We start from the raw sequence: 142,691 nt of genomic DNA, 5'->3' as shown, positions 1-142,691 counted from the left end.
AAACTTGCAATAATAGAAGATTCTCAAAACGAAAATTGATACCACTGGTCATGATCTATGATAGTAAAATATTCAAAAACTAAAAATTTTATTTTTGACATCTCTTACTTATGCATCGAATCAGCAAGAAATGAAAGATAGCAACATAGTTACTAAGCAAAAGTATAATATGTATCATATAATTTGCAATTACAATATATTCATGATCTCAATATTTTAAAGCACGTATATATTGCATCATAGTTAGTTTAGATGTTTCAAAACTATAAATCAAAGTAAAATATGATATCATGTTGAAATGGTTAATTTTATTTTTATTTGATGCATGGGTAAAAATCTGAAAATGCATGATTTTGATTTTTCATTTATTCAATTGTCATAAATTATAATTAACAATGCTCTTTTTTTTTCTTGAGAAATCCTTATTTATTTCTCATCGAGAAGCATTTAGAGCCAGAAGCTTTCAAAGCACCCTAATATCTGTGTCTCTCTATACATATATATATCTATATATATGTATTTCCATATATATGTATATGTATAATTAACAGAGTTTTTTTTTTTCTTTTTTTTTTTTTCAAGGTGAAACCCAAGGAGTACAATAAGAGGTCAAAATCTCAAAATTGGAAGGTCCAAAGCATATGGGACATTAGATATCTCTTCTCTTATGCCCACCTGTTGGGGTCACCACCTATTCATAATGTGTCCAAGCGTGGCTATGCTCTCTACTTCATTGCTTGTATCATAAGCTCTTCGACATTTAAGACCAACAAAATTTTATCATCCTTAGGCCTAGGAAACCCCACGGCCGTGGCCCCATTAATACAAATCTATAACTAATCACATTCCCACTCGTAACCCAACAAATCTAACGTCATCATTAGAGTAGGGAATGTTGCACATGGGGTTAACATAAATAATGCCCAGCGCCAAGCGTCACCATTTTGATATAATTGCGGATTAGAGTAGACAACCCTTGATCATGTGCTCCAATAATAAACCAGGGGGACCTTCCTCCCTCCATCCATTAAATTGGCCGTTTTTCTTCAACTTTTTGTCTCGTAGACATCTTCCATTACTTAAGAAGATTCCCATGGAGAAGGCCACTCGGGAGATAAAGTTAACCAAACGCTAATTGATAGGAGTTGGGCTCAGCATTTTTTTTTCAAAAAAAAGGAGGTGTTTTTCCCTGACAAGAAACCCTTCATTTCATTAATGGCAACTAAAGTTAAGCTCATTTGATCCCTCAATGCAACTCCTTTGGACATGACTAGTCCAATCATTTGATTCGTGGACTTTCTTTTCATGCACTAATCTGGAATGGCCCCAGGGAATTCATGTCTTGACTGTTCACTGAGAGAGCAGCAAATAATTCATAGTTAGTTGAAGATTAGTTCCAACATCACCATCTAATGGATTGACTTGGAAATCATTCTTTGCCAAAATTGTTCTACAAATTTCAACATGGGCAGATGATGAATGATCTAGAAAGACTTGTACTCCAAATGTTTGGGACCACCATCTATGTTATGGAGTGTGCGATGATATATCATGCACTATAATTGAGAGCACCAACTATCGAAAGTGCAGTTTAACAAGCATTGATGTCGAATATTTAGTTACTTCTTAATCAACCAATACAAATCATTGCTATGTTCTGGTTGCTGGAATCTCCTAGAACTGGGAAAAAGCATAGAATCTTTCTTTGTGGAGCAAGTATTGGTTGCAAAAGGTCTCCATGACTGGGTATTAAGAATTAATGTTTTTGCGCTTGGCATAAGGCATGACGATAACGTGATAGAACGGCTCCAAACAGTGACACCGGCGTGATGCACGGGCGGGCTTAAAGAATGGGTCCTTTGGTGAACGTTCCTCTTGATAAAGATTTGAGCGGATTGTTGGAAGCTTTTGCGTCAGGTTAAATGCAGTTAAAAAATAGATCATGATGTGATGACACCACTTAATTTATTGTGCTGTCGCATGCTTGGTGGCTAAAAGTGGCATGAAAAAACTTGAAGGGATATTTGATTGAGGAGAGTAAAAATCTGAAATCAGAATGAGAATGGATAACTTTCATTCAAATCATTTAGTTTGAGAGAGTCTCATTCTGATTTCGATTTTAAGATGGAATGGGAATGGCCCAATTCCTCCTCAATCCAATCCGGACTCTCTCCGTTGGATTGAGATTTCATTTCATTGGAATGGTACTTAGAAAAAAAATATCGAAAGACGTCTGACCAGGTGGTGGTGGCACTGAGGGATGCAGCGGACAAGGCCTAGATCAGAGATTTGAGTCAATTTTTTAGTCTAAAATAAAAGATATGTGCAAATAAAGTTTTATTCTGATTTCTATCTTTAAATGAACGAAACAACAATAATGAGAATCATCCATTCTGATTCGGATCATAAACTAAATATTTTGAAAGATTTGATCATTTCGATTCTCATTTTGATCATTTCTGATTTCAATTTTAATTTTAACTGCGAATCAAGCACCCCTAAATCTAATTCATTGGGTAAGTATATAATTGACTCTAGAATGGTTGTTTTTATTGGTATATGTGCATCGCATTCCATGTCGTTCAATGATCTACCCGTCTTATTACAGGTCCTGCTGCACCGAGATGCTCTTGGACCGCAATGGAGAGATGTGGATCAGATTCAATGACTCATCATGAGTTGAATCCATCTTTTGCGATTTACAGAGACATGCGAGATGACGTGGATACGATTGGCGAAAATGAGATGGACTCAATCTATTGAGGTTGTTGAATGTCTTTTCCTTTCTTTTGAGAATAATGGAGGAATTAAGATACTTCCCTCGAAATACACACACATGTACAGATATAGGATAAATTTACATCAGTTCAGCGGGCGTGTATAGTTACAATATAACAAACTCCTGATGTACATAGGATTCAGAATCTGTGTTCATAGATAAAAACTGACAGGGAATGAGATAGCAACATGGGAGCAGGGAACATGGGAACCCTCACTGAGTCTTATCTTGGAATCCTTGGGCGTGTTCATAAGCTACATAATGCATGCTCCAAGAAATGTTTCAGAAAAAATGGGAGGGGCAAACCTCAAATACTTGAATATGAACCATCAAAGGCTCTAACCCAGAATTTTTAGACGTTCAGCAAAAGTGTGACCATTGGGATAACCCTTAATTCATGGAGAGAGGAATTGTCAGCTATTGAGGTGGATCTGAGATAGTTTGTAGCTTGGCTGGAGTTGATAGAAGGATGGAATCAAGGCAGATATGTCAGATGGCTTAATCTTGAACAAACTGGTTTCAATTGGTTTCAGTGTGGGCTGAGTAGGATCACCCTGAACCAAATTTAAAAATTATTGCTATTAGAAAAGAGCCAACCAAATCCAATCCTTAGAATTACATTTAAATAATTCTGGGTTAGTTTCTAGTAGATATGAATTTTCTTGGGCATTGGCCCATTATGTAACTAGAGGGCTTAGTAACTTGAGCCCATTAAAAATTGAGTCCGGTTATGCAAACCTTGTCATGACTCATGAGGGAGGGGGTGCCGGGCAACGACGATGTTCAAAGGATTAGACCTTATGAGTTAGCCTCCTTCCATACTTCAAAATTCATTCTCTAATCGTGGGATGGTGAACATATTTATGAAGTAGATTTTTCATACGAAGGAAGTTATTGCCAACTTGGTCATGGTTCGAACGAAGGAACATAAAATATATATAGTTTATGATCAATAAGTTAGCTTCTCAATTAAATTTTTAATATATTTTAGCACATTAGCATAATAACAATTATTCATTTTGTGTTCGAGATTGAAAACTACTAAAATATATGATTTTTTTTGCTTCTAAACATTTTTTATCGGTATGAATAATAATTAACATAGTGAATCTTTGAGGTTTAGATGCCTTATTGTTGATTTTGAATTCGAGTGAAATAACTTTTTTCCTTTGAAAGGTGCATAGTCTATCTTAAAAATGTACTATTTGAAAAAGATGTTTTTTCTTCTTTTCCAAGCTTATAAGGCTTGTTACACTAGAATTTTCCCATGGGCTTACTCGAGGCAACTAATATTGGTTATCACGTCAACAAGCAATTGCAGGAGATGGAGAACACTTGCATTTTTTCCAAAGGTTACCCAGGTTATAGACTTGGAGAACACTCACGTACATTGAATGTGCTATTAGACTGAGCGACTTTTACACAAACAATTGCCATTCCCGGGTCTCTAAAAACCTTCTATAGCTACGAAGACATTGCCAATTCCGCACACTCTAGTAGTTATAATGGGCTGTTGTTGGGGCGTACAGGTCATGAGACGGCCTGTTAATAGCCCAGATATTATCCAAACTCGTGCAACGCACGTGTCTCCGACCTATATAGGGTAAGAGCGGAAACCTAAGAAGGCTAAAAAGAAAGTTGCAGGGTATCTCTTGTTCGGAGACCATCGGCACCGTGCATGGCTTCTATTGCTCCTGATCTCTCCGCCTAAGGTCGGATGCCGAGGTGGAGATGGCCAAGGTAAGATCGCTGCTAGAGCTCTACCCGAATACTTACAAAAAATTCTTATTGAGAGAGTCTCCGATGAAAACCCTCTGATGCTCAAGTCAGAAGATAGAGAACAATGAGAAAGAGAGAGTGAGGAGTGGAGAACTTACTTTGAGAATATCGAAGCTCCTTTATTTATAGGGGAGGAGTTGGAGTCATATCCGTTTCGGAGTCTGGATAGCCTTCCGGATTTGGCGTGTAAATTGATTCAAAGGAGTTATTTCTTTTTGCACGAGAATCAATCATGGAAAAAAATTTTTTATCTGGACTTTTCTAATTTGGGACAAAGAGAGGCAAATCTGGTGGCAAGGAGCTTAGCTCGGCTATGGACGAGCTATAATAGATCGTCCGTAGCCAGGATTCTAGAGATCATGGAGCGTGCATTGATCTCAAATGATCTGAGATTAGTCGGCCATGTACGAGATATAGTAAGTCGTCCTAGACTGAGGTGAACTAGGCACGAGCCGAGGAACGAAAATCGTTACTAACTCAATGGGTTACATCTGGCGATCTTTATATCTGTTGTATACTTGTGATCTAATAGGCGTCCATCTTTCATAACTCGATCGGAGCCGAAGATGTGATAGCCGAGGTCGAGGTACTGATCCACAACAGCTTCAATCCTTCGCATCACCCCCTTCCTCTCCCCTCACCTCGCTAGTCATGCTCTTTCCCTCCGCATACATACCTCCTTCAAGACTCCAGTCTCGTAGAGTTCTGATCTCTCTCTCTTCCGCCTTGCCGTCTTTGATCTCTCTTTCTCTTTTCGGTCTCTGTCAGTGTTTCAAGATGTATTTTAGGTGCTTGCCATATAGTACTTTTACAAAAAATTTAAAGATCTAAATAAATAATTTAGTGCATTCATCTCATTTTGGTGCATAATCGAATAAAATAGACTGCATGTGATGGCTGATATCGATAAATAGTGTAAAATCTATACTGTATTTGTTCGTCATATGTATGGTGTTAAATATCACCACACTACTAAAGTATTGGTAAGATAATCTTGACCTCCTATCAATCCAAAAAATATTTTACATATTATTGTGAATATCTAATTGGATGGTGTAAAAGAATACCAGATTCTCAACTTACAGAGTTCAGAAATGATTAACTATTGTTTGTAGATTAATGTTGAATAACTAATTTTAGAGGTTGGTCTTAAGGTTGCTAAGATCTTTTCTAGTAAAGCTTATATTTTGTGTACTTTCATATAGTTGTGAGAGAGTACCTATGATTTATTGAGTAAAAATATTTTGCTTATATATAGTCTATATAAATTTCTTGTCTTCTTTGGTGATCTTTCTGTATGATCAGAGGAAGCAAATTTTAAATGGACTATGAATGAGCTCATGATTATAAATATCAAGAAACATCGTGACCTCCTACTTGCCAATTTTATTCTTTATAATGTGTATTTTTGCTTTGCATCTAGTGCAAATGCTCTGTCCTTTCTTGTGCAATGTTGTAGGTGCTGCACGATCTTGCCCATCAATTGATATATTGATCTTAGGCTTTTAGATCCCTTCTTTATAATATGTGAATTTCTGCCTAGTGATTTTTTTTATTCTTAGAGGATTGATAAAATGATCCTTTTTGAATATCAAATCATTTGTGATAAGCATATTGGTTGTAGGCTCTCATTGCTTCTTTTTGAGTATCGAAGACTGCTTTCATATAATGCCAAATTATCAGTGTTCCCTAAGCTTTGAGTTTGGTTAGTACAATCTGCTTGCTTAAAAGTCCTCTCTATATGATCAGTATTAGTTGAGTTGGAAGTGTCATCGAATAAAATATAATCATTTGTATTGTTTCCTCCTACAAAACTATCTAGTGTATTAAAGACGGCTGTCATGTTATCATCGTATATACTTTCTTTATTCATCATATATATAATTCGATAAAATTATTGTCAATAAAATAGAGTTAATATAAGCAATATTCAAATACATATATTCTATTAAATAATGTACATTGTATTCAGCTATTTAAAGGAGGATGCAATTAAAATGCAATTCAATGATATAAGATTCAGTTGGAGAGCCTACTTAAAAACTCATTTTTACTTGTGCATATCAAATGTATGGCATGTGATGGATATCATGTCTATTGCAAATGATGCATATCAGATATTTTGTTATCTGCTAGGAGCTTATATTTATCTTCTAATTAAGTAATAGTGGTTAATATGTACCTTGCACTCAAGAAGTGGAGAAGAAAGGATTTCAGCGATCTGTTGTTGACAGTGTAACCCTTTCCTTGCTCTTGTCTTTGTTTAGCTTTAGATGAATGTAATTCTTCTTTGAGCTATCTTCTAATAAAAAAGAGGGAGGTAGGGGCTAGGATTCCAATGAGAGAGGAGTAGGGAGCTGTGTTTTACAAAAAATTTAAAGATCTAAATAAATAATTTAGTGCACTCATTTCATATTGGCACACAATTGAATAAAATAGACTGCATGTGGTGGCTGATATCGATAAATGGTGTAAAATTCATACTGTATTTGTTCGTCATATGTATGATGTTAAATATCACCACATCACTGAAGTATTGGTAAGATAATTTCGACCTCCTATCAATTCAAAAAATATTTTATATACTATTGTCAATATCTACTTGGATGGTATAAAAGAATGTTAGATTCCCAGCTTATAGAGTTCAAAAATGATTAACTATTGTTTGTAGATTAATGTTGAATAACTATTTTCAGAGGTTGGTCCTAAGGTTGTTAAGATTTTTTTCAGTAAAGCTTATATTTTGGGTACTTCCATGCAGTTGTTAGAGAGCACCCATGATTTATTGAGTAAAAATATTTTGCTCATATAAAGTCTCTATAAATTTCTTGTCTTATCTGGTGATCTTTTTGTATGATCAGAGGAAGTGAATTTTAAATGGACTATGAATAAGCTCATGATTATAAATATCATGAAATATCGTGACCTCCTACTTGCCAACTTTATTCTTTATAATACATATTTTTGCTTTGTATCCAGTGCAAATGTTCTGTCCTTTCTTACGTGATGTTGTAGGTGCTGCATGATCTTGCTCATCAATCGATATATTGATCTTAGGCTTTTAGATCCCTTCTTTATAATATGTGAATTCCTATTAGTAATTTTTTTACCCTTAGAGGATCGATAAGATGATCCCTTTCGAATATCAAATCCTTTATGATAAGCATATTGGTTGTAGGCTCCTATTACTTCTTTTTGAGTATTGAAGACTGCTTTCATACAATGCCAAATTATCAGTGTTCCCTAAGCTTTGAGTTTGGTTAGTGCAATCTACTTGCTTAGAAGTTCTCTCTATATAATCAATATTGGTTGAGTTAGAAGTGCCATTGAGTAAAATATGATCATCTGTATTGTTTCCTCCTACAAAACTACTTGGTGTACTAAAAACGACCGTCATATTATCATCATACGTACTTTCTATATTCATCATATATGTAATTCAATAAAATTATTGTCAATAAAATAGAGTTAATATAAGCAACATTCAAATACATATATTCTGTTAAATAATGTACATTGTATTCAGCTATTCAAAAGAGGATGTAATTAAAATACAATTCAATGATATAAGATTGAGTTGGAGATCCTACTTAAAAACTTATTTTTATTGGTGTATATCAAATGTATGGCATGTGATGGATATCATGTCTATTACAAGTTATGCGTATCAGGTATTTTTCTATCTGCTAGGAGCTTATGTTTATCTTCTAATTAAGTAACAAGTGGTTAATATGTACCTTGCACTCAAGAAGCAGAGAAGAAAGGATTTCAATGACCTGTTGTTGACAATGTAACCCTTTCCTTGCTCTCGTCTTTGTTTAGCTTTAGATGAATGTAATCCTTCTTTGAGCTATCTTCTAATGAGAAAGAGGGAGGTGGGGGATGAGATTCTAATAAGAGAGGAGTAGGGAGCTGTGGGGTTGGGAATTAGAGAAAGCAGTGACAAGGGAGTTAGAGTGACGATACTTCGACCGGCAAGATAGAAAGAGAGAGGAATAAGGTATGTGATGGTACGGTGCAAAGAGCTTCAGTGGATGGTTTTGACAAGAGATAGAGATAGGGAGGAGAGAGGAGAGAGAGAGAATGAGATGATGGGCTAAAGGAAGAAAGAGAGAGGTTGGGTGGATGGTTCCGACGAGTGACAAAGATAAGGATGATAAACACTAATTTAGTAGTGCAAAGAGAAAGGGGAGAAAATTAGAGGCCGGTCCAAAGAGAGAGAGAGCTTGGATAATTTGTGCCAACAAGAGAGAGAGAGAGAGAATAAAAGGAGGGGCAAGAAACCAAAGAGAGATGGAGTCAGATGCTCCCACTACAAAAAAAGATGAAATTACCGATTTTTTTTGCCGATGCTTTTGGTAAGCGTCGGCAGGTTGCGCTGACCTGCCGACGGTTTTAAAAAGCGTCGTTTGTTAACGACGCTTAAAAGCGTCGTAAACTTTGTGCGTGTCAATACCGACGCTTTTAGCAAAAGCGTCGTTAAATAAATAAAATACCGACGCTAAAAAGCGTCGGTAGGTTCGTTTAATACCCCCCTCCTCCTGTGCCCTAATCTATCTACCGCCACCCCTTTAATTTCCACCCGTTCCTCCGCCGACCCCGGCCCATCTCCGCCGCCGGCACCGCACCCGCCGTCCATGCGCACCCGCCGTCCACGCCTCACCTCCGTCCGCCGCTCCCCTCTGCTGCCGCATCCGTCGACGCCGCGCCCATACGGTCCAAGCCATACGCCGTTCGCCACCCGACCGGCCCTCCTCCTCCTCCTTCCCTTGTTCGGCTGCTCCAAGCTTCCCACCATCCCACTTCGCCATTCGGCCACCCCAAATCGAAGGGAAACAAAGCCTGCTCGGCCGCTCCACAGAAATTTTGAAAGGTAAAATGTTTTCCCCATTTCACTTGTTTTTCTTTTCATTCATTCTTCTTTTCAGAGATCTGATGGGAAGGAGAACACCTGAGAGAGGGAGAGGGGAGTTCTTAGGTTTCGGTTGGGGTTTGTGTGAGGGGTTTCTTTTCATCTGTCCTTTTCTGTTCTTTTTGGTTTTTCTTTTTCTCCTTTTTCAATTTTTATGTTTGTCAGCGTCAGTGATGTTTAACGTCGTTTTGTTATCCTTGCACTTTGATTGCCGGTGAAGAAATTTTGCGGGAAATCATTGACTGAGATGCTTCTTTTATTCTTAATTTTATCTCTCTTGTGCTGTATCTCTGGATTAATGATGCAACCATAATCTGCATTATGTTTCTGTAACTCCGTTGAAGGATTTGAACATGATGTGTATCTACTGAGATCTGGTAAAATAGCTTTGGTGTTTTCTGCAAAGATATTATTCTAAACATTCTGGGGCATGTTTATGGGTCACAAGAAAATTTTTGGTTTGTTTCTTATGACAAGTTTCGAGTCCTGAAAGTCCCTTTCTTTTTTAGTTTATTTTTTCAATTGGATCAATGATGCCCGTAGTCCGCATTATCTTTCCGTAACTTCGTTGAAGGAATTGAAGATGACACCGATCTACCGAGATCTAGTGAGACTATGTAAGGATGCTGATCCATTCTAGAGGTTCATGCATTTTTGTTATTCTTCCAGGTCCAATCCTTTGAGAATACTAACGCTTTTGGATCTTGCTTCCCCCCTTCTGTTTTTACCTATTTTTGGTAATCCTTTTGTTGACTTCACTTATCTAGTTTCTAGCTTGCCTCTTGATTCAATACTAGAGTTTCTTTTCTATTATACCACAACTTGATTTATTTTTATTTGTTTCAGATCAACTCAGCAGTTATCTGTGGTTCCTATTAAACACATCTGTGTAATTGTATGAAAATATGCTTATGCACCCACTGCCTGTTTATTTCACGGTAATATGTGGTAACAAAGAATCTAAGAATTCCTAATATGAATGGAGTGATGATCCATTCATATTGGGGTTTGTGTGAGGGGTTTCTTAGGTTTCGTTGAGGAGAAGGGCCTGAACTTTCCGTCTCCACAGATGTAACGTGATAAATTATTTAACTTTGGACCATCTGTTACTCTGTTCTCACAGCTTAAGCACATATGTACATGCATGAAACCAGGAAATGTATAAAAAGTTCTATCAGTTACATGTTTGCATACATATACATGTACATAGGTATATCAAACTGCCCCATTTCCCTATCAGATTATTATATACATAAACAGATTAACCATAAGTCTGGGATCTAGTTATGAAGATTAGCTCAAAATTTACATATGAAATTCTTGGCAGACCTGAGGCTCTTGTCAACTTCATTAAACAATTTGTTTGTGAATGACTTGAGTTTGGGTCTCAGTTGAATATGCTACTCAAGCTTGGCATGATTATAAAACAGGTGAAGCTTGAGCCAGACTTCACTTCCTCGAGCTTGGCTTGTTTACGTCTCTAGCGATCATTTCTTCTCCATGATACTGATGAAATATATACATCCATAATTAGTAGTATTTAGAACTAATTGATGGTGTATTTATTATTATTCTTCGAAAAAAATTGTGACAAGTTCTTTGCATAGTCAGATTATAAACATGTATCTGTCAGATTAGGAAAAGGAATATTCGTGAAGGATCATGAGTCAGGAATCATTAGGCACTGATTTACTACTCATAACAATGCATGTTAAAACTGAATTATATAAGTCCAATTTTGGGTGCTGATATTGAAAGCCCAACCGACATTGACAGTGACTACCAGCTATTTAATTCACTTGGTCCTCTCAATCCCACTCATTATCCATTAACTTGATTTTTTTACCACATCATCATTATTAGGAGAAGATAAGAATCAAATTGAAGTATGTAGTATTGAAATTACTGCATCAACTGTATCATTGACGTCTTATATAGGTGAAAAAAGTTATTGTACTTCAATATATAATGAAGTAAAATGTTCAATGTATATTAATATTTTTACATATATAATGCTTTGATATATGGGATAGGTTTAGGTAAAGTCAACCGATTTGGATTCGATTCGATCAAATCAAAATTGGACAATAAAGATCATACATTAATGATTTAAGCCATTAGATATGATATATTATCTTAAAACTACTTAAACATCGAAAATCATATGATTTGAAGATTCCTAACTTATACATCAAATGATTAAAAAATATATTTAATTTAATTTAGGTTATCCAATTTTTGACTACATAATGCATAGAATAGGACTTTCTAAATCATATAATTTTTTACGTACATACAAATTTGAGATAGTAGATCGCGTCCAACTATTTGAATCATCAATATAGAATCTTCATTATAAAGTTTTGATTTAACTGAACGTAAATCCAGTTACGATCGATCTCTTTCTACTTAAATTTTGTCTCTCTCTCTATATATATTATTTCATAGTTTCATGAATCCTGATTGATTGCTTATCTGACATGTGGCGCTCGTTATGTGACTGGACCCTGATATCGTGTGGCCTACGTTATCCTTATCTTCGTGACTGATGAAGACTAAGCATCTGGATTAAGCTGGACCAAGTTTCTTTGTCCACTACTCTCCAAGTTAATATCAGGTATTAAATCAAGTTAATTATGAATTAATTTTAAAAAAAATTACATTGCATAGAAACATAGATCCTCTTTTGATTAATGTACATATTCTATTGTATCCGTACATTTATTTATTTTTATACGGGTAAAAGAATTATGTACATTGATCAATTGATTGTCCAGTATGGACAGTTTGGAAAATGTGAGTAATTCTATAGGTCATTACCATAATCAAATGGTATGCTGATGGTTCGGAAAAAATTTCGGATGGTATTTTTCTTTTGTTCTTCCTATACGGAAGAACTAAGGAAAAATATTGCCGAAATTTTTTTTGGCTCTTGTTGCATATCATTTGATTTCTGTAATTGACCTATAGAATTAATGCATTTTCTGAATGGGATAGGACCTTCTTTACCTATTAGTTGATGATAGCAAGCATTTACTATGTAAACTTTATCTAGCTGTTATTTTTTTGAATTTTATGAAATGACTGATATTTTTTACTCATTGCATTAATATAGATTGTATAATTTTTTTTATTTTTAGATAAATTACAAGTTCGGTCATTTTTATCCTACAATGGATAAAAGTTGGATAAATAAACCAAGGAATAGTAAAGAATATTTAGATGGAGTTCATGACTTCATTAAATTTGGTATGGAAAAAGTAGTTTGAATGGAAAGATTTTATGTCCATGTCGAAAATGTGTAAATAGTTCTTCTTTAGATCCACAAAATGTTGAAGAACATTTGGTATGGAATGGTTTTTTAAGAGGTTATACCGACTGAATTTTTCATGGAGAATCTATGTTGCCATCATCATGTAACCAACCCCTGACTCATTTTGGATCCACTAGCCTAGAAGACAATTCTGCAAGAGATGATGATATAAGGGGTTTGATCACAGATGCTTTTGGATTTGATATTCAAAATTTAGGAGAATCCAGTAGTATACAAAAAACAGTTGGGATGTTTGATGGATGTACGCATACGGAACGTATGCATGTTGAGGAGCCCATACATACATCTAATGATGAGACAGCTCGTTATCACACCTTAATGAAAGATGCGACGAAGAATTATATCTGGGTTGTACAAAATTTTCTAAGATTTCTTTTCTTATACATTTATTTCATATAAAATATTTGAATGGATGGTCTGGAAAGAGTTTTACCATGCTGCTCAAGTTATTAAAGGATGCATTTCCAGAAAGCACTCGTTTACCACCATCGTATTATGAAGCCAAGAAAGTAGTAAAGGAATTGAATCTTGGATACGAAAAGATTCATAGTTGTCCGAAAGATTGTATGTTATATCGGGGTGAAAACGCTAATCAAGAGTCATGCAATGTATGTGGATCTTCAAGATGGATAACATAAAAAGAAGATCGAGATGATGTACTGAATGAATTGGATGCAACGCGGAGTAAAAAGAAATCGGCCAAGGTATTGCGTTACTTTCCTCTTATACCTAGATTGAAAAGGATTTATGCATCATCAAAAACAGCTTCATCAATGAGATGGCATCATGAAGGACGTACAAAGGATGGAATGTTGAGACATCCAGCAGATAGTCTTCAATGGAAAGCATTTGATGATAGGCATCCTGATTTTGCCTCTGATGTTCGCAGTGTTAGGTTTGGCTTAGCTTCTGATGGCTTCAATCCATTTCGGACCCTGAGTTCTACCTACAGTACTTGGCCAGTCGTTTTGATACCTTACAATTTGCCACCGTGGATGTGCATGAAACAATCATCACTTATCTTGTCAATGGTTATTCTAGAAGATAAGGGTCCAGGCAATGATATTGATATTTTTCTACAGCCTTTGATAGAGGAATTGAAACAGTTGTGGGAGGGTTTGATGCATTTGATGCTTCCAACGGCCAAACATTTAAACTACGGGCAGCTTTGTTATGGACTATTAATGATTTTCCAGCATATGCCAATTTATCTGGCTGGAGTACAAAGGGACGGGTCGCATGTCCTTGTTGTGGAGATTCAACACATTCAATTTGGTTAAAACATGGAGGTAAATTTTGTTACATGGGACATCGTCGATGGTTGGAAGCAAATCATCCGTTTCGATTTCAGAAAGATTTGTTTGATGGTACTATAAAATTGGGATGTGCCCCTATTCCACCTTCTGGAACTGATGTTCATAGACAAATGGATGGCATGAATTACAGCTATGGTAAGCACTCAAAGTCCTCTAAAAAAAGAGGAAGGGATGATGTTGAAAGCTCAGTGCACGAAGGGTTACCAGAGGAAGTCAGTATCAGTACTATAGATGCAGAGGTGTTTCAAGATCCAGACAATTATTTCGAGGATGAAAATGAGGAAGACACATAGATAGCATCTACACAACAGCCAAGTAAACATTTATGGAAAAAATGAAGTATCTTTTTTGACTTACCTTATTGGAAACATAATTTTATTCGGCACAATCTTGATGTCATGCATATAGAGAAGAATGTTTGCGATAATTTACTTGGAACATTTTTAAACCTTGATGGAAAGAGCAAAGATAACATGAAGGCACATCTTGATTTAAAAGAAATGGGTATCCGACAGGAACTTCATCCTAAAATGCTTGCTAATGATAGAATTTATGTGCCTCCTGCATGTTACATAATGTCTGCTCGAGAAAAGGATAATTTTTTGGGAGTTTTGAAAAGTATCAAAGTACCCGATGGATATGCATCAAATATTTCACGATGTGTGCATTTAAAGGATCAAAAACTTTTAAATCTTAAAAGTCATGATGGTCACATATTGATGCAAGATATTTTTTCAATAGCTTTAAGATCGTCATTGCCGAAACAAGTTGTTACAATTATACTTCGATTATCGTCATTCTTTAAGGCATTATGTTCCAAAGTTATTGATCCTCGGAAACTTGATCAGTTAGAATCCGATATTGCAATTACACTTTGCCAGATGAAAAAAATTTTTCTCCTGGATTTTTCACTATTATGGTACATCTGCTCATTCACCTAGCTTCAGAAGTTAAAGTTGGTGGACCGATACATTATAGATGGATGTATCCTATTGAGAGGTATTATTACAAACTTTAAATCTTTGATAATTTTATTAGAAACAACAGCATACTGATATTTTAATAAATATTTAATTCTTGAAGGTATCTTGTGCGTCTTAAAGATTATGTGCGAAATAGAGCCTATCCCGAAGGCTCGATTGCTGAAGCATATATTGCGGATGAATGTTTGACATTTTGTTCAAGATATCTTCAAGGTGTAGTGACTATTTTTAGTTGACCTCAACGACATAATGACTTTGTGGAGAATGCAGAACTGTATAAGTTCTTAACTACTAGAAAATTCTTGGGAAGAGCTGAAAGTATTGTACTTGATCAAAAATCCTTAGCACAAGTACATCGTTATGTGTTACTTCATAGTGACATAATATCTGACCATCGCAGGTTAGTATATTTAAGGAATGACATCAAAATTTAAATTTTATATTAGATATAATGTTCTAAATGATATATTTATATTTTATGCAGTGAATTTTTAATTTATCAGAGACGAGCCAATCATAACATTCGTCCTAATGCAAGGATTGAACAGCGATGGTTGGTCGAGTTATTCCCTATGTGGCTTTCGAATCAGGTGTGATTTATATTTAATTATGGGATATATTAATTTTTGATACATATTTAATATCAGATAACTCAACTGCACTTCGTCATATCATTTTTTGTTAGGTATCAAAGATGATGGAGACAAATAATTCAGATGAACTAATAGCTCTTGCTCGAGGACCTAACAAGATTGTGAATAGATATAACGGTTTCATAATTAATGGCTTTAAATTTCATACTAGAGAACGGGAGAAATTTAGAAAAACACAGAATAGCGGTGTTATGGTGGAAGCGGATGGAAAATCCTATTATGGTGCACTTAAAGATATCTATGAGTTGGATTATTATGAAAAATTTAAAGTAGTACTGTTTAGATGTGATTGGATAGACATAAACTCACCAAGGGGTTTGAAACAAGATGCAAATGGATTTACACTTGTAAATTTTTCAAGGTTGATACACACTGGTGTGTTATTGAAGGATGACCCATTTATTTTTTCATCTCAAGCTCGTCAAGTATTTTATGTACAAGACGCAAAAGATAAAGATTGGTTTACTGTCATCAAAACAAAACCTAAAGACTTATATGATATGGGAAACCAAGTGGAGGATGATGACGATGACACTTATACACAATGTATGCCCTACAATTTTGTGCCAGCTGATGATTTAAATGCTACGACGATGTTGGTTAGAACAGAATTTGAAGAAAACACTACTGCTTGATTGTTACTGGTAATAATTATTTATGATGTATATATTTTGCATTAATTATTGTGTTATTTTACTCCATATATTAACTGATTCTACCTTTTATTTATATAAATGCTAGGTGACATCATGCGTCGCAGGGGACGATATGCTGGTGTGCAGTTCCAGTTTTCACAGACAGAGACCGGTACGTCTTCTTCAGCACAGCAACCTGAGGCCAGTTCAGCTGCACAGCATTCTGAGCTCTGTCCTTCATCATCAGCACAGCACGATCCTCCTGTTCATCAGCCAGATGATGAGATACACGTGCAGGATATATATTGTCTTTCATGTAATTTTTTTTTTATTTCATTTTATGTATATTTATGATATAGTTACTTTTATGTATTTTTTGCAGACGGATCCGGGAGAGTACACCCCAGACGCGGACCCACAGTAGTACGAGATGTGTGACAGATGCGTGAGGGCGAGAGGATTGTTGTGGAGTGCAATCAGCTAGGTCAGCCAATTAAGAAAGCTGCCTGCTTATTGACTTCATTTTTGGGGACTGTTGCTCGGAGGCCTCAGCTATGTCGTTGGGCTATGCAAAATGGAATGACATGCTTCCAACATACAAAGTTGAGCTCCTCCGAGTTATAGAGGTAATGAATTGATGTTCATACTGTATATTAATTGTTAATCATTTATATAATTTATTTCATTTAATTTTTTTTTTTATAGAGCAAGTTTGTTCTCCCTCCATCTACTCATGATTTTGTAATGAAGTCTCTCAACCGCAAATGGAAAGAATATAGAGCACAATTGAAGAAGGACTATATGAGACAGGGTATGACAGAGGAGGAGGTTGCTAAGAATTGTCCTCCTGATGTACCCCCTCATCAGTGGATGGAGTTGGTTCATTATTGGTTCTCCGAGAGGGCACCGATATATTATCTGTTTATTATCTTTTTTTTCTAAATATTTTATAAAAATATTAATTTTTATTATATATTATATATATAACAAGTTCTTTACTTTATTTTACAGACTTATTCTGCTATTGGTAGAGCTGCACGAGCAGCTCAGCCTGTTCCTCATACATCGGGGTCGAAGAGTTATGCACGACTCCGACAGGAGTTTGTATGTTCCTTAAACTTTCATAATTAACTTTTAATTTTTATGTTGAAATATTTATATAACTAATATCATTATGTATCGTGGACCATGTCTGTATCATGATACTCATATATTTTTTTTAAATTATTATAACTGTTTGCTTAAAATTGAAATTATTTGTGTAGGAGGATGAGCATGGGAGGGAACCCGGACAAGTGGAGTTTTACCGGATGACTCATACTCATCAGGATGGTACTTTTGTTCGAGATGAGTCGAGAGATTTATATGTACGGTATTATTAATATTCTATTTTTTATAATAATTTAAATTTAATTTTGTTAGCTATTAATGTATAACTCTTGTTTTCAAAAAAAATACAGGAGAGGGCTACATCTCTCATTGCGGAGCGTGACGACGAGTCCGCAGCATCTACGCAGCAGAGCCGTATCGAGACCGAGGTGTTCACAGAGTTGATGGGACCAGAGCGCTACGGCCGAGTGAGGGGTTATGGAGTAGGAGTCACCCCTACTCAGTTATCTGAGGTTAGTAGATATACGCAGCATGCTGCAGCAGATGCTCAGGATTCACGCGTTCGCAGACTCGAGGCGGAGATACAGGAGATTAGACAGAGTCGTGCCGCTGAGATGGAGGAGATGCGACAGAGCCGTGCCGAGATGCAAGCCATGAGGGGACAGATTGATCGCCTTACATCTTTATTAGAGATGTATGGTTCATCTCAGGTAAACACATAATATTAAATATATATTTTTGTATTAATTTAATGATTTATATATTTTTATTTATAGATATGCAAATCATGCTTTTGATATGTTTCTTGTAGGCTCCTGGCACATCAGGCACCTGTCGAGATAGCGGCACGTCACGTGGAGACAACGACGACCATCCGCCTGCAGATTGATATTATTTTATTTTTATTGTATTCTTATATTTATTTATATTACTCTTGATTGTAATGGACGATTAGTACTTTATTTTTATTTATATAAAATATTATCTTTTGGTTTGGTTAAATTTTCTATTTAAGTTTGTTTTGGTGTGAATGGTGGTGATTGTACAGGTGTGAATGGTGGTGATTGTACAGGTTTATGTTCGAATAATTGATATAATTTCGTACAGGAATGTATGTATTCTTTTTTTTTTTGTAGATAATATTTGTATTTTTTTTCTCTTAAAATCTTTAACGACGCTTATAAGCGTCGTTAAAATAATTTTAACGACGCTTATAAGCGTCGTTAAAGACAAAAAAGCCGACGCTTCGAAAAGCGTCTTGGTAGAGTGGATGACGCGGAGTCATTAACGACGCTAAAAAGTGCCGTTAAAATTGCATTTTGCGATGCTTTAAAGCATTGTTAGAAATATATTTAACGACGCTTATAAGCGTCGTTAAGACAAGTTTAACGACGCTTATAAGCGCCGTTATAGTTAAATTTTACGACGCTTTAAAGTGTCGTTAAAAAATAACGACGTTTTTAAAAAGCGTCGGCGCTTTTCATCTCCACTCTTACATAGGCGACTTTTGCCGACGCTTTTCAAAGCGTCGTAAAGCTAAATAATGATGCTTATTAGCGTCGTAAAATAATATTAATAGCGTCGTTAATGATCATTTTTTCTTAGTGTCCATTGTTATTTATTTAAAACAAAAGAGAGAGGATGGGAACAAGACGGAGTCAGATGCTCCGTTGCTATTTATTTAAAACAAAAGAGAGAGGATGGATGTTCCCATCCTCATTAAGGCTTATCTATTTTTTTCTTTTTCCCTCGTCAAGTCATCCAAACAGAAAGGAAAGTCAGAGGATGAGTGTCCCTCCTTACTAATATTTGTATTTTTTTCTTTTCAATGCCAGATCATTCAAACAGCCATTGGATTCTCTCTATTAGCCAAAAATTATGGTATCTAGATCTGCACCGATTAGAGGGACAGGGATCTGATCAAATTTGGGCTCCAATTTGGTTGACCTAAGCCCAGACTCTCTCTCTCCCTCTCTCTTTATACATGTGCTAAATTATTTGTGAGAATATAAATTAGGAACTAGATCTAATTCAGAATGGCTAAGATGTTTTTAGACAAAATTCTTCCATATGCCTTAAATTTTGAGTGGAGAAGAAAAATCCAATTTATAAAATGGAAAAACATCTTTTTGCAGTAAAACACATAAACTTTCTATTGCATTTGAAACAAAAATGAAGCCGTAATGTATGATAATACATTATCAATCATAATATATAAAACAATAACATCAAGTAAGCAAGGAGGCTCTGGACAGAGAGAAAAAATTATTTATATAATCATATATTTTATTAAAAAATAAAAGATATAAATTAAAATTATATAATTTATCTATTATGTTTAATAATATATGATTAGCAAATTGTTGAGTTTAGATCAAGTATACCGGATCTTGTGGGATTTTCTCAAACAAGCTCTACGAGTGTTACAAGTATCTCACTTTTAGATGTGCATGTCTATATTATTACCTTATAGTAGATGTGTTTTTATCGATCAACACCATAAAATAGTCTTTCTAATTGAAGATGAACTGAAAAACATCATCTCTGTTGTGGTTACAACTTCAGCATCCATTTAGCATCACTTGTTAATAAACTACTTATCCTTTTATCTGGTTTTGTGGCTCTAGCAAGTTTTTTAGTTGCTTCTTAAATAAAATAAATTTCATTTTATTTTCTAAGAAAGTTTCATTTTAAAATTTATATCCTATCATTCAATTTCTTTTACTTTTTTTCCTTAAAATTGACACAACATCATCTGCAATACAAAGCTATCCCAGTTTCTATGCACCACTCCAACAGCGTTCACTTGCATTAATTTAAAATTTTAGATTGCACTGATAAAATTTGTATATATTCTTTGCCTAAATGCCATCTGTTTCTTATTTCTGGTTATTTAGTCATGAGCATATGTTTAATAGATTGACATAAATATAAGAAATGCAAAGATTCAGGGGCGAACAACATGCTCAAACTTACCATTTATAAACCCAATTAAATTAGCCAAAATTTTACAGGCCCCTCTAGCACCTTCTTCCTTGACCAGAGAAGCACGTGAGGCATGTCCACTCGAGGTCAATCATGTATCTATATGGTTCCAAACATCCACAATATTCATAGGTTTGGGTTGTAGCTTTCGCATCAAAGAATTATTGATTTTTTTTGAAGATGTCAACCATTTGATCGCTGCTTGCATGGACCTCAAAGCACTCCAACATCTTTTTTTTATCGGTCTGCACAAACCTCGAAGCAGATATTGTGTGATCCAAGGGAAGGTGAATCATTCTTTCATGTGAACTATGCAACCCAAACCTTTATCCAAGTCCAGAAGAAAAGAAAAGGAAAGATTAAAAAAAAAAAAAAAGAGAGTATTCGAGTATCTCATCTCTAAGGTACTATATACTAAACAAGAAAAAAAGAAAAAAAAAAAAACCAATAACCCAAAGGTCATGGCAGATTAAATTTAGTGGAAGCAATCCACCACCATAGAAGTCTTCTCAACAAACTCGAAACTAAGCCCTACTTTCCGGCACTCCACGTTGTCTAGCAGCTCCGTCGGCGGCCGGTTGAGGTCCAGCCACAGCACCCTCTTCCCATCAGGCTTCTTCTCCGCGAGTCCCGGCCTTAACCCCTCGGTTGCGGGCCGGTGGCGCCTCATGTGGCCCCCCAGGGCCTGCCCGATGGCGAACTCCAGCCCACATATGGAGCATTCGTGCAGCTTCGGCTTCGCGAGCGCGTTCTGGGCCTGGCCATGGCCATCGCCCATCAGCCTCGGCTTCTTGTGGCTCGCCCGGTGGCCGCCCAGCGCTTGGAACGACGGGAACTGGCGGTTGCACGTCTTGCACTCGAAAACGCGGCCCGGCGAGTCTTGGGTCAAGTGGCCCATCTCTTGACCACCGCGAGCCAGAAGCATGAGAACGTTAGCCATGTCGATGCTCTCTACCTGATCACCTTCTCTAAATCTCTTCATCTCTGAGATAACAAAAGTTTTAGAATTTGATTGAATGGAAAATGTGAGGCACGGATATGTCTATTTATAGGCTTCTTCAGCGTTCAACTTCTTATGCGACAAGGAACTTACGATGTGGACCTTAATTTGTGAGTATCCAAAAGCGCCTTTAGAGGTCCGGGGAGCTGCCCTGCTGAAACGTCACTTGGGTTTGTTTTTGGGTGACACGTAAGGGTGAGATAGTGGTGACGAGAGGATGCTCTTTTGAAAGTTTGTCGTCCTTTCCTTCTAGAGCCATTAGAGAGGCCCCCTCCATTCTCCTCTTTGATCTTACGGGAGTTTGAAAAGAGAGTAAGGACGAGTCAGCAAAGCTGCGTGATTACATCACCACCGGTAAAACAGAGGGAGGGAGGAGCAAAATGGGAATTGGATTTGCTTAGCTTCGGAGGAAACGTGTCGCGCCGTTGAATACCACGGCCAGACGCGGTTTGCACAAGGACTCGTGCTTTTCGTTCCACACACGAACGGCTGCTGCTTACTAGTACTAGCAGGTGCACCGTCACAAAGGAAGTACTGGTATGCGCATCATGCGAAAACCCCATCCGGATTCACAACAAAACACGAGCGTTCTCGAACAACAACGTCAATAACTCGGTCGCAAATCATATTCACATGCATTCATATGAAACTGTGCGCGAGAGCGTTCGGTTCAACTATTGACTTATGATTTAACTGCATCTTGAAATTTGATGGTGGGAGTGGGTCTCCAAATGTTTCAGTAGTGGCGATCTACCCAATCTGGTGGGTCCTGTTTGGAGTCGGAACGGTATCTATTTGTTTGGCTAATTTCGCCACAAAACGATTTCTCTGGAAATAGAGAAACTGTTACTATCGAGAGCAGTTGCTAGTCATCGTCATAAGAGATGATAGACAGTAACAAATTAATGAAAATATTTTATATTATTAGAATATTTTATTACATAAAAATTTATTTATATTATTTTATATTAAAATATTCTTAATTATTGCAGATGATATTACAAATTTCGAAGTTTAGCACGCCGTCATAACATTTTAGTCAGAAAATTAAAGGAAGAATAGATGCTGGCTGCTACAAGAAAACGACGGCCTGTCAATTTTTACCTTGGAATTTCCTAAAGCCGGGTGGTAGGTTTAATTTGGGGTCGACGCTTCAACACTGGAGTAGCTTGGGTAGGCCGCTGAAGTAAGCATCGGCAGTTAGTGGAGGAAAGTTCCTTTGGAGCTGGACTTTGGAATGCAAACGACGATGCCGGTTCCACTTGGGCAGTGTAAAAAGTCTCATAAAACATGGGGCACATATCGACCACCTAATCTTCTTCTGACTTGTTAACTATCGTTTCCGTGTTCGGGCCGTTTCGGATAAAGAATTGCCCTACCCTTCTTTTCCCCGATGGAAACGTGAAAGAAGAGGGCTACGCGACTGAGAAATCCATAGAGCGAGATAAGCACCAGTTGAACCGCGAGAATTCGTGGACTTTTTTATCCCACTGCATTGAACTTACGAAAGGCGCACGCAACCCATGCCTATTCAAATGTAAAAAGATTGTTTTATGGGAAATTGCAGCACTCAGTTGTTGATGTAATCATGTTCTAGATTATGAACCTATGATTTTTACCAAAAATAACCTGTGGATTCTTCTTCAAAAAGGAAGAAATTAAGATATATTAGAATACGTGAAAATAAAAAAAAAAATGGCCACGTACTCTTACTTTAAATAATGAAAAACTTATCTGAGAAAATAATTATATGATAATTCTGGTGGTGTTTCCCATTGTAAGCTGAACATCTGACTTTGAAATTTTGGTGGTGATTCCTTGTAATGCCTTTTGGAAGAATGACATGCCGTGACGTGTCAACTATGACCCACATCGCTTATTGGAGTTGCAACGAAGCTTCCCCTGACACCACATCGCACCTGCGACTTTGATGTATGTTGACAATTTTCTCCCTAATAAAGTAAGTACGGTAGCAAAGTCAGTGCACGCCAACTTACGTAATAAATTAGCGGTGTCCCGTTGGAAAATGTTCGTCTAGGATCCCTAGGATTGTGGACCGGAAAAAAAAAAAACCATGTTCCTACGCAATGCCTTTGCTCGCTGTTCCTTGATGCATTTAATTCCCAATGGTTGGTTACCGACGGCATGGATTTGAGGTGGCTACGTTGGACCATGAGTCGGATGGAATTAACGAAGTTGGATACGCTTTGTCAATGGAAGTTGCTGGGCGTTTCAATCACCAACCGCCTCATTTTTTTCATCATGCCTTCCGTGGCACTTGAAACGTATTATGATAATAGTATGATCCACCCTCAATCGTGTCAGATTAGCTTCCTTGATCTCGACTAGAGTAGCACAGACACCCAGTAGCGTCGGCACTGACATAATCTTGATCAAATTGCTTCAAAAATGGTATCAATCCCTACGTGGGTTATATAAACTATTCATTTTTTGCATGCGTGACTCTCGTAAGTCATGACTTATGATCTTTTAATCCATTGAACAGCCACTTTGACATCCACAATGGTCATTGTTTGCACTCAAACCCGGCAATCGACATAGATTTGACCACAGATCTATTTCGCTGGCTTAACGTCCTTGATCGGCATTGTCTCGTCCATTGAGGGAACTTCGTTTGATTGGTTGGTCTGGTTTTTTTTTTTTTGGTTCATATGGTTGTTAATTGAGGTAAGCAAGGGTATCATGTATCAGGCGTGGTTTTTTGTTTATCCCCCAGGGAAGCATCATATGTTATCAAATATATATAAATAATAAGAGGGTAGCAAGCTCAGCCACTTCGTTCGCCGCTTCTAGTTTTCACGAACAGCTACCCAATTTAGTAGGTGTTGAACTTGAGTGGGGCCGTGGAGGTTGGCTTGTCTTAAGCATGAGATCAGGAAAATACTGACCTATACGCTAGATTAGATACCAGCATAGTCTTGAAAAAAAGGAAAAGAGAAAAGAAAAATTAAAAAAGTAAAAAAAAATTAATTTAGAGATGGAGGTGGGAATTGGTTATGAAAACTTGGATTGAGATTTTTGAAACATCTAACATTTCGAGGAGGGAAGGATCCCATTTGACAAAATTAAAATCCTATTTTTGAGATCTTATTTTTAGATTGACATTTATAGTTTCTCCATTTCTTATCTTATCAGTATAAAGTGGTTGTTGTTTGATAGACATGCAATTTGTACTAAAAATTAAAGAAGAAAGAGGAGCTTAGGGTAGGCAATTTATCACCTGGCTCATGAACTCGACCCACCTGATACAGTTTAAACAGATTTAGTTTGATGATAAACAACTCTAGATCTTATAAATGGATTGATCTGATTTAACTCATTTATTAAATCGGTTGGATTCAGATTCAAAATCTTGATCCTTTTAAATCATTTTGGCTTGGTTATAATCTATTTAGTCTATTCATGACCAATTTAATCCGTTTGACTTTATTCTGCCTGATTATTAAATCGATGACGTTGTGCTGTCTAATAAGCGCGTTAGGTTTGGATTGGCATATTTGTGATATGATCTATGTTTAATCCGGTCGTGATCAGTATGCGGCTTTTACAAAATCACACGCATATCGATGTGATGGTTGGCAGTATTGGTTTAACTTGTTGCTTGAGGGCTAAGAAAGGCTGAACTCGCCTCCTTTCTCCTTCAGCTGCCTTACTGCTCGCTGAAGGGAGATCAGGCATTCCTTTGAACTTTGACGGATTAGCGGTCTACGTGGAATTTATACCTGAATATCTCCCATCACACGTGTGTAATCCTAATTCTTAAATATTTGAGTGAACATTAAAGTGAGTACGTGTCTCTCCTGTGATACTGTTGTTATAGATAGCCAAACTACACCATCTAATGGCTATCAGAACCACTTGGCTGATTAACATTACCAAATACTCTGGTTACCAAAATCATTTGTCGAAGTTCATGGAACCCCTATCATGATTTCTCATATAATTTAAAGTTAAATAGACTTGGATTATGATCTGACTCATATCCCTTTTCAATATAATTTTTAGAAGAAAAGAAACAAAAAGAAGGCACTAGCTAACTTGCCAATATGAGTTGAAAAGTGAAGGTACAAAGTGAGGAGGTTAGGTATGCATGCCATCTAGTGTTGGATTACTAATTTGGTTGTCCAATTGATAAGCTTGTAGAAGAGAGCAAAGGTCAGAAATGGTGGTTTCGAAGCCAGCAAGAGCCATACTTGATTCTTAATGCCATATCAACGTCAGATGTTGGTGATCGTCTGACTGATAAGTTATCCAATGGAAATCCCTGATGTGGATCCATGCAACCAATGTCGGCAGATACTAAATAACCATTGATGAAGTTGAGGGGCCATTGTTACTACTGCAAGCTAGCAGAGTTTTTTATGCAGAATTATAGTTTAGAGCCGTATCTAATGCACCAACGGTTTTTGCAGTTTAAGGCACGCAGGAAATTTAACCAAATAGTATGAGCCCTTTTTTTCCAAAGAAAAAGAATTTTATTTCTTATTTATTTATTTAATGATGTACATATACTCTATCTTTGTTGGTTTACTTATCTAATCGATGATGAAGCATGCGCCGCAATTGCACCGCTTCAAACAAGCCTGTCCGGCTCTCGGATATCATCAAAAGTTTCAAAACTCAACCTTGAATCCAAACTAATTATTGACTAAAATTCAGTGTATTACGTTCTAAACTCTGAAATTGTCCCTTCTAGAAAGCAGGGAGACCATTACTAATTTCTAGAATTTTGTCTTTTCTTAAGAGCTGGAAACTTTTGCAAACCATTCCTTCAAGCTACCTCTCTCTAGTCCTTTATTGCTTGTTTGATCTCTTCTAAAAGGAAGCCTCCGTCGATTAGAAAGTGACTTGGTTGCAACTCCCGGTCCAAAGTCCCCGTTTGTTTGTTTGGCTGCCAGCATTTGTCTTGGTCTCATTCTTACCATCTGGAAGCTCCTAGTCCTGTTGGTCCATTGCTTGAATCCAGCTACCAAGATTTAGGTGTCAGTGAAGTAGTAGCTAGAACAATCACCCAACAACCTTGCACCCCCACTGCTACCATGTTGGTGAGTCAAATGCTTTTTGGTAAACAAAGTCAGTCAAATCCTTGGAAATCCGCTATCGGGCGCAGAATTAGAATCAGTCTCAAGCCTGAACTGGCCCAATTACTATCCCTAAAAACAAACCAATCGGCAGTCTGGGTTTTTAAATTCGATGGGAACTCTGGACCTAACGAAGTCTCGAGGTTATCCTTTCAGTGAAGTTATTGTGAGAGGATGGTACCTTTCATCCTACATCCTACATCATGTAGCCAAGAAAAACTCTGGCTTACATCAAATAAGACTTTCTCTTCCCCCCGATGAGGCAACCTTCTCATGACAACCTTCACATGAGACAAAATCATGTGGCACCTAATACGGGTTAAAGCGAACAATATCCCATTTACGCGGACTATTGTTGTGGAGGATGACACATTTAGTCTCATATCGATTGTAAATCGAGAGAAACTCTGATTTATATGAGATAATACCTTCTCTTCCCTCAGCGAAGTATCCTTTACATAATATCTCACGCATATAGGTGAGGAGACCGATCTATCCGAGCTCTTGACCACAACAAGCATCTGTGCTTTTATTAAGATGGGAAGGGTTACTTGCTAAACAAACAAGGATACAAGAAAATTTAGGTGATAAGGAAGAAAGCAAACTTTTATCATGACTTTGTTGGATTTTCTCCAAATAAAAAAATATATATGGCCATTCAACAAATAGGGATATTAATTAATTTTGGATTTGTATAGCTTTAGCTATTTTTGCGGCAGTATTTCATCTTTAGGTTGGATTGATTGGAGTCGGACGGCGACGGCAGGACCTATAAGAAAATTTCTGATCGAAAGTGGTTCCAGTGGAGATCCTCCAATGCTTAAATTAGAATTCTGGATGACAGAAGAAAAAAGTGAGCATTTTGGGAGAGAAGGAATTTCATACCTTGAGAATCCCCTGCAGTCTTTATTTATGGGCAAAGACTGAAGAGTCGTGAGAAGAAAGAGAATTAAGCGATTGCCTCGCCTCGTCAGATGAGATTTGACCATTATCTTTTATTATTTGAAAAAATATATTTATTATTTTTTTTTATTTGTTTCATGGCCCACTGTCATATCAGGATTGTATGAATTTTGAAAAAAGTGGAGGATTTGAGGATCCATATGGATCAATCATTCCTTTATAATTTATATGCTTCACAACTTCGATCAGTACAAAATCACCCCCAACAGCAATATATCAGATTCTGTTGTTTGGATCTAGGCCAAGGCCATGTTATATAATTGATGACAAAAGAATTTTGAGTTAACTAATTATATAAAAAAAATTATTAGGATTTGATATCTCGAGATTCAGCCCACATTGAGCCCACAGTGAGGTTTGTGGTGAAAAACGGAGTCCAATGAGATCAAGATCACTCCAAATAGAGCTCGAATAGAGCAGATACGAGCTTTTGAAGTCGGCACGAGACTCGAGGCGGCGGAGGACCGTCGGTGGCCGGCGGTGGGCCGGTGGAGCCGCGGCGTGCGGCCCAGGCGGGGCCAACGCGCGGGATGCGTGACCCAGACGTGCGGCCCAGGCAGGCGGGCGGCCCAACCGGGTGCGCGGCCCAACCCTTGTGCGGGCCCGTGCATGGGCCGGCCCAGGCCCAGCGCATTGCCTGGGCCTGTACCTCGGTCCACCGTGGATCGGACGGTCCACGACTGGGCCTGTGGACCACGTGGGCATTTTTCACACGTTTCTCGCGGTCTATGGCACTATTCCATGAACCGATCGCGATCAGACGGCCCAGAGAGTTTCCGATCTTGATCCGACGGTTCATGTGCTTGATTTGGCTTGTTTAGGAGACCTAAACCTAATCTAATTAAGTTTAAACCCTTGTTTAAGCCTTTAAAAGGCCTGTGCCTCAATAGAGAAGGGCGATGGTTCGATTTTTTGATGAGGGCACCGTGCGGAACCCGAGAAGAGAGAAAAGAGAGGCATGAGGCTGCTGAGAGAGAAGGAGCAGGGCTCATGGACAGCGGACGTCAGGCACTTCAAGGATTCACGGGGTCTTCCAAGAGAGAGAGCTTTTGTGAGAGAACTTCAGGTGAGAGAAAAATTGGATGTACGAGGGTTGAGAGTGAGATCTTCTCTTATAAATTTTTTTTTTTATAATGAAGTTTGCGTGTCCCGTGGAGACAAGTTCTTTTGTGGCTGATCCACATATTTTGATTGTTTTATTTTGTTTCTTCTTTCTTCCTGCTGCATCGTGTGGTACTAAAAAGGTCTTGGAGGTGGTGTCCTGACTAGACATCCATCCAATAAAAATAAATTTAAAATTATTTTAAAAATTGTTAACTAATTTCATGCATGCAAGGCCCCTCCCCCCTCCCGCTCTCAAAAAAAAAAAAAAAATGATAACTTCAAATTTGATTGAAACTCTTATTAATTATTTTTAAAAAAGATATTGACTGTTTAGAATCCATATGAAAAAAAGTGAATTTAGAAACATTTCACAAATATTTCCATCCATGCATTCACTGAAAAAAAAAAATCGAAAAAAATAAAAATATATTCTGTAGGTCTCTTCTTATTTATTTTTTTAAAAAATAAATTTAATTATTTTAAGAAAAATATTAGCTGTTTACATGCGATGCACAAAAAGATGAATTTAAAATCATTTTAGAAAGTCAATAATTAATTCCACATACGCAGAAAAAAAGAATTTGGAAAAAAAAAATATGAAGTAAGTTCAAATCCGTATCTCTATACCGATTAAACAGATAGGGGAGAGAAAACTCAACCCTTCTCCAAAATTCAAAAAAATTAGAAGACACGCATCATGTGGATATCATTCTTGTATAATATAATGATTCTATTTTAGAGGGCTGAAGTTGTTTTCATAATTTGAACCGGGCCTGACATTAGTGACTCAAGGTCCAGGTCCAGTGGTATGAGTTCACAATTCGCCTTAAAGTGTGGGCCGCGTTCCAAACATAGTTCAAGATCAAAGGCCCGTCCGGGAAGCGCGGGTTATGAAGTTTTTTTAACCGCTTTCGGCCCCTTGCGGTAGGACAGCTGTCCCCTCTCGATCGCCACCATTCAAGGGCCGATATCCACCTAATATATATACGGAACAAGTTAGCTTCCATGGGTCTTCACCGGTAGCTTCCGTTCTCACCTGGGTTAGCTCTGTTTTCATTACGTCTCTCTAGAGCTCTGGTGCATCGGAGACATCTTGCTCTCGCTCTCTGGTGGGTGCTTGAATCCGATCGCTCTCTCCACTTCCATCTTCTTGATATGGTAACTTATTTTCGTTCTTTCTTTCTTTTTTCGTTCTTTGATCTGATTCGGATCTCCTACGTAGTTAGTTTTTCCCCATCCGATTCATGTTTATGATCTTGAATTCTGTGAATTTAGGGTTTTATAAGATCTATAAGTTTCTACATCGTTTTCTGTTGAGATCTTTAACCTTATTAGCGAAATCATCGGAAGAATTCCAGATCTGGGGATTCTTGGCTGGATTTCTCTCATTCTTGGTATCAAATGAACGTGTAAACCCCAACATCTTGGTGTTTCGGTGCAAAAATAAGTCGGAGTATCTGGAATATCTCTCGTCATTGGAGGATACAATGGAACAAGTTCAAGAACTTGGAGTTTTTTAAGATATGTGGTTTTCATCTTTCTTATCTGTTTGGATCTTGAAATTTATTAAGGAGACTATCGGAGAAATACCATACCTCATCATTCTTGGCATAATTCCTGTCATTCTTAGCATAATTCGTGTGTTCTTGGAATCAAAATAACATATAAATCCTGAGAGCTTTGATGTTTCTTATCTCTTTGGATCGCTAGTTGTTAGTGCATTCATCTTTCCAGATCTTCTTGACGGTGATGAAGATAAGTACTTGGAGGAGCTGGAAACGCTAATTAGGCTGATTGATTTGTAGATGTAAATCAAACCCAGATCAAGAAGAAATACATGCTAATATTACAAGGAAAGGATACTGCTGAGAAGATATTAATTTTTTTAGGGCGACTGACCACATTATCACTTCTTAAGGAATTGTGTATTATCTTGCTGGCAGCACATTCATGGGAAGGTGTGCCTCTGGGAGTGGGAAGGTGTGCCTCTGGGAGCAACCACTGAGTTGGTGCGTCTAGAAACATATACCCATTATTGCTGGATTTTAATTCAAGAAAACATCATGTAATGCTATCTTCTTTCCCATGTGATAACCTTGATGATAGTTCATTAGCCATTTAATGATTAATGGAGGATATCTATGATACGTTAATGGTATAGCATCAATTCAGGCAAGAAATACAAGTTTGTCTATCCATAAGGTAACATGCAGGTAGCTGTAGCATCAATTGCTTCAAAATATATCAGTTTTGTTGCTAATTTGGTCTTCACTTATTCTCAATCCACTCACATTGCGATAATTTGAGTTCTATTCATTTTCTTAATGTTATGGATTTTGGCAATATTTTGGTGCCATATTTTCTGCTTATACACGTGAAATATCCTTCTAAATAAGTCTCCTTTTACGATATTATTTTAATTTCATGTTAGCTGGCTTTAAATCTCCATACATGATTTGCATCAACATCTAGGATAACAAAGTGATATCATATGATTGATATTAACACCACATTTACTTACAGATTCATCATGTAGTCAGCAGTTCTTAATTGTTTTAAAATGTTGTCTTGGCTGTGAGTCAGCAATAAGACTCCAAAATTTACATCAAGCTTTCATACTTTAAATTCAACATGCAATAAAGATTGAAAGAGGCCATGGTATACAGTTTTCAAGTTATCTGAAATGAGAAGGGCAAACTTATGGTTGTATGGATGATTTGATGAAAAAAGTTAAAATTTAACCTACAAGATATTAGATTATGTATATTAAATCTAGTCTCCCTGATCCTAAATTTACAATTCTATAATTTGGAAGTATGATCTTGGCAAATCATGAATCATAAGATTGTGGCCATCATTTTCGCTCAATTAAGTCTTCTTACGATAGTTACTGGTTGGGCATTTGTGTGGTCTCTTTTGGATGATTATTGAGATTCATATCTTCTACCATGTTGAGCTATTGTTGTGGCTTTTACATTTTGGCTATGGTGGTGGCAGCATATCTGCAGCAAAGAGCTCGGTGATTGCTTCTTTTTTTCTTTTTTGTTTGGGTGGTGGTGGCTATCTGTATCTGTTTTCTTTTCTTCTTCTTTTTTCTTTTTCTTTTTCTTTTTTGGTGGTGGTGGATGGAGGGGGTTAGGATATAGATTTTTTTGATGAATATTGGATATTGTGTTGCTAGTTATCCAATCACACATTAAAATATTGTTCCTTCATGATGATATCTTTTCCATCTTAAGTCAACTCCACGTTAAGGTTTTTTTTTTTTTTTTTTTTTAAATCTAAACAGAAGCACAAGACCTAATCAAATGGTTCAATTTGATTTTCCAGAATTTGGTAAGAAAATTTACCTCAAATTCATCATTGCACAACATAAAATAGTAGAAATTGTCAAAAAAATTGGTGAGCTCCGATGATAGTCAGTTCTCTTGTTTACTCTCCTACATGAAGTGTAAGTTGTCAATTGCACTCCTGTAGGGTTTATCATACAATTATATGCCGGCATATAACCCAAGGGCCTTGATGGGAGGAAGGGGAAAGAATGACTTCAAGTATTCATTGTTTAAATATCAAATCTAAAACCTTCTACTTTTATGATGGAATTTTGCTTGCACTACATGTATAAGTTCTAACATATAATTATGGAAGTAAATCTGTTAGATTCATATTAAAGATGAATGCTGATTTTGTGCCTATATATATATATATATATATCATAATATATTTGTATTGACAAGCCTTATTTTATCAACTTGGGTTCCCTTAATCTGTCTGTCCTGCTTTACCATCTATTCCACATCAAGTTGAAGCATAGAAGTCCCTTCTCACTCTTTCTAACGACTTTTCTGGGGCTTCCCATTCTTTCTAGAACCTTCCAGGCTCATGATTCAAGGACTTCCTATAAATTTGAAAGCATCAACAAATGGCTTCTTGCAGCTTCCATTAAAGTTTCTTCATACTCCAATTTCACTTTCTTGTACTTTAATTTGGATTTGAGCCCTCCTCCTTATCAAGGCCCACATTTTTGTAGACATACCAAACTTGCCTTCCATACATCTATAAGGAGTGCTGAAAGATAAGATCTTAAAGCTTAACTAACTCTCAAGGTATCCCCTAGGAACTACTTATTTCCATTAGTTGTTCATATACATGTTCGTGCTCAATCATTTTTTACTTCTCTCATCTAAAATTACCTCTTGTACTTTGTGAAGCTTTGTGCTTCGCATTCTGCTATACATCATGTATTTTTTCATGAATATGGCTCCATTTAGGAAAAGAACAGCAAAAGATGACTCACAAAGCTAAATTAATAAATGTCCTTTCATCTTGGGGAAATCGAAATAGCAGAAAATTTTGAATGGTTATGATAGTAATTGACAATACACCAAGATATATTCACAATTACAAAATCTTCAGTAATTTCTTTTTTTCACGATGAACATTCAATTTTATAAATCATTTCTATGTTTGCAGGAGGCTTGTCCGTCAATCAAAAACATTCTTCTTCTCGACTCCGATGGGAAACGGGTAGCTGTAAAATATTATACAGATGACTGGCCAACACTTGCTGCAAAGTTGGCATATGAGAAATCTGTATCTACTAAGACACTGAAGACAAATGCTCGATCTGAAGGTGACATTAATGCAATTTCAGTTTTACATACTATATATAATTTCTGACTTTTGCATTATCTTGCAAGTGATGGGTTATATAATTACTTGCTTGACAAATTCAATGATTTCTTTTTGCTAAAAATATGGAACTCTTATAAAAACCTCACACTATTATATTTCTTAATCTTGTTGCATGCTATATTTTACCCATTAGAATGCTTGTGATTTGTGTATGAAATCTTCACTTAAAAGGGACTTTTGGGCAGATGGGCAAGCTTTTGTAGAAGAGAATATTCTATCACCAATTGATGTCCATTGGTCCATGAATGTTCGAATATATCCATGAGGTATATAATTAACTAGAAAAGGAGTCAACTAGCTAGGCATCTCCTCATATTATTCAAATAAATAGCATGAAAATTTCTTGCAAAGACATGTCTAAATAGTGGATTTTTTTTATTATAATACTTTATGGTTGTGCTCCTCGATATTAGCTAGATGTTGTGGGCATGGTATAGATTATCAAGGGCAGAAGTTCATAATTCCCCAAATTTATGCCATACCCTTAGTGCATTTGTCCTTGTCAAAGTCTTTCAAATTATTTTAAGCCCTCATGGTCTATAATGTGTTTGTTGCAAGCTATCTCATGTATATTTGCATGCATTTTTAATGTCTCCCTATCTACCCCGACCGACCTTTGCATGGTTTGGGAATAGGACAGTTTCAAAATTTTGGTGTTTACAAGGCATCCCATGTATTAGTGCATGCATTTTTATTTTTCAATTTTAAAATCTGCTTGCCTTGGCCGTCAATGCAGTTAGGGAGTGCAGTCTGCCTGCAACAACTACACCACCACCACCAACCTCTTCCCTCTTTGTCAACTCTATGGGTGAGAGATGTCGATTTCCATCCAAAGCAAGGAGCAGGTTGGCAGAGAGATGCAAATTGTGAGACTTTTTTTTGAGTGAAAAAATATATAGGATTATGGCATCATCTTAGGACTCATTTAGTTGAGACGAGAATAAGAGCGGTGAAGTGTGGTCAATAGAAAAAAATGAAGGAATCCCTCTTGTTTGGTGGTTGGAGTCTTCAAAGAAGAGATTAAAAAATAGCATTCCCACGGAGATAAACTTCCCGTGTTTTATGGGAAAAAACAAACCCATATTAATTTTTAGCTTTCCCATGGGAAGAAGAGGATTGGGATCTTTTGTTTTTTCAAAAGTGCCCTCGAATCCATGAATAAAATCGGATAAGGTCTTTTCCTTTATCAAATAAGTATTTACACAACTTTTTTAAGAAAGTAGATGCTCAACCAAATATAAAACGCTTTATAATGTGTTACTTTTCCATGGCCAATCAACCATGCCAAAATCACAACTTCGCAAAAAAAATATTCCATTTAGGGAGTTTTCTTCTCACGAACCAAATGAGCCCTAAGTGACTTACATTCTTTCTCCCCAGTCTGGTAGATGGGAGACCTTGCTCCTTTGAGATGGGCATAGTGCTGGATGACATAAATTGGCTTCTTTCTTGTGTTATATTTCATTTCTGTGCCATCTTCATCAACTTTGAGATGTGATTTGATTGTGTTACTGTTTTTGTCATCCATATAGAAGAGCTGTGGACGTTGTTCTCTGCTGCTAATGAACTAGTTTTATCATTTACAGCGGAGATAACAATGTTTGACAGTTATATCGTCGTGTACAAGTTTGTTCAAGATCTGCATTTTTTTGTTACTGCTGGAGTTGATGAGAATGAACTCATTATTGCCACGGTGCTTCAGGGATTCGTTGATGCAGTTGAACTTCTTCTCAGGTCTTGCCAGTTTTATTATTAGCACACCTTCCTATTAATCATGACTTTTGGGTGCATAATTTGCAGTCTTGTTTTTACTTGAATCATCTTATGCATAAGAGCTTAACTGCATTCCCCATTCTTCCAGGAATGAGGTGGATAAACGGACAGCACTTGAAAACCTGGATTTGATCCTTCTTTGCCTTGATGAAATTGTTGATGGCGGGTACAGACACGCTTCCTTTTTGCAATACCAGGCTAAATCATGAAATCCATTATTTATTATTGTTTCTGCTATTTATTTTCTTAGTATTTCTTGTTGAGCAAGTAGGAATGTTACTACCTGTAAAAATAATGTAACTTGACTCGGTTAAGCTTATATAGGAGGATAAAGTCGTCATAGTTTTATTTTCAATAAACAGCTATAAAGAGTCATTAAAGCCGGAAAAAACTCCTCTCTCTCTTTGGAAACAAGCCGGAAAGTAATTGCTTCTGAAGACTAAGAGCCTCTGATTACCACAGAAAGAAAAAAAAAAAAAGGAAGCTTCTCATCAGGATCAGACCGCAAATTCTGCAAAATGGCGGGTCTGTCTTCAGGACATTGGCAAAGAATTATAGCAGCAAGTTAAAAAGGAACATGCTCATGCTCCTGGATATTGAGAAAGAGAAAAAAAGGATATTGGGTTTGGGTTCATAAACGGCTCTGCTCAGAGAATTACATTGATCGAAGCCAAATCTTTTAATATATATTTGCTTGCTGGTCGATTTTCTTCTTCAGCTGTCTTGAAAGATGTGATGCTAAAGATTTTGTTTATTTTTGCCTTGCAGAATCATTCTTGAGACGGATGCTAGTGTTATTGCTGGAAAAGTTGCAACCCACAGTCTGGAGGGGGTTGGATCCTTGTCTGAGCAGGTACCTGCAATATTTATTTTATTTTATGCCTAAGTTTATTTAACCTAAGTTGGGTAGGTACTGCATTTTAATCTTTTCTTAAGTATGGCTTAATCTTTTGCCTGCAGACTATATCTCAAGCGCTAGCCACTGCACGCGAACATTTGGCAAGATCCCTTCTTAGATGATGTGCTCAGTTTTATCCTTTCCCGTTTTTTCTATTTTGGTGGTAACGAGGGATGGGGTTGATTGTTTAAGCTAGTCGACCCTAAATTTTCTTTAAATTTATAGCTCAAATTTATGAGCGGGAAGCAGCCACGAGGATTGAATATCCAGTTCTTTCAATTTTTCTAAGACAACGAGCTAGCAATTTAGCTTGAAATTACAGGTGGTAGGGGAATTGTGATTGCATCATTTGTTAACTGTTAAATTCAACTATAGGCAAATAAACATTAATTTCTAGTAAGTAATTTTGTAACTTTTTTTCGATTTGTGAGATCATGGTTGAAAGGGTTTTGCAAGCTGTTCAGCTTGACTTGGTTTATCTATCATTGATTTTGAGTAATTTGAATAATTTTTCAAGTCAAATTTAAATAATAAAATATTCAATTTAAAAATTTATAAATTTATTTGTGTGTGTACATACACACTAAGTTTTGAGCATAAATTTGATCAAGTTTTTCATCAATGAATTTATATGAACCTTTAGTTGACGATCACTTTTATAAAAAATATGTCAGATTATTGATAGAATGGAAAAATATAAAAAAGTTAAACTATTATGATGAATAAAATAAAAAAATATAAAAAAATTAAGATATTGATTGGATGGAAAAAATATTAAAAAATTAGATCATTAATGTGAATGAAACGATAGTCAATGCATATAAAAGATTGAGATTTGAATTATTTCATTCAAAATTTTTGTTTATCCTGTGTAGTTTATATCCATTGTGGGGGATGGAAGATGACTTATCCCACTATTACGATAGATAGGATAGGTTATTTTTCGGACCTCTCTACAATAAATATAAATTATACAGGATAAACACAAATTTTGGATGAAATAAATACAAATCTTCTTAGAATAAATATAAATATATGTAAAATAAATATAAATTATTTCAAAATAAATAGAAATATTTTAAAATAAACATAATGATAGTAGAAATGCTCTAAAATAAATACAAACTTGATCCTATTTGTCTCATCTATATTAATATTTTTTTTAAAATATAACCATAAATGAATGGAAAAATGATCATTAATTTTTATTTTATTTCATAGAGATCCTTACGGATTGGAGAGGGGGATCAGGCCGTGGGAAACTCAATTTAGCTCCACATTTGATTGATCTCTCTCTCTCTCTCAAGTGTGGCTTGATAAATATTTAAGTCAAATTGATCTCAAACATTACCTTTTTTTTTTCTTTTTTTTTTTTTTGAGTCAAGCTCGAAAATAAAATATTAAGACTCACTTGATTTTTAATTGAGTAGAGCCTAAATATTTTGGATCAAGCTAAGGTTAAACTTTTAGTTACTGGACTTGGTTTGGCTCAATTTCATCCCCTAAGTCTTGCTATCCTTCGAAGGGATGAGGTCAGGCTCAATGCCTATTAAATGCTTCATCAAGATATGTCATGGCACATCCTTTCTCAACCACATAACTCACCAATGGAAGGCATCATTGTGCATAAATAAGACATATTCCGGGTAGGCATCCCCACCTAGAAGCTAGTAGCTCCCATCTAAATCGCTTATTGTCCATCAGCTATTCTGCTAATCACATAATTAAAGCTAGACGTTTGGCTTGCACCGACAGATTAAGGCTCTCTTTGATCAAGCTTTTAAAATATTAAAAAATATTTTTTAATCTTTCAAAAATATTTTTGAATGATACAATGATGTTTGATAAAATTGAAGAAGTCATTTTAGCTTAAACAAAAAGTTAAAAAAATCTATTTGAAAAAAACTACATTTTGGAGTTTCTTTTCAAAAGTATTTTCTGCACAATGTCAAAAAATTATTTTAATTTAAATAAAAAATTTTAATAACTAAATATCCATCAATAAATTCATAATTAAATCTCATAATTATTTTTTACTTTTTATCAATTTTTGACCATAAGATTAGATATAGATCATGTAGATTTCAACTAAATTAGATATATGTGTATGACTGATGTGATAAATATTTAAAAAATTTATTCATATAATAATTAATTTTTTTTTAAAACTATTCTCCAATGGAGAAGCTACGGAGGAAGGGACGAAGAAGCCACAAACTGCTGCAAGTGGGGTGGGGGGCGTAGGCGAACAGGGATGCATCGAGAAGCTACAAGCGTGCAAGGTGGTGAGGAGGCAATGATGGGGTAGGGTGGCAGCTAGCATCCCTGACCGCACAGGATGGGAGTGGGGTGAACCATGGAGAAGCCACGGACTCCCAAAGTGTGGGGGCATGAAAAAGCTCGGGTTATGCCAGGGTGAGGGAGGTGGGACAAGTAGAGGAGTCACGACGCCACCTCAAGTGGGGATGGTGGGGGGGGGGGAGGGGTGGGGGAGGGGGGGGGGGAGGGGGGGTTGGGACATGCAAAGGAGCCAAATGCTGGATGGAGGACGCAAAAGGGGCAATTGAGAGAAAGGCAGCTCGGGCTGCAAGAAAAGAGGTGGTGGCATAAAGGGTGTGAGAGAGAGGGGAGGCGGCATGGGCCACAAGAGGAAGGGGATAGGAGGCTGAACAGGGTCTCTTCGGGTACCGCAAGGAACGAAGGTGGTGGTGCATGAAGGCCACGATCGAGAAAGGAGGCGAGATGCGCCGTGCAAGGCAGGGGGTTCTCCATTGGCCATGAGGGACAGGAGTGGTGGTGCACGGAGGGCCCGATCGAAGGAGGGAGAGCGAGCTGTGAGGGGTGATACCAAAAAAAGAGTAATATACAAATTTTAAAAATCCTTTATAATATATTATTATAAAAGAGCACCGAAACAAAACCAATATCATATCATATTAATATAATATAATATAATAATAAATTAATATTATAATATTATAAATATATAATATAATCTATTATAGTACTATTATGACAATCTAATATAATAATATTTAACAATAATATATTATTATATTATAAAATATAATAATATTATTATAATAATATAATATAATATGTTGTATTATAATCTATTATTAGATTAGATTATAATCCATTATATTATATTATATTATAATTACAATAACATTATATTATAGTATAATATATATATATATATATTACATCACATGATACAATATAATAATATTTATATTATAAACATATAATATAAAATCTATCATAGAATTGTTATTATTATTAATCTAAAATAATAATATTTTGTAATAATATAATATTATTATATATAATAATAATAATCTATTATATTATAATTATTATTAGATTAGATTATATATTATATTATTAATATAATATAATAATAAATTAATATTATGATATATTATAAACATATGATATAATCTATTATAGTACTATTATGGCAATCTAATATAATAATATTATAATATATTAATATATTACTGTTATAATCTATTCTTAGATTAGATTATAATCCATTATATTACATTACATTATAATTACAATAATATTATATTGTAGTATATTATGTTATGTTATACCATGATAGTATATTACATCACATGATACAATATAATAATATTTTAATAATAATATAATATTATTATATTATAATAATAGAATGCAATATGTTATATTATAATCTATTATTAGATTAAATTATAATTCATTATATTATATTACATTATATATCACATTATAATCATATAATATCATATTATAATATAAATATTACATTATAATATAATATAATATAATTTATAATAATATTATATAATATAATAATATTTTAATATATAATAATATTTATATATATATTATATATATAATATTATTCTCATCATTATATTATGCAATATCCGTACCAAAAACACTTTCTTATTCTAGTTACCAAACACATATTAAAGTTTCAAAATATTTCATAAATATGATTAATATAATATTATATATAATAATATTATATAATATAATAATATTTTAATATATAATAATATATATATTATATTATATTATTTTTCATCATATAATATTATATAATATCTTTTATTATTATTTTATCATATCAAAAATATTTTTTTATTTTAGTTACCAAACACATTAAAGTTTCAAAGTATTTCATAAATGCGGTTACCAATCACCAAACAATTTTTTGTAAAAACTCTACTTATCTAAAGCTTGACTTCTAAAAATTTTACTACCAACAGCAATTAGGACCTAAACCATTCTGGCTAATGGTTTTCAGCTTCCAAGCTAAGGGGACTTCTTGCTGTTGCAACAATCTTGTCCAACCTATCAAAAAATGTTAGTATGCAATAGAGATATGAATTCCTGTGAGCATATCAAGGAATGTAAACATTGTTTTTACCTAGGATTGGTTAGTTGATGCTGATTCTGGATAGATAGAAGCAAATTCTTAACCAGAATATCGTGTTAAGCGAAGAGTGTCCAAACGACAAAAACTAAACCATATTTCTCCAGATGGAGCAGAATAGCAAGATGTAAAAGATTACTAACCATCGCCAAGAAGCAGGGAAGTACTCCATTAATTAATACAAATATTTATCTGCACCTGTTGAATAAGAACATGCAATGCAATCCAAAAGGTTGATTTCTTCTTTTAAACATTTTAAAAGTTAAAACAGATGAACTCGCTATTATCTCCAGATTGTTAAAGACTCCAAAAAATGATGTTGAAAAATCAATCTGGAATGCGTATTGATGAGATAAAAGGACCATGAAGTGAAGAGGCAATCAAACTAAATAACCAAAGTCATGTAATAACAAGCCATCTAACAAAATTACCAAACAGATGAGACGGAGATCACTAGGATTATGTTACCTGTGAGCCATCTCAAAACAATCAGGAGGCTTGCATAATTAAACCATTAAGCGTACAGTCAAAAACAGGAGAAAAGGCTTGATTCCCCCCCGCACACCCCCCCCCCAAAACCCCAAACCTTTTCTGCCTGGATGATCCTATGAAGCCAAGTAGATGCATGTGAAATCACTCATTAAATTAATGAATCAAAATCCATCCCTTACGCGCTCCACTCCCATTCCCACCCACCCCAAGGCACGAAAAAGGAAAAAAAAAAAAAAAAAAGCCTTTACCTCCGAAAGGTAACAATGGATTTATGTTACCCAGCAAAAGAACCCTCAGGTTGTCCGCCCACTGTACCAGGTTTTTCTTAGATTTTTCTTTTTCCATCTCTTGATAGCAAGGATTTTAGCTTTCGTAAAACTGAGGTTGCTTGATTAACTGAGACTGGAGTTGGTGAATCCTTGCAATGAAACAGAAAATGCTGAACAAAACTGAACAGATGTTTTTCAGTAATGCCATTATATTATGATAACAATGAGAAAGCAGCCACCGAGCCTCGCTCAACAACCAGGGAGTAGGATGTCAATTGGAAGGGGAAAAAGGCGCAAAAGTTAGCTGGGGTTTTAATTGCAATGTCAAATCAGTGGCAGACCACGGATAGGCTCGAAACTGAGTCTCTGCTTGACCTCACCAATACTTCATTTTCTGATTACAAGAGGACCGAGATGGGCATGCTGTGGAGATTTTATAGTGAATCTATCTATTCATAGGTTCCTGATAATCGTGTACACAAGTAGGCCCCACTCCTGGAAGAGTTTTGAGTGTTGTCCTGCCTATCAACTTAAAACTGAAAAGCCTTAAACATGCTCGACCCTTCAGAAATGGATCTTGAAATTTGATCATGTACTAAAGAATAGATGTCACAATAGCATTCCATCCTAGGTCACAACTTCCATAATTATTTGCTTCACAAATTCCACATCCCATGTCATAATGACTTGGTATTATTAATAACTCTGCAGGCTCACCAAAAGTAAAAACAGAAGCATTTTCACAGGCAATAAGATAGGTATGAAGCTTCGTTGCACAACTTATATCTGCAAATATAGAAATGTGATGTTCGTTATCTGTGTATGTGAACAATTGTAAGGTGTTCGAAGCATTAAGTTTTATGTGAATTAAATTTTTCAAATGATTTTTCACAGTTCAAATGACAATGAAGAATTAAAACAAGTAGATGACCCATTTCAGCTTCTTCTAAATCAAACAGGATATTTTGGTTCAAACCAGCTGAGATTATCTAAAAGTAAAATAGCACAACACTAAACATTTTAGTTGCAATTTACTAATTCTAAACTGGCTACATGACAGTACATTGGTTTCAGGCAATTTTAACTGACATTTCAGATCAAGGACTAGCCAGAACAAGCCCTGAAACTGAAGCAATCAAAATCTACAGGTTGTCCTAAATGTCCACATATGGCTTATGAATCAACTAGTGTGACTTTCTTAACCAGGAGCCATGAACATAGCCACACATCCAATGCATGTCATGTACTCTGTGTATGTTTGTCTATATGTAGGTTACATAATATTCATAAAATAAAAGTTGGTTAGAATCCTTAAATGCTAATGCAAAGGGCCACCCTTTACCAAGGTGGCAAGGAAACACAACCTATAAATTCCACAAGGGTTTCCCTTGAACTTTCGAACATTCGCTAACATGTCATCCCTCATCTATAAATTCTGAGCTTCTTGCCACCAAGCCACAAAATGCCTCTTTGAATTTTAGGATTTTCCTTATCAAAACCAACCTGAATAAAAAAAGGATGTTTTATTAGGTTTAAGGTCCGATATGTGTTTCTAGAACTCAATACAGTAAACCTGACCTACCCTTTTGACAATCACGTGGTGCCTGTGAATGCCTAAACACGGTAGATTTTCCAAGTACCTTTTAAATTCCAGAAGTCACCTATCAAAATATTTTTTACCAATCACATATTTTTAAATCAGCAAACCTTACAATTTGAAGACAGATAAGAAGTTAAAACATACAAATACGGACACACATAGGACTGAAACCATAATTTTAAGCATCCCTTTCTACCCTATAATCAGTCAATTTAAAGCTAACAATGGACTGCAAATAGAAAAGCGATATCAAAAGCATAATTAACCCCAATTAACATCCATGTGTTCGCCGATGATCCATATCACCACAACAGACTTTCCTTTTCCACAAAGACAAATGGAAACCCAATCCAGGAACTCTCAGATGGTGTTTATATTCTTTTTTCATGATGTTCTATTCTCCAAAAGACTACTATATCCCACATCCCAAGAAACCAAACAAGAATGTGGAAAGAGAAGAATCTATAAAGGAAATGGGGATATGATTCGGCTTCAGAGGAACCTGATAAAATTGCTCAGTAATGCAATCATATCCACCTTCTTTTTGGCAGATATCCCCAAACTTTTGCTTGAATGCATCTTGCTTCTGCATCCACATCACATGTGCCTGCAAAACTTGATCCTACAAACCAAGAATTCAAAGACGTTCGGTCCAGTAACTGATCATATCATTAGAAATGGAAGGAGGGAACATCGAATTGGATGACAGACTAGAAGAATTTGGAGCAAAAGGGAGTAGAACAACCTGTAGAATGGCCGCCCACACAACCAGCAAGGAAGCGAACCAGAACTTCTTCTCTTTCGTCAAAAGCTTCAATGCCTCCATCTCAATGTTCCAGACCAAACCCTAAATTGGATGCAAGATGAGTATGAATTAGGTGACAACATCGGCAAAACCCTAACAATGGAAATAGAGAGGGGTTATTTGCATGGAGTTCTTCCCCTGTCATTTATTGACTATTGCCCATGCCCCAGTCATTAGACTTGCTGAAATAAAGCATTTATATGGGTTTCTCCAGGAGGCAGAACAGTGAATGGTGTTTCCTGTTTGCCCTCCACCAGCTGCTTTTTTTGTTTTTTTCATTCCCCTTCCCTCTCTTGCTTCCTCCACCAGCTGCTCCTCCACCCTCTCAAATATGGCAGTTTTTTTCCTTCTTTCCTCTTTTGAACTTAATGATAGAAATTCGTTAAAAAAATGACTATACTCCATATGAGTTGATTTGGGTATGTCACGTTTCTTTCAATGAAAAGCTGGCAGTCAAAGGCCAACCTTTTATCCTGAAACTTGCAATCAAATAAATATCATGCATCCAACTCATCAAAAAAAAAAAAAAATGTCATGCATCAAAACTAACACATTCGTATTGCAGTTTCAATAAACTAGACCTTACACATGCAAGGCCACATCCAAGGCACCTGCTTGGAGTCCCATGCTTTCACTGATCAACAATAAGAAGAAATGGCATCACAAGATGGGAATTAAAAAATAAAAAAATAATAGAAAGGTATTTTTGGAATAGAAAAAAGTGGAAATGAACTGCACAAACCCTCACAAATGCCCGCTTCAGAGTTTGCATATAATATAGAAAAGACAGTGAAAAATAGTAGAGTGACGTTGTCCAGATTACCTCTAACTTGCTATAATTGTCAACAATAACTATCTAATTAAACGGTTAATGACTGGCTTAAGCATTCTAAGTAATAACAGTGGTAGCTAACCGATCATCGAATATTTAGGACTGGAGAAAATATATGTAGATAATTTCAAGATATTAAAAACTTGAATTACTTGGCTTGTAGAGTGGTCGGTGTAATTGCCAGCAATAGTTCTTAGATGGGGATGCATGGACCAGGGACCAGAAAAGACCTTTGTCTTCATGTTCTTGTTCAATATCTGAAAAAGAATCACCAACTCAGGAAGACCATCAAGCAGCTGTGAGGGCTAAAAAGAAAAGAAAGAAGAAAAGCCTGCCCACAATAACCTACACTGATTCAAGCATAATGAAGTGCCTTGAAGATCTAGTTTCTGACCAGCATCAGCATGAACTGAAACAATGGAAATAAAGTTTCGATCATTTTATGGTGGTAATCTTTCTGACAAGAACCGGGATACCTTATCTCTCAGAATCAATTCATGCTGACCAGCAAAACTGCAAAATTGTTGCTTGTAACTTGGATCATGCTGGTGACACAGCAGCATCCCGTTCCGCACTGCATCTTCTAAGTCCATGACAATATTGTGCTGCAAGCAGCAAACAAGAATTATTCTAGGCAATCGATGCTATCAGGTCTCCACATTTCCGCCTGAATGATTTTCCAAGTATCCTTCAGCCTCGCCAATGCCCTCTGTGCCAACATTATGGTCGGCAAGTGCTGCTGGTTAAACACAGTTTTCGAGTCTGAAAGATCCTTTCCATGGTAAGGAATGAGAAGCTGAGAAAGAAGAGGAAACCCTGCAACTCCAATTATATACTCTCTTCACTTCGAAACCATCTGAAAGTTCTAGCTTCTTCCCATTAAGCCTCAAATCGCTCTCGCACAGTTGGAAGAAATCTGAATTCTGGAGCAGTAGGAAGTCTTCATGCACCCTCCCCAGCCCGTGACAATGTCTTGGAATCTCATATTAGGGTCCACAACAGCCTGCAATACCATGCTATGGTTCTTTGGATGATCAACCAATAACTTGGTGGGTCTGAGGAAGGCTGGCACATCTTGACGTGGGTGGTGTCTATGGCACCACAACAGATTGGAAGGCCCTGGATCTTTTCAAATTTGGATTTTATTATCACCACTTGAGGTGATGGTACCTCTCTCCTCCATAGCCTCCACAAATCGCCAGGTCACTTGAGCCGGGGGGGGGTGGTGGTTGGTGCGGGCGGGGGGCAGCGGGCGCAGTTGATTGGTTGCTCCCATATAATAAGCCTCCAAATGATAGTGAGTCACCAGAGCATAGCCTTCTTAAGGCAACAGCTATTTGGTCTTCAACAGAAAGAACCTGCCATCAGTGGCGGTAAAGACAATTGTTCTCACCAATAGATCTTCCCTCACCAACAAGCATATGTAGTTGAAGGTTTTTCTTGAGATCTTGAAGATGGACTCAAATTTGTTCAGCTCCTTTGATAAAGATAGGGGTCCTGAGGAGGCATGAAAAACAAAACAAACATTCATGAACAAAGTAACTCCAAGAAATTTCAGTAGCATCCTGCCATATGAAAATTATTTAGCAGCAAAGAATGTTACTGCAACCAGAAAGACATGAGTGCCATGCAAAGACAGATTGACTGAGAAAAAGTGAAAATATTGATTCTTAGCATGCATCATCATGCTCAGTCAAGAAGCACATCATGCAGATGCAAATATGTGGATCTTTAAGTCCTATGTGAAATTAGAAGCAAAAGGTTTGCGCATGAAAGGAGCTATAGGTAAGCATGACATCACGAGGTCATATCATACAGGCACTTCTGTGACTTGTCATGTCATTCCACTGCGACTACTCAAATGTGAATATTATTTTCCTGATTAGTTTCAGTTTTCAATTTCTTCTTATGAATGAAACTTCAGTTCAATGTTTGACAGTGACACTAGTTAAAACTAAATTCTTCATGATAATTGGTGTCTCTCACCACCTTTCACTCTGAATTGCAATATTGATCTCTTTCTTTGATGATGAATAAATACAAATGTAACCGCTATCCTGATTGTAGCAAATAAAAACTTCATGAAGTTGAATATCAGCTCAGCCCTTCACTCATCAGCATGCAAGGCTTTCCAAATAAAACGAAAGACTGACATAATTATTCTGAGAGATCACATCCTTCATTTAACCTTCTCTGGCAGAGTAATCAAATATGCAAGAGAGAGAGAGAGAGATCTTTGTTGCAAAATACCAACACTATATGACTGATACTGGCAGCATTCACATGGAAATGCACTAAAGATTTCTTTGCATGTAATGCTTTATGTGATCATCAAGACAATTTAAAGAAAATTTTGCAAGGTAGAAACAAAAACAATTTCCTGTCTTCATCAGGAAGTCAAGGTTGACCAGGTGAATTGACAACCAACAGATTGTCGGCAGCAGGGCCTGTAACCTCCTACTTGGGTGGTGTTTGGAGGAGGCGTGGCTGTTAAAAGCTTCTGATGGAATGAGTAAACATAAAATGTATATAAAAGACTTTGGATTGCATAGATATATCATAATCATCATAACTTATCACATACATAGTGACGTTTAGTTTCCTTCAAAAATGAATATGAATTGTATATCGAGCAAAATGTGCCACTGTTTAACATAGATCATAAATTTGTATGATCAACAGCCACTGATATACATTTGTGTGAGTCAAGCTTGCATTTAGATTTTAGTTGGAATTTCACACACTTAGTCCTTGATTGTAGGTGTCACTTGACGGATATTGCAGAACTTAAGAAACCAAAGGCATCCAAGGAATGCAACCATCCATGCTGGAAATGATGGCTTACAATTTATAAATAATAGACTCTGCTACTTACTACAGCCATCTATGTAATAGATAACATCCAGTCAACATCTTTGACTGGATAAATAGATTAAATGCGCAAAACAGCTCATAATATTTGAAAATGATGTTTTTCTTAGCATCTAGTGTACAATCTTTGACAATCAAAACTAATAAGCATGACTTAAGTAGGAATGCTAGCTTTGTTCCTATACACACCCAACAACAGCAAGTCAGAAAGCAGGATGACATGAAGGCAGAAGAACTAGCACAACATATCAGAACGACAACATGCTCACCACTAAGATCAAAAGTAAGAGGCTTCAAGCCTCAAGGGATCTAAGTAGGCCACTTGCATTACTAGTGGTTAGAGCAGAATATACAACATGACTTCCCGCAGCAGCAGAGCCAAGAAACAGAAGTGAAAAACCAAAAAAAAAAAAAAAGAAGACCTTTTAGATTCATAGAAAACAGATATTTCAATCAAGTGAAAGGATTTTACAATAAGGTACCTTTAACAAGATGCAGAACTACTTAACAAGATAGGGGAAAAAAGTAAATAGATCGTGAAGTGTAGTAATATGTAGAATGAAGTAAGCCAAAAAAATGATGCCAGATAAATAAGCGCTATCTTTTTTCCTCTTTCCTCATTTGAGAAAATCACAAACATGATCTCAGCACAACAATGTAGAGCATTGTGATATTACAAGGGAGAACTTCTTGATGTAACAACAAACAGCATTCAACATAAGGCAGAAGAAGACCAGGAATTGAGAGCATTCTTACAAATACTATGTACAGCAGAATACAGAAATAGATGTCTACAATATGGTATAAAATAGAAGAGACAGATCAAAGAAAATCCGACTGGAAAGGTCCAGAATGTTGAAATTTACTGAAGGCAGTCTTAACACATGTACTGGGACAATGTCAGCTCTTATCAGGGCAGAAGTTGATAATGCCACTCAAAATAACATTGAGGTTATATTTCAGTAAGAAATTCCTTTCAAAAATCACATTAGGAGACTAAGCTGAACTGAAAAGATAGAGGTTTTGCGAGGGAATAATGGCGATCAACATTTTAACCATTCATACAACATTCCAGTACTGGCAAGCAAATAAATGGCAGGGACTTTGTCAAGATGGATATGAAAAGGCATGAACTAGTGATGGATGTAATCTTGATAGAAATAAAGTAGACATACAGAATATTATTACAAACAATAAATGTAACTGACATGGAAAAGGTGATAATAATATGTCCATCTCACAAAAAATAGCAGAAACCAAATGAGATTCCAACTTTCAGCAAGTTGTGTATTCGATATAGGCAACTTGAGTAGAAAATACCTCCAAAATCAATCAAGATGGAATACCTATGAAGGTCTTCAAATAACATGGAAAAACTGTGCCTCATTGTGGTGCGGACACCAGAGCCATCAAAAATCGGCAACATGATTTAAGTTCGATTTGGATCGAAGAAGCCTCATTAAATTGATTCTACTTCAGTTATTTATTTTCAGTCAATAAATTTTAATACATTTGGCTTTGGGTCCATAGGGCCATACTTGGATTTGTCCACATCACCTTTGAGCCACCACTCTCCACATGCCAAGGGAAGAAATATGCATGCCAGCATGTGCCGTGCTCATGCCAAGTTGTGTCAAGCATCAAGCACCCACATGGAGTTCCATTTCTTCCTTAGAATTCCTTAAGAGTTCTTGGCTACTTACTTATTTTGTTGAAGGCTGATTTCTTTCCTATGGTAGATTATAATGCTTTACTTTTTTGTGGAGGGTTGATTTCTTCCTTGTAAAGATAAGAGATTCCTAAACAAACAGGACCCTTAGAGTCCTATATAAATCCTTGTATCTTTCATGAAAAAAATAATGAATGATTTTACAAACTCACAAATACTTGTGTCAATCGCTCCGAGAGGGAGAGGGTGTGAGACCCAAAATCGCCCCACAAGGGGAGGGTGTGAGGCCCACTTTCTATCCTATTCCTTCTACTTAAGATTCAGTGTTCCTGCGACTCTGATCGACTCCACCATCTACCCACGCAAGCCTATTCCGTCAAGAAAGATCTGTCTCCTCCAAATTTTCATCTGTCGTGCTGAGAGAAGGAGTGATTTCTTATTCTACAGATCATATGCTGTCAAGGACCTTCGTTCCTTAACAGTTGATCTTTGATTTTTTTTTAATCCGATGTTGGTAAAGACCTAGTTCTTTATCGATGGATCTGTTGGTCAAAAGATTAAGAGCCCTAATCAGAGTAGTTTCTTAACTACCACGATCCGGATTCTTATCATCTTCTTGGATTTTCTCACGGATTTAATGTTTTATTTTCTCTCGTTCCATTCTTATTTCTTTTTTTGCATTTACTCATGAGCATGTTTAATTTATGCTATCTGTTTATGAAATTTTCTATTGCTAATTGTTTACTGATCTCTCGAATGGCATTCGTCTGTATCATTTAGATTGATCTCGCTTTAGTCTCGTATCAATCAATTACGCCTCCTGAGCAGAGTATAGGCAACTATACTGTCTGTCCTGGGAATAATGAGCCCCTGCCAGACGTGATTTGTTGTTGATGAAAGAAGAGAGCTTGATTATTAGGATTGATTTTCGTTTTAGGATTGTCCCGCATCACATTGTCTCTTCTTTTGCAACCTCGAGAAATTTGAGCTGCTTTTTCTTCCTAAGCTGTTTTATATGAAAACCACAATGTATGCAAGTCAAAATCTCCATATTGAAAAAAAATCTTCCCACACAATGCATCCGTGCTTATCCTTAGTTTACTACAGAAACAACTTCACTCTCTATGGGCCTTCATTTTTCCCATTCTTTATCACCCAGTAATCCTCTAAATATGTCTTGTTTTGTTTTGTTTTGAAAATGATTGAAGGAAAAAAAACCAATAGCATACTCCAAAACTTACCCCCTAGAAAAAACATCATTGTAGCCTATAAGCATGATGTGGAAAATCGAAACTTACATTGACACAAAAAATGAACCTCATCCCATCTATAGGAAATGGCTCTATGATTCTACTTCACCATCAGTCCAATCCGACAAAGAGACCTCCCATATACCTAATATTTTGCCCCTCACCCCTCTTCTTTCTTTTCTAACCCATTCATCCTACATTTGATGCTTAATCTTCATCTGAGTCATCTTTTGCCTACTGTTTACATGGTTCAACAATCTCAAAAAATTCTCTCTTATGTCATGCATATATTGCTTTTTGCATGCACCATCTACTTGTTTATTTATTCTAGTGCCCTGTTTTACCACATATCCACCAAAGAAACCTCATCTCGTTTTTTCGAACGTACTTAACTTCAAGTGATCTGATCTGAATTACAAATTTGGTCTAATAGTTATCTCATGATATCTCTTCAATACTCTCAGTGGTATCTTACAATCACTTAAAGTCCTAACTGAAATGTGCCCATCAGTATAGTAATCTATTTTAACAATATATGGTCCCTGGTCCTCTATGGAAATTATGGAAGGGCATAATCATAACGCCCACCAATCTGGACAAATAAAGAGCATTGACATCTGCACCATGTGATAAAGGCTAGAAACTTTTGTCCTGACTAGGTTGCAACCTACAATCACATGCCTGCTGATCTAAACAAATGGAGAGTAACAGCATTTGCATTATGTGGCAGAAAACCAATAAGGCCATAATCTTGACAGCATGAAAACTAATCAAATGCAAAGTATCGGCATCCACCTTATACGACCATCCAACATTTGAGCAAGAAATTCATACTCTAAAATAGATCCCTCCAGTGATCTCACCAAATTTTAGTCCTTCTAAACACCCATTAGTATCAAAAACAAAAGCAGAATTCTTGGGCCAGATCCGTCATCAAGATGCCAATCTTAACTGACGTAATCCACTACTCCTTCCCGATTGCATAGTGTCATGGCTTGTTCCGGTTCCAAATCAACAAAACAAGATTACTCTGGGGTAGAGATGAATTATCTCTCTAGATTGCATCAACCAGTCAAGATTTCCGAGAGGAGATTCGCATCAAACCATATCTCCATACGCGAAGATGAAATTTCAATACAGACCCGTATTAATGCATTCCTAGAAACACCATTATAAGAACAAGAACCCAATCAAACCCTCACCCCCAGGGAGAAAAAAAACACAGAGAGAGAGGAGAGAGAGAGAGAATCCAAGAACTGAAACCCCGCCTTGAAAACGAACACGAAACCATTCAAGAAGTCCGCCCATCGATTTCGAGAGCAGCAAGCAAACTAAAGAACAGCACAATACGGCAAGGACGACACATAAATGGGGGAGTAAAGGAGGACAAGCAGAAATCGAAAGAAACCTGCAGGAATCCTTCTTGAGAAGCCATCCCACCAGTCCGCAGACTCCTGGCCCGAATCCATCGGCTCTTCGCCGGCAGCATATCTCTCGGCCTTCTTCCCCTTCTTAAACCCTCCTACAGATCCCATGAGAACCGACTCCAAGTCTCCACGCCAGCGAGAAGAAGCCGAGTCAGAAGCTCGGGCAACCCGCCGACAAGAGAAAGAAAAGGATCAAGAAAGACACAAGGAATTGAGAGGAGGGGAACGGAAAACAAGAGCCGTCGTTCCAACCCAGATTCTATTCAAGAATGGGAGGAAACGAGACGGAGATCGGCAAGTGAAGGTGGAGGGGAATGAAGGGTCCCCGGAGGAAAGCATGCATGGCTGGAAGGAGAGAGAGAGATCTAGAACCGCCTTAGGCTGCTTGGCCCAAGTTTCTTACCCAAATCATCACAAAATCTTGAAAGAAATAGCAGTGCCTATTAAACTTCCCTTTGTTATTACATCGGATGGTTTGGGTGTTTGAACCGTTGTTGTGTAGTTTCATAAAATTTGTTATGAGTTCTAGGGTCTCGTCTTCTGAAATAACTCATAAGCTCTGCGATTTGATCAGGGTTTAGTTGAATGTCTAGAAAGACCATGTAATACATGGTTAAGAGAGAATAAAAGGATAAAGAGAACAATTGACTCCTTTTTAATTATTTTCTCTCTTTCTTCATCTTATTTAGTTTTCATCTCTTAAGATATCTGATTTTGATATGATGTTTTAATTATATTTGTGAATTGCATGAACGAAGGGATAAGATGTGAATTTATTTTATTCTAATATAATTATAGATTGGTTGGATGTGAGTGAAAGTTTTGGTTTGTTCTAAATTTGATTCAATCCAAATTCAGGCTCATCTATTACTATCCCCTGTTGTAGAAGCAAAGGTTAATTTGGAGTGAGGATTATCTTCTGTTTGTTTGACTTTTTTTTTTTTTTTTTCATTGTACTGATGCAGAAGGCTTCTTTTCATCGCCTGTAGTGGGTTTCCTCACATCTCTATTACAAAAAGAAAAAAAAAAAAAAAAAAAAAAAAAAAAAAAAAAAAAAAAAGAACCATCTTTCTGGAAACTTCTAGATGCCCCGAGATGTAAGTTGAACCAAAAAGATCCAGCATCCTATCACCGGCCACCCATGTACTGTGCGTCAACGAGTGATCTCAAAAGAAAATAATAAATGCAAACATCATAACCCATCATGCATGTTTCTCACTTTGCACCCCTCAATCACCGGCCAATCGTGTATCGAGGGATGGCCGGTGCAGGGCATTATTGATCTTTCGGTTTGGAATCAAGTATGGTCCCCCGTGAATGGCTCCATCCTACCATGTCGCTTTGGGAACAATGTTGGGCCGTACAGCTGCAGCCAATCCCCTCTTTTGACAACATCGACCCCCGTTACGGTGGATTACATTTATCTGCCAACCCACATCTTGGTATCATGTGCATGGATCTCTAATGTTTTGTATCATCGGGACATCCTTGGCCACAGAAATAACTTTTTTATTTAAGAAAAACACTCTTAATACTCGTTATAACCAGTGGATTAAAATGGATGCCAACATGAGCACAAGTTGTAATGCAACGTAGTACTTCTAGAAACCCTTTTGACAGAAACTTCATGGCAAGAATTCCACACATATGAATGCGATTACTAGGAGTCAACCCCGGGTCTATCCAGGCATAGAGTGAAAAACTGACCATCAGAGCCACCATCAATAATGCGCACTGAGACCTCCATTCCAAAAACCTAATACCAGTCCTCCTGTAAGTTTAAACTCTCCTAATTCTATAATCCCCCTAGCTTAAAATTCTAAGCTTCACACTTGAAAATTTCCAGTGGATGACCACATGATGAGAAAGGGTCCAACTGCGTTGGTGATAAGCTGTAGAAGAAGACAAGATACTAGAAGGACAAAGGAGAAGGACGTTTAAGCCGCGTAACCCGCCAAGCGAAGCAACTCCCGGGTGCTTATCAAGTCCTCACACGTATTGATTGATTCATATACTGTGATTTCTTAAGCAGGCTCTCTTTAGTTACTTTCAATATCAAGTGGGACCGCAGCGCGGCACCGGCCTTTGGATTCCAAAGAGATGGGGAATCGGAAGCTTCAGCGCCGGTGCATGACCGGTCAAGTCACTTGGCCATTCTTTTGACCGCCCTGCCAAGTTCCAAATCTCTGTTGTCTGGTCTCGAAGCTCCTTTAATTATTGACAAAAAATAGGTGGATTTTCCTGCACACAGCTTAGTTTCAGAACCCGTTGGATGTGATAATCACCATTACAACGGTTTCAGCTTTCCCATCAACTAAATATGTTGACGGGTTAGAAATTTTGCACAACCTGAAAAAAAAAAATTTATCAGTAAACAATTACTTAAGCAATAACATTGTTATTTCTCTATTATTGTCCATGATGTTCTATTTTATCACCACTGTAATAACTATTTTAACAAGTATTATTTTAATATTCAAGCAAAGTTTCTTGGGTATTGAAGATGGTCTCTTGTGAAAGAGAAATTATACTCTACATTGTACGCACCATAAAATTGTGCATCATGCTAATTATCTTATTTATTATATATATATATATATATATATATATATATATATATATATATATATATATATATATATATATATATATTTCTGATTGATTCATAAAAAAGAGACAAGCTGATTGGTTTTATGCGTGATCATATTGATACACATTGACACGATGTAGGAAATAATTTGCCTGAGGAATGAAGGAGCGTATGAGCTATGAAGTATCAATTGAACTTTGTTGGTGGGTACATATCTCACCTAACAACTCAGTGGAGCGTGTTGACTAGGGGGTCCCAAAATAATAGAGCGTTTTATGTAAGCATTAGGCTTGCGTTTAAATGATTAAGCAACTAACGCGCCACGAACCTTGACTGTAGCTTGATGTGCATGATACGCGGTCGCGTACTCAAAGGCGTGAATGTTCCGAGCGGGTGCATGGCACCCCGGTCATCACTTCTGACGTGACCCATACACTAACATGGTATCACTTGGCCTTGTCTCGTCACCTCACCACCCTATAAATCTGGACCCCCATGCATTCCCTTTTCACCCACTTTCATGCATACTTGTAGACTTCTTGACCAAGAATTCATGGCAAAGTTTTCCACAGCAGGGAGAGAGGAGGGGGAGATGGAAAGCCCCAACATGGCCAATCTGCTACTGCTACTCTCTTGTAGTGGAGCAAAGGCTCAGAAGATTAATGGCATCAAGAAGCCTGTGGGGCGGATGTACGAGTGCAAGACATGCAATCGCCGGTTTCCGACGTTCCAAGCACTTGGAGGCCACCGGACGAGCCACATGAGGCCAAGAGGCCGGAGGAATCCGGTCGAACAGACCAAGAAAGAGATATCAAAGCCAAGGACGCATGAGTGCCCTGTTTGTGGCTTGGAGTTCCCCATAGGGCAGGCCTTGGGCGGCCACATGAGGCGGCACAAGCCGGTGGAGGCCGGTGAGATCCATGCAGAAGAGGAGAAAGCTGGTGAAGGGAAGTTGGACTTGAATTTGACTCCTTTGGAGAACGATTTGGAGCTCACAACCCTACGACTTGGACTAGAGCTCGTAAAGGAGGCTTCTATCATCGATTTCTTTAGTTGCTCAGGCAGTACATAAGTAGCAGACTTGGATTTCCTGTGCTTATTCTACTTTGTCCATTTCTTAAGATTTTTTTTTTTCGGCGAGTTTTATTTTTTATTTTTTTATTTGATGGTTTTTGGGTAAAGCTTAGAACACTTAGTATCAGTTTCATAATATTAGTTTATTTTTTTGCTGCATGGACATCACCTTTCTTTTACCTAATAACTCCCTGTTATATATTCTTGCCCATGGATTCACTGGTTGTTTGTCTCTTCTTATGATTATAGCTAACTCGATAAAAGATAAGGATCAAGATACATGCACATCCTGGACTTCAAATGTAATATGTGTGTGTGTGTGTGTGTGTGTGGATATAGATACAGATACATCTTGAATATGGAAACATTTAGATCAGCTCTTGTTCCTCGACCTTTGTCTCCATGAATATCCACCATACGTTTTAGTTAATTATATTTATTAATTGGCTTTCATCACATAGAACACAAGGCTCAACATATATATAGCACGCACTTCAACAAAGGAAAAAAAGACATATATCTTGGACATGGAAACACTTAGATCATCTTTTCTTCCTTCAAAACCTTCCATGACTCAATTTCCACCATATATACATTGAGTTAGATTTGTTGACTCTCATCGGATGAGAACATACGCTTGCTTCCTACCGATGGCCATGTATAATTTTGTCAACATATAGGGTTGCAAGTGCTGTGCAGGACTGATTTTTGACTAAATTGGCGTTCTTCTAGTGAAGCAAAGATTTCTTCTAAGCAAAGCCGTGTAGATTTGAATCAAAACTTGGAAATGGGTGGAGACTACTGAGTCCACACCTTTTTCCCTTTCTTTATTTTTCTTCATTTTTTTCCCTGATGCAGCACACCTTTTTCTTGTTTAAGCTGATAACTTCCTTGAATGCAAAAGGAGAAACACCTCAAACAAACTGAGATATTTTTAATGTGAATTATCTTCAGTAAAAAAGAAAAGAAGGACAAAATATCCTGGTTATTGTTAAGGATAAAATATCCAGCACAAAATTTCCCTTTCTTTTATTAGAGAAGTCCATATGTGTTGAGGTGGGGTTTTTGGCATACCCTACCAGTAGAAGTCAAATGGTCAAGATGTCATGTCTCATCTGCAACGCGTCCTCGTCAGCTACAACCACACAATTTCTTTTGCTAGTTTACAAATTTTGAATCCCATGGTGATATATTAAAATTGAAACTTAAATTTTCTTGAAAATATTATTACTCTATAAGCTCGTACTCAGAAATCTAAACTGACAGAAACTTCCTTCAATCAACTAAAAGATAGGCGACACAAGAACCTAGTATATAAAAAGACCCGGCATCTAAATCATTGACAACTGAAACCCCCAAATTTATAAAGCCTTTAGAGATTAGGATTTCATTCTTATGACCTTTTGGAGGATGTGTAAGTGCAGCAATTCAAATGTTTAGGTAGAAAGTTTTTTTGATGGTTGAAGGAGGCTGGGAAAGCAGCCACCTGTTCTTTATTAAAAAGAGTAATATATATACAATAGAGGTTAATTACAAAGGGTCTAAAAAACGTAGGCCTTTAGAAGGTGCACTCTGGAACTCATTGCTCTCATTTTAGCTAGGGTCATTTATCTTGACTTCTTGTGGTTTGGTTGCCCTTTGTCAAAGTCAAATAGTCTTTTTGAACTCATTACAGCGCCAAAGCCACTAAATATAAGCTGATAGAAGATGACCAGAGTTGGAGTCATAAAAGAGGATCTTTCAATTTCTTTTCCTCTTTCTTTTATTTTGGGGTTAGGGGTAGGGGATAAAAGTGAAATTTTTTGAGTCTAACTACTGCAAGTTGGACCCCCGAGGCAAGGCCCAATTATATTATGGTCAGGAAAATGCTCCTCTTCCACTAATTTTATTATTCAGATTTATAATAGAGATAAAAATGAATCAGATAATATCTGTTTGAATTCATTTTCGTATCTAAATTTATCTGGATATGAATAAAAATTTGAGCATCTGACTAATATTTGTATCTATATCTATATCCATAAATGAAAAATGAATATGAAGATGGATAGACTACTATCCAATCCATATCCGAATATTCAATTCTATTTGTAATTTATTTAATTTTATATAATAGTCAATAATTTTTTTAAAAAATAAGTAACCATATTAGCATGCCACTAACTTTATTTATCATCCACTTAGTAATATTTTAGATTTTGTAATTATAAAATTTAATCATCTGATTTATATCCGTGTTTATATCCATATTTTCGATATTCGATTGTATCCATATCTATTTAAAATAAATATAGATCTGAATTTTTGCATCTGATAAGATCAGATCTGTATCTCTATGTATATTTACTAAATAAAATAAATATGAATATGAAGATATTAGTATCTCATCTATATCCGATCAATTTTCAATCCTAGCCTTTGCATAGGATTCAATCAAAATCTCATTATGCCTAGAAATTAGAAAATTATATGATGAATTAAGAAAACCCTCCAAATTCACCCAGACCATTAAAGCACCTTCCACAAGCTTTATCCCAAAGATTTGCAGAGTTAATGGAAATGCCATCATAAAAATATCTCCTTGAAGGGTATCTTGTTCTAAATTATGAAAGTGTTATTGAAAAAGAGATAAAAATGATATGACAATCGTTCCATAACAAATAACCCAAATGATTCCCCTACAATGAGAGAAAAGCAATCTTTTACCTCCCATATGGGAAACAAGTAAGAAGGTATGACACTGGCTCTTCTGAGATCATGATCTCTAAAATTAAGTAATTATACAATGATTAGGATACATCCGGTTGGAATAGAGATTAAAGAATCTTGTCTTTACGGTCCAGTTGTCCATCACTTGAGCGACTTGTTGGGATATACCGACCAACCCCTTTCACGCCGACTCATCCTCGGGACTGCCCGACCGGCGCCCGACTCTACCGACTGCACCAACCGACTGTCGACACTGTCCGAAGATATGTCGGTCGGATGGATCCATTCTGTTTCCGACAAGCCGAACGACGGAGCCCGACTCTATCGACTCACCGTCAGGCAGGGGTGGTGGCCGATATCCGATTCCCGCAACGCGCCAGACCAACCGACGGTGTCCCTGGGTCCTCACCCGACGTTTCGCAACTAAATGCCGATGTATGGTCGGTCGGCTCCCCCAAATGCCGTACGACTGCTGTGGGCCGCCGTCCTGACAAGGGCATGCGGCATAGCCGTCCTAGGGCATTGTCTTGCAAAGGACTTAGATTAGTCCCAGCGATTTGACAGTCTGCGGTGACTTGACAGTCCGCAGCGACTCTGACAGCCTCCGACGATTGACAACTCCCCAGTTGTCTGCGCCATTAATGACAGCGCCACGCCGTGCTCTACTATAAAATGGGAAGGCAACAGTGCTGCGAAGAGGTTCTTTCGAAACTCCTGGACTCACTCTCTCTCTCTCGCTGAGTCCTCCTGATTCTTTTCTACTGTTGCCTACTCTCCTCTCTGACTTGACCGTCGAGGGTCCCCGTCGGAGGCATCGTCGGTCAGTGTGGACTTCTCTTGCAGGTGCTCGTTCCCGGCGACCAGACGACGAGGGGATTGGCCGCAACAGGTTTGGCGTGCCAGGTAGGGGGACAGCATTTGAAAAATCCTTTCGAAATGACAAGAACCAGGGCTCAGCGATCGAGGGCCACCGGATCGGCGAGGCACTCTTCCCGTCGGGAAGAGGCCTCTCCTCCACCCTCCATGGCGGAACCCAGCTCTCCGCATCCCGTGGTGACCATGGAGGCGCAGATCACGGTGATCGTGCGGCAGATGACTGTGCTGGTGGATGCAGTCAAGAGCCTTCAATAACAACCAACCCGATTGCCGCAATCGTCGGCGGGGCAACCGGCGGCACACCCAATGCCCTCCAGGAGCAGCCGCCGATGCCCGCGTCGGTCTCCGTCTCCTCCTCAGGAGCAGTTGTCACAGCACTCCCACCGAGAGGAGGAGAGGCGGCCACGGCATGATACCCATCGATCCCGACGACCCTCTCCTTCCCAGCTGGAATGAGCGAGGAAGGAGAAGCGGCGCGAACACCGTCCGCCTTCCCCTCAGATTCGTCGGGAGACTCGACCCCCGGGGTCTCCCAGCACCGACGGATCGACGACTACGAACGTAGGTTCGAAGAAATCGACCGTCGGCTTGCCCAGCTGCAGGTGGACGGACAGAAGTCCTCGAACGACGTCAACTTCCAGACCGCCCAACCTCTCTCCCGACTCATCCTTGACGAGCCGATCCCTAGTCGGTTCAAGATGCCTCATGTGGAGCCCTACGACGGCTCCACCGACCAAGTTGACCATTTGGAGAGCTATAAGGCTCTCATGACGATCCAAGGGGCAACCGATGCCCTTCTCTACATCGGCTTCCCCGCCACACTTCGCAAGGCCGCCAGGGCCTGGTACTCCGGCCTCCGCTCAGAAAGCATCCACTCCTTCGGACAGCTCGAACATGCTTTCGTGACCCATTTCAGTACCAGTCGGAAGCCACCGCGAACCTCGGACAGCCTTTTTTTCCTCAAGCAGAGAGAAAATGAGACGCTCCGACACTTCGTGACGCGATTCAACGTGGCCACGCTTGAGGTTCGGGACCTCAACAAAGACATGGCTATCTCAGCCATGAAGAGGGGGCTAAGGGGGTCTCGATTTACATACTCCTTGGACAAGATCCTCCCCCGGACATACGTCGAACTACTGGAGCGCGTGTACAAATACATGCGCGCAGACGAAGAAGCTTCCGACCGACGTTTGACTGAGACCAAGGGTCCGAAGGAGAAGCGAAGCAAAGGTCGGGCTCCTGCCGAGCCTAGCAGGCCCCCGACCGACAAGCAGGTCTCACCCTAGCGACGGAGCCTGAGATCACCTCGACGGCAGAGTCCGAGGTTGATGCATCCCAGGTATGACTCCTATACTCCTCTCTCTGCTCCTCGTGCGCAGATTTTGATGGAGATCGAGGGGGAAGAATATCTGCGATGGCCTCCGCCTTTGTAGGCAAAGAGCCTCGACCGACGAAAGTACTGCCGATTTCATCGGGCCACGGTCACAACACCGAGCAGTGCATCTAACTCAAGGATGAAATTGAGGTCCTCATACGTCGGGGGTATCTTAGAAAATTTCGAAGGAAACCACCGACTCGAACCATCCCGACCAACGACCCCAACCGACTGAGGAGGCAGCGAACAATCAGCTCACGATCGGGGTCATCAACATGATCTCCAAACGACTGGACCGGAGGACGACTGCTGAAGGGGAGTCAACGAAGAAGCTATGCCAAGACGATGTAATTACTTTTACAGATGAGGATGCTCGGAGAATCCAAACTCCCCATGACGACGCCATTGTTGTCTCGACAACAATAGCAAATTATGATGTAAGAAGGATCTTTGTTGATAATGAAAGTTCGACTAATATTTTATTTTACTCGACATTCTCTCGAATGTGACTATCGGTTGATCGGCTCGAGAGGGTCTCCACGCCCCTGGTGGGTTTCACTGGGGAAGCCATCACGGTGGAAGGAGAAGTTATTCTTCCCGTGATAGCTGGAATCGAACCACATAAAGTACCGTCCACCTAACCTTTGCAGTCGTCCAAGTACCTTCAGCCTACGACGCCTTGGGTCGGACATTGGTGGAGAGTCTCAGCAGCCGAGCATCGACAGGGCCGAGGAGGTTCTGCAACTGACGATCGAACCAAGCTGGATGGATCTGATGTACGGTATCTGACCGACGGAACCAGCCCTAAAGACCCGCAGAAGTCAAACGACTCCGATGGATGGCCTCCCAATACTGATAATGGATGGCCGACTCTACAAAAGATCGTTCTTCCTTCCTTGCTCAGGTGCTTGGGACCGACTGATGCGGACTACGCGCTCAGAGAAGTACATGAAGGATCTGCAGAAATCACTTGGGGGGCAAATCCTTGGCCTACAAAGTTCTACGGCAGGGTTACTACTGGCCCACCATGAGAAAGGATGCGGCTGAGTTGGTTCGAAGGTGTGAACCATGTCAGAGGTACGTTAACATACAACACCGACCAGCCAGCCAAATCACCCCCATTGTTGCTCCGTGACCCTTCGCCCAGTGGGGGATCGACATACTCGATCCTTTCCCTCCGGCATCTGGCCAAAGAAAGTTCATAGTTGTCGCAATCGACTACTTCACTAAGTGGGTAGAAGCCAAACCTCTGGCGCAGATCATCGAGCGAAAGATGGAAGACTTCATCCAGAAGTCTATCATCTTCAGGTTCGGACTACCATACACCATTATCACCGACAATGGACGATAATTCGATAATCGAGACTTCCGGGAGTTTTGTGCGAGATTTCATATCACGCACCGACTGACCTCAGTCGGACACCCACAATCCAACGACGAGGTCGAGGTAACCAACCGGACTATTCTGCATGGACTAAAGACCGACTGAATGAAGCCAAAGCCTCTGGATTGAAGAATTGAATTTCGTCCTATGGACGTACCGAACGACACCCCGTGTCCCGATCGGAGAATCTCCTTTCAGTTTGGCCTATGGGACGAAGGCGATAATCCCGCTCGAGATCGGGCTACCATCGACTAGAGTCGAGCAGTACCGAGAGCCAGAAAACTCCTAGTGCCGGAGAGCCGACTTGGACCTCCTACCCGAACTCTGGTGCGAGGCTCAACTCCGCATGGCTTCCTACCGACAGAGAGTGGCCCGATACTACAACGCTAAGGTTAAATCGAAGCTTTTAGGCCTGGGGATCTGGTCTTAAAAAAGGCAGAAGTTTTGAAGTCTCTAGACCAAGAAAATTGGCTCTAAACTAGGAAGAACCCTACAAGATAGCAGACACCTACAGGTCGGGAGCCTACCGACTGGAGACTCTAGAAGGAAGCGCCATTCTCCGGACTTGAAATGCCGACAATCTGAGGTTGTACTACCAGTAAACTCTGTGCGCCCTTGTTTGGAATACAAACTCAGCTTCAAAACTTTGGAGTCTAGAATCTCAGCTCTCCAACTGTGCGTCGGCGCTCGCTAGTAGTACGAGCCCCGACGCCATGACTTGGGCCCAACATTCCATTGGGAATCTACGGCCCAATTGCCGACGATGCATCAGACCCTTATGATGATCAATATATCTACGTTGATGGAAGGTCGGCGATGGCGATGAAAAAATCCTCCTAAGTTGAAGCCGCGCCCCTTCCACAGCCAGCTCCCGAGCAAGGCGACTGGCTAAATTGCCGACTTGGCTCCGGCCAAGAAAGGCAAAATGCCAATGCAACCAATATCGTGTTCGCGATATACTGACCAAATCACGATCGATCGAAGGGTATTCGGCTTACCACCGTTTATCACACGTCGCGACGCATACACCCGATAAAGAATCGGGCAATGGATGACCGACTTGTCATCAACCAAATGTGTCGGATACTATTCAACTATCAAACTCTACAAGATCGGGTCGAAGAGCTATGCCCAAAGGACGGACGACACCCGACTCGATGAACATGCCCGACTTAGGTCTGGGCAACGGGTGCTCGACTTAAACTCTTGACTGTTGGGTCATACGACAGTCGGGAGACCGATCTAAAATCAGAACTCGCTCTGCCTTTAACATGGTGCACACTACCGACTGTCCCGGCTAGCTACCTGAGATCTTACCTAGTACGTCGGGCCTACGACTTATGCGTTCGAAGGTGTTTCTGCGAAACATACATTCCAAGACTCATTTCAGGAAATGTAAAGTAAGAGAGAAAGTTAAAAAAGTATTTCAATTCCATTCAAGTATGAATCAAATTTACAAAATTGGGCTGAAGTCCAACTATAAGTACATCAAACAAAAACAAAAACAAAAACAAAAATAAAGGATGCTCCGACTACTCGTCGGAGTTAGTATCTTCGATCGGGAGAAGTTTGGGGGCGATCGGTGCGGCCGCTCGAGTCGGGGTAGCTTCGGGTTCGGAGCCGCCTCGCCTTCGGTGACCTGCTCCGGGATGGCTTCCTCCGCATAGTATGATCTCCCGATGATGGGTCGGCCAACTCTCCCTCGACCTGGCCCTCCGATCCTGAGGGAACGATGCTGCTGAGATCGAGCTCTGGGTACAGGCCCTGGACCGCTTCCCGGGCGTCCTCGTACCCCACTTGGTACGAGATGAAGCCGCTCTCCAAGAGTTCCTCCCGATATTCGTCGGAGCAGCAGAAGTCCTCCACGGCCCGACCTATAGCTTCTTTCACCGACTCTGCCTCCGCCCTCGCTATGTCTGCATCGGCTTGAGCGGAGGATAAATTTTCTTCGGTCTTGGCGAGATTGCCCAAACTTACCCGGAGCTGCTCGCGTTCGGCTTTGAGTTCACCGACGTAGTCATCCCGCTCGCGGTGCAGCCAGCGAACAGTGTGGGACTTTCGTTTGGCTTCCTCGCAAGCCGACTGCAGCTCGCCCCCGAGACAACCAGGGCACCGGTAAGGCGGGAGACCTCCTCGGTAAGGTGGGAGATCTCCTCTTCGAGCCGGGCCTCACGGTCGACCGACTGTTTCAGCTGATCGACCATTATTGCCTTCTCGACCTCGACGGTCGTAGCCTTATCTTTCCAGGCCGTCCAGAGATTGTGGAACCTCCAATATCCGACCTCCAGCTTGGATATGTTGTAAATCAGCTGCAAACAACAGACCGACCGTCAGAAGACCGAACTGATAGAAAGCGACGACGAAAATGAAAAGCGAAGGAGAGAAAGACTTACCCGGATCATGGTCGGGTAGAAGAAGGAAAGCATGTCGGATACCCGCTGATTCTTCATGATCTCATGGTCGGTCGGAAGGATAGTCGCCTGGCATAACCTCCTGGCCAAATCATGGTTGGCCAGGGCCGACGCACCTTCGAAAGCTGGGCATCGGACGACGCACCGCGGCCGGCCGACCTTCTGTCGTCGCCTGGCACCATCGGGGCCTTCCCTCATTTGGATACCCAGGCCCTGACATCAGAAAGAGAAGGGAGGCTCGAGCCCGACTGGGTCCCTCCCGAGGCTGCAACGGCCGCCGACGCAGATCGTTCGGGCTCGCGTGTCTCTGCCTGAACCTCTTTAGCCGGCTGTGCGGCCAGCACATCTTCGGCCACTTCCTCGACCGCCTGTCCCTCGGATGGGGCTGCTCCCTCGACCGCCCGTTCCTCGGACGGGGCTTCAGTGGGCACTGTCGGCACTGACAGCGCGATGATCGGCTCTCGGTCCGACGCCCGTTCCGATGCCTGTTCGGAGTCGGGCTCCGCTCCCGTCGCCGCCGGCTCGCTCGACGGTGCTCCTGAGGCCTCTTGAGAGGCCGCGATGGTTCGGCTCCATGCGCCGACCTCTTCCGCGCCGCATGTTGCCGAACGTCGGCTTCTGTCAGCCTCACCCTCGGCGGCATGCCTACAATTTCAACAGAGGATCAGCACCAGCCCAATGAAAAAAAAAGGGGAAGAAAAACAGACCTAGACGAGGAACCGAGCTCAGACCGGCATCATACAGAGCTTGCTCGGTGACAAGCTCCCTCTACTTCGGCACCAAGATATCCTTCAAACGGTGGAAGTCCTCTCGATCCCCGTCCTCCACCCGACTGTTCTCATTTGGCTAAGTCCGGGGGTCCCCCCAGCGGGAAGGGAACCCCCAAGGAAGTGGAGAAGAAACAAAGAAGAACTGGTTCTTCCATCCATGGATTGACGACAGAAGACCAGTGATGAAGGAAAGACCCTTCCGAGGGTTGAAAAACCACCACCCTCGGGCTTTAGGGTGGGGTCGGAGAACAAAAAATGCTCGGAAGAGAAAAATACGAGGATTGGTTGGCAAAAACCGACATAACAAAATAAAACAGACTATCAGCCGGACTGAGTTCGGCGCCAGTTGCGTCGGACAAAGTCCGTAATAGTCCAGTACGTTCCGGATGAACTCCAAAACTGGAAAGCGAAGACTGACCCGAAGGTCCTCGACGTAGAAAGCCACCTGGCCTGCAAGCGGGTTGTTAATCCGACCATCGGCTCTAGGGGCGAACAACCGAATCTGCTCCGGGATGCAGTACCGCTTCCGGAGCCGATCGACGTTCAGCCCCGAAAGTGAAGAAACCTCCACCTCCGGGGTCGATCGAGAATTGTCAGTCGGGTTCCCTGACCGACTTCCTCGTGGGGAGGTTCTGGCCATGACGCTAGAACCGAGGTCAAAGGATGAAGAAAAAGGAAGAAAATTTCAAAAAAATAAAGAAGACAAGGACGAAGGTCCCTGAAAAACTTTCTAAGGAGGGAGGCGGGGACAACTACCTGAGACAAAGTGGGACCACTCGACCAGAGTTTCGGCAACAAGGCTACGAAAAGTAGAATTTTAGATGCAGGTGGCCCTATATATATAATGTTCCTCGACGGTCGGGATGAGAGCACGCCCAATGAGGGTCCCCCAGATCGTGACGCGTGGCGGCATCTGGGCCTTCCCTCGATCCGACGATTTGGCGCACCTACCCCAGATTAAGCCACGTCGCCTCCATCCGCCTGAACAGGTTCGGCCCAATGGCCCCCTGTCACGTGGCGGAAAAACCGTGGTGGTTTGCGTTCCCGAGGAGACGGCGGAAACGACGGTTCCTATTCCCAATGGCACGTCTGACACAGATGGGACGCCTGACACCCATAAGACGTCTGGCACCGAACTGATCATTGGTACGGTCACCAGAGTCAGAGCATGATGCGATGGATATCCACTCCTTTCGCCCGAGGCCGTCGCCCACGCGAAGGCGCTGGCCAGCACGACATCCGACTCAGGAGTGGGGGGGCAACTGTTGGGATATACCGACCAACCCTTTTCACACCGACTCACCCTCGGGCTTGTCCGACCGGCGCCCGACTCTACCGACCGCACCAACCGACTGTCGACACGGTCCGAAGATATGTCGGTCGGGCGGATCCATTCTGTTCCCGACTAGCCGAACGGCGAAGCCCGACTCTACCGGCTCACCGTCAGACTGGGGTGGTGGCCGATGTCCGATTCCCGCAACGTGCCAGACCAGCCGATGGTGTCCCTGGGTCCTCACCCGACGTCCCGCAACCAAATGCCGACGTATGGTCGGTCGGCTCCCCCAAACGCCGTACGACTGCCGTGGGCCGCCGTCTTGACAAGGGTGTGCGGCATAGCCGCCCTGGGGCATTGTCCTGCCAAGGACTTAGATTAGTCCCAGCGATTTGACAGCCCGCAGCGACTTAATAGTCCGCAGCGACTCTGACAGCTTTCGGCGATTTGACAACTCCCTCAGTTGTCTGCGCCATTAATAACGGCACCACGTCGCGCTCTACTATAAAATGGGGAAGGCAACAATGCTGCGAAGAGGTTTTTTCGAAACTCCTGGACTCACTCTCTCTCTCGTTGAGTCCCCCTGATTCTTTTCTACTGTTGCCTACTCTCCTCTCTGACTTGACCGTCGAAGGATCCATGATGAAGAGGTCAGTGTGGACTTCTCTTATAGGTGCTCGTTTTCAACGATCAGACGATGAGAGAATTGGCCGCAACACAACCCATGATGAAGCAAGAGCCATTGTGAGGAAAACACAGCCTCACATGTAAGCTGAGGGCATGTGAGGTGAGGTCGTTTCATCACAAGCCAAGCCATGCGAGTGATAGTCCGACAATCCGACTTTAGAGATTGGATTTTTTCAATCTCCATAAACCTACTGGAATCATTCATGATAACCCTACAACACAAACATTTTTAGAGGACTTCAAGTGCAATGTGCTACTTCCAGGCACCTTCTCAAATTTGAAGCGCACCACCTGAAGGTGATGCTTATGTTGACAGGTAGAAGAAATATTGTGATGACAATGACCTAAACCAAACTAAACCAGGACCCATGCTTGTCACATTATCTGCAGATTTTTTTTTGAGAATTAATATTTTTTTCAGAAAAATTGAGGAGGAGACTACTAGAGGATTGTGATGCCAAGCCATAGAAACAAATTTTAGTTGATTACTCCCACTACTTGATAACATAGGTCCTATATTGTCCTTGATGGCAAGATAGAGCAAAAATGGGATCGACAAGATTCGGTTTAGAGGTTATGGCGCGAAGCATACAAACGATGTATGTTGTTTGCTGGCCGTCCATCATGTGATTGACTGCTAGTGCGATGCATTGTGTGCACCATAGAGGAGCCAGGTTGTATGGCGACCATCAGATCGAGCTAGGTCAAAGCTAGCAACATTTTGTTTTCAATCATCATTGGCTTGTTGTGTGATGATGTTGGGCTTAGATCAACATACGGTTGGTACGTACCCAATATTTTGATCTATTTCCTTGCTGGTATTTGAAGATGTTTTTCGCAACTTGAGCTATTGGAACATCAATCGTGGTATTAGTCACCCATCCCACTTCATAAAGCATGAGCATAAAGTGGTTAATCAAAGCAGTGTGTGCATGTACTGTGTTCGCTGGCTCATCCTGTGCAACGATTCTAATAGCAAGATATGTGACCACTGAGGAAGTTGGGTTCCGCGATCAAATAGCCCAACACTATTAGGACCTAACCCACGGATCATTCCAAAGTACGTGGGCCTCCTAAAGATAGGAATGATATAGGGCAGACCTTTTAGTGTTTTATTACGTGCTTTACACAGTAGTGTTCTGCATGAAAATTATAACCATCTCTCTCTGATTGAGACAAAATTAGAATGGTCTTATGTTATGCTACCATTTTAGGGGTGAGCCATTGATAGGAAAATGGGTCCATATCAGGTATTGCACTGTCATTATGGAGGTCATTGTGCTATATATGACCTGTGAAACTTCATCCATTAGGTTACTTCATGGTTGTTCTAAGATGGTAGATGTACAATGAACTAGGATGGTAGAAGACAAGACAGGAAACTAAACCTGACAACATCACCGTAAAATTACATCAGCCATCTCCACGGAAATGGGTTTTACAATCAGCTTCGTGAAAGATAAAATGGTGTTCTCAGTCCAGACCACACCAAAGGTATACTGGCGATGTGTTCAAGGCAATTTTTTTTCTTTAGGAAAAAATGAAGTGAGAAACTTCTCCCCCACTTTATTGAAATTTGCGAATGGTGCAGAGAGGGGAAGTTACAAAAGAGGAGTTAATTTTACAGCAAGGAGGACAGCCTGCTTAAAGATGGCTCTGTGGCTATCTAAGTCTTTACCGGAGGACAGAACCCCACAAGGAAAATGTATGCAGACCTTCTGAAGGACTGAAGAAACCGCCATCCTTCTTTTCAAGAAGACCCTATAGCCAGTTGGTCCCATCCTTTCTTGAGGCACGCCTGTATCTGCCTCCTCTATAAGTCCAAAAGGGAAGAAGGTTGGAAGGCGTACCCTGAACATTTAGGCATGAAAAAATGGGGGACCAGATGACTTGGTCAAAAGAGGTGAGAAACTATTTCCACAAGGGTACCACATAAAGGGTTGCTGGAACTAACTTGCAAACCCTTTCTGGCTGTATAACCCATGCTGAGCTTATTTTTGAGTGCTAGCTACATAAACACTTTGATCTTTTCTAGTATTTCTAGTATTTTTGCCTACCGAACTAGTTTGTGAAATCACGAAAGCAAACCTCCACTATTGATGAACTAGTAGTACGAAGCTAGACTGAAAAGTCTTTCACTATATGGTTTCCAGAGATGTAAATTGATGGTTCTTTAAAAGGGTGGATGGAGGGAGGAGGTCCACAAACTGATTCAACCAGGCATTTTTTGCGGATGAGAGAGGGCCATATACTCCAATCAAACAACTGCAACTCTTGCAGATCTAGAATGTGGCAAGAGGCAAATTGTGTTTAACATCTCTAATGCACACTTCTTCAAAAAGAGAAGCAAATTAATGGAATTGGCCCGAACAGCTATCCTCCCAAAATTTGATTTTTTTTACTATTTCTCAGTTTGAAAGGAATACAATTTGAGAAGGCTTTGAGATCCTTGCAGATATCTTTTTCAATGGGAGAAGCTTTATAAGACCTGCTTCACATTCTCATGCCAAACCTATTCCTCCAATAGTAATGCCCAAAATGTAATCTCCAACCACTCTGTTTGGTTCACAGGATGTGGGGGAGGAAGTGTGATCAACAGAAAGCGGAAAAGATCTTTCTTATTTAGCTGGAGTTTTATAAGAAGAGGGATCGAAAAAAGATATTTTTATAAAAATATAATTTTCATATTTTATAAAAAAATTTATATGGAACGTAATTTTTTAACTTTTTTATGAAATTGAAATTAAAAGTTTTTTTTTCAAAAATATTTTTAAAACAATCAAAAAATTTAAATAAACATTCTCTCCGATACAACACCTCAAATCCTCCACCATAATCTACGATGAATATTTTGTAAACAATTGTTATGGATAGAATATAGCAAGTTATATATATATATATATATATATATATATATATATATATATATATATATATATATATAATAAATATTTTATAAAAAAATTTAGAAAAGTGAATGCCCAATCTAAAACAAAAGCTACTCTACGATAATCCATTTTCTCATAGTAGACCAAATATACCAAAATTATTTCACAGGCATCATATTTTTAGAAATAACATTTAAAAAAAAAATTCATACCCTGAGCCAGACGGGTCTCTAATAATAGGACTTCAAACTACACTAGTGGTCTTAGGGCTTAAATTCATGAACCAAGCCGCAACTAGATGTGGTTCGGTGATGCTGATCAGACAGCTTGCTGGTCCGATGCACCACAGTACCTTGGATCACACATTGAAACACATGAAAAAAAGTATGCCCACCTGTGATGCACATGACAATCAATATAAATGGACTAGATCTAACCAGCATACTTAGCGTTACGAGTCTATTCAGCATTACAGCGGTTGGAACGATGATTCAACTCCATATAAAGCATAAACCCCTCAAGGCCAGAGTGAACTCCAAAACTAAGAGGCGAGGAGAAAGACCAACATTTCTTCCTTATGAATGCAAGTACTCTCACGTGTGAACGCCCACATTCCAAAGACCACAAATCCGACATTTGCGTTCGCTTGGGAGAAGCAGGTGAAGTGCGACGCACATGCTGCCACACTTCCCCAAAGTGAACACTCCCTTCTCCAAAGTCAACAATCCCCTCCCCAAAGTGCAAAGCCCTCATCGCTCTTTTCTACGCTACCGGTCCATCCACATTCTGCCAACCCACCATATAAACCACCATTATAATAGACAAGAGAGACATTTTAGATCAAGTAGCTAGTACTTTAGTAGGTATAATGCCAGCAAATATGTGAGGACAAAATTCTTTGGCTCTGAAAGAGGTAATTCGAGTCCGTGAAGGGGAACACAGTAGAACCAAACCCTAGAGCTAAAAAGGCCCACAGAGGAAAAAGACAACCGTAAACAGTTGAAAAAAACTGCGGAGGAGATGGGAGCAAAAGGTAACAAGGTTTTAGTTTCACAAAGCATCGTCAGAAGGAAGCTCAGTTCTCGTTCCTATACACACTAAAGTAAGGTTATGGGGAACCAAAACACATCTATCTCCATGGTAGACACAACTCCGTGCCGTAATAAGCAAGGCAAGGCAAGGCAAGGCAAAGGCAAGCATTCACATTCCACCAATTAATGCTCCTTGGTCTCGGAAGCCACCTCCTTTTTAATTCATTCTGCATTTCTTCCATCATCAGTCCGCTCTCTCCTATTTTGGAGGGGGTTCGTCGTTGATCCTCCTGCTGCCGTGGTTACTGCCCGAGATGGGTGGGATGGTTTCCTTCCTCGCCGTCGCCCGGGGCTTCCTGGGGATGCACTTGGCCCGGACGCCCTCGATCTCCTTCTCGGCCAGCTCCAATTTCGAGCTCCTGTTCGAATTTTAGAAACATGGAGCACCGTTAGCACGTGACAGTCACAGATCACGAAACGAAAAAAATGCGCATAGCGATCAAAGAGATGGGAGCGGCTGGAGAGCAAGTAATCACGAAAGAATTAAGCGTGAAACGAGTACGCGTGGAAACAGGTTGTGCGGTGGGTGGGTAGAATAACTGTACATGGAGAGAGCATGTGAGACGGCAGAGCAACTCAGCAGGACGGTAGGTCCCACAATACGTTGGTCTATCGCTCTTTGGACGCCGTCGCCTGCTTCTTTGCTTGCCATGTACTGAGAACGAACAGCCCGCCGCTCCACCAGCAGAGAGGAACCTCTGACATTAGGCGTTGGAGGAAATGAAACAAGTCAACAGAAACAGTACTTTCCCATCGGTCCAAGACGATGGCTTACTAACCCTTGGCATCACACTTGATTTCGGTCATTAAGCCACTACCAAGTCGTATTGTACAACGTATTTTAATCGTCATTAATTTTATCAACTGCTACCTGAGCTAATAATATGTCGATACTTTTATTAGCATTAATTAAAGGTCGCAGCAAGCATTCATCTTTGTTTTTAAATTATTTACCGATAAAAACAAAGAACCTCGCCTCACGAATCAGTAAAGGTGCAGCAGTTAGCCCAGAAGGTGTCCCTTCCGTCACATCAAAGAGCAAAGGGAGTTCTTATTTTTTTTTAAAAAAAATAAGAGCTAAGGGAGATGCTGCAATGCTCATAATAAATTCCCTCAGTGGCCCAAATCTACTCCGATTTATCCTGTCACGTGTGCTAACAGAGCTAAATTGGTATAGAGAACTCGGCATCTGGAATGTAGACAGAAAACAAGAATCACATAAGATTGAGCTTTTAGGGCGAATGATGGCAAAATTGGTGCGATAGGTGCCTTTCGATAACGGTAACGCCAAAAGTAGAGCTAGGACCTACCGAGCCAATAGAAACTCTAGAGACAATGGTAATGACTTCAGAAATTAATTAACGGCAGAGTAGAGTAGCCTTACCTATCGGCGTTGTAAGAAGAGGATCGCTTCAAGCCAGGAAATTCTGCGACACCGTCGCTTTCCTTCTTTTTCGTCTCGATCAAGCTGCCGCTAAAATACTCCTTGTCCTCCATCCGAATAGCGGGGAAACTAGGGTTTTCGATCAAGCCGTCCATCTCAACCCTCGCGCTCATGTCGGACCGTCCACGCGGCAGCCTTCCCCGGTAGTGCGATACCAGGGAGGAGAACCCGTGCTCCTTCATCGGAATGGAGCCGCAGGAGATAAGGTGCATCAAGACCGCAGAGGCCCGGAGCTTCCCGCTCGGGTAGCTATCCACCGTCCGGTCCGCATCGCTGGGCGCCACGGGGACGACCCGCCCGTCGGCCTTGATCAGCGTCTCGAGGGTCTCCGGGCTGGATGAGGACGGCGGCGGCGAGATCTCGTCCCTCCCGAGCTCCGTCGTCGGGTTCTCCTCCGCGGCCCGCGGGACCTCGTCCCGGACGACGACACCGCGCCGCCTCTGCCGCTTCTCGTCAGTCTGGGTGGCCGCGTCGGCGGCCTTGAGGGCAGTCTCAGCGGTGAGCTCAGTCTTGTAGACCTTGTACTCGTTGAGATCCAGAGAGCTCCACGGCGTCTTGTTTCTCCTGACGAGAGAGTAGTCGGAGTCATCGTGGACGGATTTGGGGATCGCGAGAGGCTTCTCGGAGTTGGAGGAGGAGGAGGCAGCGGTGTCTTGAGATGTCGGAGAGGAGTCCGCCGGGAGGAGAAGCTCCGATCCCTTCAGGACGTACTCGTGGCCGTGAGTCGGATAGATGAAATCGTCTTCGGAGAGATCGTGCCATACGAATCCGTTCTTGTAGCTCCTGGATCACAAGCAAACCATGGATATTTTATATTTTGTGCGGATCCAAGTAAAAGGGGAAGAATTACTCCAAGAATCCATGGAAAATACCGTTTGGAAGACCAAGAGTACATGCTGGCCATTCCCTTGCCTCGGAGAAAATTGAGACGATCGATCACATCTAAAATCAAAAACGAAACGATGGCATTTAGGAATCGGACAAGCATTTGTGGAAACCAAAGTAGACCAACGTTTCTCCAATTAGTCTCACCTTTGAGATAGAGGCCATCGCTGGAGGAGAGGGAGACCTCCATGAAATGCGGGTGCTCCAACTGGCCGTTCCTCGAGAGATAGTAGACCACCGGCACCTTCCTCGGAGAACTCCTCGACTTCGGCTCCGTCCATACCTTGGTTCTCTCTGGACTCGTCTCGCGATCCTTCCATTGCTTCACAAGCTCTGCTCTTCCCCTGGACGCCACCGCCATTCTCCCCTTATCTTATCTTACAAAGGAGCCCAAACAGAGGATGATTCAGAGCTCGAGCACGTTCCCGCTTTCGAAACTCAAACTCTCTCCCGCAGAAAAGGGAAAAAAGCCAATGATTCTCTATCCAAACTAGAAAGGGTTTACCTCGCTTTTGTGGATATCAGCTCCCGAAAGTTAGAGAAAGCGAGAGGAGCAGCTCTAGACTCTAGAGATGAAGGGGGGGGGGGGGGGGTGTGGGGTTGGGGGAGGGTTGGTGTGGAGGAAAGGAGGGGATACTTATACAGGAGAAGGGAAGGAGAGAGGACTCAGAAAAGAAAAGGAGTGGAAAGTATGGTGCGGGAAAGGGGGCGAGGCAGGCGGATTCGAAACGAGGGATGCCGCGGACAAGGGGAAAGCAACAAAAATCAGAGCTCATGGGATTACAGTAAAAAGTAAATATAAAAAGCAAGAGCCATTGATCTCAGGTTGATAGGAGACGACGTGGACGCACCGCTATCTCACCGTGCGGGAGCTTCGTAAAGACGAAACTGCCTTGCCTTGCCCTTGCCTTGCCTTGCAACGTCTTCTCCCTCTCCGGGGTGGGGGGGTGGGTGTGGGGGTGTTGGAGGGGTGGGGTGTGGGTCAGGAGCTTTCCTGTTGATTTGAAAAGAAATGCCGGGAGATACAGACTTTAACAACAACTCATTTATAAAGCCTACTATTACCACCTCACTCTTGTTAAAGCTGACTATTTTTATGAGTGTATAAAGAATTCTGCCTTTATCGGTGGGCACACTCCTTTCGGGTCCTTTTATCTCTCTTTTCAGCAGAGAATGAGGCGCAGACCTAGCCAAAAGAAAGGTGCCTATAGCAGATAGAAGAGTCTAGGAGACTTGTGCCATATTTTGGTAGAAAAGAGCATCATTCAATTCTTAGTGTTCCACTGAATTTTAAAAATATCGGCAGCTTAATTAATTGGTGCTGCCGTGGTAGTTTGGTGTTTCTCTCTGTGTTTGATATTTTAGTCCCGCAGCATTTGTTCCGGCTACCTCCAGTTCCTCATTTATTTTAGCATCCCCATTTTAAAAGGAGACAGAGGGAACAAAATGGAGACTTTGGCGTATAGTCATTGGCTTGGGTCTCTGGACGCGGACGATTAGTCAAAAGGTCAGCTTTAATTTAAGGCATTCAATGGTCGGCAGTCCACGATGTCGGCAAAATGGAGTCAAATAAGTCGTCTCACGGTTTGTACATTAGCGTCTAAATTAAGAGCGTCCATGTTCCTACTTCCATCCTCCTGGCCTCTATTCCCCCCGTGGGACACGCACGAGGAAAGCAGGGCGAGAAGTAACAGGGAGAGCGGTGTATGATCTGCTGCTCTCCACCAGACCCTCGTGTCTGGCTGATGAATGGTGATGAAGGTCCACTGATCGATCGAATCAGACGATGTTCCCTTGCGAGATCGAGCTCAGACAACAGTGGCAACTATTTCATGCACTGAAATGCCCCTGGCATGACATCAATTGTCTAGTCTCATGCGTCGCCAGCTTTTTACATGCTGACACATGATCAGATTCACAAACTATGGAATGCTGACATTTTCTGATATTAATCGGCAGCGAGTGAATGTTGGGTAAGATTCCATCTTATGGAAGGACCATAGGAGGAGCTTGTGTCATTTTCATTGCTAGTGATTGCACTAAAAGAGATCACACAGGATGGAACGCAGATGGGGGATCGCATGTGCCGTTGTCAGTAAATTAGCTTAGTTGGTAACAATGGTTAGGCGCAGTAGAAACTAGCATGCTTGCGCCTATTGTGGCACGATTGTTTTCGACCACGGAAAATAAATGTTTTTAAGTGCATGGATTGCACGGTAATTGATGTTGAAAGCCAACAGCTAACAAAATTTGGATTTAAAGCACATGCCCGCATTAGCGGGGCCGAGTAATCAAACTTGGTATTTAAAAGAAAAGAATATAGTAGGATGGTCCCAGAATGATCCGTTTGATAGCTAAAAAAGCCTTCTACTTTCAAAAGGTCGCCCTTCAAGTAATCTTCTCATTACAATCTATCATCACCAACCACCAGCCAGAAAAACAAAATACGATAGTCCTCAATCCCCCTTTCCAACAGAGGAGGTCTTTTCAAGGTAGCGAAAATATTTTGGTGATTTCAGTAGCATCCAGTGGAGATGGATGGAGAGAACATATTACAGTGAAAAGATATATTAGAGAACGACGGACAAATTTAAGAGAATTTTATTATATTTTTTTAATTTATAATACGGAGGAATTAAATACAAGAACCTACATAGCATCACCTGTGAGCACGCTATTTTCCTCATTCCCATTGATGAGGACAGCTGCATGGCAAAGACAAAAGCTTCCGCTAAAGTCTGTCAAAGGATTCAGGCCATGGTTTACCAGAAAATATAAAAAGACGTCGACCAAACAGAGATGGAAAGAAACATTTTTCAACACAGTTTCCACGCCACATGCTTCCTGCACTGGATTCACAAAACCCCTATCAACTTGCACTCGAAAAAAAAGAAAAAAAAAATCTCAGAACACCAACCGATCGATGTTCCCAGTCAACCACAACCATCTCTATCCAGCCTATAATAATAGCAAAATCTAATTTTGGCTGACAAAGAAGCTTCTCCTGGACAAAACCCAGCTTATCCAAGCTTTCTTCCTCCTAATTAATGGCATCTTTCTCCTCTTTTCTTTCCCGGGTTGGAAGGCAGTTTTTATTTCATCATTTTTGAAGCAAGTGGTGCTTTCTCCCCCTTGTCTATATATATATATAAACTGACTAAGAAGCTTGTTTTATGCACAAGTTTTTTTCAAAAAAAAAAAAAAGCATTGCCTCCCATCTTTGAATAAGTTCCTCTGGCAGTAATCTTCCAATACACCGTGTCTGCAATTTTGCATTGTAACCTTGACTAGAAGTAAATGGCATCAATGTAATTCAGTTGAAGGGTCAACAATACCATCCAGGAATAAAAACAATTGAAGCCAACAATTCACAATCAACTCTAAGCACCAGAACCATTGACTTCAACAGCTATTTTCTTAGGGCAAGAAGAAGAGAGATGGCCAGGAACACCACACTCATAGCACGTTCTCCTCTTCTTCTTTGGACCTCCTCCATTTGTGCTAGCCTCAGCCTTCTCGCCAGAAGGTTTTGAGCTCGACTTGGTTTCTACTTCCTTTCTAGGAACCGCACATCTAATTTTAACCGGCCGTCCACATATGACTTTCTGGTCTAGCTTCAATGCAATGGTCAGGGATATGCTGTCAACGAAGTCAACATGCGCATAGCCTTTGAAGTCACCAGTTTCCTTGTCTGTACCCCATCGGATAGAAGAGATTTTGCAATCAGAGAAAAGCTTTCTCAAATCATCTTCAGCTATATCCCATGACAGATTTCCGACATAGATTCTGTTGTAGCCCTCCACCATCTCGGGTGCAAAATCTGATTTCTCGGTGTGGTTGGCTTTAAAGGGTTTTATCTTTAAGTAAAATCCACCCCTGAGTTTTGTTGGGCCAAAGTGTTAGTCATTGACAATAAAATGAATAGATTTATAGTGATTAAAGAGAAATTTGCTTACATATCAGCACCATCCAGAGCTAAAGCCCTTTTTGCAGCAGCTTCCGTCTGAAATGAGAAACAGTTGTCACCTGATAAGCCATACATGGTGGATGATCAAAGTGTTTTTGTGCAAACATGCACTGTTTGTGTAGACAGAGATCAAATTAAAGCAACCAGAAAAGCTATGGATATCGGGTGGCCATTGTTTCTGTCTCATTCCCCATAAATTGAAGCGTTAAGTTCAGTGGAACAAAGATAGCCCTCTGATCAAAACATAGAATCATTGCATGACATCCAGTAAAACAAGCATTGTACCAAAAACCTAGCTGAAGTTCATATAATCTTGCTAGTGGTATCAGGATGGTGAAATAGTTCACATAGATATCAATCATACAAGCAAGAGGGCCACCATATAAGGTAATTTGGTGCCATCAGCAGAAACCACTGCATTTAGTACATTTGTTAAAAAATTCCATAGTTATGTACAATTAGCAAGTTGTTCTGTCTGAATGCACAGCAAAGGAAACCACACCCAAAAACCAGGGTTAGAACAACAGAAATCCAATTTGATACTCTAAAATTTCTTATTACTTATTTAAGGTAGAGAGGTAATAACTTCAACTAAAGGTCCAAAGGAAGCAGTAGGCATGCTTACTGCATGGTTCCACAAAGGGTGTTTGATCTAAGAACACCTATAAAAAATAAAATAATAATAAAAACAAAAACAAAAAGATCGCTTACTTACCAACTCGCAAGTCACCCTTCAAGTTTATTAAGAAAAAGGAAGGTTGTGGAGAACTTGCCAGCTATAATATCTCACGATTTTGCTATCTGGATTTATGCCCTTATATTTCAAACAATCCTCTCATACCCAAAGTCAAAAGCGGCCATCTAAAGGGAAAAATGAACATGGCATTTGGATGCTCTAATCCAGATAGTAATCAAGTTGAAAAAGAATTTAATCATGTTGACAAATTTTGATACCCCTAAATGCTCTATAATCACTACTGATATATCAATCCATCCAACATGTTGCGTCAGCTTCATCAAAACCTTTGAAAAAATAGCAAGACCTGGTTAATCAACAAACATCAAACAGGTGTCGTAACTATCTCCCTCATGAAGAACTTCCTGCAAAAATTGTTTGAGTTTATTGAATTGAAATAAATTTCAAATTTCCCAGAAGCCCAACGTTTACAAGTCTCAATTTCCATCTTCCTCCCTACCCAACCTCTAAATGCCCAAACTGCTGCAATGGGAACAACTTACATTAAACCAGATCTCAGCAATGTCAGCTTAACTTAGCTTTGATGCCAGCAACACCCTGACATCCTCTGTGATCACTTTGCACTAGCTACCCATCATCACCATCAGTTTGATAAAACCCTTCCATCATATTGCCTCAAGTAAAATGGGACCACTTTGCCTGAAACAGCTACATTTTAGATTCCCTAGAGCTTGAAGTGATTGCTAAAGATATGAGAATGGTGGTAGTGAGCAGTGACCATCCCTTCTCCCAGGGTTAATTATTTTATCTAAGACAAGAGCTTCCCCTTGGAACCCACTATAAACACCTATATGCACATGTTGATTTTCAATATTCAGTCATTCCTGAAATTTGTCACTCTTTAAGCCACATCTCAAGCTAACACCAGCACCCTTCCTGAACATATTCACCAAAGCATGTTTATAAAGCATGGTTGAAAGCAAATCCAACACTTGGTTTAATTGTGAAATAGAGAAATTTACATCTAAATCAAACCATTGACTTTTCCTCAGAAGCATTCTTATGAGCATATTCCATCCTTCGCCATTTTATCAGTGCCTAGGCTCCTCGTAACCTCAAGAGCCTTCCACTCAATGAATAAGGCAACTTATAGGGTTTCACCGTGGCTAGCTCTGTGAAGTGAAGGAGAGTACAAAAGCCAACAAGGTATAGCAGAAGAGTGGACCAGAAGAAAAGAAAAATCTATCCTATGCAGAGAATAGATATAATTATATCACATAGTAATATATCTTGCAACTTTAAGATGAAATCTACCTACAATTACACGAAAAGGGAGCAAAGGGCGCATACGAATGCTGTCAATGGAAGGAAATGATTCTAAATTGTAAAAGGAAGCAAGAGCACCTAAAGAAACTGCTATACTTAAAGAATTACATTAAATTATAGCAGCTAAGACATAGATAAACTGTAAATGGAAAGATGCACAATTTTAGTTAGGTTAAAAACCATTTAGATACATCCGTAGCAGCAATAGTCAGTTGCATGAGCAACAAAATGCATAGCAACACCAAAATATACAATCTTCTTGTGGCCACAGGTTTACATATATTTATCGCATGATGGATTATTCTAACATCCAATATCCAAAATATGATATTACAGTTCTAGCCAGTACATGACAGTTTTGATAACAAGTCACATACATATGCAGCATATGGTCAAGAATGTTGTATCATGACCAATATTGAACAACTTTTTAAAGAAAACTATGTAGTGTGCCCAAAAGACTCTTAAAAGTAATTATTGAAAGGTATTCCACTGTCTACGGAAAAAAAAATGTATTCCACGATTTGGCATAATATGTAAAGCTTATTTGGGCTCTTGATTGCAACAGACCACAATTTCCATACTAAACACAGCTCCAGAACCTTTGAATCAATGGACAAAGGCAACAACACCACAAGAAACATCTTTACATAACATATTAATTTCCACACTTGCATAACTCCAACATACTTCTGCTTCTGCTATTTAATCTTTAGGACCTTACTTAATGGCTAACATTTCTATGCGATTAGTACAGCATATTATAACATATGGATGGACACTTGTACTTAAGCTGCACAAATCAGTCAGTCTACCCCCGATTACGAATATTAATTAACATAGGAGCCAAATACATTAATGTCATATCAATACGGTAGCCTTTCACTACTCTCACATTCATATTAACAAGGTGGAGACAACATATGTATCCATGAGTCACAACATGCTGGCATGTTGACCTATTGAAAATCCATATTGTACAACCATGTCAATCTATTAATACAAACCAAGGGATCCCATCAATTGCAAGACAAAACACATTATGACAAACTGGAAAGCCACTAAAAGTTATGTGATATAATCTTTACAGTGACACCAAGGCCCTATTTTGCGTATGAGAACTGGCTATCCCTGAGATAAGCTTGCACAAGGGAAAGGTGTGAGAAGAGGAATCCAGGAAAGAGTAGAAGCAGCCAATGAAAAAGCTCTTTGGAATCCATTACCCCAAATTTTCAGGATAATAAAAATCACTTTTAGTTATAATACATTATCCCAAAAAAGCAAGTAATCAGTGTTTTGTCAGTCCCTCGAATTTCTCCCTTCCATCACACCTTGCTCCTTGCTTCCTTCACACCAGCATGAGGTTATCAGAACATACCGCTGAAGGCCATTCAAACAGGGACTAAGGGAATGGAAATTCCATGTGACAAAAACACGTAAAGGCAACTGCCCCAGAAAACTGCAGAAACCATAGGCCATCAGTCATGCATGGTTGCTTAAGGACATGATTCATCTATGTAACCTTACATATGCCCAGGTTTATCATCAGCAAACTGTTATGTCATCATGAAGATGGCTGAGAGTGCTATCCGGGTGCCCAGGATGAGAACACCTAGTATGAAAAATAAGGATTAAAAATGGCATTTGCAGCCTTGAGGTCAGAGGATCAGACTCCACTTGCTCATAGATGAAAGATAGTTATTAGATGATCCAAGTGCTCAGCTTGGCTAAAGATGTGGAAGAAAATGTGGCAAAATCGAAACAGATTCATAATAGTGTTTTCAAACCAAATCACACAGTAAGAAGTTAATTGCATAAAGACTCAATAGCTGCCAATGTCCTCCATCCAATAGCTAAATGCCTACAGTGTTTGCTGCGTAAAGTATCCTCTGGTAGGACTGATCAGGCCATTTGATTGATGATGGATAACAAGATGGACACGATACTTGAGCCACTACTAGATGAATGTTTAAGCAATGTTGCAACACAAATCAACAGTCCAACTGCCTAATGATCGCAAATATCCAAGTCCAAGCTTCAACAACTGCTGTAACTTTAATAAATGAAAAGTTTCAGTTTGACAATAATGTCAAAATCAGCAACTATTGAGAAGAACAAAGTCTCACTTATGGTATCAAAAGCCTGTGAAACAGGATGGTATGGCCGGTTACCGTTCCAGCACAAAATTGGCACTGGTATAGGTGTTGGGATGCCGAAACAGCTATATGCTGGTACAGCTGTTCCGGACAATACCAATGGTTCTTTAATTTCTTTTGAAATATACTAGTTCCATATGCACTGTCGATATCAATACCATAGTGATGGGAAAATGGTATGGAGTTCATTACCAGTCTTTAAAACCTTGGTCTCATTTGCCTCCAAAAATAGAGTGAAACATTTATTTATGTGCTTGATGAACATCATGAGGTTATTAATGATGGTCATAATGTCATATGAGGATAGCATTACTTTATACAACTATGTAGTTAAGATAGCACATCTTAGAGATACCATACTAGGGGAAGAGCCTTTCTTTGTAGAGCATATTGATAGGGTCAACTACATAGCAATATCTCTTACAAACAAACCGACAAAGTTCATTCTTACAAAAATCGATAAGAAAAGAATGATAAACAGAAAATGAACTTAACTGTTCCCTTAGATAAATACATAATGCTAAACTGCAGTTTCTGAATTTTCTTAAGCGTTTGATGAGTATTATGAGAAGAACATAGGTTACATAAATATTGAAGAAAAGCATTGCATATATTTTGCTAGCAATAACTTGCTGCTGGTAGTGTCTTGCATATGCTAAGCAGAGCTATGTGAATCATTGTGGATTGCACAAGTCAAAAATTTATCACAATAAGTCAATTACTCGGAGTTCTTTTCCGGCTTGCCAAAGAAGAACATTTACTGTGAGAACCGCCATTGCATTTCGGTATCTACTGAAACAACCATCACTCACTATATTATGGATATAACTGATTACTATAAGGATAAGAATTAAGGAATACTGAGTGTTTTCAACTTGATTTTGAAAGAAAACTCAGATGAATCAAGCCCTAATGGATGATACCAATCATTCTGGCAATTGGCAACTGAAACATCAAGTAAGATAAATTTTAACCTAACCTTGAATGTAAGAATGGCAATTCCCCTGAACTTCCCACTTTCAGGAAACATCATGCAATCCACTTCGGTTACAGTGCCACAACCCTCAAAGAAGCTCCTTATATCGTCCTCAGACGAGTAGTAAGGGATGCCACCTACGTAAACCTTCTTCGCATCTTGTTCGCTGAAAACAGAAGCTTAAAAATTAAACAACACACAATAAACAGAACCCTAAAACCCAATTCAACAATTTAAAATCATCATAATCTTCTAGAGTAACATAATCGAAGAGCAAATCACAGAGCTTTACCAGCTCATGAATCCAAGCATCAGAGTGAAATCACAAGCTTTGACGATAAGAGCAACTGGAATATAATACGAACATTGACATTAAAGAGAAGAAAAAAAGGAAATTTTCTTAAACCTTTGCTCGATATTGATGGACTCTTGTACCCGTCTTCGTTGTTCTCTCCACTTATACTCTCATTACCCTTCTCGTGCTTCTCGTCCTCTTGCTTATCTTCCTTCTTCCCCTTCCCCTTCTCTTTCTTCTTATCCTTTTTCTTCTTTTTTTCCTTCTTCTTCTTCTTCTTCTGCTGCTGCTGCTCGTTTTCTGTTGCTTCGTCGGCTCGATTGCTTTCCCTCTTCCTCTTTCCACTCTTCTTCTTCTCCTGCTTCTCCTCCTTCAAACCGATCGACTCATCGTTCTCCTGGTTATCATTCTGGGCTTCTCCGCTTTCCTCGACGGGCTTCGAGTCCTTGGGCTTCTTTCTTCTCTTCCCCCTCTTAGACGACGGCCTGGGCTTCTTCCGGGATCCCAGGATTTCTTTGACGTGCTCCAGCTGCTCATCAACGGCGCCGCTCCCGGAGTCTTTGGGTGCGGCGAAGGATTCCGCGAGGAGGGATCGAAACTTCGCCTTGAGCTTCTTGTTGGATAAAACCATCTCGAATGGAGGAGAAGGGGACGAAGGCAGCAGGCACTCTCGGCTCTCCAAGGGAAGCCAAGTTTTCGCCTTCTCAGGCGGCAGAAGATGGAGCGAGGGAACCGAAAGCGGCGGAAGGGACCAGGACCCAGACCTAGCGGGTTAAGTCGGTTCAAAGGGGCGGGCAAGAGAATGCGCTTTGTTAAATTCAATCAACCAGCGAAATAGTTTAATTCCAAATATTTAGCGAATCACACCTATCGCGAAGGCAATCACGGACTTGATCGCAAGCGAGTTTAAAGGGCGATTGTCATCTCTCTGGAGATTATCCTTCCCTTTCAGCTCCAGATGATTCTTGATGCTGATATAATCTTTACTGTTTTTATTAGATGTTGAGAGCTTCCTGTGTTCTGTTTGGTTTTTAAATCTCCCTTTAAAGATCTTTCTGTACCAAAAAAAAAAAAAATTTACGCTCTCAAGGATCTCATCTGTTTCATCATTCTTCTAATAACCTTCAATTATATCACATGAGATCGGTAGAAAATAACCTTCAATCATATTGCATGAAAGCGGTAGAATCAAGCGAGAAAGAAAAAAAATAATTACATGAAAATTTTCTGCTGCATATGGTTCAATATCTGATTCTTTTTGTGTCCTATGAAAGCATGTCATTAGCAAATTATTTAATGAAATGCAAAGCGAGAATTAGACTAGGACTTAAATCTAGCAGGTTAACTCGATCTAGAGAGGTGATTCGCCCATAAATTCTTTTATCATTGCTCCATCGAGCATATGGTGGTGAACATGGCTTTTAGAGTCCATTATGTGATTACCTCTCGGAAAAAAAATTCAATTTTTCATGGTATGAAACAAATTTTATTGACCATTTATTGTTTCTTTGTAGTGTTATTATGTAAATCTTTGCACACAAAGAGAGAAAAATAAGAGTACATCTACCAAATATGAGGATGCACCAAATAAATTCATTCCCCAAGCAAAATATATTGTCATTGAACTATTTGTTCTCCTTTTGATATTATATAGATACTCTAGTTTTAATGTCTGAATGTCCCCCGATATATTTCCAATCAACAAAGAGAGAAATATGGGGAGTCCAAAATCCTAAGAATCAACCGAATGGTGCCCCAGTACCTGGGACTAGCAGAACCCATGTTTGATACAACTACATAACCACCCAAGGACTACTCATTAACCCAAGGACCATTCAAGGACTTGTGTGTAATTCAAGTACCAACCAAGGACTAATTCTCCTCGACATATTTTTAACAAAGTAGGCGAGACCTGAGCCTTATAACAAAATAGTCAACCAGGGACTCGGAACGGTTTCTCCTAACGTACTTCACAACCACACAGAACCCGGCATTACGCGCCGGCATCATGTAACTCTTGTAACTTGGTTACGAGCTCCTACATGTCCATATTTTTGATAATTTGAAAGCACAAACGGCTGATTGTAGCATGAAAGAAATTTTTTTTGGGGAGGTATATAATGATGAAATCAGAGTTGACCTAGTTCATATCCTATTTAAACTAAAATATATAGCAACATGGGTTAATAATGATATTTGTGTTTGGATTTGGACCGTTAACTTTAAGAGGATGCTAAGGTTCAACAAAGGGAGTATGTACCTCTTTAGATGAGGTTTTGGAGTATGTATCTTTTTAGATGAGGTTTTGAATTATTACATGGATTTCATTAGCATATAAACTTAGAAAAGGATAAAAATTTAAGAAAACTTTGACTTGCATGTAAATGACTTCTTGAACAGTTTAATCATCCAACTCCAATGACACCTCTGAAGCAACAATCAATGCACCAAATTTGGCATTTAATTGAAGGATTTAGGATAGCCCTATATGACCTTGATTAAATCCTGAATGAAAGCAGCATCTTATATATCGAAGTAAACGCTTAAGGACCGTTTGAACCTGTCAATGATATTTGCTTCAAGTCGGGAGCAATCCACTGTAATATTAGTTGTCCCCTTCGGCCCTCCCCACTTGAAATAATCAATGATGGAGCTTACTCTATCTATTTATTATTCAATATGGACACAAACAAGCCAGATACTGCATGTACTCCTAGAGCATTAACAATGGAAATTAATTTTTGGGATTTATGAACAAACATTCAAAAAAAACAAAATGAGAAAATTGATGAGGAAATATGAATATTTGACCAAGAAAATTGTTCTTGCTTGTATTTACAGCATAGAGGAAATGTTTTTCCTATGCCCCTACTATCAAAAAATAAAATATCCAAAATTAAACTAAAAGATTTATAGTAAAGTCCTATAGAATGGTACTGGTGCGATTGGCTACATAAGAAACAATCCAATCAGTTGCATTGTTAACCTCTCTATAAATATGGGATATATTAAGCAAAAGTAAAGTATGCATCATTTGCGGCAGTTCAATAAAAAGGGATATGGGCTAGTAATAGTGGATGGAGGAACTAAGAGAAACATCCTGTAGCATTCAATCACGAATCCTATCGTCAAACATGCTAATTAGATAGCTAGTCTGTGCGTCAAGCCACAATTCAGATAAGTTACATGTGAATGGTACTGCTAGAGTACTAGTGAGGATTTTTTTTTTTTTAAAAAAGCTTCTCCTAAGTGCCTTGATACCGCCTTATAAGGAAGGAGAAAATCTGACTTTTTTTTTTCATGGGCCAGTTAGAATTTATTAGACCCGCTTTAAAGCAACAATTGGGCTGCTTCCAGGTTGGGCTCATGATGGGCCAAGCACAGGGACCTTACTATAGCTTGCAATTACAGGACGTAGGCCAGGAGCCACCCAACATTAGGCATTCAGGCTACGCTACCCTGGTGGTTCAACTCTCATGCCCGGGCACCAAAATTCCCAGAATCCCATCATGACCTGGGTCCATAAAACTCGGAAAAATTATGTGAAATAGAATCACAAAAGTGGGCCATCTTCGCCTGAGAACCACTTACAGTCTTATCAAAAATAAAGAGAACCACTTGCACCAACTCTGGTCAACCATTTCACAGTAGTTCAGCTGCCTGCAGAGCCGACAAGACGTGCCCGACACATAACTTAGTTATAGTAGCGAACGTTCTTAATTTTTTTTTTTTCCTTTTCTATTTTGGTTTGATGAAAGATTGGGTAAGACCCAGGGAATTTCATCAAGAAACTTCTGACATTATTTATATGACCTAGTTAATATTTATGTACCACTTTGGATACCACAACACGGTCTATTATACTGATAGTATCTATAGGAATTATTCCTATCTTTTCTATTTCTTCAAATTTTGTGACTCTTCCGGATTCTTAGAGGCAAATGAAAACAGCCAAGCCGAGATTGTTATAACTGGCCTCCTCCTTTCTTGATTTTTTGGATTGTATTCATACCCGTTGTAAGGATTCTTCCAACAAATTTTCCGACTAATCCAAAAAAAAAAAAAAAAAAAAAAAAAAAAAAAGCTATCTTTGTTCTCCACATCTGTCCCTACCATGGAATGAAAAAAGGAATCGTAGAAGATTCACCTGATGGTGCCTCTCAGAACTGGGCCCGCTGCACCATCTTATTTAGTCATTTTGTTGCCCCATATTCTTTCCTTTCCTCTTCCCAGCTCTCAAAGCCATCGAAACACACCCTAAGTTTAATTAGTGAGACATGGTCAAGTTGAGGGGAACAGAAGGGTTGCAACCGAACCCATTCGATGCTATGCGGAATGGTGAGCTGTCCCCCTCATGGTCATGCCCTTTGACACTATAAAAGAGTTATCCTCCCACCGACCGAGGACTGGTGCAAGCTGCTGCCACACAACCATATGTCAAATTGCCTCTTTATTTTTCCTCCCTCCTATTGATGAGACAAACAAGAAGGCATCCAAACGAGCACAATAAAGGCAGGGGTGGTGCGAAAGGGATAATGTAATGGTCAGGTGGAGCAAGACTGGAAAGGGTGGTGAAGATGAGAAAAGAAAGGATGAAGTGGGCTGTCCACAAGTTGGTGGTGTCCACGTCATGGTGGCCGTCTTTTTGGCTGCTCCGCACTTCCACAGATGGATGATCTCCCATGGGCCTCAACTGCTCGCCACCGCTGGTGTTTTCTTGATTTCCAGAAGTCCGTTTGGTAGCGCTTGTACAGCGCGGGTGATGCGTCCACATCTCCGTGGCAGCAGCGCACTCACCACTCTTGCGTCGCAGGATAATGATAAGAAGCCCCCGCACGTAAGATGAATGGAGACTTATTTCATGATTGGTGTCTAGTGGCTTATAGATAATTAAGCACTACTTGTTTCAACTTTACCACCGGAGATGATAGCTAGAGATGGCAACAGATCATGTATGGATCGGATCTACTGATATATCCCAATTAAAAACTTCATACTCATGCTAGTCTGGAGTCATAAAGTAGATGGTGCGGATTAAGTTGGGTCAAATTAGATAAGAAATTCATCATGCAAACATCCTCTAATAATTGTAACTTTGAAATAAAAATTTAGATTAAGACTATATCTAATCGTATTCGAAGCAGGGCATATCATTATCCCAACCTTCCCGAATCCACTTCAGATATTTTATCTTGAACTCATACCTATCCCAAGGTTTAAACAGGCAAGGCGAAATCAAGTATCAGATGCACTGGTTATAATTATCACCCCTTACTGATAGCCAGATATGTAGGCTAACAGATATTGAACCTACCATTATTTCTCAACATAGAACTCCCAGCCAAATTGTGTGGGCTTGGGCTTGTGTTTGAGTTTGTTACTGGGGGCTTCATATCATTCTGATAAGCACCTTAATCTTTAAACGCAAACATCTAATTTCAGTAAACCGAGCCGTACGATGCCCGGATGTTGTGCATTTTAATAGGAGCCATCATGACATGATTCTTACGTCGCGCTCGTGTTCTTGTAAGAGAGGTTGAGTGGAGAGAACTGTACGTAGTGTTGCACTTCAATGCTCCACGTCGAAACAGAGTGGCAGCGTTTTGGGACCCTTCCTCAAGTCAGCTAAACTAGGCTAGTCCGATTCTGATGCTGATACTACCGCCAGTTAGTGAGAAATGTCTACATGGTCACAGCAGACCTAGAAGAAATTAAGTCCCTTTCAGTATCTATGTAGGAAAGAGACCTCCCCCGAGAAGATATCTCTTCTACTTGCCTCGAAAGCCTCAGGAATATAGTAACTAGTACAAGAGCACTAATGAGAGATTGCCAATATATTCTTAGTCCACTTCTTTTGAATCTTTCCCCTTCAAATAGCATAACTATTCAATTATCTGCAGAAGCAATCTTAGTTACTAGTTTGAAGCTGCTAAAGCATTGCCCTGGCAGGGTTGCCTTGCTACCTTGAGGACAAGGGGAATATCCTATGGTATTATATATCAATTATAGAGTTATTTGGTTGGGGATTTGAACTTTGAAATAGAAATATGACTGAATGACTTCCATTCTAATTTTTCGGTTGGAGAGAATCTCACTTCTAATTCGATTCCAAAAAGAAATAAGAATGCCCCAATTCCATAAATTCAATTCCTATTCTCTCTTAATAATTAAATTCTATTTCGATTCCAATTCCAATTATGGACCAAACATACTGGAGGATATGGCCACTTTGATTCCCATTAATCCAATTCATTCCAATTCCAACTCTAATTTTGATTTCAGTTGCATACCAAATGCATCCTAAATAGATTCATTAGATGGACTCCCTTACTAAGAATACTTCAAGGAAGATAGAAAATGATTTCCATCCACATTGTAAAATATTGGCTGGATGTCACTAACAAGGTGAAATTTAAATGAGGAGTTTGGACTCTCAAAGCAAACGGTGACCTCATGATTATGTAAAGCTAGAAATTTTGGCATCAGGTTGAAACAGCTCCAGAACCACTATTTTTTTTTTTTGATGAAATTGAGTTAGAAAAAGTCTAACTCAAGATATATTATAGATAATATAAATTTACAGCATTCTGATGTTGGGTAGGGGTGTTAATCAGATGAGGAGAGATAACACTTCTCTCTTCAAAAATCTTTTTCAAAACTACTACTTGTTTCATAAATGACGCCTATCATGGTAAGTAAACTAGTCATTGTCGCTCTAGCAACCAAAGATGACCTCACGTATTATGTGGACAAGCATCTCCCACCTCTATATACCATCCAAAATCATATGAATAACAGCCACTAAAAGTTGGATTTTGTTGCCTATTGGTGCAAGTTACTCTAAATGAACTTCCACCTTTCTTCACCCTGTTGATTTATAATTTCATATTTGATTAAAAATCTTAAAATTTAAGAATAATTCCATATCGGATATTAAACTAGATGTAAATCTATTTAATATAGATTATTAATTATCATAGACACCTAACTAACTTGATCTATTTTTTATAACTTGTTCTATCATATTAGTGTATGTAGAGAACTATTAATTAAATAATTAAGGATATTTTTATAATCAAAAATATTTGAACAGTTGAAAAATTTACTTCCAACCCACCCATTTTTCCCTTTAATGTGAACTCAAAACTTAAGCTTCACGAAGACGAAAGGCTAATGTCATGCTTCAAAAGCCTGAGTGGCTGAGCTGTTCCATTGCGGGATATAGAACAGCAGGATGTTACCCTTTATATACATATATATACCTGCAGAGAAGAGCTAATATCTACATTCTTAATCATTCGGCACATGCCTCTTTAACTACCATTCAGTGTGTGTGTGTGTATATATATATAAACAGTAAAAAAAGAGAAGAAAAAAAAAAGGATGGAGAAATTGTTGGGTCCTGGACGTGCAGAACCCAATAATTGTCGGGCCGTTCAAGTCGTTTGTCCTCCCAAGGACCACGGAAAACCCGGTGGCAGTAGCATCTAAATATTAAATGTCCATTTCACCGCGAAGGACTCAGCAGCGGCGATACTAAACCTGTACCCCAGAGTGCTACTAATCACTCTAGATTAGCGAGGATGTCATAAAGGCCTAAATGATATCCTGGCTTTCAAAAATTAAATATGACATCATCTGGCCCTGTCGTTGGTGCGCATAAAAAGGGAGGATCGGGCGCAAAGGCAATCAAACTATTCTGCATCACCAAGTGGCTCTGGCGCTGGCCAAGCAGTGGAGACGAGAAGAAAAGTTTTAGAAGCAATTGCAAAGAAAGAGAGAGAGGACAAGTGAGAGCCTTGGTGATGGCGAAAGGAGACACCAGAAAGGGCCCGTGGACAGAGCAAGAAGACCTCCAACTGGTATGGTTTGTGGGCTTGTTCGGTGAACGTCGTTGGGATTTCTTAGCAAAGGTGTCAGGTTTGCGCGGTGGCGGGTGATAGGCCATAGGGGAGATAGAGGAAGATACCGGTTTAACCTGTGTGGTTTGATGTTGTAGGTCTTAATAGAACAGGAAAGAGTTGCAGGTTGCGTTGGGTTAATTACCTCCACCCCGGTCTCAAACGCGGCCGCATGACTCCCCAGGAAGAACACCTCGTGCTCGAACTCCATGCCAAATGGGGAAATAGGTTTGATCCACTCAATTAATTTCTAGCGCATATCGTATTAATTAATGTTATGTTTGTACTTTTACCATCTACATAATAACTTTCAATTAATTGCAATGATTTAACCCTCCAATATAATGATTGGTTGATGCTTTAATTCTGAGTAAATAGACTAGTTTGCTTGTAGGTGGTCTCGTATTGCTCGGAGACTACCAGGCCGCACTGATAATGAGATTAAGAACTATTGGAGGACCCATACGAGAAAGAAAGCACAAGAACGGAAGGGAAGCTCTCCCCCACTATCACCTTCTTCGTCGTCGAGTAATCCTTCCTCCTCTCTCGGTGATCCTCCATTAGAAGCTGGGGTGGGGAAACATGAGGTGGATGGCGTCGTAGAGGGCACCTCTTCCATGATAGGTTTCCAAGGGAATGAGGAAGATGTGAAGGGTAGCTACCCCCCTATGGATCAGATTTGGAGTGAGATCGCCTCGTTGGAGTTGATCAGTGAGTTGAGCTTCGAGGGATACAAGAATGAAGCTTGCATTAATGTTTCATGCCCCTCGGTGCCCTCTCCCGTGTGGGACTATTGTTCTGACTCTCTTTGGAAGATAGATGATGAGGAGTTCAAGATGCTCGCTCCCATAGCAGACAACACGATCAGGGAATCCTAGAACCGTAAAGATTACTTCTCTTTCTACCCCTGTCCATAAACTGTCAGATGTTTTATATATACTACAATCTTATAAGATTTTTAGTATGATCGTGAATACAACTCATTGTATGTGACACATCATATCATGTGCTCCTCCATATCGGCTACCTTGATAGCACTGTAACAGTTGTATCCCTGCTTCCTATATAATAGGGCTTGTTATTAAGCTAATTTTCTCGAAAGCTCATCTCTTAATTTCAAGGAAAGTTTCTGGTAGACTACACATAGGCTCTCTGCAAGGACGTCGTCAGCACTATATCCTCATTCCTTCCAAGAAATTGGTTTCATGCAAATTAACATACCAGTGGGCTTGCAGTGGAGAATTCTGTTGTATCATGATTGTCTCTCTTTTTCTTTTATTTGTTTGTTTTGAGAAAAACATCGTTTAATACCGAGTAATTATCACTTGGATGGATGGATGGTGAAGACACCTAAGCCGCTAGTTCCATGTGGAGATTGGCAAGTCATGCATGATGGGAATTGGTGAGGAGTCTTAATCCGAGTGGGTGGTGGGCCAACACACAGCCATCTTATAATTTGGGTCGGATGGTGTGCATCGAGTCGCTTGTTAATAAAGTTTCAGACATGCTAGAAGCTCCCACTCTATGTCGAGTATCACTAATTAAAAAGCAAGTTTTTATGAAAAAGACCAGGAAAGTTTGGCTCAAAAGGGCTATAATATTGTCTTGTAAAAAAACACAATGCTTTATTTAATTACAAAAATGAATCTAACCACTTTCTCCTATGCCTATCGTATGGTTGTTATTCCCTAAGCTTAGAAAGTATGCACGCGTGTGCTCTGTCACTTTAGTCCTATATTACTATATATTATCAAGTGGCCTTATTGGGAAGCGGATGGAGGGCTGCTAGTGGAAGGACCTTTCTCTCTTTATTGTTTTCTTTGTCAAGTAGGAAAGAAAGGGCACGAAACGGACTCTCATTAGATTGGACCTCGGATGAAAACAAATAAAAAGAGAAGGTTTAGAAAAAATAGTTCTGCTCCAAGGGCTTTAAGCGTCGTTTTTTTATTTTTGTTTGGGTGTGGTCCTGTTTCGGAGTTTTTTTTACATTATCCTCTGATTAAAATAGCGCTAGTGCGTCACCGGCTGGCCGGACCCCCATCAACCACTATCATTTTAGTGTAACGGTAAACATACGTTTATTTACGATCACCCTTTGCTGCACCCTCTCATGAGTAGTGGGCCCCACATAAGTGAATGAGGATGTAGTCGCAATATAGATGTCCCTAAATTTTTAGTTGGACCAGATGGACCATTGAGCTGGCGGACCCGTCCAACTACCAACCAACATGACAAAAAGCATGTGCATCACTCCGTTCTTTTTCTCTTTTTTGTCTATATTTGTGCGTGTTGGTTCCCGGTTGGATCAATCTACCGCTGAGTTGGTGTCCACGATGGACCTAATCCAACTGGCAATCTCTTTAGAGAGTGCAAAAATTACTGTAACAAAATCTTTCCCTCCCCATGCCACAAAAAAAAAAAAAAAAGGTATGCTAAAATCTATACATCTGTAAAGACACAAATGAGAGCTCGATATTGGTGGATTATGATGTGCAGCTTTTGATCAAATGGAACAATTTTTTTAACTCATTTATTTCCTTTTAATCTATCAAATACTAGAAAATAATCAATTTATTTTAATAGCAAAAAGATATTTAACAATTGATAACCCAACTCATCAGGAGATTTTAAAACTAGGCATGCCATCACAATATTATAAAAAAGTAAATGATATTAGTAATAATCAAATAGAAATACTTGAGGGAAGGATTCATAAAGCCAAAAGTTGAGAAAGACTAGATAATTATGGCTTTGTTATCAAAACAATATGATATATAGATAAAAGACCAATATTAAGAGCAACAAATGTGGTATTGCCCTTAAAGTTAATTTTGCTAATTAATAAAATATATTAAAAAAATACTAGAGTTGTTTCATACTTATGCACTGGACACGTATCCAAGCTCAACTCTAATATTAAGTATTTGGCATATGGTAACTCGATATTCCAATATGTGGTCCAGAATTGGCCAACGTGCTGATCAAAAAGTCAAATTGGTCACTTTCAATTTAAAAATCCAACCCATCCTACGGCTCCTTGCCTCATGCACCAGAAAGATTATTCGCTGCATTGCATATTACCATGTGGCGGTGCACACCATCTTATAAGTCTCATTCATCAAGCATATATCTTGATGCATCACTATAAAAATAAGCAGTTATAATTGATGGCATGCACGATCGTGAGTGCATATAGTGTAAAAATAATATCTTGAAATATTGATGTTATTGATACTTTAATTACTTCACATCACATATATTTGTCAAAGTTACTGAATTACGTATATAATTTTTTAACTGCAAAATCGATCTGCTTTTGCTTTAGCCAACTTGGCCTAAAATTTGGCAAATAATGAGTAGGGCAAGGCAAATGCAGTATTGCACTAGATGAATTCAATGAACAATGAAATATTAAATCCATCCCAATAACTATGGTTATAAACCATGACGACTAATATTAGTCTCAAAAGATATAATTGAAACCATCTTTCTTACGATGAAACACATATCTATACAGATCCTCACATGCCTATATGGTGTTTGTTAATATTATATCTTAGCCAATATGAGACTAAACACATGCTTATATATATGAATCCTCACATATCCTCCTCATTTAAATCCTAGCATTTTCATCAGGCAGTCCATAAACTGTATGAATTAAGTCTACTTTGATATTATTTGTTATAATCTATAATCTCACCCAAAAAAATAGTCGAAAGATATTATTTAAATTTTTTATCCTTCTATAAATATCCAAAACCTATTCAATGCATAGCCAATGTGGGAGTAAATATATATTCACATAAATTCTTGCAAACAGAGACACCTATCGATGGTGAGACTCAACCAAAATTATTTTGTGATTTGTAGAAAACATAGTTTTTAAAGTAATAATCCTTTACAACTTCTTGGCTCTAGCTCGTTATCCAAAAACCTAACAGTTATTTTTTTACATTCTTTTTGTGTTTAGGTGCGAGGAAACCTAATGTCTTCCACTTTTAATGTGGACTTGTATATCATGAGCATAGATTACTCGATAAGATTCTTGCCGATAGCTTCAAAGATGCGGCTGAATCTAGGCCCAGAAGATACGCAACATGACAGCAAGCAACGGTAGGATATGTCAGCGTCCACCGAAACGAATGAGAGTTGGATCCGCATGGTGGACAAGTTGATCACGTCATGAATATTGTGATGTTCGAGGCTAACCAAAATCAGCGGAGGATAAAATATCATATCATTGGCATACAGATATTATATTTTCTTATAGTCCGGCCAATCTAGTAGCGTCACGAGGGTTGATCCAAGTTATCTTTCTGGTTGGCAGGATAATTCATTAATTAAGCGTTGGCTAGAGCTTTTTTTCCTCTTAATTTTGTTTTTAAAGATGAAGGATTGTGGATCTATTTGGGGATGATGTAGCTTTTGATAAAAAATAATTTTTAATAAAAATTATATTTTGATAAATAATTTTTAATAATTTTAAGTAAAATTATATTTTAATTTTTAGTAATTTTGGTTATCAATTTGCTAAAATTTTTTTGAAGCTATAAAAGTAATTTAATGTATGTTTGATTAACAGATTTTTTGAATGACAAAAAAATCTTAAAAGATAAATATTAAAATAATTTCAAAATTATTTAGATTTTTTTTTTCATCTTCATGTCATCGATAGAGTTGAAGATGAGAAAAAATAATAATAAAAAAAAAAATCTAAAATCGATAAAAGATATGAGATGGATGGAGATGATAGAAGATTAATATGAAGAAAGAAAAAAAAGTCAGACAAAGAAAAAAGAGATAAGAGGAGATTAATAACCTTCGAAAATAAAAGAACATAGATGGAGATGAGATTAATCTGAAGCAAAAAAAATAAAAAGACATGAGATAAAAATAGAGATAAGAGAAGATTAATAGTTTGGAAGAGGACGTAGATGAAAAGGGACTTAGATAGAGATAAGAGGATAGAGATGAGAGTAGATTAATCAGGGATATGGATGAAAATGAGATATAAGATTAAATTTGATTAAAGGAAAAAAAAAATTGATTGAGGATATAATACATAATTTTTAATTTACGTAAACTATATTTTGAGTAATTTTAAATGTAATTTAGAATTATTTTAAATTGTAATTAAAATAGAGGTTCTAATCAAACACTCAAAATTCTACTTTTAAGTTTCAAATCACTTTTGATGATTATAAATACATCCCCAAACATGCACCAATAAAGATTATCATGGCGTGCAGCAGGTAGTATATCTATGTTCCGTAAAAACCCAAACTACTTGATGCAGTTCTCCTTAGTCGTTAAGAAAATTCATTCTCATCCTGATCCCCAGTTAAGATATGTCTGATGAAAGAATCCTGATTTTTCTATAATGCAGTAAAGTTACTAAAGTGGATCCATTAGTCTAAACAACAAAAGGTCAACATTATCCCATATCATTTTATATAAGAGTGGCTGACACAACAACCATGCAGGCCCCACACTTTTACACCAACGCAAGGCTGCTTAATTTGATGTCGTTGCGCCAATATCCATGGAATTCTATATGTGGATAACTTATCTTACACGCGTGCGCCTGAACGCATTGGCACTAGATTTTCTTTTTTTACCGTTATCTACACGCGTCATAGCTTTATTTGTGAATCTAATACATCAACATGGGCATATCTTTTTTGATGGAAAATGGGAGGTTTGGTCTCCTGATGAACATGGGCATATCTTAAACGTACAAGTGGTTCCTCTACCTGGATGATCCGTAGTACAACTGACATTAATTTGTCTGGCCACTTGTAAAGTCGTAAGACCTAGCGTCGTTTCAGCTTTAAAAAAAAAAAAAAAGATTTGAAAAGTACACAGATATTAACCCCCATTCACTAGGGACAAGTCCAACGTATATAATAGTTATGCTAGTGAAATCCAGAATCTTTGCTCGAGTTGGGAGATCTTTCATACAATGGATGCCACCTCTAGATAAAGCAAAGGTCAATGCATGATGTCTCATTCGCATGTGTGGGCATATGTGCGGCCCAGCTTAGAATTAAATAGGCCGGGCCTGGAACTGAGTGGCCCAGCCAACACTGGCGCCTTAGTGTCCAGACGGTTGGGTGAACAATAGGACGACAGGCCCACTACCATGTTCTTGGGGAAAGGATTCGGGGTGCAGCGGTATCCTTTGGTTCATAGACCCCCTATTTTGTGCTTTTCAGTTATTAACTCTGTGCTAACTAATGTAATTATGTCATATACATACATACATACATACATACATATATATATATATATATATACACACACATGTGTGTGTGTATGTGTGTGTATATATGCATGCTTAACGTCAGTAAGTTAGATGTAATTTAAATCTAATCTAATTGAGACCATAGGGTAGACATATTAGATCTGCTTCTCTGTTTTATCTAACCTCTCTTCAGCGCTCCGAGTCTGTCGAGCTATCTTTGGGTAGTTTCTGCTGCTTTGGTTTCGGTCTTCTGATTCATTAGTTTGTGGGTTCCGTAATGCATGGCTTCGCCACAGTCCTATCTTCAGCCACATGGGATGATGTGCGCTTGCTAAGTCCTGTATGACATGATTAAGCTGACAAAGTTTGAGCACAATTGTAACACCTGTCACCTCTCAAGTTCACTAAGATCAAGCACAAGCAGTACCTGTAACTTCTCGAGCTTCTCATATCAACTTGGGCACATAACAAAGCTTGGAGAGGTAGATCATGCTCTGGTCGGGGCATTAAGATTATGGCCAGTCTTAGCATTTCATTTATTGCACGCCATGTCTACCATGTGTTTCTCTCACATCACATAATTCTAACGACCTTGATGTCATATTCGTTGTACGTTATGTGCTGATCAATGTTTGTTTTGCTCTTTAAAATTTTCTGTTATCTATTAAAGTATGTCCTTTTATCAAACGTCATGATCATAAATAACTTGTTCTAATACCTCTGATGTCATATCCGTTGCACGTTATGTGTTGATCGATGTTTGTTTTGCTCTTTAAAATTTTCTGTTATCTATCAAAGCCTGTCCTTTTACCCAGCCTCCTGGTCTTAAATAACTTTTAGTCGTTTCTTCCACGGAGGCACCGACCTAAATGTTTATGTGGCAGGGCACGGGCAGCCAACTTCATTGCTGGTATTGGGCGTTGCATGTGCCTCCCGACTTGAGGATCATGACACGTGTAGTACGTTTTGTCCGATAGCATGCTGCACGTCTATGATCGGGACGTGGAACACGTGGTCCAATGGTAGACGAGGAATCCACATGGCGTGTACCTAATGCCCATGTGCTGGCTGGTGGACTGCCGCGAGGAACGCCGCTGGGCCCACCTCATGGCTAAGACCGTGAGACGCCTATGTTCGGGCGGACAGGGTTGCCCCTTCCCGCGCGAAAGAATGATGCTGGTGTCACCGGGAGGTGAACAGTAGAGTTGAGTTTGGAGATAGGGCGAGACATGCTCATCAATTTCATGAGATCTTTTTATATTTTGATTTTATGAACGGTTCTCTCGTATCAAAATAATGTAATTATTTTTTCTCATATATCTACAGTTAGATTGTACAATAATTAAAGATCTGTGTAGATGGAGGACTTAAGAAATAAGGAGTATTTTGTGAGTCCTTCAAGTATAACATTACTTTACATTAGGATATACAATGACTTAAAAAAAAAAATTATCTATATGGTAAATAGTTGCACTTTTGAATCCAACAATAACAATTATTGGAGTTTAATTTTATAAATCTCTTTGGTTTTTTTTTTTTTGGGTAAAAATTTCTTTAGTTGTTCGGAGAATCATTCTATCACCTTATCTAGTATTTGAGATATCAAATTCTGTAAATTATTAAAATATGCTAAGCAAAATAATGATTAGTCTAAAGTGAAGTGCCTCAAGAGCAAAATCTAGGATAATTTGTCAAACTTGACCCACAACCGCAATAGAGTGAAGTGCTTTCTGTTATCTCCCTTGCTAGAGTGCTAGCTGCTAAAAATATCTAACTAAGCGACTCCATGGAACCAAGCAAACATCTATATTGATATGATTTGCTTGCATTAGTACTAGAGGCTAGTTAAACCTGACTCGATCTCAAGTTGGGTCTTGACCTACAAGTGGCAATTATTCATACTTGAGGTCAGGTCAAGATCTCTTAACACGTACCCACTTATTAGTTGTTTCAGATTACACCCTTGGCCCTAATCTAATCAATACTGCAAGAATTAGTCCCGAGTAGATCTAACCTAATTTATCAAATCCATTTACTAAATCTTGCTAAATTAATTTTCAAAATAATTTGAATTAGTATCAAAAAAAATATTTAACAAAAATATATACAAAATCATAACTTAATCTGACTCAAATTCTTTTGATCCAAACAGAACTCTAATCTCGCGACACGAGTTAGATTAAAACTTTAATCCATACTTGATCTTTTGGAAGTTTGGATCAGAATTTGATCTACACACAACCATAAGTAAATGAATTAGATCCAATCCCCTAATGTAAATTATGTTAGTGGGTCGAGATTTTCAACTGTATACAAGTTAAAATATGACTTAGATGGATCATTGAATTCTTACGTGATGAACATATTTGGCCTATAGAACTTGCAAACTAGATCACATCTCCTTTCTCTCTCTCTCTCTCTCTCTCTCTCTCTCTCTATATATATATATATATATATATATATATATATATATATTGGCGTAGTCCTTTTATAGATCTTGGACCATCCCATTTCACCATGCTCTTGACCTCGTTCTTATGGCTGATGCTAATGAAAACATCTAAATTGCATAGATATGGCCTCTATGACATCACAAGTTTTGATCCATGCACCGTGAGTGTCCAGATCCACTAAAGCATGACATGCGCTCACACGCCATCGGATAAGATCATGGGTACATAAATAAATTGTACGCCAGTTTATCACAAAATAACAAAGTCTATGCATGCGTATATGTGCGTTTTTTTCCTTTTTAAATCCTTTGAGCCTTTCACAGTATATTTAACCCTGTTAGGAAACTGAGTGAGGACGTATCTCTCAATAATCCACCCTGCTCGACATGGAAAATGAAAAAGATCTTTAAGCTAATTCATATAGGAAAATCTCTTCTAATCCATCTACAACAAAGAAAAAAAATAATAAAAAAAGTTTCCCTTTTTAGGAATTAAAAAAAGGAAAGAAAAATATAAGGCAAGTAGTTCGCTTAAATATTTTTTTTTTAGGAATCAAGAAAGAAAGAAAATATTTTTCATAAGGCAAGTAGTTCACTTAAAATTTTTCTTTCTTTTAGGAATTAAAATAAGAAAGAAAATATCTTTCATAAGGCAAGTAGTTCGCTTTAAATTTATTCAATCGAGAATTGACAAAGACGGGGAAATAGCTCTCTATAATCCAGAATTTCAGGCCCAGTCACGGATCATAAATAACGAAAAATATTTTTAAGCTAATTCATATAGGAAAATTGTTTCAAACCCCTCTAGGGAAAAAGGGAAAAAAGGAAACTATCTTTCTCTTCTCGAGGAATTTAAAAAAGAAAGCAAACATCTTTCTAAGGCAAGTAATTCTCTTTAAATTAATTCAATCGAGTATTGACAAAGGCGGGTAGAGAGGAATCCTGGACTAATTTCTTTATAAAGAGGTATGATTGGGAGAGTTTCCATAGGAGAATTCCACATTCCTTTATTTATTCTATTTCAAAGCAAAAGACGCCCCCACCCCCTCCATTTTCCTTAACTACCGGCTTCCTCTGGAATTACACCTCTATATATATACATATGGAACCAACAAAGAGAGAGAAGATTCAGAGGAGGAAGAAAGATTATCTGTCTGGATATGGGTGTAGATCCCTGGGCTCTCGCTAAGATCACCATGGACTCCTTGCCCTCAGTTTGGACTTCCCACCATGAGGTCTCTCTCTCTAACTCTTAAACTCTTTTATTTTGGTTCTTACATTTGTTTTGCATTTTGATTTCGTTGTTAGATATGTTTTGGTTTTGGATTGTTGTGATAGATTTGAATTCTAAGTAAGATTAGTGTTTATGGATTCTTTGGTCTAATGTCTCTAAGATGTTTTGGATGGATCATTCTTTAAGGTTAAGTCATCATTGTCCTGGTTATCTAGTGGTCCTTGTGGAAAGTTAATTAAGATTTTTTTTTTTTATTTTTTATAATAGTTGGTGTCTCTTTTAGGGGCTTCAAAATTATAGGCATTGTTTTTTGGCCTCTCACAGATCCCATGTTTGCTGACCGGTTAATGATGACCTCCATAACTAGAATTGAAGCATCTATTAGCACAAGGCTTTTTTGCGCTCTGCATGGACTCTTTTGATCACAGTGTTGTACTTGTAGATTCTCATTATTAAATTTACTGCAAACCTCGTACAAATTTTAAAATATGGAGTTGGTTTTTAGTGAGTTCGTGCGTTTGATTTTAGGAAAAAAGGGAGAGTGAGTAACAATGTCAGAAAAAATGATTTAGAATCTTGATGGTATTCTTTCTAAATACTCGATCTCTACCTTTGAGATCATCCCGAAACAACAAGAAACGTAATTATGTGATCAAAGGATATATACAGTTTATGAATTAATACAGATTTGGCACATTTATGCCCTGTAGTAGTTAACAAGTTCTCATGAATAGTTTAATGATTTATCCTTTCTTATTCGTAGTAATCCTCTCTGATTTAAGGCACATCTAATACTAATTTACTTCGAGCTTTGCATAGATGCTTTGTCCCCTCTTAAACGACTCATAACTCCACCAAATAGACAATAACAACAAGATAATGTGGGGTATCATATTCATAAGTATGTTACTAATTTTAATATAAAATAGTTTGGTTTACTTGTTTCTATACTTCGTTCTGGTTTTTAAAAAGTTTCTGTTTGTTTACTTGAACAGAGTATGGCGGATTTAGTTCATAAGCTTTTCTGTGCCACCTGGGAACTCGAAGCGCTTCAAAGTAGCTTCGAGGAGGAAAGGAAGGAAAGAGAGGAAAACATCAATCAGCTAATCCAAATCCTGAACGTAACCACTCAGGAAAGAGACGAAGCCAGAGAACAACTGCAGGTCTTGCTCAACAGTATCTCGGAGCCTAATTTCTTGGTGGAGCTTCTTCATGCAATCTCTCACCTCCATCCCCACAGTCCACAGATTTGGGAGCCAAGAGAAAATTCCATTGTCATAGAATCTGAAGGTCTTTCCGAAACTCGAACCATCACTCTTTTGGATCCTCTCCTTTCGAGTCGTTCTTTGTGACAAGCACGAATGGTGCGATTCCTGCACCATGGGACTCCCACAACAACCATTCTTCTTTGTGAAAATAATCATTCTTCTTCGATGACGATCTCTCCGGGCACTGCAAAATATGATCGCGCTGATGCTATAATTGACATGCTCTCTGCGAAGAAGCCATTGCCAGAGAAAGGAAAACTGTTGGAAGCCATGCTGAAAATAGGCCCAACGCTGGAGACTCTCATGCTGGCTGGTCCCCTGCCTCACTGGAGAAATCCTCCTCCGCTGCAATCGTTCCAGTTCCTCCTGTGACGATCAAAGCTTGCTATGCTCAACTGCTTAACAGAGCTGCCATTTTGAACTCTAATCATTGGATTCAGAGTTCTTTATGTGAGAAATCCGATGGATTGTCTCAGATGCACGCTGCATCAATTTTGGAATTTTCTGGTAAGGTGAGCTTATATAGAAGGACATTGCCTGGTGTTAGAAGCAACCGTAGCTTTGAGGCCAAGCGAGTGGGTGGAACTCAATAAACTGCTGGTATATGATGTGAGGAAATGTCTTGGTTTGGTTTTGGTTTCAGGAAGACACATACTCTGGTTTTCTTTATTTCCCTGATTTTAGGCACGGACAATCTTTTCTTTGGTAAATACAAGTTATTTAGGATGTAAATGACACAATTTGTTTCCTTTCTTTGCAAACAATGCTAAAATTTCGTAGGGGAAGAAATGTTTTTCGTTGTACGTCAACAGTCTGATTTGTCCCTTCATCTTAAATCTGTGATTTATCTATTCTTATTGGGTAGGATAATCCAAGAAGCTTCTTTGCTCCAATTAGTATGCATTAATTAGTGGCTGCTCCTAGCTATTTTTATATATTATGATACCTATGTTAAGCTAGAAATGGCACATATCCTTGATTATGCTAGAATTTGGAGACACTGAAATTGTTTTAGTTCTTGAATTGATGTTATCAGGAATTGCTCCTTCAATTTTTGATGATGTTTCTTCGACGCGTCTTAGACAGTATCCTACTACCACTAGCTTTCCCGTAGCAAATGTAGACAGATTACAGTATGCATCGGTGGAAGTACTTTCTCCAGTCTCAGATGGCACACGAGAAACTTTGTTTCAGGGTAGCTTGTATGTTTCGATCCACATGTGAAGGCTTTCCATATGCTGCAGTGAAAATAGTTGCAGAAACATAATGCTTCGTAAATTTGCATTAGATAGTAGCATGCGTAGAATCATGCTCCATGCTGCTGCATCAATCTTCCCTTTTGAATAATAAACTGTAATGCACATTTGCAGCCAAAAGGAAAAGTTAAGAGAGTTTTTGTGCAAAGGCGGCGTTGAAAATCCGACGTGATACACACCGTCTTGTCCGATTGATTCACGTAGCCACCACTTTTCAATATGTATTTAATGCTAGCAGCTCGATTTTTTTATTTAAAAATTTTGTATGATGAAAATATCTTTCTTAAAAATTATGACACTCCTTCATAAAAATCAAGACATTTCTGTAGAAAATGCGAAACTAAAGCGGGATGTCATAATTTTTATGAAGAGTTGTTATAATTTTCAAGGAGTATTATAATACTGTTTCCACATATATTCATTATCATTTTTTTCTCTTTCTTAAAAATTATGACATTCCTTCACAAAAATTATGACACCCCACTTCAATTTAGTATTTTCTACGTGTCATAATTTTTGTGAAGGGATGTCATAATTTTTAAGAATGATATTTTCGTCATACAAAATTTTTAAACGAAAAAGTCAATCTGTTGGCATTAAATACGCGTTGGGAGGCGGTGGCTATGTGGACTAATTGGACAAGGCAATGCACTCCATGTCAGATTTTTGTGCACAAAGAATTTCTAAAAGTTAAATAGTTAAATAGGTAGAAGTAGGGCTGGAACTAGGCTTGGGCCGACTTAAGGCCCATCCGGCCGAGTCAACTTCGGGTCGGGCTTCGTGCTCGATCCAAAATAATTCAGACTAGATTTGGGCCTCAATATAGGATCTATTTGTTTTTTGATCTAGGCTCGGATATACCTTTAGTCAATTAGTAGCTCGAGCCCGAATTTAGCCCAATTAGTAGTTCGAATATGCAGTCCAAGCCCAGTTCCATACTAAAATTAGTTTAGCCCAAATATTTAACCTAAGTTAGCTCGAGCCTAACCAATTAATCTGTTAACTATTTGGTTTAGCCCAAATACTTAACCTAAGTCGCCCACTCCCTGCCGTCCATCGTTAGGTGGGTGCTTCCCCTTCTAAAGAAAGACAAGATCTTGACACTCTACGACCCAAGAACCCCATGGCTAGGCAGCATCTTGTGGCGCTCACTAGTGGATGAGAATCAATGAGTAGCTAGGGCCGGTGGCGCACAACACCTTGCGATGGCAGGAGGAGCGGAGCTTCGAGGGAGATGGAGCGCTGCTGTGGTGGAGGCCGCCATCATCATTGCCGAGATGCTCGTTCCCGAAATGGCATGCTCCTCCTCCAGACACTCTTCTTCGCCAACCGAGAGAAAATAGAGGCCGCTATCGCCAAGCTGCTCGTCAACATCAACTATGTTTGGAGGTTTGAGAGGGAGATGGCCACTCGGATGGTGCTGAAGCACATGGATCCAACGAAAAAAATGCACGGGTAGAGGAAGACGGAGGAGCCGGAGACTAGGGCTTAACCTCCTCTATTTTTCTTCACTCTATTTTTTTTTGGGTTAGGCTTTTTTTTTTTTTTTTTAGAGAAGGATTGGGCTGGCCCAACCAGGTTCTAACCAGATCCAGACTCGGGATTGAGTTTTTTAAAAAGTTTCGGACCAAAGCCCAACCTAAAGCCCAAAAAAAAATTTAGACTAGCTCGGGCAAGATTGTGGTCTGATCTGATCCGATCCATTTCCAACTCTAAATAAAAACTCGAAAGAAAAATTGATGAGAAAAAACTTAAGACATGACAACACGAGGGGATCTACAATCGCTGTTCGTTCAGATACGCGATACTCCTTAACAGGTCAAGACAAAGATGATTCACATTGTTTTATAATTGGAAATTAGTTGTTAAATGAGATTGAGACATTGGCAACATTCACGTTTTAAATACATAACTAGCCCGAAGGAAGCTGATAAGCGTATTTATTGTGTTTGGTGGGATTCGGCTGGAAAAAGTACCGACAAAATATGCACGAACCCATAGGGAAAAAAAAACGATAATCTCACTAGCAAAATAAGCAGCCGTTGTGCGCTACACTAAAGTGATAACCGGCGCCTGCCGGCTGACCCAGTCCGTCAATCGGTAAACGAGCGCACGCTTTCATGCCGCCCCGCCGCACCCCATCAACGAGTCTCGACCTCTCAAGGCTCCTCTCCAACCCTGACTCACACGTGTGACCCGTGGCTGGAATCAGACCCCACATATACTTCTCAATTTGGGCAGGAGCATAAAATATCACTGTGAATTTGGCCCCCGGCACACAGTCGAAGACCATCATCATCCACGGTATTTGCCCACGAGAATTGGAAGAACATATTATTCAAACATGTTGGGATAATTTCCAAAAACTTTTGAATATACAGTAATGTTAAAGCTTTAATGAAATACCACAAGCAACTCCACCCTTGTATACCGACCAAAGATGATGTAAGACCTTGCGTTGGCATGGAATATGAAAGCTTTTGCTAAATGAATAACTAAATACAATTACATGGACCAAGAAATCACCAGGAAAAGGGGCTTGCTCCCAACAAAAATATCTCATTTTCCGAATCCCTTATCCACTGACAAACTCGGTTGCACACTTTTATTGCCAGAGCCTGCATGTTCAACATAATCTTAGGTCAAGATTTTAAATCATATGGAGAGTAACAAATCACTCAAAACTCATTTTCAAGTATTTTGATTATTAGAGTTCCAGGATCAGCGTCCAAAAAGCTTATTTGTCAACCAGTTTTTCACTCGACAATTCAAATATACAGAGAAAACCAAGTAGAATTGGCGGAGCCAAAAAAAAGAAGTGTATGACAGCAGTCAATAACATTACAAATTTTGTATTTCATGCTCCTTTTCCACCTGATGGCACTAAAATGTCCGACAGTGAGGGCAATACATGGGCATAGCAGACGTCAAGATTCAGATTCAGTCATTTAAGCGGGCAAAATATATTGCCACACTAAAGCCGATATATAACCTAAGCACTATTTTGGTTGGAGCAAGTCATATTAATGAATGGCTTCTCAAACAGTGTCAGAAAAGCGGGTTAAGCTGGCAGCACTGAACCCAATAGAAACTAGAACCTAGCAAACATGTGCAGCCTAGTGACTACTTTGGATGCAGCCAAGCATCCTTCATATGCACAGGAAGCCAAGTCAAATGTAGGTAAGTGGTCATACATTATGAATGATAAACCATAGCATGATTGCAAAATCAACCTTCAGCACCCAATCATCTAGACATTGCACAGCCAGTAAACAACTACGGCATTTCTACTTACTAAGCATCATAATTAGCTGATTCTAAGTGGTCAAATAATCATTTTTCCATTTCTTTGAACTGCACATATTCATGGCTCACCATACACCAAAGGCCTGCTTCAATTCCTGATTGACACAGTCATAGATATCCACCCGAAAGTGGTAGTCAGGCAAGATGGTGGCCGAATGGAGAAACTGGGAGATTGGGGAACTTTTGGTATCCCTAAAATGTAGGGTTTGCCAGGCCCACCGTCCATGGTCTTCTCAACCCCCCCGACTTTCCCCCACCTCATCCCAGCTGACTCTTGACTTGTGCGAGTCATTCATAAATCCACAATGAGCCATTCATATAGCCCAAGACAGAAATGATGAACCAATGTTTGTTTGTCTCAACCTTGCATATCATGCTTTAACATTGATGGTAGATATGTTTTAAGATGAGAAAATGCTATCCATGCAGGAGGACACGGTATGTTACTGTTTTCCATTATCTACAGGTTATTAAAGCATAAAAATTATTAACATAATGAAGAGTAAAAAGGTCCAAACCTTGTCTGCAAGTGGATCAAATGCGGCATAAAGTTCAAAATCTTGAGTGATCCAGCACAGCAGAACTGCCACGTTACACATTAACATAGTAAGTGAACCTGTAAATATTCACAAATGTATGATCAAGAGAAAGCAGACACTAAGAATATGCCTAGTGTTATCCTTTTTTCCTTCAAAAAAAATCTTTATTATTTTAAGGTGTTCTTTAGTGGTGAACTCTCTTCTAACAGAATGTGGTTATTTGAGAGCAGGAAATACAGTTTTAGGCGATAATACATCAAGAACAATCATAATGGATTGGAGACAGTTAGCCATTGATATTGCAAATCTGGCAATCTGCCTGCCATCCCCATCCCATGGTCATGGGAATTTATTTCCTTTAATGGACAAATAGAAGGCCTGCATACCATAAAGAATAGAACTACAAACCAGCACGGGCAAAACAAACCACATTCTTCAATCACTTCAGAAACGGAAACTATATTCTTCAAATTATTTTATGAACTTACCACAATTTTCATCCCTTCTAAATTGGGTTTTATGTGGACAAGTTCCTTTGCCGTGCATGCAATTGTATAACTTTTGATAAGCCCTATACAATCTGCAAGTGTCATAATTGTGTTATTTTAGAAGGGATGGTACTAAATAGACAATCAGAATGAAGGAAAATATAACAAATAAAATTTAAATGATGTTGCTTTAGGGAAAGCAACAATACCTTTTCTGTTGATTACAGTTGTTTATGGGGGACGAGAACTCTGATGACACATACTGGTCAAGGTATATACTCTTGTAAATGAAATGCCAAAGTCCAGCTGGGCCACCAATGCCTATGCAAGAAGACAAAGATCCAGCAGACATCTTGTTCAGACCTAAATGAGGAGACAGAGATCCAGAATGGACAGTAGAATCAACAGGCAGGTCCTCAACATGTAGACCACCATCCAGCATGGATCTCTTAACTTCACAGAGAACATTTGACTTCACAAGCACCGCCTCAATGCGAATCCTATGTATTATCAATGAAACTGAAATTATCATTTTACTTAGGGGATAATAGAATTCAAAGTAATTCTACAAATTGGATACAGAATTAAATTACAGATGCTTATCCTAAACTAAATATATCTCTTTATGTGTAGCAACTCAACCTGCAGTCTTTGAGATGATAGAAGGCATCTGAACTAGTAGTAAGCAATGTCAAATATGTATCAACCTGTAAAAGAAAGGCAACTTGCTGAGACAGTAACCAGTGCCCTAGAAAATGCATATATGAAGAGCAATGTATATTTTGCAACTGTGTGTCATGTAATTTCTGGTCAAATGGGTCTTCTCAAATAAGTCAAACTCAAAGATCACGTGCATGTTGATGTCAGATACACATCTCACTCACATCGAAGAAATGAACGTAAGCATATAGGAATGCCATTGGATTATATCTTGGTAAGCAAATTGGTGAAAAAGATTCAGAAGTCCTGCACCATTGAAATATAAAATATGTAAGAGTATGGTCCCTTGAGTAAGCTTATAAAGTACAAGCATAAATTCTGCCATCCTTAAAATTTTAAGGCCTTGGCCTTAACTCTTATACACTCCAGAAGCTCATGCATGTGACTTGGGTTTATGAACTGTTTATGCAAGATACAATAAGCAAGTATTACTATGAAGACATATATACTGAACACACTCCTTTTGTAACAAATAGAAAGTAAAAATCGAGGCCAGCTATTCGACCCTATTATTAAGAGGTGAAATTAAAGAAGGCATCAGCAGTAGATTCTACAAATTTAACTTCATGGACACAGATGCTGAAGAGAGTTGCATCTTTGCAATGAATATCCACATTCACTGTAGCAGCAGAGATTTTTTTTTGAATTAGTTGATAGAAACCAAAGACTACTCAACTTACCTAAATATACCAATAGACATTCAGAGAATGTATACCATAAATCCAAAACAAATTTGTTTACCATGACAAAGAACCATAACCTACATTGCATGCCAATAACTCCATGAATTGAATGTGCTTATACATATTTAGAAGTTTAAAAGTGATCTGAAAAAACATTGAAATAGGTTTTGTATACAAAACAAGCAGGTCATGCTGCCTTATGAGTATCTTTCACCAATTACTTCCTTGCATGTTTGGGAGTTAGGAAAGAACATGGCTTCCCTTAAAATTCCTTAGGGCCTGTTTGGATGGTTGGGCCCAAAATCCCATAGGATTCGTAGACTAGACCGGAAAGACCTTAGCAGGTCTTTTTTCTCCACCTATGGGATTCGGGCCGGCCTCCCCAAGAGGCATTCTGGATGTTTGTAAGTGTATAGCCTAGCCCCACCTGATTTAGATAATTGTATTGGCCCAATCCACAAATCCTATAGGATTTTGGGCCCAACCATCCAAACAAGCCCTTAGAGGATCCTGCGTTACCAATCTGAAACTTTCATTTCCATCTAGTTTCTTGCCATCTCAAATAAATTTCTACTGGGCCAACTCCTACTTAACCAAGTCCACTGAATTTTGACTTCATCCTTGCTTGATTTACCAAACATATAATTCTTTCCATCTCCTGCTAGATCTTCTAAATAATACCAAATTTTCCAAACAAGTTATTTAGTTACCTAAATGATTCAGAAGACAATATAAAGTTGGCAAGTAAGAGCATGTCATCAGGATGAAGAGAGGCCTTCTGTGCTCCAACAAGGCTGACAACCTGCGGTTTTAAGATACAGGCACATCACACCAGCAAACGAATGAGAGAGCAAGAATATCTCTTGGATCACAAGAGAGTAACTTAATCAATAGTTTATAATAGAAAAAAAGCAGTGCACCATTTTCCCGAAATCAACTTTGATAATCCAAACTTTGACCAAGTAGAGGAGGCACATGTTACCCATGAAAGAAAATATTAGAAAACATTTCATCTCGTTAAGTTTTTCCCAACAGGTCAATAAGATTTTGATGATAACAACACATACAGAATATTGTCATTACATACACCAAGAGTTGCTAGTCAATTAACCAATTGTTGATAAGATCGAAAAAAATTACAATGAATGCCTTGAAGCAGATATACATGACAATATTGTAGGGCTCCATTTAGAAGCAAAATCTTTAAGTTGCAACTCAAATTTAAACAAGTTGAATCAAAAGATGGCTGTGTCAGCAAAAAAAAACTAAACAAACCAATTCCTAGTGATGTAGTGGCTTCTAAAATGGTTCCACAATAGATAACCAAAAAACAAAAAATTGAGGCCCATGAGATCAAGCATGTCAAGTAACAATAATGAATTGCAATAGGAAATTAATAATTCAGATTTCTCACACGGAAACAAGGCAGCTGATTGGTTGGCCGGACATGCTCTTGGCATGAATGCCGAGTTTCTGTGGACTGACATGGTTAACCCTGATCTCATTGTAATTGTAATGACTGATGCCATGGCTTGTACATATAATAGAAAGAAGTAACTTGGGTATTTCCCCATTTCCACCAAAAAAAAAACAAAAAAAAAAAAAAAAAAAAAAAAACAAAGAACAAAAGAAAAGGAAAGGAAAGGAAACTTAATCTAAAGAGATGACGGACAAGATGATGAAATGAACGAGATCAATTAAATGATATTGAAGGACAGGCTTTGTTTTAAAATTCCTTCACTGGGATACGTCATCCACAGGCCTCTAGATGAGGAACATGCTTGATGATACACCACCATCATCTAAACATAGGACCACTTGTAAAATGCACGAGATATTCCATGTTTGTGTTGCAGTAGAGATCACAATCTAAAATACTCTTCTTTTAAATATTGTATAATCAAGTGACATGAAAGCACCATAAATCAGGCCAAACAACATAGTGGTATTTCCATCTGATGTATCATTGGAATCTCTTGTTTCCGAAACAATAGATCTAAGATTTCACATCATATTAAGATGACACGTGAAAGCCACCCAAGCTGCAAGCACCAGCTTGGGGCAAGAGTAGTGCTAAAATTATGCAGTTGGTGCAGACACATATAAAAGCCATGTGTATCTGTTAATATCATTATCCAACTAAATTACTACTCAGGCATCTATTGGTAATGGTGAAAGAATACCAAAGACACTGGCATGATGAGATCTTGCTTAAACACTTGGAACTGCATAGTAACTAAAAGTAAATCCTTGATAAAAGTGTCTCAATTTTCAGATACTGAACAAGAAATTTTGGACGAACCTTGTGCTTAGACATCAACATTGCAAATAAAACCCCTGAGCCAGCAACATCTTGCAAAATAGCACCAGCTGCTTGTCTTGTTCCATAAGCAAGAGGAAGGCATGTATATGCATGAAGAAATGTGGCAGGATTCCTGAGAAGGATAGAAACTGACGTCAAGAATAATTTACTAGAAGCAAAACAATCATTCACACATTGTGATTCTGCTCTATCATGAGCTTTTGTGCCAACACACTTATGACATAATTGTTTCTTTAACTAATATACTTGGTGATTTTAAGCTCTTTATTGCACCACCAAATATAATCCATAACCTAGTATGTTTACTCATCTGCATAGGCAATTTGATGATCATTCTCATGCTACTCATTCCTGATGAACCCTTTTACCTAGGTGTTCCATCAAATGCCATATGAGAAACCACCCTAGGACCTAGCCAGTAGCTGCCAAATGGGATAAGCCCTGTCAATTATGCAATGATGTTTTGTTGATTTTCCAATAAGTATCCTCTCCACACACAATATCTTTGCAGTGCTTATTATTGGCTACTATGCAAGATATACAGGACCCATCCACAAATGTAGGAGGAAAGATATGAGAATCCTAGAGAAGAGTTTTCATCTCCTGATTTATATACAAGCCAATATTTCCCCAAAATTTTCATGTTTGGTATTGATCATTAAAGAATTGTGTGATTGTCAACAGGCCCAATCTCAAAGGAACATCCCCAGTCTATATGACAAGAAGTTAGGCATTAAAATTTACATGACAGGTGTCATGAAGTGCATCCTGAAAAAAAATCAATAAAGCACATTGGTGATGATATTACTTTCTCAACAAAAGGAAAAATCATTGTGTGCATATGTTCGCACATCCACATTCCCCTAGCATAATTCACCTAATCAGGCTTTTAATTTTTCTCTTATTTTTGGTTTCATTGCCTCCATAGTCTTCAAATTATCAGCACGTTTAAGCTTTTAATTACTATATACTAATTTCAACATCCATGCAAAAATGGAAACTGAGACCTTAGTTCATTAAAAAAAAAAAAAAAAAACTAAATTATGACTAGTAGTTGTAGGTACTCCTAATTATTTGCTTCAGGAGCATCGGCATCAAAGGAAAATGACTCGTTCAAACCCAATAAATGACTCGCCTGAAGTAGTTTTACCAATAGAAATTGAGTGGACCAGTTAGATAAAGTTTAAACTTCCACAAATCCATATTTACAGCAACAGAAAATGAAGAATACAAACCAGCTGAAAGAATGAATCAGAGAGGAGAAAACAGCATCTGTTCCTCCCAGCAAGGAAGTCATATCAAATTTTGGATTTTTCTCAAAACATCTATGAACTGACTTGGTCAAGATAAGCAGCATCTGCATCCATATCACAACCAAAAAGGCAATGGGATCAATAGAAATGTATGCCGCGGATGTCTAGGCACATAAAATGGATATAATACCGGGAAAAGTCCAAAAGAAGTAAATGCTTATGTTTATTTAAATTTCTAAAATAATGCCTCCTAAATCATACCATATTATTAGTACCTGACTGTAGATGAGCTCTAATTGTCCCCTCAATCCCTCATATGGCTCTTCAGTACAGCTTATGCAAACTAAATATATCGGACCTTTCACAAGAAAAACTACCTGAATATACAACCCAAAAAAAAAAAAACTCAGAAAAGTGCAACTGTAATATCTGCAACCCACACCACATGAGACTATAAAATATTTAATCTATAATTGTCCAAAGTTAATATAATCATAAGCATGAAATATTAGTCTATCTGCATCCTTCCAGATTCTACAAAAATAAAACTTCAACCCTCAAGCTATCAAATAGTGTGGTACCACCTTCAATGACCCAGGGCATCATAAATTCTAGCAGGAAGTCCTAAATCAGGCCCCAGGGCCAGTGAAGGGTTAAAAAAAGAAAAGGGCTGAACATAAAATTTATTTAAATGTTTTCTATGGTACATATAAAAAACTTCACAGTTTGCCATTTTACCAAACAAACAGATTAAACAAAGCTGGAAAAGTTCAAATTTTCAAATATTGCCCCAATCATTCAAAAGATTTTTTTCCTGTTCAAAGTATACGGATGATATATCAGTATGACATGTAAAGCTCCATTTGATGTCCATTTACACAAAGAACAAAATAGCTGCTACTGACAAATAACAAGATTTCAGTGATCGATTACTGCAGGTGAGAAAGGCCAGCTGACCTGATGGTTACCGGCTCTTACAAGTTTGACACAATCTCCACTGCACAAAAAGATAAACAGAACACTGCATTAGTCCATCTTGTACATAATTTAACTAGATCATCCTAATAACATAATGTCTAAGAAATGGGTTGCCAACCACAAGTAAATAGGATAAGGATTGCTGGTCAGCTCCCACACAAGCTGGATAAAGCAGCATACCTGTTCTCCACAAAAGAAATTATAGCTTGCAAGGTTGCTGAAAATCCTGCTAGTTTGTGTTCATCTCCATACCTGAAAGTGCAGCAAGATGTTACATAAGAAGAGCAACATTTTCAAAAAATCAAGATGTATTATATCTATTGAACCATGTTGTTCTTTGTCCCAATTGTAAAAATAAGCAAATATGAAACTATGTTAGCACTAAAATCTGAGTCTACCTTGAGTATATTGGTTTCCCAGAGTGACTCAACACAAAGAAGTGTTTCTTCCGTTTTCTCCATGAAACTGAAGCATCATCCTGCGCTTCAAATAGACATCAAGTGTTACAAGAACAAATTTCAGAATAGAGGCTCTTTTACAAGGTGATAAGAACCAACATGGTAGTATGCATTTGTTCAAGGTCAGAACCCTAAAGCTTCAAAAAATTGGGGCACAAACCACATTGATGAAGAACGAGAAGATTAAAGTAACCTTATGTTGACTTACTAAAAAAAAATGACGATAAAGATATAAAAAATAACTTGTGCATGCAAATGATAAAAAATTTAATAAACATTTTGTACTTCATCCGCTGTCAATTAGACACACGACAATAACTTTAGCAGACTAGAAATTGGAATAAGCATGATGAGAATCAATAAATCTAGCACAGAGTTCCATCCACAGCCAGTTTCAAAACACTGCAAATGCCACCATCACAGTATACGACAGTTGTTCTGAAAAGCAATAACTCATTGGTTTAAGTGAGCTTAAGCTAAGAAATTCTAGGCAAACATATGAGGATCTTTTAGAGGAATATGAAGGGATTATTTTTGAGAAACAATATCAAAGGATATTAACTGCATGAAAGGATAACTATAAGAATGCATATTATGAGCATTTAACTTTTATGACCCACCACCTTTAAGTCCACCCAAAAGTAAAATAGGAAGCATATAAGTAGCTTGCCAGTGGCATCAAATGACTGTTTCAAGATTACAGTGAAAACACTATTAAATATCCTGTAAGGTCTCACTTAGTACTAGATAGTCAACATCAAGGGTAGCAAAATGAGCAGAGAAATGTAAGCATTAGCATGAAAGTGTTCACTTACTATCATTTTTAAGAACATTAGCAAAGCACATTTTTGTCCAACGAGATATAATCAACTTGTCTAAAGAACACCAAGAAAAATAAAAAATCAGGCAAAATTAAAGAAAGCCAAAAATCATTACTAAATCCAAGGCCATATTGCCATGAGTTACTAGAGAACAGATGACTAATAAAGCAAAAATTGCCTCTTCCTCTCTCAATATATAGGCCACAACTTCCATTACAAGAAGGCCAAAGATCAACCACAGACTATGAACAGCCACAATCAAAAAAAGAAAAAAAACATATGATATTGTGTGGAAAACCCCCTAGTTGCCAAGGGTACTCACTGTTCAAGTGCAAGTCTTCTTCAGCTGCAGCTATCAATTTTACTACACCAGCTTTCAATACATGCATGTTGAAATACTTTCTGGAACATAACATGATCTGAAACAAACTGAGGGATGAGCACCTATTTCACATACATTACTCACCTACTTGAGCATAAATGATAAAGGAAATATTAGCTATGTTTCCGCTTGCCAAAGCATGCCGAAAAAATATATAAAAACCTTAACTTACAAAACATGAATAGAAAAAAAGAAGAAGAAGAAGAAGAAGAAGGACAAAATTCCCTTGCTTATAAGCATGCACATCAATGATCATAAACAGCAAAATTTTAATAATAAGGGAGAAAAACAAGAGTTGTCAGAATATGATGATATTCTTTTGACTCTTCTCAGCCTACAAAGCATGATAAAAGAAAGGAACTGGCAAATCATTCCCTTGTTGAGGATTTTGCACAAAACCATGTCTGAGCCAGTGGCTGAAACCTAAATGTTTTCTGATGACTGCTTAGCACTAATCCATATGATGAAGTCAGCAAAAGAAACTTACACCACTAGGTAAACAAGAAGCAGTAATTAAGCATATGCAGATACAATACCAAATTGTATGAATCATTTTGAGAGGAACTAGATGGAAGAAGAGATACTGATTCTATCTTGCCCTAAACTACACTCTTTTCATAGATTCGCTGAAGTCATTGGATCAACGCAGAAACTAGTAGAGCACCATAATTATTTCCCCTTCCTTTATAGAACCAAATTAATGTCAGACAGCTTAGAATCAAAAATATCAAAAGAAATACCAGCCAAACAAGCCTAATAATTTTGATAATGTGCAACGCTTACAGCTGTATCCTGTCTCCATGCCCCTCAAATAATCTGGTGATTTCAGCTTCTGTTAGCAACATTGACTGATTGAATTTAAAGATGGATATAAGCCAGTACTGTTCATTCACTAAAATTTTACTATTGCATTTGAATATCCCACAACCATGTTTACTTCACCGGCCAAAACACAAAAAATAAAAAAGAATAGAAGCTAGAAAATCCCTTTTCCAAAATACTTATGACTGCAGACACAACCATGCAAGATGGAAGCAAGCCCACGATAGGAAAGACAAACGCTTACAGTACAGATGTTCAATGTTCTACTTATTAACAAAAGAAACTCCATTAACTTAACCAATATCACTCTTCTCCTAGAATGCAAAATTGAGATCGTCCACTTTCAAGTAGTCTCCAAAACCTCCACCTCTGGAGTCAACATTTATATAAGACACTAAATACTTCATACTATGTTCCTCTGCGCGCATGTATGAATGTTTCAGCTCTTGCATTGAGTGCCTGGCTAAAACAGCTGTCCAGGGCATCACAGTAGCTATGTATTAGATCCTGATGAAGTAGGACTATTTCCATGTCATTATCCACAATGCTCGGGTGGACAAAATCCCGTAAAGTTGTAATACTTTTATGCATTTAACTACCTATTTTCCCAAGTCATTCATAACAACGTTATCGTGACTTCCTGGTGCTCCATTCTAGAGAAATAATGATGACAGGAGGGAGCATCAAAGTAGTGCTTTCTGCGCGGTCTAAATAGGTCTAAATAAACTATCAAGCTTTCAGCAACCACCGAATTCCAGGTATCCTTGAGCCAAAATTCAAAAACCACAGAACAAGAAGCAGAGAACTGCAGCACTCACCTCATCACGATGCTCTTTTCCACGGCTACGATCATCCGGGGAAGAACGTCCATCATCGACCTCCTCGATCCCACTCTCTCCACTGCTCCCCCTCTCTCCAGCATACCCACTGCTGCTAGGGCTAGGTGGTGCGTCCTCGTCCTGCTCCGAGCTCTCCCTCCAAGACACGCCGCCGTGGGACGACAACCCCCAGGCCTCTCCAGCAGCACCATCAATCTCATCAGCCGAACACGAAGCAACCGGAGGCACCTCTTCCTCAATCTCATCGCCGGCATATAAATCCGCGGGCAGAAATCCGTTGCTCGCAGGCGGTCCACAGCCGGCGGCATCGCCTGAATCCTTCACGGTCAGAGAACTCAGCCGTTCCTCTACGGTGGATTCTTTAGGCTTGGGTTTGGGGTCGGGCTCCGGCCTAGGGTTAGGGTTGGAATCGGCAGAGCCGTCGTCGGGAGGAGAGCGAGGATCGGAATCCATGGCGGGGTATAAGGATAGCAGACGGGCGAAAGAAGGGGTAGGGATTTAGGAATTTAGGAGAGGGAATTAGGGTTTGATGGGAATGGAAAAGAGGAGAAAAGGGAGAGAAGAAAGACAGAATTCATCTTTGTACCCGTCGGTCGCTAGGGGACACCGGCGGTAGAAGTTGAGGACCGCTGTGTTTTGACCAGTAGATCGGGATAGTAGTGGGGGCCTGGAAATGGCCTGGGCTGGGCCGGGCCAAGCCCTTACCCTAGCCGGCCCCTTTTTTTTTTTTTTTGTCAACTTTTTGCCGAGCTTCGATTTGATGGATTTATAAAACTCAGATCCGAGCCCGAGCCATGCCCAAGTCTACTCAATTAGACCAATGGAGAGGTAGTTGCAGGAGCCACCATAGAGACCTAAGACTTGAAGATGTAGTTGGTGAAGATAAGATTGCACTCATCAAGGTTGGTTTTGAGAAAGGAATTTTTGTATAAATTGATGTGAGGCTAGAGAGGATAAGGTTGGATTGGAATTAAGATTAGCATTATGATTCTACAGTTGTTGTTGCCCGGACTTGTAGGTGGCCTAAATAAGGCTCATGTTCGGGTGGAGGAAGAAGTCGAGAAGGGAGGGTTGAGGGGGATGCTTGGAAAAGCACATCGAGAGAATCTAAAATGATCTAAATCCGATCTAAATTTTTTTTGAATCTTATTTTTGTGTTCGAATATGAGTCAATCTAAACTTTCCTTGCACCTAACCCATGACCTAACTCAATGTTAGCGGAGTTTGATGAGCATTAGGCCAGCACAAGTCTACTTCTAGCCATAACATTGTGGTGCATAGTTAAAGAAGAAAGAAATAAATTCATTGCAGTTGTTGAAACATGAATGACAAAAATATGCTAGTATCTGAATCTAAAACATGTCTAATCATCTACCGGCACATATTAGACCATTTGATGGTGTGATATAGCACCATGATAGTGCAACAATATGTATAACGATTATATCCGAAGCACATATGCTTGATAATTTGCAAGCAATTATGGGCAATGCATGTGATCTTGTTTTTTTTCCCTGAGATAAACTTTTTAAATGTCTTAATGCATAATCAACAATGAAGCTATATATCAGATCATTCCATCATCCATAATCAAATGTGTTGGATTCGATCAATTTCCAGCATTTAGTTGACATTCAAGCATCATTAGCAAAGTAAAATGCAATCAATTATCCATGATATGCGTATAAAAAAATTTTCTGATCTCACTTATGCTAATCTTGTATTTGACTACTTTTTGGAGTTTGCACCAATCGTAGCGTGCCATCTGGTTTGAGAATTTGGGCTTTCGCACAAGAAACGCGAAGCTTCGCACCAAAACAAAGAAATTGAGCCTCTTTATTGCAACCCAGGTGCGGAGTGTGGACGAGGCATCCGAGACTTTAAAAAAATAAAAAAAAGCCAAAATTAGAAAAAGAGAAAACCCATGCTCGGGGATAAGAGGGTGACCTGGAAGCACGTAGCGTTCACCCAGCAAAGGTGTATGTATGCTCGCTATTTGAAGAACGTAGGAGATAAAAGAGGGCTGAGCACTCAAATTTTCTCAAGTACTTCTCTAATGGAGGCCTTTGGTTCGATTTTATTTTGATTGCAGAGCGTTCTGTGGGCTTTAATTGCTAACCATTATCCCGGGCCTGGCTGATTGCTTTGAGATGGCAACACTGCGGAGCTGGGTCTCTTCTCTTCCCAACCAAGTGCGCCTTCTTTTTCTCATCTACTTCTTTGAATATCTTAGCCGCTTACATGAGAAATTTGGATATTAAGTCCTTCATTCCAATTAACTTGTTGATATTTCTCTTAGTTTGCAATGCTGAACTCCGCCGTAAGCAGCCGTTCGACGGTGGTTCCTTCATCTGTTATCAAGGCAAGTTCAAGAGATTTCTTGACGAACGAAAAGGGTAGGTTACTCATCACTGAATTAAATTTGGATGGTTTTTTGTTTTTGTTTTTGTTTTTTTTTTTGTTTTTTTTTTTTTTTAATGTTTGGTTAATATATAATAATGGAATCCCATGAAAAATGGATTATGACAGAGGATCTGTACACCATGATACACTAATCTGAAAAAGGATGCAGTGGGCTTTTCCTTTTCCCCTCAGATGTTATGGGTGTAGGCAAAGGAGACTTGCTTGGTTTCTGTTTTCAATGGTACCATGGACCCTGAAGTGTTTGGCATCCATTTTTCTCTCCTCTACTTCTTTTGTCTCCCAGGTTCTCTCAGCCAATTCTCTTACTCGTTCTCTGCCAATATACTGCAGCTTGTGCATTTGCGTTCTAGCGAACACTTAGTGTAAATTAATAATGGTGTAAGAGCCAACCAAGACTATGGCTGACAAGTTATACTCATCTAATGTCTAACAACTAGTAACCATTTAATCCATCATGAATCGGTGCAATGCTCATTATGCGTCTATGTTTATTTGATTTTCTGTGAAGAAGGAAACCATAAGATTTTCTTAGATGTGCGACACATACAATCAGCCATACACTTGGAAGGCACTCTTCCTACCAGGAGACCTTGGTGGAGGAAGTCCTAGCAGTCCCAAAGCTTTAGGAGGAGGAGAAGAAGGTAAGAAGGAGATGGCATCGGATTTGTGAAGCCCCATCAACAAATCTAAGGTCATTGATTTGGGAAGCTCCATCTGTGTCGATCCACCCTAATCCACCTTTGTGTGGTGAAGAATCCCTTGTGTATGTCAAGTGTTGTTGTCTCTTGGTGTGTGGAAGCCTTTAGGTCTGCACTAGAGAGATGGTGATCCAAGAGTAGTATCTTTTGTTGTTGGGAGCCAAGAGAGGTATCTCTTGATGTTGTGGTCCAGGAGGGGGAGTTCTTGATAATGTGATCTTTGCCTTGGCCAAGAAGAAAAAACTTGTAACCGCATTATTTCTTGGAGATGGTCGAGATTTGGACTTGATTCCTGGTTTTCCTATTGGGATTTCCACATAAAACTTGGTCTTTTATCCATTGGTGATTTCCAGTTGCTTGCAAGCACTATTTTGTATACCATTATTCGTACATAGAAGGGAAAGAGAACCACTTCCATTGTTTCTGTTCCAGGTGTATGTGCATTGGTTTTGGGTCATATGCAGTGATACCATCCTCTGTATGCACTGGTATCCTTCGATGGATACACTCGTTTGACCTGAGACAGAGTTTGTTCTGAACTTGTTTGGCCTTCCTTTCCCATCAAATGGGATCAGACCGTGCCACTGATCCTGATAGTATGTGTGCGCGTGCATGCGCACGCATGTGTGTATTAGTGCTTTTTATCTCTTTCATGTTCATGATTTATATATATTTCTTTTTCTAAATATCTCCTTCAAGCAAGTGTTACAAGTTTGCAACTAAATCTTGGTGCAGTATACTGTTAAGAAGGTGTAGTAGGTGACCGAGTAATCACTGTATCTTGGAAGAGCACCATGAGCAACCTATCAGCAAAGTGGCAGCAAGATCACCTCTAGAGTCAGAGCCTCTCAACTAATCTAAATGAAAAATCTCAAAATTTTATTCTTCTTCATTTTAATTGCCTAGAGCTTTTACTGTACATCTTCCCCACCACATTGGATCCGACACTTTTTGGTATATCTTCCCCACCCACACTGGATTCAACAGTTCTAAGACTATATAGTCATTTGTTATTTTTGATTTTTTTTGCTTTTTCTTAATTGTGAAGTGTGAAGAGGCTTGTAAATGATGGTCTATGTTAGATTACTACTTTTGTTGTTAGTTGTCCCTCATCTACATGAATTTATTTGGTGGAATCAGTCATTAATTTAGATGCTTCAAGTCTCATTCAGATAAAATCTGCTGACGTTAAGATCCAACATGTTGATAATGCCAGAGATTGCTCTATATTTAGAGTTTGAGAAACAATTTTAAAAAACAATTTCTGATTTCAAACTTTGTATGGTGACTTGCAGACTGCTCGAAGAGAAGACTAATATTAGTTGGTGTTGGGGCAGTGGCCACTAGTTTGTTCCCTGCAAGATTTGCATCTGCTGAAGGTAACATCATGGTTTTCCCTGTTTGTAGTGGGCATTTTTGTGGGCTCTTAGTCATCATTTTCTCTCAAAAAAAGAAGTGAATTTTCATTTTACTCTTGTTCCTTGGGATGATATGTTGCATCAAAAATGTAAATATGTCACTTTCATCAAATGGCTTCATAGTCTTTTTTTTTTTTTTGCTAATAATTTTAAGAAGGAATATCTTAAGTATGTTCAGAGAGCTCTTCCCTGTCGGGTCTGATATAATTTTATTCAAGATTGCAGGAGTACCAAAGGGCTATCAAGCTTTTGTAGATTTTACAGATGGATATTCATATGTTTACCCATCAGATTGGAGGGTATGTCATGCAATGGATGTGCAAATATTCGATCTTCAAATTATTATGAAAAATGATTTAAATTCTGTCTTTTATGCTTTTTCCTTTTAATATCATATAGGACTTTGACTTTGGGGGTCATGATTCCGCATTCAAAGATCGCTTTGCAGCATTGCAACATGTGAGAGTCAGTTTTATTCCCACAAATAAAAATGATGTTCATGATTTGGGTCCTATGGAAGAGGTAATATTATTGGTCCTTCAAAGCTAATCAAACAGATAATAATTTTGTACGTAGGACATAAACGTCAGGTTTATCTCATCTATTTGAGTTCTTTTCTTCCAAAGGCTGTTCAGTAGTACAAATCTCACTTGTAATATGGGTTAAGTATGCCCAGAAAATTATTATCTTTGGAATCACTTAGTGTGCTTGCTAAGATGCATTTGTTACTGACAAGGTTTGATATGCTCAACAGGTCATATTCGATTTGGTTAAAAATGTATATGCTGCACCAACTCAGATACCAACAATATATGATATGCAGGAGGTTTGTTTCTTTAATTCTTACATAGTACCTGATTCATTTTTGTGCTTTGAACTTGCCATATACGACTCTTTGCAGTGATAGCCATTATATGCTTATTATTCTTCTAGATGCTTGTGCTGTCATAGTAAGGTTAGCAAAACCTATTGTAAGTTAATATTGTTGTCGGCACATGAGAGAATGGGCATTGAATCCCTAAAAGTATGGTTTTTCTACTTGTGGGTACATATTGACGAAACACAAAATCCACATGCTCGTCTTTTGAGAATAAAAATCCATATAGTCGAAACAGTTTAAGGTTTTCTACTTCCACCTACTTCAAATCATGTTTCTCCTAGTATAAACTATGCAGAGCAATTAATTACAACACATAATTAAGGTTGTTTTTCTCCTAGTCACCTTTGAAAAAGCTATGCATAACTCCATTTTGCATTTGCATAAAACTATCTGGTTTTTTATATTTGTCAACTCCAGAGTGCCTGATTTCTTTAGTAGATTGGATTATTTTAAAATGTCACTTAATATTAATTCATTAATTGCAAATTAGAGGCTGTTTATGTACTGTTCAAAACAAATTGAACTGTGAGACATATATCAGAAAATCAAGAAACATATTAGTTTCCAAGACACCCATCCCTGTTGTTTCTCATTATTATTTTAGAGGTTTTCTTGATGATTTTGGGCATGTTGCAGTTGATGCTTGCACCAGCCATGTTATTCCACTTCACTTTTGTTATAGTCTGCCTGGTATGCATGATTCAGAGACACTAAATCAAGGAGAGAAAATACAAAATGATACTGCGGAACTGAAACTTTCGACTTTTTTCCCCAAAAACACATGTAAACATATGAGAGTTATACTTGTATTGCATAGAATGTTTTCCCGTTTAACTATCATGTGCAGGCTCAGGAAGATGTTGTCAGTCCATTAACAAAGCTCCACCAAATAAACTGATAACTAAGAGGAATAAATTGATGATGAATATTTCATCCATTTACCACATCCTGATCAATCCTTCTTGTTTCCACCTTATGCAGCGTACAATTGCTGGAAAGAACTACTGGACATTCGAGTATGAACTTGCATCTTCAGGCTTTTCCCGAACCGCATTTGCAACCATAGCAATTGGCAATGGTATGTACTACTACGACAATCTCCTTTCATTTTCTACCAAATGGCTACTTTCTTCTGATTAAATTTTCGGAAGGTCAATGGAGGGAAAATGACCAAAAAATTCCTCGATTTCACATATGAGAAGCTTTTACCATGAACTTCTGATTTACAAACCCAACTTCACAATTTCTTATGAGCTAAGATTGTGGTATGATTTGACGAATAACATGAGCATTTTCTACCAAATGACTACTTCCTTTTGTTTAAACTTTCGGAAGGTCGGTACTACACACTGGTGGTAGGTGCAAACGAGAGACGATGGAGTAGACTCCGAGACAAGCTCAAAGTGGTAGCAGATTCTTTCAAGGTATTAGACATATGAAATATGAATTCCAGTGGAACAAAATTGTTTGCTGAGTTTGAGTTGCTATTGACAGCGATTATGGTTTTCTTATTGTGTGTATAAACACTGTTTTTTTGCATATTGCTTGTGTTATGATTACCATTATCTTAAACCATTTGGACGGAGAAACTGTTCCTGCATCCTTTGCATCACAAGAACTGAGCCTCAGCAGCAATGTTGTCGATAAAATAAATAAATAAATAAATAAATTATATTTTTAATATCTGAACTAAATTGATTTTTTAAAAAAATATCTAAATTACAAAAAATTAAAATTTAGTTCTTATACTTTTTGAATCATTTTAATATGATCTTTTCTTCAGATTCTGACCATTTTTTCTTACCAAAAATTCTATCTAGCGATAAACGATACTTACATGATGAAAAATATTTGATGAAAATAATATAGCATAACGGATGAAAATTTTTATTTTGCTGATATAGCATGGGTGATGATATAGTATGTGCTATTTTTTTCGAAAGTCTCCAATCACTACATGACACATCAATACTTATAAATGACATAACACATAGACGATGATGTGATATCTGCTATAAAATTTTTTTTGAAAATGTTCAATCATCGAGTGATATATCAGGATCCATAGAATTGGCTAAAATTATCATCCCTATTCTTTTCCATTAGAAGTTAGTATCAAAGAGGAGAATAAAGGAAATGAAATTGAGCTTGATGCATTTGTAGTAATTGATACTACCATAGGTGTTGATTATCTTCCCAAACATATTTCTAAGGAGTTGCATAGAAGTTCTTGGGTACAAATGTGGTATTCAACCAAGCTCATGCATTTCTGATATATCATATACATTTGAAGTTCGGCAGAAAAGATAGGCATACTCAGCTGAATGCTTACATATAAAGCCATGTACCAAATACATGCAAAAAATGATGAGAAATTTGACAAAGCTGTAACAACAAATGATTACATACTGTTCATCATGGGTGATGTTGGCTATGAGGGTCATCGTACAAGAACTGCTAAATATTATGATGCAAGATGATAACTCCATAGCTAAAAATTGTGACAATATATATATATGTACATACATACATACATACATACATACATGATGAGTTAATGTAATAGATAAGTTACAAAAGTATGTTAGTGTAATCTTCTCTTTTTGGTGAAATATGTAAAATAATTGTTATTTTATTTTATTTTTTCATATTAGCTATTAGCCACAAGAACTTGTGCTATATGACTGTTTTATACCGTGGTACTTAATTGCCTCGGTCAAAGAATCGGTCATTTTGGGATATTTGTCTTTTTTGACAATTTTATTTTGCCCAAAAACAACTTTTAAATGCCTAACTGCAGTGGCCAATAACTACAGCGTCATCAAATAAGTCCGAGGTCGAATCTTATATGACCTAAAATTGACCATTGACCTCAGTTAACCAAATCTTAGGTTACCCAAGATTAACCGCTGACCTCAGTTGCTTGACATGAGGGGAAATGGTCCAGATCCTGACCTGGTCAGGTATGGGCCACCAATCACGGGACCCCAAACCAGCCGGGACCTATAGCTGCTGGACCTAGGCTAGTATTTGATTCTTCTGCGACTCTGTATAAATAGCCGACTGATAAAATATCTTCTATTACCCAAATATAATATACTATCAGATAAAAAAATTTGACTCTACATAGATCTGGACAGTAATGGCTTAAAGAGATATTTGATCGAGGAGAGTAGAGATCTGAAATCAAATTCAAAATCAGAATGAATAACTACATTTCAATCATTTGATTAAAAAAAATTCATACTCATTCTAATTCAGGATGAAATAAAAATAATTAATTATATATAATTATATATAACTCAATCTCTATTTTTATAGATTCAATTTTTCATTTCAATTCCGATTTCAATCACAAACCAAATGCTTCAAAAATTTAATCATATCAATTTCGATTCCAAACTATTTAATTTTTATTCTTATACTAATTTCGATTGCGAACCAAACATTTCCTAAATCATATTCAAATAAAGATTGGGTGGCAGAAGAGGGGGGGAGGGGGGTTGGAGTCTCACGACATACATTTATCGCCGAAGCATGCTGACACTAGCGGATTTAGCAGAATCAGATATGTGTTGACGTTAGCAGAACAAGGTAACATAGCCTGCCGACCATTTTTGATTTTTACCCCCAAGCTCATACACAGATTAGAAATAACAAAGCTGTAGATAGACAAAAATTTCAAACCTGCAAGAAGTGAAACTGGTAGATAGCAGCTCTGAGGGGGGAAAAATATTATAGCTCTGCCTTTTGATTAACAAATTAATACACAATGGAGGCAGCATAAACCCAGGAAAGAGTGTCCGAGCCTCCAAAAGAATGCATAACACAACCACTCCAACATGCCGCCTCGGTTGCTCATTGTCCTCCAAACACCACAACCATTTCACGGTCCTATCAACTCTAACATTTAACCAATTGTCAACCATCCCCAGCCACCACAATCAACCGTGTTACAAACCTGTCAGTTCTCCATTTCACCCATTCTACATGCAAATCGCCACGACAATAGATTTCATCGACTGACAGGGTGGCAGTATTGACATTCCCAGCAATGGAGAATGGGTGAAAGAGAACTCGAGCCCATACTGAAAATAATTTACAGATACCACCAAAGGAACCTCTACCTAGACGAGTCGATGCTGCCGAAGGCCCTTACTGAAATGAGGTTGCATCAATCTAACATACAAACCATTCATCTGCACCAAGGAATCATGGGTACCCTGTTCAACTATCCTGCCACAATTTAGGACCACGATGTTATCCACGTGCCTCATCATTGCTGATCTATGTGCAATAAGAATCGTCGTCTTGTTTCCCATAATTAGTGTGTCAAGGGCCTCCTGCACCACTCTACTTGATTCAGACTCTATTGCAGAGCTGGCCTCATCCAACAACAAAATGGGAGCATTTTTCAGCACGACCCGGGCAATGGCAATCCGCTGTTTCTGCCCAGGTGTCAAGTCTACCCCTCTCATTCCCACATGTGTATCATAACCATGTGGCAAGCTGCTGATGAAATGGTGGGCATTTGCTATTCTTGCTGCTTCTTTCATCTCGGCCTCTGTTGCATTGTGCCTTGCATAGATAATGTTCTCTCTTATGGTTGTTGAAAAGATAACGGGCTCCTGTTGAACCAAACCCATGTGGCTCCGCAACCATCTCAAGTTGAACAGCTTCAAATCCCGACCATCCAACAAAACTTGCCCAGCAACAGGATCATAGAATCTCTCAATTAAAGAAATTATGGTGCTCTTCCCAGATCCTGAAACACCCACCACTGCTATTGTTTGTCCCCCATTGACTTTAAGACTGAAATTGCTAAGCACCATCACTTCAGGGCGCGTAGGGTAGCAAAAATCAACATTTCTGAGCTCGATGCTTCCATAAACATTAGGAGGTTTAAGGCCACTGTTATCATCAGGATCAATCTTCGGCTCACGGTCAATGATTTCAAATACTGATGTGAGGGACTTCCGCCGTTTGAGAATATAAGGAGCAAGCCCAAATGGCTCCACCAAAGCAAAAGTGGCAAAAGAGAAGACTATGTACTCTTTAAGTGCCGTAGATATCGTGAGACGGTCATCCTTCACAGAAACTGCAGTGTACCAAAGGAGAAGAGCATTACATGCAAAAAGCATGAACTGCGAGAAGCCAAAGGCAAAACCAATGCCCATTCCATGAAAAAAACTCTGCTTGAGTATTTTATATAGCTGCAATCTGTACAGTTCCATCACCTTGTTACCAGCACAAAATGCCACTACAGTATAAATGTTTCTAACTGCATCTTCGAGGACCAAAGAGGCCTTCCTGTGCATCTCCTGAATTCCCCTGGAAAACCCAGCAAGCCACATTTTCTGCAAGTAAAAAAAAATGGTCACTCCCAGACTCGAAGGAGAGAAATATACCCTCGTATGACCTGACGTGATCTCATATTGGAGGTTCAGAATGTTATGGGACGTAATATGCATTGGCAAAAAATTCAAATGCAGATAATGTTGACACTTCAAGTCATCATGCAAACAGTGAGCACAGAACACCAGCACAACCTCAAAGTGGTCAAATTGTTGTATTAGATAATCAATTAAGAGAAAAGAAAAATTCAAAAAAGATGATTGCCAGAGATACAAATTATTGCATGACATTACATTGTATATTCCATTAGATTTTTTGCGTTATCATAATATGTCAAGTATTTTCAGCAAACATATTTATCTATTCATAAGAGGTGAAAATATTCAACTGATAAACATAGTTAACCTTAACCCAGCATTTGCTATGTCGCATGTGTGAGAAAAATTCCTCAAAGTACCCTTCCCCTTTAAAGCTCCTTTTGGTTGCAAAATAAGTGTCTCAAACAAATGGATTAAAACATCCCTAGCCCACTTCAATCCAGAGTAAAATATTACAACGGTCGTATAGCGCACTCATTGTTAAGGGGAAAAGTGGTCATGTTACCTCCCAAGATGTCTAGTCTACCCTGGGAAAAGTAGGTCGATAAAGGGTGCTTAGCAAGAATATTTGGATGAGGTGGGTTAAAAGGGGTCTTATTTCACCTTAACCCTGAAACATAGGCAGCAAGAGGGTTTATAGTAAATAAAAGAATAGTAGTCAGTAGATTCCCTGAAGGAATATTGGTGCTGAATGAGTTCTATTGACAGGATAATCCAATCCACTCGAATGTATTTGTCTGCCCAAGTGTACAGATTCAGTCAACCCATCCAAAAACTAAAATTGCACCGCTCATGATCCTTAACGCCTAAAGTATTTCATTTCCACAAGAATTGAAACTGCCAAAATTATTATGATGCAACAATTATTGCAAAGCAGCCTAGCCATGACTGTTACTTGAAGATTTTAAATCCCATGGGATGGGACTGTCCCGTCGCCGTCCCGCCCTGTCCTGACACTTGAGATAGAGGATGTCCCAAGACGTCCCGATCAAGATGCTGGGATGCTAGCGGGACGGTCTTGTCCCAACGTATGGGATGATATCCCGTCCCAATGTCCCACAGGACGTCCCGTTGGGACTTAAATCACTACTTCAGCAAAGTCCCCAAAGCAGAAAATAAAGCCATGGAAAATTAACTGCTAATCACAAACTTAATAATGGCCACAGAATGTACCATTGAACTCACAGTCCTTCTCCCAAATTGTTCTCAGAATGACTCATAAAAAGGTGACCAGATTAACTGGAAGGTAATTGAACCCATGAAAATAAGCTTAGAAGGCAAACTAACTTTCATTCTGCGAATCAAATAAAACTTTGAGGGAATGAAGCTCCATCGATATCTCATATTGAATCATGTTTCTAACACATCCCCTCGGCACTAAAATTTGAAAACCATATCAAAGATTGCTGTCTTTATATAAAATACAACTGCAAACCTGTGCAATAGCAGAAACTATTAGGACGGGTAAGGTTGCCAATGCAACAAGAGCCACTCGCCATTCTAGCAGCATCCCGATAAGAAGGGCAACAACAACTGCTGCAGTGTCCTGTATGAATATAGAAAGTCGATTGCTGAAAGCAGCACGGACAAATGTCGCATCATTTGCCAAGCGCATGGATAATGTATCTGCACTGTTCTCTTCTTCATCAAACCATCCAACTTCATTACGCAATATCGCTGGAAAAAATTTCAGATCAGGTGACTTGCATGTTTATTGTGAAACTATCATATAATGTAACATAAATAGTAAAACTTCACGCAAAATGAAATTTTCTACAACACAAACATAATACCAATTACCTGAGAACATCATCCTTCTAACTCGCTCAGTCATCTTCTCCCCCATTATGCCAAAATAGAAGTGCTGTAGAAAGTTGGCAACCACTGTAATAATACCCATACATGCAATGATCAAGCACCATTTGTTCACCTCATGGTGTCTATCCCGGACATCAATTCTGTAGTATGCTGCCACTATCAGTGCAATAGTGTAAGCAAGAAGTGGATTAAATGAACCAAAAATTGCAGCACCGATGCTTCCCAGAAGAGCATAAAGCCATTCTGCAAAACTAAGCTCTGCCAACCTCCAAAAGGAAGGAAGTTTTTGGTGCTGCAAGTCCTTCACCTCCCTCTGTTTAGCATGCATATCATCAAACTGATTATGAGGACGACTAAATGTTTTCGAATGAGAACGCTCATTTTTAGGATCAGATGTCAAAAGTGGAGAAACAGGTGATTCTGGGTCTGAAGCATTTGAGGACTGTCGATGTACAGAATGAACATCGATTTTGGGAAGCTCAGGCAATCTCATTTCGAAACTGTCCTGTCTTTTGATGGATGGGGCTCTTTCTGCTGCCACCAAGGGCAACCCATTTTCCACCATTTGCTCTGAAGGTGGGCTGTGGACCTTTGGTGATTCATTAGAGCTGTAACTGGAATCTTGCTGCCGAAATGTATGAAAACCATGTGCTCTTTGAAGAGAGGGTGATTTTGCCATCTTAGGAGATGTGGACTCTTGAAAACTGTAGCTTGCTGATGAATCCCTTTCAATTTGGAAAGTTGGAGACTCTCTATAATTCCTGATTGGTGTCCTGGAAAGGTAAAGAAAAGCCTCTTAACATTTGCTCCACTTGATGCATTGAAGGAACAATGAGCATGTCACGAGTGCAAGCATGAAATAAATTAAATAAATGAATGTTGGATCACTCATATAGACAATGACTTGATATAAGATGTAATGCTTCATGATTTTAACCATTCAAAAGTGTATATTGGTGACAGTAACAACATGATCAACTACACAGCTTTCAGGAACATATAATAGCAGATAGATCTAGAAGCTTGTACTTCACAAAATAAGTAAAAGATACGAACAAATTTTAACAAGCTGCAGAAGCCATCAGTTTTCTTTCTTGTTTTCAGTAAAAATAAAGCATGTCTAAGTTTTCCTAAAAAAGAGAAGACAAGAATTAAAAATAGAATATCACAAAATATAAAGAAAGCAGCATACTGCATACATCACAGTTTGACGAACCATGCCGAACCAGCCAGTTCAGTGTGTAGCAAACTAGACCAGTCAGTTACCAGCATTGTTCATTTGGTGTAAAAGGATCGACTAATCGAGGGCTCACATTTTCTCTATTCACTCTTCGCTGCCCTGCACCTGTTTCTTTCGCCCTCCCCCTTCAAAATCCTAGCCCATCCGTCCTCATTACCGGCCAGCCAGGTAAGTCGCTGTCTTCCCCCCCACCCCCAACCCCCCCTCTCTTCTGGCACTCCCTGTTTCAATAAGCACCGAACATACAATGCACCGGAACCAATCACCGGCAGGTAAGCCATCCAGAACCAGCTCGGTGATCCTGGCTGTCTATTGTGACAATATATGATAAAGACCATAGCAAAAGAAGCAAAACACATAGCAAGTTCTCAAACTGATAAACTGCAAGCTTTTCTCATGATAATCTTCCAATCTAGGATCTAGACTTCTCCTAGAGGAGTGAAAAACTGCAAGCTTTTCAAAATATGTCACTCTACCCTAAACATTTTGGTTAACTGACTTCTATGAGGACAAAAGCTTCCTAAGCCTAGCATAAGGCACTTGATAAAGTCCTTCCCACTCTAAAGAAAGCAATAATGATAAAACATCCATTACTTAAACATAAAGCAGTCAGCAGCTGAAATGTCTCCAATCACATAAACAATAAACAATATATTTAGCACCAGCCTAAGTTTCATACAAAGAAGTCACCCTTCAATGTTGTGGTCCCTGTTCAAATTCGAGTTCACCTCATGTTGAGGCATCCCTCCTGACTTCCAAGGAGATTGGGAAAAAGTCCCCTCCATGACAGTGGCATTATGGCCATTCTCAGCACTCAACAAAACCTCAAGTGTATCCAAACACAGAACTGTTTGTGGATTTCCAGAAGAGCCAACGCTGTGAAGCTACATGCCTGTAAACTCAAGGTAATGCATATACTACTCAGAAGAACCTAGAACAACATTTTCCACTAGATGGGATGGATCAAAGTAATTAAAGGAAACTAATGCCAGAAGAAAGAATCTGGGGAGACGTTGGATGCCAATACAGCAATGACTATAAACTGTTCTTAGAAAACATTATGTTTGACTTTGTCAATTAATAAGCTAGACTGATATGCAAAATTCCCTCAATGATTGTAAATGATGCTTTTGCTGTGCATCTAAACAGATCTTCATTCAAAAGAACTCATACAGACTAGACAACTCCACATACACTCGGTCTTCATTTAAGCATCCCACAAGCAATATGGTGCACGGACAATTCAGCAAGCAAAGTTATTTAATCAGTAATGCTTGCTTCGTGCCAAATGAATGCAAGACATCCCCAAAAACAGCAAAAAGAATATATTTCTATTTCATAAAAGCTTCTTTAATATCCTGAACATTTTCCTTTTTCAGCTGACTTTAGATCCCTCTCTTGAATGGGATCTATATGACTGTGCATGATTAACCCATCTTAAGCAGTACTCCCTTGCCAAGCTGTTCCTAAGCTTCATCTAACCAACTCAAATCATCCTAAATTTTAATTGCATTAGCATCCCCATCATTGCCATAACCATCACATATTCTAGATCTTTCCACATTGTTTAGCATTTCAACTCACAAAAAAAAAACTGTTATGGTGGAACTTCTTCTTTGGAAAAATCCATCCTTATATAATACTCAATAGCTGCACAAAATCCATCCAGATTGCTTTGATCTTATCTATAACACCCTCATCTATCTATTTGTTTATATTCTGTGATGAATAATAGTGAATCAAACTAGCTAGGGAAATCTCTGGTGCTTCAGTTGAAACTGCATCTTCATCTCCATGTAAACTTTGTTCTTCAATTCAACTATAATTTCAGCGATCGGCAGCATCAACTGCCCAAGCTTATCAACTAAAAATACACTGGAAACAGTATATCTTGCCACCTGATGCAATTGCATCAGGCAATGGCACAACAAATGCTTGGAGCCAAATCCAACAAATTCTCATGAACCTTGCCCCTTTCCCCAGAGGAACAGCTGAGAACAGCATCATTCAGCTGTCAGATTTCATTCATGCCCTGACTGTGTCACTACAGGAGGTAACTCAAACCAGTTCCCATTACATCATCTACATACAGCAAAACCAAAGGTCTCTTGTTGAACATACCAATGGGACACTTATCAGCAGGTATCCGCTCATGCCAATGTGACCTCTACACTCCAAATTTTGGGTCTTCTTATGTGTTAGATGTAGCTCATTATGTATTATATGCATATACTAATACATATTTGCACATGCATATATAAAATACAGACCTATCCGTATGTCTGATTTTTAGAAGATTCCCATGTCCAAAAACACAGACCCTTGGCACCCACATCATGAGTCAAAGTGTTGGCTAATTCAAGCACATATTGGTAGATACACACAATATAGTTAGATATTGGTCATAACAAGGCCCCTTAGATGTAAATTTTAGAGACAGGTAGACATGAATTATATATTGTGATGGCTGGACCAATATGTATACTCTCTTCTTCCTTTTTTTTGGGGTGGGGGGGGGGGACTGAAGATACACCACTTGAATATAAAAACAATCAACTAATATAACTTGAAAAAAAAGGTCTCTAACTTGGATGGTACATTTATTGATAGATAGATAGTTCCAGATGTCCAAAGATAAAAACAATGCACAAAATGGTTTCATAATCATCCAGAGAAATAATATGCGGGTGCTATGAATGATGCTACAAAGCTGAAGCAAGCTTTAACTTGTGTAAGTATTCACCAACAAACAAACCATATGGAACACCAAGAAAATGAATCAAAAGTAATGCTGGCTTTAAATTGACAACCATATAACAGATACTAGAAAGTGAAGTATATTAGCAAGTTTCAAAATGGAAAGGTGCAGCAAAAACTAAGGACTATATAGTTTAATAAAGGATATCACACATCTTTGAACAGAAGTTTGTCTTAGCATGTACATACCTCTTAGGAAGCTTTGCTGCTTCCTCATATCTTAGGAGTTCTGCATAAAGACCATCTAAATTCAGCAATTCATCATGTGTACCCATTTCAACAAGTTGACCCTCCTCCATCACTGCAATATAATCAGCATTTCTTATAAGGCTAAGGCGTCTAGCTATTATAATAGTGGATCGTCCCAACATGAGAATATCCAATGCCTCTTGAACAGCTCTTTCTGCCTCAAAGTCAAGTCCACCTGTGACCTCATCAAGTAGAAGGATAGATGGGTTTGAAAGCACAGCCCGAGCAACAGAAAGCTTTATTTTTTGTTCTTCAGTCAATGCTAAACCAGCTCTGCCAACCTGACATGCATTTAACTCAATATATTAGTGGAGAGGAAATCAATATAGAGACTCAGCAAAACCAGGTTTAAACATATTGCGTACTACCTGTGTGTCATATCCCTTTTCAAGAGAACTGATAAATGTGTGTGCATGTGCTGTTTTAGCAGCCTCTTCAATTTGATCAGATGTAGCAGATCTTCCATAGGCAATGTTTTCCCTGATGCTCAAACTTAACAAAGCCGGTTCCTGGGTGACTAGTCCTATTTGGCTTCTTAACCATTCTAGCTTCATATTCTTTATATTCTCACCATCCAAAAGAACTTCACCTGCACCAGAAGGAAGTGTAGCCTTTCAACTCAGCAGTCATGAATCAAAGAAATGCAAATGAAATCTGTGCAAGGGAACAAATTGATGATAATAATACCTAATGTAGGATCATAGAAGCGCTCCATGAGAGGAATTATACTGCTTTTTCCCGAACCATTCCTACCAACAAGAGCCACAGTTTTCCTAGCAGGTACAGTTAGGTAGAAACCACTTAAAATAGGAATCTCAGGACGAGACAGATAGCTGAAATATACATTCCGGAATTCAATATTTCCTTGTACTGAAGCTAAAGTATTTCCATCCTGATTGACAGTGGAGGTCGAACGGCTTATCATCTCATAAAGTCTATAAGCTGCAATTCTCCCTTGTTCAAATGAATAAAAGTTTGTGGCTGCTTGATTTAGTCCACTGTAAATGATTAAAATATAAATAAGAAAAATGATATGATTGAAAAAGAAAATAAGATTTCCACTCCAAAAGATGACAACTGCTTACAGGCCACTCAGAATTACAGCGAACAGAGCTGTTATAATTTCACCACCATTAGCTTTTCCATGTGAAATCAGGACTCTTCCAACCCAGAGTTGTAGAGCACAAGAACATATTGCAAGTCCGTATGTGAAACCAAGACCAAGGCCTTGCACAAGACTTATCAATATCCCATACCGTAGAGTTGCTTGAAGTGATGTAGCATACGAATACTTCGCCAGAGTTTCATTTGTGAAGGCATACAAAGTCCTCACATATGCAATTGCCTACACAGTTTAATGATATATCATCAGTTTATAAACAACTGCCATGCCATATCTTACTACAAAGAATCTGGACCAACTTATCAGCAGTGTTGGTTTTCAGAATGTACATTCTGGTATTACTTGTTTTACAACATTAACTGCATAAATTTGTAGTATTACAGCAAATGCATTCTGCTGTTAATAATTCATAATGTGACTGGCAACTGCATATTGCCACTGCTATGTGATTCATTGCTGCAAACTATCATTAATAATTTCCATCTCAGACAGACAAGTCCCAAACTTTACAGCCCATCATGACAGGAAAAAATAACTCAACAGCATATGCAACAAGTTTGAATATATCAAAAGGCAACATCATAATATAACATCCAAAAATAACATTCAAAGGGGAAGGCATAGAAACAAACTTGCAAATTGTTGTTATAACATGAAGTAGATGTTTCTATACATATGTATGTTAGTCCTAGTTAAAGAAGGTTCTGTAACAAATTTACTTGTCCAAAGATGGTAATAGACCATATCATAAAGGGCAGCACATAATAGCAGTATCACTGAAGTTTCTCAAGACAAAGATGATCAGTTTTCAGAGTGGCCATAGGACATTGTCTGCATGACAAAATGATCCATGCTGGGTTCTTTAACAAGTTCATGCATAACTAAAGCATCTTGCTCCATCTAATCCATGCAGTTGGCATTTGATTGCAAATTTCATTCATGCAATTTCATAATTTGGAGGTTTGAGTTGTTATTAGGACCATGCACAAGTATCTTTAATTATAATCTTTCAGATGGCCTCTTGGTAATGCAACAACGACATAGCAGCTGAAGTTAAATATCATACTTAAACGACAAAGACAACGTACTTCTGTTCAGGTGCAAAGGCCAAAGGAATAAAGAGGTCCATATGCTTAAACAAATGGCCTATTCAGCAATTATGATCATCAAGATTTCTAGGCAAAGGCAAGAGAGTTATTGGAAATATTATTTGCTGGTCAGCTATCTTTGTTTCAGCATAAGAGTGATGACGAGTTATGGTTTTCAAGGAAAGATATAAGCAGCTGCAAATGCTACAGTTTTCATAGTCCAACTGTGAGCCGAATGAGGAAAAAGCAATATCAAGTCACCAGCTGCCCAGCAACCATTGGCATGATTTGGGCTCTATTGATTGGTATGGATTTCCATGGGTGGACGTTAGGCCCTTTTCCAGCCTGGGCAACAACAGAATTCTCAATTCTGCATAGCCACTACCTGTCATAGAGAGAGAGGGAGGGAGGAGGGGGGAAGGTCATAGCAAGCAACTTAAGATTAACAAAATCAGGTCCCACAAAATGATTAAGGGGGTGTTTGGTATGTAGTGATCATCCCAAGATCAAAGGTGATGTGAGTAGAGATGACAAAATCATCATATTTGGTTGTGCTATGATAATCCTACGTGGCCATGTTCCCAAATCGCCCACACTCCTAAAATCATTGCCCGATCCAATGATGGGAAAACTATCTTTGAGGTTGGGTATCCAAAATGACCTCAAGGTAGTGATCTTGGGATGAAATTTTGGAAGGGGGGGGGGCGTGGGGAAGAACCCCTAAATCCAACGAAAAAAAGTTAGTATATCAACATATCTAATATATTATATCAATATTATATGTATTATATTATATAAATATTACATATATTGTATTTATGATATATGTTATATTATAATATATTATTATTGTCATATTATTATTTGATTATTATTTTAAATACATATTACTGTACTTTATATTTATATATTATGAAATTATTTAATATATTACTTCTATTTACCTTATTTTCCTAATCAAAATAAATATTAGTATTAAAATAATAATATATTATTATAAATAAAAAATTGATTCTATAATAAAAATTACATATTTTTATAGAATTAATAATTTATAGATTAATAAATATATTTTATGTAATATATTAATAACAAATATATTAATAAATATATTAATAATGTATTAAAATATTTTATATGATTAATTTATATTTTATGGAATATATTAGGAGTTGTTTTGATATTATATGGTCAGTAATATACCAAACTGGTTACTCGAGAATACCAGACGAATCATGAGAACATAACATACCAAACACAGTGATCTTATATCATCGGAGATCATATTACCCCAGAATAAGGATCACCAATGATCTAAGATCACTGTGGTGATCCCATTTGGGTCACCAAACGCCACCTACGCAGTGTCTTGATAAGCTGCAATAAGGTTAAACAGTCAAGCAGCTTGGTTTATGTATTTAATCTCTTTGAAAATATTAATAATGATCATAGCAGATAGTTGTTCGGCTAAACTTGAAGGAAACATTCATTCTCAACTGAAAACAATCTAAGGGAGCAAACTACCAGCCAAAAACAAATCAAACAGACACACCGCTAACATGTGCCCAACTACGAAATTCATTAGAAAATAGTGTTGATTCATTGCACTGAGAAAAAACCTGTTCAGCTATGCTCGCTGCTTCAGCATAGGCATCTTGAATATTTTCGGCAAGCCTGTGCAGAAATATATTTGATATTCCTCCTGCAGCTACAATGAATGGGCCAGTGCCAAGTGTTAGAAGTGCAATCTGCCAACAGTTGATCAATCCAATGACCAGACCACCAAAAAATGTAGCCATGTTATGGATATAGTTTCCAACCTGCAGCACAGTTGCACCCATTATCAGATCTCATTAGATGAGACTCCAAGGAAATTAATCAGATTTTAAAACAAATCTATTTTACATGCTACAGATGTGACACAAAGGAATAAAAATATCTGTACGCAGCATGAAAAGAATGTTCAGCTTGTAAATATACCTTCTCACTTAGTGCAGACTGAATGAGCAACACATCGCTCAATACTTGACTGACAATGTCTCCATTATTCCCGTAAGTATCGAAAAAGCTCATGTCCTGGTTTAGTAAGACTTGGACATACTTTGACCTGATGACTGCGGTCTGCCTCTCTCCAGTAAGAATCCAGCATGAGACCTCTATAGAACTAAGCAATTTAGTGCATGCATCAAGAACATATTAAGTAATAAAAAAGTTGAATGGACAATAATTTGACATTACCTATCCATCCAGCAACAAAAACACCAGCAGCTATATAGATAATGTACAGGGCATGCTGCAATGAGAAGAACAGCAAATGAGAGAAAAGCTATGGAATACATTATGATCAACTTCAGAAGGTGATAAGAATTTTTCAGCACACTGAGTATGCAAATAGAACAAGGTGATATAAACATGGAGCAAAATGCACATATGAGGAAATCTCAATGGGAAAAATTGAAATGAAGAAATTTTCTTTAACAATAAACTATAGTTACAAAACGATAATTTCTAGAAAGAGAAAAAATAAATAAAAAAAATAGCAAATAATTAAAACAAGAAATGAACGAGTAATACACATTATAGGAAATGGTTTGTGCATCTCAAAACATGATATCAAGAACCTGTGGAAACTTGCATAACTAAGGAAATATCCCTTGCCATGCAAAACCCCCCGCCCCCAAAAAAGGGACCAGAAAAGAAAAAAAGGCACATCTAATTAATGAGTATATAAATAGACAGCTAATAGTGGAATTAACACTGACTGCCACCAACCCTGTAATTCCTCAAGAATCTACAGATCCAAAAAAAAAATATGTAAAGCAAAATGTACATAACCAGTCTCAGGATATCACCAATTGTAGCACTAAATAAAATTTCCCCCCATTTTATGATGATATTTCTCAAATTAAACATAAAGTTTGAGACAAGTGAGCCTTTTTTTTCTTTTTTTTTTTTTCTTTTTTTTTGAGAATACTATGGTTATTCACCACCACTTCGGTTTGAACCTGAGACCTCTCACTTGGAGAGAGATACCAACCAGCTGAGCTAACAGCTGCTAGTTGAGACAATGGAGATATCAAAATGGTCATTTGTTTCAGTTGATGGAATATATATATACATCCAATGGCACACCATGAAAGGCAAAACCAGAGAAAGAAGCAACACCATCTGGATGACAAGATTAAGTTGGACAGATAAATTCCAAAAGTAATCTATTTCTGCAACCTCTACTCTATCACCTCTTCTCTCTTACAGGTAGGCCATTTGCAGTCCTGCCGATCCATATCTTATAGCATTCCCAAGATCTTCATTTTATTAAAACATTCTTCCCTTACAACTCCCATATGGCCATAATTATTGCACCTAGCTTGACAATAGCAGATAACTTCAATCCTACTACCTCATTTACAGCATCCATCAATATGGAATTATTTGCAGTTCTGATCTAGAAGTAGAATAAAGCTTCCACTTCAAGAAAGTCCCCAACTCCGTACTTAAAATACACTGTCCTAATAGTGGAATTGAAGTTACACAAAACACCCAAACCAGCAATTGGCCCAACTTGAAAAAACATAGTGGATTTAAAATGCAATTAATAGTTTTGAAGATTCCTTACCATTTATTGGGCATATTCTACGCTCATCCACTATAATCATCTCTTCTAGACAAATAAAAGCTGCTATTATAGAGATCTTAACTGCCATGTTCGACAGTAGATGCACGAATGGGTTAGGGAGCAGGGAATTGGATATCTTAAAAGCACTTATGGCAAGGAAGCACTTCAGAAGCAGGTCTGAGTTCAAGATCCTGGAGAAATTCTGATATGGGTGCATTGCGCTCCATTGAAGATTTTGGTTAGTAAGATATAGACTAAAACCATGCCTAACCTTTCTTATTCAACTTATTACTGCCTGTGCATTTTCCTTAGTCTACTATCTCAAAACTCTTATGGCAGTTTCTATTTCTATCTTGGGCTTTATTCCTTACCCTAAGAAACTTAAAAAAATTTAGCAGGTAATGCCTCAAGCTATCTGCTAGGAGATTTTAAAGAAAAAAAAAATAGATGTCTTTCAAAAATGTTTTCTCATCTAGCAGAACTTTGGGCTTTACTCTTTCTTCAAATTAAATATAGGAAAGGGATTATATCTTTCATCAAGAGGTTGACTTGAAATTTTTTGGGAGATTTTCTCAATGTCCTTTTTCTTCTTTACTCCCAAGGACATATTTAGAACTAATTTTCTTGTTTACATGGTAGTCCCAATAGACCACAGTTTTCCTTAATATCAAATTCAGTTCTCAAAAATAGAAGAAAGTGTCATGAACCTCACAACTTAATTCACCAATCAATCTATATAGGGTTCACATTAAGTCAAGAGACTACCATAAAAGTGGTGTCTATTGTGATGGATAATATCTTGATCCATTGGAGATGGACTAAGGCTATAACTAGATTTTATGTACCATAACTAGATTTTTATCTAGCGCATTCCAACATAAAAGTTGAAAAGAAGATAATTTAGGAGGCTATAAGAAAGTGAACTGATTATTGGCAATATATTCGACTGACTGGTCAGAGCTTCCAAAACAAAGAACACTCTTCACAGCAAGTATACGATGTCTAGAGTAAATGAAGTGGTGAGTAGAACACAAGTGCACAAAGGATGTCCATACATGTAAACTAACTAAAGTAAGAACTAAATAAAAATACCAAGCACGATAAAGCTGCTGTCACATTTTACGAACTGAAGGTGCTTATGGTACAGGGAAGTTGATGATTAATGCAACTTTCTTTACAATACTAAAGACTAGGAGAGGAAAAGTATAGAAGAGTGCGCAATATCACGAGGCAAATATATCATGCGATAGTAAAAATGCCAGAAAAGCTATTAAAAAGGGTTGCCCATCTTGGTTCAAATAATCTAGTGAAGGAACCGACAAGGAAGAAAGAGATGTCCAAGTGGCTTTGCCCTAGCCCATCAAACTTCTGAATAGGTCCACAAGCAAGCATATAAATGGGAAGTTTCCTACTTGGATTCTCCTTAATCACACCGTGCCCACATCCAACAACACACCTGAAGCCCTAACGCATAGATTCATTGAAGTACGTAAAACCTCAGATTTTTCAAATAATCCCTAATGTAAACAGTGCAATCATTATTACAGGCAATGAATCCAAACGCTGATTAAAGGGGAGAAAGAAAACAGCGGAAACCCTAAGGCATAGATTGATCGAAGTACGTAAAACCTCAGATTTTTCAAACAATCCCTAATGTAAACACTGCAATCATTATTAAAGGCAATGAATTCAAACGCTGATTTAAAGAGCGAAATCATCACCACATACATGGGATCATGTACATAAGAGATATGGAAAAAGATTCATTCTGTCTGCTCTGATTACCTCCTTGAACTTATGGAACAGCACGTCTCCATGGCTCTGCGAATTGAGCAAGTTGATGGCCCTCCCAAAGAAATGCAAGTACACGACAAGCGCCATCCCATGTGCCGCCGCGGCGAGCGCCCCGACCACCATCAGCACCCAGTCGAGCCCGTCGGCGCACGCGAACAGCCTGGAGAAGGGCACGGCGGCCGGCGGTGGCTCGATCTCCTCCACATCGTCCACCGGCCCTTCGTTATCCACCTGCACCGCCTCCACCCCGGACTCCATGTACGGCGACGGCGATTCCGGCGGCTCCGACACCTCCGACACCGGCGTCAGCGGCTGCATGTGGGGCGGCGACCACCCGAACAGCCCCCTCGACACCATCATCCTCTCCACCAACCAGACGCCCCGTTCCTCTCCTCCAAAACCCTAAACCCTAGCAATCCATCAAAATCCTGGAAATCGCCCGGATCTAGGGTTTGTCCTCTTCCTCTTCGTTTGATCTTCTCCGACGCCTCCCGAGTCGCTGCCGAGATCAGATGCTGTCCCTTCTTGGGCGATCTCTTCCTCCTTTCTTCCTTGTAACGGTTTTTTTTATTTTATTTTATTAAATCGATCGAGCGAGTCTCCGAGACGAACAGGCCAACAAATCGGGAACTCGGTCAAAGAAGGCGGGACGCAAGGTGTGGGGAGAAGCAAGAAGAAGAAGAAAGCAAGAGCGTGTGAGAGAGAACAAGGGCGCATCGGCGAAGTATCGGAGATGGGGCTCTTCTCCCGGCTTCGACTGCCGCGGCTTTGTATCTTGGAATCGTCGATAAAGGCAAGAGAAGGGGAAGGAAGTCTGGGAGGTTGGGGGAGGTCCGCTGTCCGCCCTTGATGGCTCATCCGGGGCCATCATTACGGTGCATCTTTTTCGTTGGCCCACCTTGGTCCGCCTTTTGGATAAAAGAAATGTTTACGGCGCAGGGAATGGACGGCGGAGATGGGATCCGACGGTAAAATTTAATATGGGGGCAGATTGGTGGAAAATTCTTCGGGGCTTGCGGGCATGGGACCCATGGGGTCCGGATTCATTAGTTGTTTTTGTACGGAACAATGCTAAGAGTACCTAAACAACTCTAACCCCGAATGATGTGTCAATCTACTGGGCCCAGGATGACAGTGGGCCCGAGTGTGATTGAGGAGTTAGACGGGCCACGTAAGGGAATGGGTATTTTTTTGGGTCTTTATTCAAATTATTAGAATCATCGCTCATTACTCTGTCATTAAGTTGACTAAAACTGGGAGTAGGGGCGACCGGCAACGGTCGTGGAAAGTGGGAAGAGGGGCATTTTTGGAAGTAAAAGGTTCCTAGAGGAAGACCATTTGGGGAAATATCGGAGTTAAACAAGTTTTTCGTGAGATTACGTGAACGGCCGTCTCGTTTGGGTACGGATCTGAGTCGCGGTGCTAGCACCTCTTGGTGAGCTTACCCCTAAACCATGTGCTCGAGGGCTCATTTGGTATTGTCTATTTGCATTGCTAACGAACATCTTTCTCCATTCTAACCTCCAATTAAAATTATGGTCCCTAGAATGTTCTAGTTTACCGAGATAACAAATTAATAATCCATTCTTCTATCTCCTACGGAACATATTTTGTTCCGAGG

General features: G+C 38.8%; 11 protein-coding genes, 3 non-coding genes and 1 pseudogene across 24 annotated transcripts; 9 read left to right on the top strand and 6 right to left on the bottom strand.

The window, feature by feature from the left end:
- Window positions 1–9,631: 9,631 nt before the first annotated feature.
- Window positions 9,632–9,723, top strand: LOC140853895 (small nucleolar RNA snoR26). Its single transcript, XR_012137037.1, has one exon. It is a non-coding gene; the product is annotated as a small nucleolar RNA snoR26 (small nucleolar RNA).
- A 36-nt stretch (window positions 9,724–9,759) lies between these two features.
- On the top strand, window positions 9,760–9,849 carry LOC140853897 (small nucleolar RNA snoR27). The gene has a single exon (XR_012137039.1). It is a non-coding gene; the product is annotated as a small nucleolar RNA snoR27 (small nucleolar RNA).
- Window positions 9,850–9,991: 142 nt separating this feature from the next.
- LOC140853896 (small nucleolar RNA snoR27) lies at window positions 9,992–10,079 on the top strand. The gene has a single exon (XR_012137038.1). It is a non-coding gene; the product is annotated as a small nucleolar RNA snoR27 (small nucleolar RNA).
- Window positions 10,080–17,830: 7,751 nt separating this feature from the next.
- On the top strand, window positions 17,831–18,508 carry LOC140853827 (uncharacterized). Its single transcript, XM_073248867.1, has 2 exons — window positions 17,831–18,211; window positions 18,313–18,508. Exons 1-2 carry the CDS (start codon window positions 17,945–17,947, stop codon window positions 18,388–18,390), a joined length of 345 nt encoding a protein of 114 aa, XP_073104968.1. The 5' UTR covers window positions 17,831–17,944; the 3' UTR covers window positions 18,391–18,508.
- Window positions 18,509–20,464: 1,956 nt separating this feature from the next.
- Window positions 20,465–21,519, bottom strand: LOC105056987 (uncharacterized). Its single transcript, XM_010939398.4, has one exon. The coding sequence runs from the start codon at window positions 21,466–21,468 to the stop codon at window positions 20,962–20,964; it is 507 nt and encodes a 168-aa protein (XP_010937700.1). The 5' UTR covers window positions 21,469–21,519; the 3' UTR covers window positions 20,465–20,961.
- Window positions 21,520–29,651: 8,132 nt separating this feature from the next.
- Window positions 29,652–36,421, top strand: LOC105056988 (coatomer subunit zeta-2). 4 transcript variants are annotated; one of them, XM_029268085.2, is made up of 7 exons: window positions 29,659–29,813; window positions 30,599–30,664; window positions 33,129–33,288; window positions 34,883–35,084; window positions 35,212–35,289; window positions 35,892–35,976; window positions 36,084–36,421. In XM_029268085.2, exons 1-7 carry the CDS (start codon window positions 29,811–29,813, stop codon window positions 36,141–36,143), a joined length of 654 nt encoding a protein of 217 aa, XP_029123918.1. In that variant the 5' UTR covers window positions 29,659–29,810; the 3' UTR covers window positions 36,144–36,421. The 4 variants fall into 4 exon arrangements, with proteins under 4 accessions (XP_010937701.1, XP_029123919.1, XP_029123918.1 ...); XM_019854699.3 differs by having other exon boundaries at window positions 29,661–29,813; window positions 34,937–35,084; XM_010939399.3 differs by lacking the exon at window positions 30,599–30,664 and having other exon boundaries at window positions 29,652–29,813; window positions 34,937–35,084.
- Window positions 36,422–43,050: 6,629 nt separating this feature from the next.
- On the bottom strand, window positions 43,051–52,262 carry LOC105056989 (protein ALP1-like). The gene is given in 12 exon segments (XM_073248407.1): window positions 43,051–43,436; window positions 43,560–43,661; window positions 44,206–44,253; window positions 44,604–44,708; window positions 44,801–44,860; window positions 44,957–45,097; window positions 45,100–45,292; window positions 45,294–45,400; window positions 45,403–45,489; window positions 45,492–45,619; window positions 45,621–45,948; window positions 51,650–52,262. Coding segments are annotated over 10 exon segments (996 nt in total). The 5' UTR covers window positions 45,728–45,948; window positions 51,650–52,262; the 3' UTR covers window positions 43,051–43,436; window positions 43,560–43,641.
- LOC105036887 (uncharacterized) lies at window positions 51,775–55,495 on the top strand. Its single transcript, XM_073248322.1, has 3 exons — window positions 51,775–51,989; window positions 53,701–53,864; window positions 54,711–55,495. The coding sequence occupies exons 1-3, from the start codon at window positions 51,775–51,777 to the stop codon at window positions 55,328–55,330; spliced, it is 999 nt and encodes a 332-aa protein (XP_073104423.1). The 3' UTR covers window positions 55,331–55,495.
- Window positions 55,496–70,586: 15,091 nt separating this feature from the next.
- On the bottom strand, window positions 70,587–73,725 carry LOC105056990 (protein SOSEKI 5). Of its 3 annotated transcripts, XM_029268082.2 has the most exons (5): window positions 73,273–73,725; window positions 73,113–73,182; window positions 72,181–73,023; window positions 71,342–71,494; window positions 70,587–71,155 (listed from the first exon to the last, which is right to left on the bottom strand). In XM_029268082.2, the coding sequence occupies exons 1-5, from the start codon at window positions 73,484–73,486 to the stop codon at window positions 70,996–70,998; spliced, it is 1,440 nt and encodes a 479-aa protein (XP_029123915.2). In that variant the 5' UTR covers window positions 73,487–73,725; the 3' UTR covers window positions 70,587–70,995. The 3 variants fall into 3 exon arrangements, with proteins under 3 accessions (XP_029123915.2, XP_010937705.1, XP_029123916.1); XM_010939403.3 differs by lacking the exon at window positions 71,342–71,494 and having other exon boundaries at window positions 73,273–73,721; XM_029268083.2 differs by lacking the exons at window positions 70,587–71,155; window positions 71,342–71,494 and adding an exon at window positions 71,504–71,985 and having other exon boundaries at window positions 73,273–73,724.
- Window positions 73,726–76,413: 2,688 nt separating this feature from the next.
- On the bottom strand, window positions 76,414–83,330 carry LOC105056991 (phragmoplastin interacting protein 1). The gene is given in 5 exon segments (XM_010939404.4): window positions 76,414–77,001; window positions 77,082–77,128; window positions 82,251–82,413; window positions 82,654–82,690; window positions 82,693–83,330. Coding segments are annotated over 5 exon segments (1,224 nt in total). The 5' UTR covers window positions 83,174–83,330; the 3' UTR covers window positions 76,414–76,505.
- Window positions 83,331–90,155: 6,825 nt separating this feature from the next.
- On the top strand, window positions 90,156–91,544 carry LOC105056992 (myb-related protein MYBAS1). 2 transcript variants are annotated; one of them, XM_029268081.2, is made up of 3 exons: window positions 90,156–90,462; window positions 90,542–90,671; window positions 90,838–91,544. In XM_029268081.2, exons 1-3 carry the CDS (start codon window positions 90,171–90,173, stop codon window positions 91,319–91,321), a joined length of 906 nt encoding a protein of 301 aa, XP_029123914.2. In that variant the 5' UTR covers window positions 90,156–90,170; the 3' UTR covers window positions 91,322–91,544. The 2 variants fall into 2 exon arrangements, 1 of the variants encoding a protein (XP_029123914.2); XR_012136742.1 differs by having other exon boundaries at window positions 90,320–90,671; window positions 90,827–90,842.
- Window positions 91,545–99,921: 8,377 nt separating this feature from the next.
- Window positions 99,922–103,097, top strand: LOC105056993 (uncharacterized; annotated as a pseudogene).
- Window positions 103,098–105,221: 2,124 nt separating this feature from the next.
- On the bottom strand, window positions 105,222–117,134 carry LOC105056994 (vacuolar fusion protein MON1 homolog). 4 transcript variants are annotated; one of them, XM_029268079.2, is made up of 15 exons: window positions 116,492–117,134; window positions 114,792–114,888; window positions 113,589–113,673; window positions 113,371–113,442; window positions 113,170–113,209; window positions 112,488–112,589; window positions 112,195–112,316; window positions 110,939–111,071; window positions 109,347–109,438; window positions 108,118–108,199; window positions 107,876–107,940; window positions 107,443–107,733; window positions 107,234–107,325; window positions 106,725–106,822; window positions 105,222–105,518 (listed from the first exon to the last, which is right to left on the bottom strand). In XM_029268079.2, the coding sequence occupies exons 1-15, from the start codon at window positions 116,963–116,965 to the stop codon at window positions 105,423–105,425; spliced, it is 1,941 nt and encodes a 646-aa protein (XP_029123912.2). In that variant the 5' UTR covers window positions 116,966–117,134; the 3' UTR covers window positions 105,222–105,422. The 4 variants fall into 4 exon arrangements, with proteins under 4 accessions (XP_029123912.2, XP_029123913.2, XP_019710185.2 ...); XM_029268080.2 differs by having other exon boundaries at window positions 106,725–106,789; window positions 116,492–117,133; XM_019854626.3 differs by lacking the exon at window positions 114,792–114,888 and having other exon boundaries at window positions 113,589–113,668; window positions 116,492–117,133.
- Window positions 117,135–118,381: 1,247 nt separating this feature from the next.
- On the top strand, window positions 118,382–123,532 carry LOC105056996 (photosynthetic NDH subunit of lumenal location 1, chloroplastic). Of its 2 annotated transcripts, XM_073248672.1 has the most exons (9): window positions 118,382–118,491; window positions 118,605–118,704; window positions 118,812–118,908; window positions 120,930–121,013; window positions 121,278–121,351; window positions 121,452–121,574; window positions 121,807–121,878; window positions 122,914–123,010; window positions 123,268–123,532. In XM_073248672.1, the coding sequence occupies exons 2-9, from the start codon at window positions 118,663–118,665 to the stop codon at window positions 123,369–123,371; spliced, it is 693 nt and encodes a 230-aa protein (XP_073104773.1). In that variant the 5' UTR covers window positions 118,382–118,491; window positions 118,605–118,662; the 3' UTR covers window positions 123,372–123,532. The 2 variants fall into 2 exon arrangements, with proteins under 2 accessions (XP_073104773.1, XP_010937711.1); XM_010939409.3 differs by lacking the exon at window positions 118,382–118,491 and having other exon boundaries at window positions 118,498–118,704; window positions 121,281–121,351.
- A 2,119-nt stretch (window positions 123,533–125,651) lies between these two features.
- On the bottom strand, window positions 125,652–141,906 carry LOC105056997 (ABC transporter B family member 20). The gene is made up of 11 exons (XM_010939411.4): window positions 141,062–141,906; window positions 137,899–137,953; window positions 137,641–137,816; window positions 137,280–137,480; window positions 134,535–134,794; window positions 134,137–134,447; window positions 133,818–134,038; window positions 133,390–133,730; window positions 129,186–129,976; window positions 128,821–129,062; window positions 125,652–127,289 (listed from the first exon to the last, which is right to left on the bottom strand). The coding sequence occupies exons 1-11, from the start codon at window positions 141,428–141,430 to the stop codon at window positions 126,060–126,062; spliced, it is 4,197 nt and encodes a 1,398-aa protein (XP_010937713.3). The 5' UTR covers window positions 141,431–141,906; the 3' UTR covers window positions 125,652–126,059.
- Between the last annotated feature and the right edge of the window lie 785 nt (window positions 141,907–142,691).

The sequence above is a fragment of the Elaeis guineensis genome, chromosome 14, assembly GCF_000442705.2.
Source record: "Elaeis guineensis isolate ETL-2024a chromosome 14, EG11, whole genome shotgun sequence".
Taxonomy (NCBI): domain Eukaryota; kingdom Viridiplantae; phylum Streptophyta; class Magnoliopsida; order Arecales; family Arecaceae; genus Elaeis; species Elaeis guineensis.
This window is presented reverse-complemented; position numbering and strand designations above follow the sequence as displayed.

What these genes read in the sequence shown, in the direction of transcription:
- LOC105056988 (XM_029268085.2), top strand. An exon ending in GACAAATGCTCGATCTGAAG is followed by an intron (nt 33,289 to 34,882) that starts GTGACATTAATG and finishes TCATCCATATAG; the next exon opens with AAGAGCTGTGGACGTTGTTC. An exon ending in GATGAAATTGTTGATGGCGG is followed by an intron (nt 35,290 to 35,891) that starts GTACAGACACGC and finishes TTTGCCTTGCAG; the next exon opens with AATCATTCTTGAGACGGATG.
- LOC105056990 (XM_029268082.2), bottom strand. Translation starts at nt 73,486, where the DNA reads ATGGCGGTGGCGTCCAGGGGAAGAGCAGAGCTTGTGAAGCAATGGAAG. An exon ending in CGATGGCCTCTATCTCAAAG is followed by an intron (nt 73,183 to 73,272) that starts GTGAGACTAATT and finishes TTTTGATTTTAG; the next exon opens with ATGTGATCGATCGTCTCAAT. An exon ending in GTCTCACATGCTCTCTCCAT is followed by an intron (nt 71,156 to 71,341) that starts GTACAGTTATTC and finishes AAATTCGAACAG; the next exon opens with GAGCTCGAAATTGGAGCTGG.
- LOC105056997 (XM_010939411.4), bottom strand. Translation starts at nt 141,430, where the DNA reads ATGATGGTGTCGAGGGGGCTGTTCGGGTGGTCGCCGCCCCACATGCAG. An exon ending in AGTCTGCACTAAGTGAGAAG is followed by an intron (nt 137,481 to 137,640) that starts GTATATTTACAA and finishes ACTGTGCTGCAG; the next exon opens with GTTGGAAACTATATCCATAA. An exon ending in AAAAGGGATATGACACACAG is followed by an intron (nt 133,731 to 133,817) that starts GTAGTACGCAAT and finishes AATGCATGTCAG; the next exon opens with GTTGGCAGAGCTGGTTTAGC.
- LOC105056994 (XM_029268079.2), bottom strand. Translation starts at nt 116,965, where the DNA reads ATGGATTCCGATCCTCGCTCTCCTCCCGACGACGGCTCTGCCGATTCC. An exon ending in GAAAAGAGCATCGTGATGAG is followed by an intron (nt 114,889 to 116,491) that starts GTGAGTGCTGCA and finishes AGTTTGTTTCAG; the next exon opens with ATCATGTTATGTTCCAGAAA. An exon ending in AACTGTAATCAACAGAAAAG is followed by an intron (nt 107,326 to 107,442) that starts GTATTGTTGCTT and finishes TGACACTTGCAG; the next exon opens with ATTGTATAGGGCTTATCAAA.
- LOC105036887 (XM_073248322.1), top strand. Translation starts at nt 51,775, where the DNA reads ATGAGAACCGACTCCAAGTCTCCACGCCAGCGAGAAGAAGCCGAGTCA. An exon ending in AAGGTGGAGGGGAATGAAGG is followed by an intron (nt 51,990 to 53,700) that starts GTCCCCGGAGGA and finishes TTTCTTAAGCAG; the next exon opens with GCTCTCTTTAGTTACTTTCA. An exon ending in TTCCAAATCTCTGTTGTCTG is followed by an intron (nt 53,865 to 54,710) that starts GTCTCGAAGCTC and finishes ATGGTATCACTT; the next exon opens with GGCCTTGTCTCGTCACCTCA.
- LOC105056996 (XM_073248672.1), top strand. Translation starts at nt 118,663, where the DNA reads ATGGCAACACTGCGGAGCTGGGTCTCTTCTCTTCCCAACCAA. An exon ending in TCTCTTCTCTTCCCAACCAA is followed by an intron (nt 118,705 to 118,811) that starts GTGCGCCTTCTT and finishes TATTTCTCTTAG; the next exon opens with TTTGCAATGCTGAACTCCGC. An exon ending in TTTACCCATCAGATTGGAGG is followed by an intron (nt 121,352 to 121,451) that starts GTATGTCATGCA and finishes AATATCATATAG; the next exon opens with GACTTTGACTTTGGGGGTCA.
- LOC105056987 (XM_010939398.4), bottom strand. Translation starts at nt 21,468, where the DNA reads ATGAAGAGATTTAGAGAAGGTGATCAGGTAGAGAGCATCGACATGGCT.
- LOC105056992 (XM_029268081.2), top strand. Translation starts at nt 90,171, where the DNA reads ATGACATCATCTGGCCCTGTCGTTGGTGCGCATAAAAAGGGAGGATCG. An exon ending in TTTCTTAGCAAAGGTGTCAG is followed by an intron (nt 90,463 to 90,541) that starts GTTTGCGCGGTG and finishes TTGATGTTGTAG; the next exon opens with GTCTTAATAGAACAGGAAAG. An exon ending in CATGCCAAATGGGGAAATAG is followed by an intron (nt 90,672 to 90,837) that starts GTTTGATCCACT and finishes GTTTGCTTGTAG; the next exon opens with GTGGTCTCGTATTGCTCGGA.
- LOC140853827 (XM_073248867.1), top strand. Translation starts at nt 17,945, where the DNA reads ATGGGACCAGAGCGCTACGGCCGAGTGAGGGGTTATGGAGTAGGAGTC. An exon ending in AGATGTATGGTTCATCTCAG is followed by an intron (nt 18,212 to 18,312) that starts GTAAACACATAA and finishes TGTTTCTTGTAG; the next exon opens with GCTCCTGGCACATCAGGCAC.